The sequence below is a fragment of the Lathyrus oleraceus genome, chromosome 5 (genome assembly GCF_024323335.1).
Source record: "Lathyrus oleraceus cultivar Zhongwan6 chromosome 5, CAAS_Psat_ZW6_1.0, whole genome shotgun sequence".
Lineage (NCBI taxonomy): Eukaryota > Viridiplantae > Streptophyta > Magnoliopsida > Fabales > Fabaceae > Lathyrus > Lathyrus oleraceus.
In genome coordinates this window covers 626,124,312-626,268,490 of record NC_066583.1, presented here as the reverse complement: position 1 = coordinate 626,268,490, position 144,179 = coordinate 626,124,312, and the positions used below count along the sequence as shown (strand labels likewise).

The 144,179-nt window shown below is 36.8% G+C and overlaps 3 protein-coding genes and 1 non-coding gene across 4 annotated transcripts; all 4 read left to right on the top strand.

The window, feature by feature from the left end:
* Positions 1-60,737: 60,737 nt before the first annotated feature.
* Positions 60,738-85,026, top strand: LOC127087255 (beta-glucosidase 13). Its single transcript, XM_051028119.1, has 13 exons — positions 60,738-61,029; positions 61,160-61,229; positions 61,575-61,633; positions 65,295-65,370; positions 65,477-65,554; positions 65,661-65,748; positions 65,832-66,087; positions 66,305-66,420; positions 83,752-83,969; positions 84,060-84,091; positions 84,184-84,286; positions 84,470-84,578; positions 84,660-85,026. The coding sequence occupies exons 1-13, from the start codon at positions 60,871-60,873 to the stop codon at positions 84,829-84,831; spliced, it is 1,536 nt and encodes a 511-aa protein (XP_050884076.1). The 5' UTR covers positions 60,738-60,870; the 3' UTR covers positions 84,832-85,026.
* A 13,545-nt stretch (positions 85,027-98,571) lies between these two features.
* Positions 98,572-102,382, top strand: LOC127087256 (beta-glucosidase 13). The gene is made up of 12 exons (XM_051028120.1): positions 98,572-98,881; positions 98,998-99,067; positions 99,191-99,249; positions 100,058-100,133; positions 100,240-100,317; positions 100,424-100,511; positions 100,617-100,988; positions 101,075-101,292; positions 101,383-101,414; positions 101,508-101,610; positions 101,791-101,899; positions 101,998-102,382. The coding sequence occupies exons 1-12, from the start codon at positions 98,723-98,725 to the stop codon at positions 102,167-102,169; spliced, it is 1,536 nt and encodes a 511-aa protein (XP_050884077.1). The 5' UTR covers positions 98,572-98,722; the 3' UTR covers positions 102,170-102,382.
* Positions 102,383-112,231: 9,849 nt separating this feature from the next.
* On the top strand, positions 112,232-115,019 carry LOC127082527 (amino acid transporter AVT1A). The gene is made up of 8 exons (XM_051022768.1): positions 112,232-112,244; positions 112,437-112,547; positions 113,122-113,336; positions 113,764-113,787; positions 113,873-114,053; positions 114,229-114,448; positions 114,710-114,845; positions 114,948-115,019. Exons 1-8 carry the CDS (start codon positions 112,232-112,234, stop codon positions 115,017-115,019), a joined length of 972 nt encoding a protein of 323 aa, XP_050878725.1.
* Positions 115,020-125,621: 10,602 nt separating this feature from the next.
* On the top strand, positions 125,622-125,728 carry LOC127089546 (small nucleolar RNA R71). Its single transcript, XR_007791126.1, has one exon. It is a non-coding gene; the product is annotated as a small nucleolar RNA R71 (small nucleolar RNA).
* The last annotated feature ends 18,451 nt before the right edge of the window (positions 125,729-144,179 follow it).

Below are 144,179 nucleotides of genomic sequence, written 5' to 3'. Positions count from 1 at the left end.
CCCCATTTGACAAAATGTACCCCACTTCCCCAATGTGTATATAATGTTGTATTGTTTTATTTCTCTATTTGTTTTAGACACTAACCAAAGAGTAAAATCCACCATTTTTGAAAAAATACAAAAATATGACTCGATCCAACGTCGAGTATTTTCTCAATAAACAAATCAATTCATTTCGCCCTCCTACTCTATTCCTTTTCTTTCAAACTTTCATCAAATGCTTGATTCAACGTCAAGCCATTTTCTCTAATAAAAACTCAAAAAAATATTAATTCATAGTCAAGACTTTTTTCAATAAAGATGGAAGTGGAACGTGGTGTATACCACGCACTCCTGAGACTAGGATTCGAGATGTATATCTCGCCAATCCTAGCTCTCGCCATCATCCAATTTACCCACTTTGCTCTATCAAACACCCATTCAAATCTTTCTCAAACAATCATCAATACTTGATCTAGGTCAAGTCATTTTCACAGCAAAAACTCAAAATACCTAACTCTTATTTAATACTTTTTTTCAATAAAGGTGGAAATGGAACATGGTGTATACCATGCACTCCTGAGGTTAAGATTCGAGACGTATGCCTCGCCAATCTTAACTCTCGCCATCGCCTTAAATTGTCAATGCGGTTTCTCCAAACCCTTTCTCAATCAAATTCAAAACACTTAATTCTCTATTAAACACTTTTGCAAATAAAGATGGAAATGGAACATGGTGTATACCATGCACTCCTGAGGCTAGGATTCGAGATGTATATCTCGCCAATCCTGGTTCTCGCCATCACTCAAAGCACATCCAACCAATCAAACTTTTTTTTCTCGCCGCCGTGCGGCCAATCAAAAACCTTTTAAAATGAAGGATATCTTGTCTTAAGAGATACAAAACATTGTTTCAGCCACGATTGTTGAGTAGAGATAGATGACGCTTTTCCGAGTGTAGATTTGTAAATCCTAACACTTAAGTACATATTGCATGACAACTCTAGGGCAGAACTTCCCCATTTCTTTTAGACCTTCCGTGCGTCTCCGATCTTGTGGCATGTCAATCCGTCCTATTGCAAAGAGGTAACCGCCTAAGACTCGATTCAGCGAGCTGCGACACCTACTGCTAGGACGCGAATACATCGCCCACTCTCCTTTGACACAACTGGTATCTTCCTTTGTAAGTCCATGTTCAGATGGCAATCCCTATGTAGCCGAACTACGGCAACTCTGATTCTCATGTTCAGATGAGATACGTAGGCACAAGATGCGATGTCTTGCCGAGTTTGACTAACGACTAACAACTAATCCTTGTTTGCTTCCACCCTCGTTGTGATCCTTTCTCTCGCCCTCATTGCGATCGAGACTTTCCTTTTCCCTTGCCCTAGTTGCAGTCGAGACCCTTATTCCCGTAGTTAGCTGAACTACGTTTTGCTCTGATTCTCATTCCCGATGAGATACGTAGGCATAAGACGCGACGTCTTAGCGAGCACACTCCTCTTTAACCCATAGGTAGCCGAGCTACGAAGACTCTGATTCTCATATTCAGATGAGATACATATGCAATGGATGCGATATCTGTGCGAGTCATTTTCTTTGACCCTTTCTTTTAGTAAATAGTACATTAGATAAACACACACCCTTTAGACAAGAACAACAAGAGTGGATCCCGTAGAGTACTACGGATGCGTAGGGGTGCTAATACCTTCCCTTCGCATAATCGACTCCCGAACCCAAGATTTGGTTGCGAGACCTTGTCTTTTCCTTTCCTTTCTCCAGGTTTACTTCGAGCGTTTCCTTTCCCTCCTTTGGGATAAATAACGCACGGTGGCGACTCTTCTGTCATTTCTTTCTCGCCGGTTGTTTTTTCGCACCTCTGTATTTTTCAGGTTGCGACACTTGTCCTCTGATTTAAATTGTCAAAGAGAGTGTAACTTGTAAGGTATATTATATGCAACTGTCTCTCAACATCATCGAATGCAAATACTCTATCTCTAAGAGTCTCCGCTAGAGCTGGTACAAATTTGAGTTGCTAGAAGAAAACATGTTTTTGGATTTTGTTATGTCACCATAATAACATAGTGACATATAATGAAAGGAGGACTGCTAACTATCGGACGACACCGCTGACTATCATTAGCCGGACTCATATTTTGAGGATGGCTTGTGGCAGATCCACTCCTCTCATAATCGAAGTCGCTGACCCATCTTGTACGTACAAGCTTTTCCTGAGAATTTGCAGCAGAAATAGCAGTTCTAGAATTGTTACGAGCATGTCGAGGAACTGCTCATGGGATATCGTTACGGTATAACATAGGACCACTTGAGGTAAAAAGGGATCCATTCCTGTTGTTACGAAAAATAGGGAGTGGCGCTGCCATTGGACCTCTTCTTTTGATGTTGTAGCAATGAAAACAAGTGCAAGGAAGCAGATACGAAATAGGATCATGTGCATGCTCTACTTGGCTTGTTCGGAGATAAAATGTTGCAGAATCGGTGCCAGCTATAACGCTCGATTGCATACTGGTTTGGGGAATCTCATGGCATAACAAATGGTAAGCGTCTTAGTCCTTGCTCAAGCTTTTCATGGCATATTACAGAGTTGGTGAATTTGTGCAAGGTTTGGTGCATTTGACGTTGTGTAGAAGTTTTAAATCATGGCATATTCTATTGAGCTGCCATATGCATGATGGTTTGCTTCGTGGCGTGAGTCCCTAATGTATCAACGCGTGTTTCCAGTTCTGTTGCATTAGGCTAGCATTAGCCTGGACTCGGTTTGTTTCAATGGCTCGAAAAACTTATGGTTGGACCAAGTTTCAATGGCTTTGGTATGGCCTTGTACAAATGTTCAATGCATTGCTCATGAATGACATAGTTACCATGCGAATGATGTCTTATAGTCTTGTTTGAATTCATGATAGATTTACATCTTTGGTTGGTCCTTTGCAGATCACGCACACATGGAAAGAATTAGCATGAAGGCTCTCACTTGAAACTGTTGGAGAATTAACCTGTTACTTTTGAAACAAGGACTAATGACGACTGTGCGGCGGTGTTTGAATGGGTCTCATCTTTTTTTTGGTTATTCTTTTGTAAAATGATCAATAGTATTTGGAACTCTCTTGATGATATACTCTACCATAGACCTCACCGTGCAAGGTTTCTGACACCCTGAAACTCAACACCTTTTCATCTTCAACAGTCCACTGGTAATTTTTACATAGCTCATAGAAAGAAAATAATTTTCCCTTAGGAAATAATGGATAAATTGGCAGTTTGCGGCCAAATCCTAGCTATTCACTTTGCATATGCAATTTATAGTAGATGAAACTCCCGCCCTTAAAATACTCCTTGCTTCACAAACCACAGTATTTCCGTTCACAAACAGGCTGGCGAGAATGGTTGTGTTCCCAATAAAATTTGCCAAGAGCCATCCAAAATATCTTTCAATACTTGCAATTTTATCATTTTCAACTGCATATTCGACATGAACACCAAGAGATGGGCCACCTTCCATAGTAAGCACATATGATGCACCAGGTAGCAGGAAAATTACAAGTATGATAACTCCTGAGATGCATTGACAATTACAAAAGACTCACTTCCAGCTTTCCACTTTATCAAAGAATTGAAGGCGTCACTGAAGGAGAATGGCGATCCAAAACGCAGCGGAATTTAAAATTTCTCCTTTAATGATCCTTACGAATGGGCATGATCAGTGATAGAATCGTTACCTCTTGTGGCGATCACGCAGTTTCATTGGCATCATCGACATGCTTCTTATAAGCATCTCTTTCTGCCTTAGGTGCAGAACTAGGAGGTTCCTCTTCAGGAACAGGTTTCTCCAAGACATACAACTTTTTATCATGTTTGAGGACAATCCTCAAGTTTCGGTGCCAATCCAGCAAATTTGTCTCAAACAATTTTTCCTTGTCAAGGATTGATCGCAAGATGTTGTTAGAGGTGTTTGTTGTCATGGTAATCTACATAAGAATTAATGAAAATATAAGTATCAATAACATATTTAATTAGGTCTTTAATTAAATATGCTCCCACTATTTTACTCAAAACAAATGACCCTCACCATTTGATTCGGAAAATCCCGTTGGAAGATTTTCTAGTGGGTCGAGATCCATATTTCACTTTGTTTTAAGTCCGCGTAGGCGGATTACATAAAACTAGGTTATTTAGGTAGGAACTCCTTCCAATTGTATCTAATACAACTCTCGAATATTTTAGTTGGGTGAATAACTCCTTATTCCAATCCATCACATGGATCATTTCCAACTCTTGCTTCTAAACATATATAATCTTATTATAATTTGTTTAGTTAAGTTTGACCCATTGTTTTAACAATTGGATATTACAATTATCCCATCGCACCTTACTAATATAGAACGTGCACCTCGCGTAGGCGAAACCTACATTATCTGATACTAGTCTTGATGAGTGTTAAAACTTGGAAAGCATAAACTTAATATTTAATTTGAGGGAATTTGCAATTATTCTGATCTCACCGGGATATTTATCATATAAATCGTCTCTCACATGCATCAACATACATTCACATGCATCAACATACATACATAATGAAACAGTTATGGCCCCTAGTGCAATTGTTCTCCCAAGCCAATGAGAGAACCTAAGCTAACCTAATAACGATCTAAGCTTCTCCAAGCAAGATCTTCAAGGTTGTCCTCCTTTGATATTGACTTCTTCTCTTTCTTCATAACATTACATTACATAAAAGAAACTCGTTTTACATACGAGGGAGTGAGATGAGAAAAGAAGTTACATTGAGAGATTAAAAGAGAGGCACGACACGCAAGTCGTATTTTAAAACCCAAAATAAAATAAAGGAAAACTAAGGCCATAACCGATCACCACAAGACAATAATAATAAACACATTATTATCATTATTAATTTTAATTCTTTTAATTAATTAAAACCAAATTAAATTTCGACGACCGATCACACTACGCAGAGTTAGCCGGGGGTCCGCTGCCCGGTCAGCGGACGGTGGTTCCGCTGACCGTTCAGCGGACGGGGGTCAAGAGGGCAGCGCCCCTGCTCGAAAATTTTAATGAACAATTCATTTAAAATTGACGTCGTTTTTCGCATCAACACTTGATACTTTAAAGCACAACTCTTGTGCCGTCATTAACCCTAATTGCATAACTTTTTGACAACACAACCCTTGTGCCGTCATTAACCCTAATGCATAACTCTTTGACAACACAACCCTTGTGCCGTCATTAACCCTAATGCACCAATTTCAGACCGTCAAACACATCTCGATTGTTAATTCAGTATGATTGATCAACATGTCATTGCTTCACCATACTAATGTCGGATCAAGAAACAAACGACCGTTGATCGCTCAAAGGAAAACAACCATTAAGTGTTTGAATGAATGAAACAGAAACAGTAAATCATATATACTGTATTTTGCATCAGGATTACTTATATCATATATATAACTTGATCGATCTCGATTTAATTACTCGTTTATTCTTTGATTCATTCTATCTTTTAATTGTATCAATACAGAAAATACAGAAAATAAACAGCTATCAGATTCATGGTTTCGTAAGTGGCTCTGATACCACTGAAGGAGAATGGTGATCCAAAACGCAGCGAAATTTAAAATTTCTCCTTTAATGATCCTTACGAATGGGCATGATCAGTGATAGAATCGTTACCTCTTGTGGCGATCACGAACGTTGAACGATGACAACGCCTCTACTTAGTCCACACGAACGGATTCCTTCAATCTCAGTGCTAGCTGCTACGAATGAAGGCTTTGAGTGAGAGAGAGAGAGAGAGAAACGAAATTGCAAGTGTGACAATGCTTCTACACAAGGGTTCTATTTATAGAACCACTTGTGTGGGCTGCAAGCTAAAAAGCCCACTCAAGTGTATATGGCCCATATCTTATAATATGCCAAAATCACTTAAGCTCGTGGTACCTTACCATATTTCGTATTCTACTTAAGTACACCGTACCTTACGATGTTCTATAATTCACTTAAGGGCACCGTACATTACGGTATTCTTTAATTACTCTATCTCTCATCAATCCGTCCTTTGTGTGTGACCCTATAGGTTTTCGCGGCATTGGCAATTATATTAAATCACGTATTTAACATAATAAACAGTGAGCGGTATCTAGCAACACATCACTGCTACCTAAGACACGAAAATGTCATGTGATCTGACAAATCCTTCTGCGATAATAATTATGTGTATAATTACCCTTTTGCCCTTATGTCTATATTGAACACAAGGCATAGACCGTGTCATCCTTGTCCAGTTCAATATTGGGCCCATAGACATTTATCCTGTTACGCAGGATGGGCAAATTCCATCTAGGTCACTCATGTCCCTTAGCATGCTTCGTGGAGTACCCATCAACTGTCTTTATGGTCATCCAATTACGGACAACGTTTGATCAACAATAAGGCACTCGACTCTACACCTAGGGTCCATAGTGGTTTCAGGTCGAAGGGTGGTATACACCATTATCACCATGAGAATAACTTATGACACTTTGCATAACATTCTATATAGTATTCTCATAGCGGGTTAATCCAGTATACATATTCCTCTTAATATTCATACCTATGTTTAAGACTTGATAACTCTTTATCCATGATCCATGAGATGTGATCATCAGTCTCTAAACATAATAGTCTTCATGCTTTAATGTTATCCCACTTCACAATAAAGCTTGACTACGGATACTTTAAGAATAATGTCCTTATGTCTAATGTGATCTCATGATTAAGTCATACTTGATACATTAAACGAACTAGCTATTCTAGGGACTTTATTAAACAAACATAATAAAGAAAAAAAGCCTTTTATTATTAATAAATAATTCGATACAAGTATCAAAAGTATTGGCCTCTAGGGCTTACACCAACAGTCACATCTGTAGAAAAAAGCACCATTTGCTGTTTTCATTGTCACCGCAGCTTGAAGATGAGATCCAACAACAGTTTCTACAGGAAAATTGTGAAGCATAACCATAGAAGATGGATTGGATACTTCGACCAAAATCTCATCATAATTTAGTGAATCATATACAGATAGCACTTTAATCATTGCTTTTCCAAGCTTTTTTGCCTGGATAATATCGGAAGCTGAGACAAATACAATAGATATGTCTGAAGATGACCATTTGAAATCACTTGCTGCCTTTGCACAACCTCCTACAGCCTTTAACTCATCATCCTGATTGTAGCGGGGTATTCCTTACCTTTAGATTTATTGACTAAACCAAAAGTAAGCATACAATTCGAGTCGCCACCGCACTTCTATTTATCCAAAGGAAAGGTTAGAAAGCGAACAAAAACCAAATGAGAAGTTTTATCAAATCAAAAACTAATAAAAATGTCAGAGATCTGGGTAAGGGGGTTGGTTATGAGATGTGAAGGTTTTAAGCACCATAAACATCCGTAGTACTCTAAGGGAGCCCTTTTTGCAAGTGTGTATTGTAGGTTGGTATTTGTGAAAAGATTTGTGCAAACACGATTGGGGAGATGAGAGAAGAATATACATATTTACAATTTTGTTGTTTGAATGGATGAACCCATTGCCTACGTACCATCACAAAGGTAGGATCAAAACCTCGTAGTTCGGGGTAAAAATCTCAAAAGATTGGTGAATTGATTTGATCAAAAATCTTAAGGTCTTTTGTTATCAAAGGGAGAAAACTCAACCTAAACCAACAATCCACCATGTGAGGAGAGCTTCAACATACTAGTGAAGGATCCACCCTATAATAAGTATGGAAGACTTATAGTCCAATCACTAAGGATAAGGTGAGGTTTACATCAACCATTATGATAACTCAAACCTATGACTAATGTTTATGAAAAGTTTTAACAAAAGTGGTCATTGGAACCACAAAAATAACTTGAAGTGAGTTGTATTTACAAGTTAGAAGTATTTACAAGTTAGAAGTAGTTACAAAATGAGGTCAAAGTTGACTTAAGGTTCATTTACAATGAGTATTAATGAAAATAGTTTGAAAAATCAAAGGCATAAGGCCTAGGTTTCTAGTTTTAAAAATAATGGCTTGGGTTAGAGTGGAGAGAAGAAAAGAAGGGCTAGTCCTAAACATGCAAAGATAAGAGAAGAGATAAAACCCTTGGAGTCCCTTTTCTTGAGATCATAAAGATGATTCAAGATGCTCATTTCCTTTGGACTTAGCAATTAACTCAAGCAATCAAACAAATATTATATTCAAGCTCCTAGGATCTCCATTTGGCTTGTCTCTATTAACAAGGCTATTCATGACAATAGTCCTCCTTACTATCTCAAGTTTGGAATCCCTATCACACAAGAGCAAACATCAAAAAGTTCACAACACAATAAGAGAAATGGACAAAGAATGAGTTTAGATTAGGGGTCCTTTGAAGTCAACTTTGAGATTTAGCATTCTAAAGGCATAAGATCTAGTTGCTCTTCAACAAGTTTATCATTCTAAAGGCATGGGGCCTAGTTGCTCTTGAACTCCTTTAAGCATAGGTAAGGTCCTAATTCTAAGTCCTTTCTCCTTTTTTGCATTGGGTTCACACAAACAATCACAAAAACAAACACAAGACAACAATATATTTATATACAATAATGAGCTCAAATGAGCAAAAGGAAAATGACATAAACATAAAATATGAGCTCAAGTGAGCAAAGGGAAAAGGCAATATGAATTAATGAGCAAGAAAGTAAATTACATTAAAGTAAATTGCAAGAAATTAAATGCTTAAATTAAAGTTAGTAGTTAGTAGTTAATGTTAGTGTGTCATAAGACAATTTAGCGCTATGTTAAGTAATCGTAAGTGGACTAATGTAGTAGTCACACCTATCTGCGGCCGGTCAATAAAACTATAGGCAAATAAACACAAGTTTGAGATCATGACTAGTAAGCCAAGCTCCTACAACTTGCCATGCCAAAAGAAAAGAAGGAAGACCTTGTATGGATTTTAGGTTTTTTGCTTGACCAAGAAGCAACCTATCTTGGACACAAAGCAACTCACTTGATCTTTGATCATGTTGAGTTTGATTTGGATCAAAGAAGGTTAAGCCTCTCATATGTCAAGGCTAACCACAAATCATTAACTCATTGGCCCAAATAAAAAGAAGAAGAAGATGAAGATAAAATTAAATGGATAAAGAAGAATTCAAATGGAATAATCAAAACACAATGATCAAATGTGAATGGAATCATCATCAACCAATGTAAAACATAAGAGGAATGAAGGTTAGAAATCAACAAAGTCAGACATATTTTTTTGGTATTTTTTGAAATTAAAATAAAACATAAAATAAAATGAACAAAATATGGTCAAACCTCAAATTCAATTCAAATCAACTTCAAGAAGTCCAATTGAATCATCATAGGTCTAACATGGTCAAACAAGGTTTGACAAATTTTCTCAACATTTTGTGAAAATAGAAACTATTTTAAAATCAATTAAAAGTAATAAAATATAACACAAATGAATAAAAATCTCAAATAAATCTCAAATCAATTAAGAAATTGATGATAATACTTTTCATAGACTTATCATGATCCATATGTGTTAAGAAAATATTTTTGGAATTTTTGGATATCAAAAAGTATTTAAGATGAATTAAAAACTATTAAAAACAAAATAATTCACAAAAAATATTAAATGGAATCACAAAAATAATTAAAAATCAGATTATGAAACTAGATTTTTCAAGAAATTTTTTAGTATTGGTCTCATATTTTTGTGATTCCAAATAAAATAGTTATGAATTTTTGAAATAAAAAGGAATAAAAGAAAAATAAAACAGAAATTAGAAAATGCTAAAAAAACAGGAGCGCTGGATCCACTTCATTAATTGACGTGGCAACATCCAAGGGCTCAGAAACGCGTTTCCATGGTAGATATTAGTCAAGCGTGCAACATGATGGATTTAAATAAGTCAAATAAACCAAAGGCTAGGATTAGAACGTATGAGTGATATCCAAAGGCCTGGAGTCATCCACGTGGGGATGATGGTGGAAACCACCATCTTCTCCGGTGGACCAACTAACTCCGGCCACCATTTGCAGGTTTTTGAACCTCAACCAAAACACACGAGCCAGGTACCAAAATGAAGCTGGGGTGATGTACATCACCCCTGTAACCTTGGATTGTCCTCAAGATCTCTATCAAGTGAGAAATCTGAGCTTGAACATCCAGGTATGCAAACTGAAATGCTTCAAAACATAAAATCAAAACCACCACTGGCTTGCCTCTTGCTCGAGGACTTCAGAAAACCATTTGAACACAAGAAATTCACATTGTATGATGAGATATAGATCAAAACAGTTGGATCATATACCTTTGAAGAGCAACTTCGATCAGCACGATTCCTTCCAACTTTTGCTTCCAATTTGATCTTGAGATGTGATATGAATGCAAGGCTAAGGAATAAGTCTTGAAGATCAACTGATTTTGTTGAAATTCAAGCTTGAATTGAGAAAATAAAAATCAGAATTCCGTTGGTATGGTTGGGTTTTCACTTCTGCAGAGTTTCAGGTTGCCTTGAGGTTGAGATTTTAATGAGCATGGCATTGTATTTATAGCTAAGCTGCAAGCAAAGCAAGGTAGAACTCGTGTGCATGAAGCTTTGGGTCCTCCATGCATGGGCCTGTACAGGCGCATGTGAGGCCCAAAATTGATTGTAATCACAAGCTGAGATCATACCAAGTTGAAATTGACGTGCAATTTGAACTGCAATGGCTTGTGCATGAAGATTCAAAGTGAAATGCATAATTGGGCCTAAACTTTCACCTCTTCGAAAGTCACACATAGAAAATCCAAACATAGGCATGTGAGTAATGGTTAGAAAGGTCTTGACATAAGGAATAAAAGATATTTTGGGCAAAAATCCATTTGGAATTTGAAAATTTATGAAAACTTGCCTTGAAGTTTGAGGTACAAAACATGTATAACGAAAATTTGTAAAAAATGATCAACTTCAAGCCCTTATGTTTCAACGATATAAGCCTCAAATGGAAAAACCTCCAATATAAAAGTTGTATATATTTTCAAGATGATAAATTTAGACTTAAATTTTGCATTATTTGTATTTTTTATGAGAAAGTTATGGCACTTGAAGTTGGACTTTTTTTCAAATTCAATGGTTTTGGTCCAAAGTGACCTATAATGTTTTGTATTATCACATGTGTTTATTTTAGGATTATAAAATTTTGTCCAACATAAAATTTTAATTATACATCTTAATATTTCCAATTAAATTGGTCTCACCTCAAAATCATAAAAAATAAGGAATTTAGGTCCTTGGGAAGTTGACCCAAAATTAGGGTTTCAGTCAAAACGACCTATAATGTTTTGAAATGAATGATGACCTCCCAACTTTCAAATGAATTTTTGATGAACATGAAAGTTGTTCATATGGTTCTTAATAACATTTTTTCTCTTGGGGTCATCTTCATTTGACAAACATATCAAAGTTTAGGTCTCAGTGGATCTCAGATCAGTTAGATGACTTGATTGGTCAACTTCTCAAAGCCAAACTTCAAATCTTGATGAATGAATGATTGAGGATACTCACATAGGCTCATATATGCATAAAATAATGAAATAAATAACTTCCCTTGATTTAATTTAATCATAGGTTGAGGTTGCTTCATGAGCAAGGCACAGTTCACCAACTTCTCAAAGACCTTAAGGCTTTTGACCAATCAATTCACCAACTTCTTTTGAGATTTTTACCCCGAACTACGAGGTTTTGATCCTACTCTTTTTTAAGATGGTACGTAGGCAATGGGTTTATCCATTCAAACACAAAATTATAAATAACTTGTATATTCTTTTCTCATCTCCCCAATCATGTTTGCACAAATATTTTCACAAATACCAACCTACCTTACAACATTTGTAAAAAGGGCTCCCTTAGAGTACTAAGGATGTTTTGGGTGCTTAAAACCTTCCCATTGCATAACCAACCCCCTTACCCAGATCTCTGACATTTTTATTAGTTTTTGATTTGATAAAAATTATCGGTTTTTGTTCGCTTTCTAACCTTTCCTTTGGATAAATAGAAGTGCGGTGGCGACTCGAATTGTATGATTTACTTTTGGTTTAGTCAATAAATCTAAAGGTAATGAATACCCCGCTACAGAAAAGTGGCGACTCTGCTAGGGATATATTTGCCTAGTGGGTTTTGCCTACTTTTTACCTTTGTTGTATTGTATGTTTATATTATTTGTGACATATTTTTGTGCAAATTTGGGATGGCTGTATTGATTGTAATGTATGAATTACTTGATATATCAATTGCTTGTGTGCTTGGTGGTCTCTTGTGAGATGAGTTCTATACTTGAACTCGAGTGCACTTATGATAGGAGAGTGGCATAGTCTTGCTGACTTGTGTGGAGTTATTCCATGGCAAGTTGACTTGCAAGCCCATTCACTTGGTGGTGGTTATGTTGGGATCAATAATGTCACACGAGTAGACGTGGTTAGGCATTACTCTTTCCAATATATGCCTTAGAAGCCAAGGACCTTAGATTACCTAGCCCATCTCGGCCTATTTTAAGACGTAGTGCGAAGGTCGTTCAAGTGTAAGATTTGATAGGGTTGTTACACGATACCACACTCATAAGAGTCTCTCTTGAGAATATTTTCAGAATATGAGTAGTCGTTTATCCGATAATATCCGAAAGATGGGATGATGACTATGAAGTTTCCGGTATTCAGACCGAAGTGGCGTTCAGGCCAGTTTTCCGATGTCCAGATTGAAGAAGTTTCCGACGTTCAGGTCGATGCAACTTGTGGCGTTCAGGCCAGTTTTCCGATGTTCGGATCGAAGAAGTTTCTGACGTTCAGGTCGATGCAACTTGTGGCGTTCAGGCCAGTTTTCCGATGTTCGGATCGAAGAAGTTTCCGACGTTCAGGTCGATGCAACTTGTGGCGTTCAGGCCAGTTTTCCGACGTTCAGGTCGATGCAACTTGTGGCATTCAGGCCAATTTTCTGATGTTCAGATCGAAGAAGTTTCCGACGTTCAGGTCGACGCAACTTGTGGCATTCAGGCCAGCCCCTCGGTGTTCAGACCGATATTAATAATCTCATATCTCCCGATGTTCAGATCGAAGTCATTTCCAGTATTCAGACTGATGAGCGGCATTCAGGCCATGCTTATTTCTGTGTTACCATTTATTTTGGTATCCAGGTTAACATTCTTTTTCGGTATTCAGACTGACTCTCACCGTACCAGACGAATTCTTCTTTCAAGACCACCTCTTTGCCGATTTTGACAGGCATTGTTACTTCACTTCACTTCAGTGCAAATTTTAGGGCTTTTATTGTATTCAATCCCTTGATACCTCGAAAGCACGAAAGCCGCTGCTATCTTCTTTCCAGGTCTCCAGTTGATTGAATAGGGGCAGTTGTAATACCCCAAAATTTACCCTTCATTTTTTCTGGAAGCATACGCTTTACACCTCATGCATGCATTCATTTTTAGGTCATTTAGCATTTGCATTTCATCATGGCAATCGAAATATCTTTAAAAAAAACGAATAAATAAATAAATAAATAAATAAAAGAAAAAATCTTGGACTTGGACCTCTCTCATTTGAGCCCACAGGTCCACAAAAATCAGGTTATAAATTCAGAGTTTCATGAAACAAAAGAAAATTCTATTCATATTACCCTGTCTGGGAAAAAGATAGTGAGAGAAGAACTCTGGGAAAAAGATAGTGAGAGAAGAGCTAACAGAGTTCAAAGCAGCCTCCAAACCCTAAAGGGAACTCAACTGCACAGAATCACCTCTGTCTCACATAAACCCTAAAGATTGTTTTGTAAACCTCACGGGTGCAACTCAATTTCAATCAAGCTCTCCAATCAGGTTTGCCCTATATCCATCATCTTTATGCCTTTAATTTTAATGCTCTAAATGTATGAGGTATTAGGGGTGAATTTGATACCCTTTTGATGCATGTGTTTGACAAGAGGTTTAGGCCTCCTACCCTTGGTTGCTTTTTGTGAGCTTTTTGTGAATTTTAATGGCATGATTCATGTGGTTACATTTTGATTTGGGGACAACTCTTGGTTACCCTATTTTGTTTCTCTAACCTGTTTGTTGAGTTTTGTTTTGTGAGGGCTCATATGACTCTTGCAGAGATGGTTTTCCTGGTGTTCCACTTTATTTGTGGGATACCGCCTGGAGGTTTCATTCCGATTACCTGTACTGACTCACTTTCTTTGATGGTGTTAGCTTGGAAGGATCTCTGGGTTTCTTATCTCTCTAATTGTTGTTACTTCGGATTTTTATCCGCGTGGTATTTTTACATCTTTCCTGCATTTTACCGCTTTCCTAGCTGGAAGACCTCGATAGGAGGCAATTTACCACTTTTTGTCATGAGCTCACCCTGCCCCGGGTTAAGAGCTATGAGGTCTTATCCTCGTTACCCTTTTTCCATGAGCATCCCAAACCCTAACCCTTCATTGATTTTTATTCTCCTAAGAACACGTTAACTCCTTCTACTACAGGCGAGTAAGTCTCCAAAGGTCGAGCATCCGGTAGATTGCGTAGTAACGTCGTTCGTCCAAAACCCAATCCATAACCCCGTAGTTAGCCGAACTACGACTTGCTCTGATTCTCATTCCAGATGAGATACGTAGGCATAAGACGCGATGTCTTAGAGAGCACACATCCCCAAACCCATAGGTCAGCCGAGCTACGAAGACTCTGATTCTCATATTCAGATGAGATACGTATGCAGTGGATGCGACATCCGCGCGAGTCATTTTCATTTAACCCCCTTTTTTAGTAAACAGCACAAGATAAACTCACACCCTTTAGACAAGAACTACAAAAGTGGATCCCGTAGAGTACTACGGATGCGTAGGGGTGCTAATACCTTCCCTTCGCATAACCGACTCCCGAACCCAAGATTTGGTTGCGAGACCTTGTCTTTTCCTTTCCTCTTTTCAGGTTTACTTCGAGCGTTTCCTTTCCCTTCTTTGGGATAAATAACGCACAATGGCGACTCTTCTGTCATTTTCTTTCGCCGGTTGTTTTTTCGCACACTGTATTTTTCAGGTTGCGATAGGAACTTATCAAGGAATGATATGAAACTCTGTAGGGAACAACCACCAATCAGAAGTTCTAACAATCAAAAAAATCTTCCTCTATCTGCTGGAGAGACATCTCCGCCAGGGAGAGAGAACCAATTGCTCCGCTGGGGAAGGGCACAACATCTTCACCACCAGCTCAACTTAGAGGAAATTTTCCAATACGGAGGGGGAACAAATTACCAGGCTCTGATTAGGCAACTCCACTGGGGATAGACTGTAGGCGACCATACTGGGGGTAGTTTGCTGTGAACGACCCTGTTGGGGGTGAGCTGTAAGCCAACCTGCTAGGGATAACTACAAGTATCTCCGGAGGAAATGCGTTGGCTAAAGGGAATCAGTGACGAATCCTACGCCAACACGTGCCATGCTAGGGATGAAAAGGGGAACAAACCCTTAACCAATTGCTCTAAGCAACTACTGCTGAGGAGATATCTTTGTAGGAAACACATGCTTACTCCTACTGAGGACTTCTTTCTCATGCCGGGAACTTCCGCTCACTGGGGAAAGACAAACTTCCTCATGAATAGATAACATATCAACTTCTATCAATCTATAAGGGATTTTAGGTCAGTCCACACACGGGATGACAACCATATAATTGATAAAATACCAATGCTAGACTCAGACTCCCTGGGGGATTGAGGATGTTTGAGATAGAGGTTTTCACATTTTTAAAAAGATCAAGGCCAAAACTCCAGACTCTCTGGGGATTTGATGTTGTATCACCCTCCCTGTGCTCGCTGGGGAGACAACCTGAAAGATGATGAAGAGGATACAAACATGCCAGAATGTGGAAAAATGTCTTACCCTTTTGGAGATCGTACTATCCTTGGGAGAACACTGAAGACATTCCATTTATCCTTTCAGTCATTGTGAATGTTCACTTTGTTTAAAAACAGTTTATAAAAAATTTATTTGTTTAAAACAATGATATTTATCAATTAAAACATGCAAACATTTGTTAAGCAGAAACAAATAAGAGTGCAAAGAATTGGACAAAGTCTCAATTTTATTTGATAAAATGGTAGTCCGCAAATGGCGAGACTCCATGGATATTTACAATTTTGAAATTGGTGATATATATTGGAAAAAGGGCTACATTGAACATAATGACCATTTCTCCACTGTAAGACCCCAATTTTTGCCCTAAGATCCCTCATGGCCCATATCATATCATATCATGGCCTCAAGGATCATTGCATGCCCTAGCTTCCTTCCTAGTGGGTGGGTTGCCTTGTGAGTGTGGTTCTTGATCACCCAGCATGTCTTGCATTTGTATATCTTTGCTTTTCATATGATTACTAACCAAAAAGTACAAAAATATTGTCATCTAACCATGTTACTTGCAGCTGAAGCAATCATCAGCCAATTAGGTCAAAATCAGTCAAAGTCAGTCATTGTAGTGGATGGTGGCCATTCTTGCAGAATTTGGGCACCATGATCAATAATCAAGAGTTCATATGACTTGGGACATCATTTGGAATCAAGATCTCAAGGAATTAGGGTTTGGAATTCATCAGAAGGTGCTTCAGTCAGGCAAAACCCTAGAAAAGTCAAACTTGGTCAACTGTGGATTTAATCAGGGATTTGGGGATGGGATTTGGTCTGAGAGGTCTCATTCATGCCTATATAAGCCTCATATATCATGTCAAGCATCCACAATGAAGAAAATAAGTCAGACAAGAAATTTCCAGAAATAGAAAGTTGACCTGTAATTCAAATTTGCCAAAAATGGAAACTTCTTGATCTTAAACTTACATCATGATACAAGCTTCAAATGAATTTTTGCCCAACATGAAAGTTGAAGATCTTGTTCTCCCATTTCCAAAAAGTCCAAGAACACTCAATTCCCATGTATGGTTGGCAAGATATGATCAATTCATTTTCAAAAATTCTTGAACTTCAAAAGGCCATATCTCTCAAACCATTTGGCCAAATTTGGTGGGGTTTTTTTTCCTACAAGTCACATTTAATCCCCTCTTTCCAAAAATGTCATCCTCATGCACCAAAACATCACCATGCAAAATGGCCTTTTTGAACTTACCTTAATTAATTTCAAGTGAGTTGGAATTTTGACTTTTTCAAATAACCAATTTTACTCATTTTGGCCAATTGGAACTTGTTTGAAATGATTTTTGAAGCTTGCCCAAGGCCCAAACTCGGGCAGACCACACCCCCCATGTGCATATTGGTTCAAAATTAGCAATTGGCAAATTCACTTCATTTAAGATAAACATGATTAGCATTTGTTAAGCCAAGTTAAAACAGAAGTATTTAAACTTATTTTCTGTCATTTCAACCCTAGCGGCAGCCATCAAACACACAGAAAAACTCATTCTCTCAAAATCACCATTTCCTCATCTTTGATTTTTCTGCAAAAAACTCCAAAGAGCCCGAGGATTCCTTTGTTGCTTCATCACCTGGCCATCATTTAGAAGCAATTTGAAGTATCAAACACCAGCTGGAACAGCATTTCAAGTTCTGTTTCTCCATGAACCCAACAATGGTGATTTTCGATTTGGGCGTTTCCAAGAGTTGTTGAGCTACAAGCCATCCTCCACTCATCATTACCAACCATAATCTCCACCTGTTTGAGCTTGTATCATCAAAACAACAACTATTTCCTCCATTTCTTCCAAATCAAGTAAGGTTTCGACCACTTCTTTTCTCAAAATTTTGCTATGACATGTGTAGACTTTACCTTGCTGAGTGTTATGAACTTGGAATCGTGTTAATTGGTTGCTTGAGTTAGGAGAAATCTAGGTTTTAAGTTTGATTTTGAAATATGTTTATCTTCGATTCATGATGATTAGTGTGTTTTAAGGAAAATGATGCTTGGATTCTTAATGTATGTGGAGTGCTGATGAGAATGGTATGCTCGATTCATGTTTCTGGGCGATTTAATTTTTCATGATTTGAATGAACAAGATGATGAGCTACTGTAGAAAACCCTAGAATTTGCCCAGAAAAATCCATATGCATCGTGTTTCTGCGTTTGAACCTTTGGTATTGCATGAATGTTACTGTGCCATTGCACATGCTGAATCGTTGCTTGCCACGTCCCAGATCAATACTCACCGTTTCATTAAAAGATCCTCTGAATTACCAAATTGCCACCGTGCCATGTTTTATTTAATAAATCATATGTTAATTCTTTTCTTGTTTAATATTTATTTTACTTTGATACCTTATCTTACAAAATTCATAACATCATCATTTTAATTCCAAATTTCATGAAAATTTTTGCATCATGTCCTACTTGATCTCTATTGTTTTATCATGATTTTTGCTGATTTTTTGGATGGCTGGATTTTTAATGGCATTAGGGTTTTGCTCATGTATGCATATTTTGTACATCTTGCCAATTCAATTGTGAAATTGTGATGCATTGTCCATTTGATCTGAAATTTTTTGTGCTTAATCTACACTCATCCCTGGTGATTTTGATGTAGAGTTCTTGAATTTATCTTATCTGGTTGTTGACTTATGAATTTTTGAAGTAGGGTGTGACAATTTGTGTCACACCAATGATATGCAATTTCATGATTTTTGATGACATGCTTCCTGACCTCCAATTGATCTGATTTGTTGCATGAACCTTCCCTTGTATGTCTAGTTTATGTGTGAATTTTCTTGGAATTATTTGTGCTATTTTCCAATTGTTTGAGATTTTTCCCCCCTGTCTAGTCAAATGTTGACTTTGTGTGACACATCTTGCCATTCCATTTGTGAAATTCTCATACTTTATTGGATGATCATGAAATTTTACATGTGATTAGTAGACATCTTAAGCTTTGCCATGGTGTTGATCCCATTCATTTATCATTTGTTATCACTGACTTATGAATTTTTGAAAATGATGCATGTTTGGTTGACTTCTTTGAGCATGCTTGAAATTGCCTTGACTTTCTGATTTTAATTGACCATCTTCCCATGATCCAAATGAGCTGAAATTTTATATGCATGTCATTATGTGGATTGTGATTGGCCATGATTTATTTGGTAATTTTTTGAATTGATTATGTTTGGTTTTGAGCTAAGTCTTGCTGTTGACTTCTATGAGCTCTCATTTGCCATGCTTTGATTTCTTTTGCTTATGAAACGATGATGATGCATGATATGAACATGAAACCATTTGGGTTTGCTTCTTAAATGTTTGAACTTGATTTTGATTGACTTTCCTTTGCTGTTTTGACTTTCTCATTCATTTTTGACCCTAGGCTTGTCCTAGGGGTCTCCTGGCTTATGTTTGAGTTCATTGTTTCAGGTTGAGCAACAAATGCTTCAAAGAAACTTTTTGCAAGTTGATTAAACTTGATTGTTTACTATGAGCTAACCCCTTTGTTTTGTAGGTGGTTTGACTCATATGATTTGAGTCTTGTGCTTTGCACATTTGCCTGTCTGTTTTGATTGTTGGTTTCTACCTCCTTCTGATTTAAACTGTTGAATTGTGTACTGATTTGCTTGACTATTTCAGGTACCATTAGTTGCTTAAGTTCTTTGAACTTGCTTTGCTTTGCTATTTAGCAATTTGCTTTGAGGTATAATCCCTTTTCTTCATGTAGTCTGGAAGACCTGGCCTGTTATTTGGCCAGGCAACTGTCTGAAGTCCTCCTTAAGAGGCAATGCTTGTGTATGTTTATATTTGTCCCAAGCAGGAAAAGTCCTTTAAATAAGGCAATTGGTAGATCAAAGAGATAAGCAACCTATCTCCTACTATTCTGTGAGTCTTCTCCTTGCTCCCATTACATGGTTGTAGCATTGAGATCCAAACCCAAGATCAATCGAGTCTAATATGTGGAGAGAGTTCCTACTTTCTGAACTCCCACAACTTCTGATATTTAAATGCTCTCCCTGACCAGGGATAAGAGCAATGAGGCACACCCCTCATATCCTTTCATCTGCTTCACCTTAGCCCCTCAACGGCAAGGTTAAGAGCACCTTTTACCCTATTCCAGTTGGCTTCAATGCCTAACCCTCTTGTATGAGCCTCCTTGTTTGGTTATAGTGTGTGCTGTTTGACTTCATTGATTGCTTGCTTCATATACACATGTTTGCTTGTATGCTCTATGCATTTATCATCATTAATTGCTCATCAATGCATAATCATCTCATTTGTCTTTGTGACATCATATCATTGTTGATTTCCCCATTGAGAGCAATTGTAAGACCATTCCTTTGGCCATTGTTTCTATGATATGGAAGTGAGTTGTAAGACCATTTCATTGGCCACTCATCTTATCTTTGCTTGATGCATTTGTTTGTTGTGTGTGAAGATGCAACTGTAAGTCCCTGTAAGTTGGCATTTGCTTTCCTATGATCACATGTTGTTTTGTTTGTTGTATGTGAGGATACAATTGTAAGTCCGTGCAAGTTGGCATTTGTATTCCTAGGACCATACTGTGGAGGTTAGGGTAAGCCCAGACAGATTGGCATCTGACATCCATGTTTTGCTTCTCTTTGTTTATGTGAGGATGCAATTGTAAGTCCCTGTAAGTTGGCATTTGCTTTCCTATGATCATATGTTGGATATTGGTATAAGTCCAGACAGATTGGCATCCGGTATCCAAGTTTCATTTTGTTAGGAGATTAGTATAAGTCCATTGAGTGGCATCTGATATCCAGTTTTGTTTTAGGAGATTGGTGTAAATCCATCTATTGGTATCCGATATCCGCTTTTGTTTGTGAGATTGGAGTAAGACCATTGAGTGGCATCCAGTATCATTTGCTTGCTTATATTATTATTGCCCATTCCAAAGGACACACTTGAATCATCTTCTATATGATTTCAAGAAGTGAACCTTCTAAGAAGTTTTACAATCCATCTTCATCCATTCATCCTCATTATGTCCTAAACCTTTTCACACTTTGATTTCAAACTTGACATAGATATTGTGCAAACATCTTCATGTTTTCAAACCAAAAACCTGGACCCCAAGTCCTTGACTTTTTTCAAACTTCATTTCATAATACTTCTTTCAAATCAATCTTAATCATACTTTGACTCCATTTTCATAATCACAATCAATTAACTCCACCCATTCACTTGTTTTGGCTTTGTCCATTGTTAATCTTTTCATGCATTAGCCATAGGTTTCAATTATCATTGTGGTTGATGTAAACCTCACCTTATCATTAGTGAGTCGACAGTAAGACTTCCGTACTGAAAACAGGGTTAACCCCTCTAGTACGTCGAAGCTATCCTCGCATGGTGGATGTTGGTCTTGGTCGAGTTTTCTCCCATTGATAATGAATAGCCTCAGTGCTATTGTTTAAAATTGAATCCACCAACTTTTGGAAATCTTTTAGCCGAACTACGGCGTTTTGATCCTTACCTTTGATGGAAGGTACGTAGGCAGCGGGTTCATCCGTTCAAACCCAATAAAAGTTGTATATTCTTTTCTCATCATCCCAATCATGTTTGCACAATACTTATGTCATAACAAATAACAATTTTATACAACAAGTGTGAAAAGGGCTCCCTAGGAGTACCTAGGACGTAGTGGGTGCCTAACACCTTCCCATTGCGTAATTTACCCCTTACCCAGACTCTCTGATCTTTTTATTAGTTTTCTACGTGTAAAACTTCTTAGGCTTTTGTTCGCTTTTTAGCCAGTCCTTTGGATAAATAAAAGTGCGGTGGCGACTCGAAATTTCATTGTATACCTTGCTTATGATTTAACCAATAGATCATATAGCGACGAATACACCGCTACAGAAAAGTGGCGACTCTGCTGGGGAAACGTCGATCCCTGGTTGTATTGCCTACTTTTCACCCTTGTTGTGCTATATTGTTATCTGTTATATGACATATTTTTGTACAATTTGGGATCACTGTATTGATTGTAATGTGTGAATTGCTTGATATACAATTGCTGTTTGCTTTGGTGATCTGTGAGATGAGTTCTATACCCGAACTCGAGTGCACTCTAGGATAGGAGAATGGCATAGTCTTGTTGACTGGTGTGGAGTATTCCTTAGCCAGTTGACTTGCGAGCCCATTCACTTGGTGGAGGTCATGTTGAACTAATAATGTCACACAAGTTATTTGTGGTTAGGCATTATTCTTTCAATCATGTGCCGCAGAAGCCAAGGACCTTAGTTTACCAAACCCGTCTTGGCCTATTTTTTAGGACCGTAGTGCGGAGGTCGTTCAGATGTCAGTTCTGATACGATTGTTACGCGATACTACACTCATAAGAGTTTCTCTTGAGAATATTCTTGGAATACGAGTATTCGTTCCTCCGATAATATTCGAAAGATGGAACGATGATTATGGGAACCTCTGATAGAACATGTCTGGCAGGTTTAAACCCTAGTACACTCCCTTTGGGTGGTTCTTAACCGAGACTCCATGCTCGTGACTCTCAACAAACCCGTGATTCGCGGTTGAGTCGTTCAAACATTGTTAATATCAATGGAACCCGGATCAGGTGTAAAACCTAAAATCCACCAAAGCGGCTGGTTGATATTAAGGATGTTCGAGCCGGTTCATGTACCGATAATATCAATGGAACTTGGGTGTCGATAAGGTGAAAACCTAAATCCACCAAAATGGATGATTGATATTAGGGATACATAGAGCTTTCCCACGACCTTTGTTTGGTGTGCCTTGCTTGATCCTTGAGTGTGATTGTTGCATTCATGCATTCACGCATTCATCCGCATCCATATCATCAGAAAAAAGAAAATTTTCAAGGAACTCAAAGGAGTTTATTTGCAAAAATTTTCAAACATGGAAAAACCGGGAAAATTTTTTCACCTGATATATCTGACGAGATATTCTCATATATGATCAAAATGCTTAAATAGTTCAAAGTTTGCAAATAAAACCCTCGGGTTCCTTTGATATAAAAAACAAGCATATGCATAAACACTTCATGCATCATTTGCATAAGCAGGTGTTTTGTTCCGGTCTCCCGTCCTGTGGTCTGACCCTGCGATCTTCATTTATTTTGAAGACGCACTTTGCCGGTATTTTACCAGAGCCGATTCTGCCAGATTGATGGATCATCCTGAGCAAGAGAATTGTGAACTCAGAGAGATTTTGCCAGACTAAGTACTGTTGATGGATTTATTCCTGGTTAACCAATCCCGGGCTGACATTGGCTACTGTTCTGGGGCATGTAATGAGCAAGGTCTGTTCACAAGTGGAGGATTCATCCATGATGATCAACCTGAAGAAGAGGCCGCTACTATTCTTGAAGAGGACGCAGAAGACCTGAACAATTTCATCATTCCTGGTGGTGTCTACCACAATTGGGTCGCTGTAGATGTTCCTACGGTCATTCATAAGTCAACGTGATTTATTCACTTTGTTCAAAACCCTTCTCCCATGCCAAAAGGAGAAGTGATGACATTGTTGGCAAAGCATATATACAATGATGTTTTCATTCAATTAATGCATTGTTAAACATTTGTTTTCACTTTTTGCTTTTTGCATGAAATCAGTGATCACAAAAAACCCTGAAAAACAAGAAAACAATCTTTTCATCTGCATAAATGATTTGCTTGTTTAAGAATTCAAAAGCTTTTCATTATCCAGAATCATTATGCAGGGATTTCTAAACCCATTGAACATAATGATCCAACGCCATCTCCCAATCTTGAATTCCTTGTATTTGAAGCAGAGGAAGATGATGTTGAAGGGGATTCCTGACGAGGTTACCCGCCTTCTTGAGCACATAAAGAGCTCATTCAGCTGTATCATGAGAATCAGCAACAATCAAACTGGGGCATTGCATAATGCAATCAATCAAAAAAAAAAAAAAAAAAAAAAAAAAAAAGAAAAGGGTGAAAAAAGAAAGAAAAATCAAAAATCAGGAAAATTTTTTCAAAATTTTTCCAAAAAGAAAAAAAAAGAAAAAAAGTATACCCTCAAGTCCCTAGTTGACTGATGCTGAATGGATTCAGAGTCGTTATGACCAACTGAATTTGATCGAAGAGAAGCGATTAACTGCCATGTGTCATGGTCAGTTATATCAACAGAGAATGAAGAAATCATTCGATAAGAAGGTCAAGCCTCGTGTGTTCCGAGAAGGTGACCTCGTGCTCAAGAAAGTTTTGTCTTTCACGCCCGATTCCAGGGGCAAGTGGACTCCAAACTACGAGGGTCCATATGTTGTTAAGAGAGCCTTTTCAGGCGGTGCTTTGATGCTTACAACAATGGATGGGGAGGATTTCACTCGTCCTGTGAATTCAGATGCAGTCAAGAGATACTTTGCCTAGAAAAAAAAAGTATATGCAAATGAAAAAAACAGAATAGCTCGCTAAGTTGAAAACCCGAAAGGGCGGCTTAGGCAAAAATGAGCGTCTCGGTGGAGAACCCGCAAGGGTAATCCAGGCAAAAATTAGAGACTTGAAAAAAAGAGAATATTTGCATCCCGCTAGATTGAGTACCTCACCCTGGGGCAATCTAGGCAAAAATTAGGGATTTGGCAAGTAACTGCATCCTGACAAGACTTTCTGGTTTATCAGTCGTCATTTCGTCAGAAGATTCTTGATTCGTCGTCAACCGAAGCTTCGGATACATCGAGATTCAAATTGGTAGAGAAAGGATCATTATGTTCAATGTAGCCCTCTTCCAATATATATCACTGATTTCAAATTTGTACAGATCTGTGGAGTCTTGCCATTTGCAGGCTACCATTCCATCAAATAAATTTGAGCTTTTATCCAATTATTTGCACTCTTATTTGTTTCGATTCAACAAATGTTTTGCATGTTTTAAATTGATAAAATATCATTGTTTTAAACAAATCAAATTTTTCAAAATTTGCTGTTTTAAACAAAGTGAATAATCACAAGGTTGAAAGGATACTCAAGAATATCTCAGTGCTCTCCCAAGGGTGGCATGATTTCCAACAGGTAAGACATTTGTTCATACTCCTGGTTTGGCTGTATCTTCTTTCTTCAGACCTTTGTTGGGGTTGTTCCTCAAACAGAATTGTTGTTGGGGTTGTTCCCCAGTATAGTCGCAAGCAGAGTGTTGTTAAAGACTTCGTTTTCTCCAGCAGCAGTTTTCCTAGCATGGGTGTTTCCTTGTGAGTTTCGGCGGTTGATTGGTTTGTCATCTTGGTGCCCCGTCACTTTCTCCAGTGGGTTGACATTCCCAGACTTTATTTGTCTCCTCAGCACAGTCATGAGTAGAGCTGTTATTGATATCCTCATCGAAATCGTGAGCAGAGTTGTTGTCACTCTTCCCAGTGCAGTTGCCAGCGGAATTGTCTGTTTTCTCAGCACAATCGCTTTCTTTTTTAAAGACTCGGTAAGTCAGCGGTTTGATACCCAGTACTTTACCTTTTCCCCGGAGAAGTCGTCTGCGGAATTGTTGCTATCTCTCCATCAGAGTTTTTCTCTTCAGCAGAGCAGGATTTATTTTCCTACTCAGTGGATTGTTTGGGTTGACATCCCAGTATTGCATCCATCTTTTCCTCAGCGTAGTCTGCAGAATGTTTGTTGTGGCAGTTTTGCCAGTTGAATACTCCTTCAATCCCCAACATGGTCGGATGATGGCTCTAGCCTCCAGAGAACGGATTAATTTCCTGACTGTTTGTGATCCCCAGTAGAGTGGCTTGTATTGCAGAATCTACTTGTTGTGATCAGTTTGCTATGTGTATTCTCCCCAAGTAGAGTGGTTTGTTGCAGAATCCACTTGTTTTATCTGTCCTCCCTCAGTGGTTTGTTCCCCAAGAGAGTAGCCGACAGTTTTCCCCAGTAGAGTTGCTTATGCAGTTAGATTCTATTTGGATGATATCATTCTCCCTCAGTGGGTTGTTCCCCAGCGGAGTTATGTGGATTCGCTTCTACAGCAGTTCGTGCTTGTGCAATGCATTTTTTGTTTCTCAGTTAACACTGGGATCCCTTGCAAATATCTTGGGTTTTCTCTTGTTCCCCTACAGATTCGTCTTGGTGGCTGTTTTGCCCGTCGTGACTTTCTGTACCCTGATTGGGTTGTTTCCTGATATCTCTGACCCTCTGCTTCTTCAGCAGTACCCGCAGATCTTTGCTTTACAGCATGTAGATCTCCGCATATTGGCTCTCCAGCTGGTTTTCCCCTGGAAGTATAATACCGGGCGTTTGATTCCTGGACCTGTTTGTGTTAGAATTGTCTGTTTTGTCAGCATTCATCAAACATAAATCACGCATATTCATGCATATTCATAAACATTCAGATATTCATGTTGCATTTCTTGCCATGTATCCTTTGTTGGTTATTCCCTGCTTTCGGGTGACATAGATCTCTTTACAGATCTCCCCAAGCAGATGTCGGGTGTTTAAAATCTCTCCATATAGAGTCAGCCCCATAAGCAGAAAGTGTCTGTTGTCTTTCCTTCTGCAGTTCCCCACTGAGATATACCCTCGTGGATGACGGTTTCTTCCGTTTCCTCCCAACACATATATTGGGATGGATTTTCCTATTTGAGTTATATCCTCATTAGGACGTGTCTTGATTCAGTCTGTCTTTTCGGATTATTCCCGAATTGGCTTTTTGTCAAAAGTCTTGTGCTTCCCAGTGGGTTGTTCCCCAGCGGAATTTTCGGGCCTCTACCCTCATACCGGTAGTTATAAGTCCTATTTTTCCTGGCTTCTTGGCAGAATTTATGGTTATGCACCTTTTATTCTCCAGCCAGAGTTGTTGGTTTTCTACCTAACAGTCGGTATTTGTAAATCCTATTTTCCTGCTCTCCAGTAGTTTGTGGTTTATTATCAACCCTATTTTGGTTTCCCGCGCGGATTTGTGATTTGTTCTATCCCCACGCGGAGTTATTGGTCTTCTACCCCGTATTCGGTAGATGTAAACCCTAATTTTGTGGTTATCCTCCACCCTTTTGGCCCTCTGCCTACAAACCAGCAGTCGTAAGTCCTATCTTTGCGGTTTTTCTACCTACAAACCGGTAGTTGTAAACCCCGTTCTCTCCACTTGCAGAGTTAACTTTGTTGTTCATCCCAACCGATGACAATTTCTCTTGTGGTTATCTTCATCTAGTTTTTGATGTTGATTTTCCTTTGCTCGGATAAGTTGCTCAGATCAGCACTTATATCCCCAGCAAGTCTTTTGTGGATAATTGCCGTATGCTAGCAATTTTATCCCCAGCGGGTCCTTTCACCTTTTGTCAGTGATTGTGTTCCCTGGATCATTGGTTTTCACCAGTGAATCCTCAGCAGATCGCCTTTCATTTACCCTTTTGTCGGTAATGTCTGTTGCTCCTTTTGATTGGTCATCATTATATACCTATTCTGGTATCCCGATGCCTTTCTTTTCGGATTTTTATCCTATAAACAACCTACGACCCGGTTAAGGATAATCTTCCACGCGAGGTTATTATTCACGTTTTGACGGCTATGAATAATATGTCTCATGCGCTCTTTGGTCGGAATCCTTTGTTGATTTTCCCCAGCTGAGCAAGATTCGTATTCTTTGTAGAATCGAATGTCCATCCTATAAACAAGTCTGTTGTTCTAGCTTTCTTCAGGATGATGAGTGTCTTGGAACACAAACCAATTCACATTTTTGGATCTTATCCTACAAACAACCTACAACCCGGTTCAGGATAATCTTCCTTTAGTAAGATTCATATTCCTTGTGGAATTGAATATCCATCCTATAAACAAGTTTGCTTTCGCTTTCTTCAGGGTGATGAGTGTTTTGGAACACAAACCAATTCACGATTTCGGATCTTATCCTATAAACAACCTACAACCCGGTTCAGGATAATCTTCCATGTGAGTATTCTATCCACGTTCTGACGGTAATGGATATTATATCTCGTTCGCTCTTTGGGTTTGTGTCCCCAATTGAGTAAGATTCGTTTTCCCGTTGTGGATTCGAATGTCCATCCTATAAACAAGTCTGCTGTTCTAGCTCTCTTCAGGATGATGTGTGTTTTGGAAGTGAAATCCAATTCACGTTTCGGTAGATCACCTATTATATACCCAGTAACCGGTATCTCTGGTGTTTCTTACCATGCGAGTTTATTATCTACGTTCTGACGGTAATAGATAATATATCTCATGCGAGTATCTTATCCACGGTCTGCCGGTAATGGATATTATATCTCATGCGCTCTTTGGGTTTGTGTCCCCAGTTGAGTAAGATTCGTTTTCCCGTTGTGGATTCGAATGTCCATCCTATAAACAAGTCTGCTGTTCTAGCTTTCTTCAGGGTGATGAGTGTTTTGGAACACAAACCAATTCACGATTTCGGATCTTATTTTACAAACAACCTACAACCCGGTTCAGGATAATCTTCCTTTGTGAGTATTCTATCCACGTTCTGACGGTAATGGATATTATATCTCGTTCACTCTTGGGTCAATCTTTTGATTGTTTTCTCCGCAGAGTAAGATTCGTATTCCTTGCGGAATCGAATGTCCATCCTATAAACAAGTCTGCTGTTCTAGCTTTCTTCAGGGTGATGAGTGTCTTGGAACACAAACCAATTCACGATTTCGGATTTTATCCTATAAACAACCTACAACCCGGTTCAGGATAACTTTCCATGCGAGTACATTATCTATGTTTTGACGGCTATAGATAATATATCTCATGCACTCTTTTGTCGAACACTTTGTTTGTTTCCCCAACTGAGTAAGATTTGCATTCTTTACAGAATCAAATATCCATCCTATAAACAAGTTTGCTTTCGCTCTCTTCAGGATGATGAGTGTTTTGGAACACACACCAATTCACGTTTTTGGTCGGCCACCTGTTACATACCTACAACCCGGTCTTAGATATTCATTCTTCCTGAGTTTGTTACCCTTATACCGGTAACATCTCATTTGTTTGGTGCTTCCTCAGTGAAGTTTTCCTTTTGCTTCTCCCCCAGGAGTCAGCTTGTGTCTCTCCAATGGATTTATTTTCCTTTGGAATTTTCTTTTCCCCAGTGCGAGTCCTTCACTCCCCAGTGAGGTCTCCAGTTTGATTTCTGTTTCCCTAATCAGAGTCGTGTCTTGTTCACGCTGTGTCAGTTTTGTTTATCCCCAACTAGAGTCTTGTTAGAGTCTCTGTTCCTGGTGAGTGTATTACTCCGATGGATCGTCTTTTCTTCTGTGTGAACCATATTCCCCACAGAATTTGTGTCTTCTGCATGCATACATTTGCATCATGAGGTCTCTTAGGGACCAAAATTTGTCTCATTACTGTTATTTAAGCCCATTCTACCGCGTCGAGATGAAGATTTCTAAACTTCACTTCTCCGGCTAGAATGACCTTAAATAGGGGCATCTGTAAGACCCCAATTTTTGCCCTAAGATCCCTCATGGCCCATATCATATCATATCATGGCCTCAAGGATCATTGCATGCCCTAGCTTCCTTCCTAGTGGGTGGGTTGCCTTGTGAGTGTGGTTCTTGATCACCCAGCATGTCTTGCATTTGTATATCTTTGCTTTTCATATGATTACTAACCAAAAAGTACAAAAATATTGTCATCTAACCATGTTACTTGCAGCTGAAGCAATCATCAGCCAATTAGGTCAAAATCAGTCAAAGTCAGTCATTGCAGTGGATCGTGGCCATTCTTGCAGAATTTGGGCACCATGATCAATAATCAAGAGTTCATATGACTTGGGACATCATTTGGAATCAAGATCTCAAGGAATTAGGGTTTGGAATTCATCAGAAGGTGCTTCAGTCAGGCAAAACCCTAGAAAAGTCAAACTTGGTCAACTGTGGATTTAATCAGGGATTTGGGGATGGGATTTGGTCTGAGAGGTCTCATTCATGCCTATATAAGCCTCATATATCATGTCAAGCATCCACAATGAAGAAAATAAAGTCAGACAAGAAATTTCCAGAAATAGAAAGTTGACCTGTAATTCAAATTTGCCAAAAATGGAAACTTCTTGATCTTAAACTTACATCATGATACAAGCTTCAAATGAATTTTTGCCCAACATGAAAGTTGAAGATCTTGTTCTCCCATTTCCAAAAAGTCCAAGAACACTCAATTCCCATGTATGGTTGGCAAGATATGATCAATTCATTTTCAAAAATTCTTGAACTTCAAAATGCCATATCTCTCAAACCATTTGGCCAAATTTGGTGGGGTTTTTTTCCTACAAGTCACATTTAATCCCCTCTTTCCAAAAATGTCATCCTCATGCACCAAAACATCACCATGCAAAATGGCCTTTTTGAACTTACCTTAATTAATTTCAAGTGAGTTGGAATTTTGACTTTTTCAAATAACCAATTTTACTCATTTTGGCCAATTGGAACTTGTTTGAAATGATTTTTGAAGCTTGCCCAAGGCCCAAACTCGGGCAGACCACACCCCCCATGTGCATATTGGTTCAAAATTAGCAATTGGCAAATTCACTTCATTTAAGATAAACATGATTAGCATTTGTTAAGCCAAGTTAAAACAGAAGTATTTAAACTTATTTTCTGTCATTTCAACCCTAGCGGCAGCCATCAAACACACAGAAAAACTCATTCTCTCAAAATCACCATTTCCTCATCTTTGATTTTTCTGCAAAAAACTCCAAAGAGCCCGAGGATTCCTTTGTTGCTTCACCACCTGGCCATCATTTAGAAGCAATTTGAAGTATCAAACACCAGCTGGAACAACATTTCAAGTTCTGTTTCTCCATGAACCCAACAATGGTGATTTTCAATTTGGGCGTTTCCAAGAGTTGTTGAGCTACAAGCCATCCTCCACTCATCATTACCAACCATAATCTCCACCTGTTTGAGCTTGTATCATCAAAACAACAATTGTTTCCTCCATTTCTTCCAAATCAAGTAAGGTTTCGACCACTTCTTTTCTCAAAATTTTGCTATGCCATGTGTAGACTTTACCTTGCTGAGTGTTATGAACTTGGAATCGTGTTAATTGGTTGCTTGAGTTAGGAGAAATCTAGGTTTTAAGTTTGATTTTGAAATATGTTTATCTTCAATTCATGATGATTAGTGTGTTTTAAGGAAAATGATGCTTGGATTCTTAATGTATGTGGAGTGCTGATGAGAATGGTATGCTCGATTCATGTTTCTGGGCGATTTAATTTTTCATGATTTGAATGAACAAGATGATGAGCTACTGTAGAAAACCCTAGAATTTGCCCAGAAAAATCCATATGCATCGTGTTTCTGCGTTTGAACCTTTGGTATTGCATGAATGTTACTGTGCCATTGCACATGCTGAATCGTTGCTTGCCACGTCCCAGATCAATACTCACCGTTTCATTAAAAGATCCTCTGAATTACCAAATTGCCACCGTGCCATGTTTTATTTAATAAATCATATGTTAATTCTTTTCTTGTTTAATATTTATTTTACTTTGATACCTTATCTTACAAAATTCATAACATCATCATTTTAATTCCAAATTTCATGAAAATTTTTGCATCATGTCCTACTTGATCTCTATTGTTTTATCATGATTTTTGCTGATTTTTTGGATGGCTGGATTTTTAATGGCATTAGGGTTTTGCTCATGTATGCATATTTTGTACATCTTGCCAATTCAATTGTGAAATTGTGATGCATTGTCCATTTGATCTGAAATTTTTTGTGCTTAATCTACACTCATCCCTGGTGATTTTGATGTAGAGTTCTTGAATTTATCTTATCTGGTTGTTGACTTATGAATTTTTGAAGTAGGGTGTGACAATTTGTGTCACACCAATGATATGCAATTTCATGATTTTTGATGACATGCTTCCTGACCTCCAATTGATCTGATTTTTTGCATGAACCTCACCTTGTATGTCTAGTTTATGTGTGAATTTTCTTGGAATTATTTGTGCTATTTTCCAATTGTTTGAGATTTTTCCCCCCTGTCTAGTCAAATGTTGACTTTGTGTGACACATCTTGCCATTCCATTTGTGAAATTCTCATACTTTATTGGATGATCATGAAATTTTACATGTGATTAGTAGACATCTTAAGCTTTGACATGGTGTTGATCCCATTCATTTATCATTTGTTATCACTGACTTATGAATTTTTGAAAATGATGCATGTTTGGTTGACTTCTTTGAGCATGCTTGAAATTGCCTTGACTTTCTGATTTTAATTGACCATCTTCCCATGATCCAAATGAGCTGAAATTTTATATGCATGTCATTATGTGGATTGTGATTGACCATGATTTATTTGGTAATTTTTTGAATTGATTATGTTTGGTTTTGAGCTAAGTCTTGCTGTTGACTTCTATGAGCTCTCATTTGCCATGCTTTGATTTCTTTTGCTTATGAAACGATGATGATGCATGATATGAACATGAAACCATTTGGGTTTGCTTCTTAAATGTTTGAACTTGATTTTGATTGACTTTCCTTTGCTGTTTTGACTTTCTCATTCATTTTTGACCCTAGGCTTGTCCTAGGGGTCTCCTGGCTTATGTTTGAGTTCATTGTTTCAGGTTGAGCAACAAATGCTTCAAAGAAACTTTTTGCAAGTTGATTAAACTTGATTGTTTACTATGAGCTAACCCCTTTGTTTTGTAGGTGGTTTGACTCATATGATTTGAGTCTTGTGCTTTGCACATTTGCCTGTCTGTTTTGATTGTTGGTTTCTACCTCCTTCTGATTTAAACTGTTGAATTGTGTACTGATTTGCTTGACTATTTCAGGTACCATTAGTTGCTTAAGTTCTTTGAACTTGCTTTGCTTTGCTATTTAGCAATTTGCTTTGAGGTATAATCCCTTTTCTTCATGTAGTCTGGAAGACCTGGCCTGTTATTTGGCCAGGCAACTGTCTGAAGTCCTCCTTAAGAGGCAATGCTTGTGTATGTTTATATTTGTCCCAAGCAGGAAAAGTCCTTTAAATAAGGCAATTGGTAGATCAAAGAGATAAGCAACCTATCTCATACTATTCTGTGAGTCTTCTCCTTGCTCCCATTACATGGTTGTAGCATTGAGATCCAAACCCAAGATCAATCGAGTCTAATATGTGGAGAGAGTTCCTACTTTCTGAACTCCCACAACTTCTGATATTTAAATGCTCTCCCTGACCAGGGATAAGAGCAATGAGGCACACCCCTCATATCCTTTCATCTGCTTCACCTTAGCCCCTCAACGGCAAGGTTAAGAGCACCTTTTACCCTATTCCAGTTGGCTTCAATGCCTAACCCTCTTGTATGAGCCTCCTTGTTTGGTTATAGTGTGTGCTGTTTGACTTCATTGATTGCTTGCTTCATATACACATGTTTGCTTGTATGCTCTATGCATTTATCATCATTAATTGCTCATCAATGCATAATCATCTCATTTGTCTTTGTGACATCATATCATTGTTGATTTCCCCATTGAGAGCAATTGTAAGACCATTCCTTTGGCCATTGTTTCTATGATATGGAAGTGAGTTGTAAGACCATTTCATTGGCCACTCATCTTATCTTTGCTTGATGCATTTGTTTGTTGTGTGTGAGGATGCAACTGTAAGTCCCTGTAAGTTGGCATTTGCTTTCCTATGATCACATGTTGTTTTGTTTGTTGTATGTGAGGATACAATTGTAAGTCCGTGCAAGTTGGCATTTGTATTCCTAGGACCATACTGTGGAGGTTAGGGTAAGCCCAGACAGATTGGCATCTGACATCCATGTTTTGCTTCTCTTTGTTTATGTGAGGATGCAATTGTAAGTCCCTGTAAGTTGGCATTTGCTTTCCTATGATCATATGTTGGATATTGGTATAAGTCCAGACAGATTGGCATCCGGTATCCAAGTTTCATTTTGTTAGGAGATTAGTATAAGTCCATTGAGTGGCATCTGATATCCAGTTTTGTTTTAGGAGATTGGTGTAAATCCATCTATTGGTATCCGATATCCGCTTTTGTTTGTGAGATTGGAGTAAGACCATTGAGTGGCATCCAGTATCATTTGCTTGCTTATATTATTATTGCCCATTCCAAAGGACACACTTGAATCATCTTCTATATGATTTCAAGAAGTGAACCTTCTAAGAAGTTTTACAATCCATCTTCATCCATTCATCCTCATTATGTCCTAAACCTTTTCACACTTTGATTTCAAACTTGACATAGATATTGTGCAAACATCTTCATGTTTTCAAACCAAAAACCTGGACCCCAAGTCCTTGACTTTTTTCAAACTTCATTTCATAATACTTCTTTCAAATCAATCTTAATCATACTTTGACTCCATTTTCATAATCACAATCAATTAACTCCACCCATTCACTTGTTTTGGCTTTGTCCATTGTTAATCTTTTCATGCATTAGCCATAGGTTTCAATTATCATTGTGGTTGATGTAAACCTCACCTTATCTTTAGTGAGTCGACAGTAAGACTTCCGTACTGAAAACAGGGTTAACCCCTCTAGTACGTCGAAGCTATCCTCGCATGGTGGATGTTGGTCTTGGTCGAGTTTTCTCCCATTGATAATGAAGAGCCTCAGTGCTATTGTTTAAAATTGAATCCACCAACTTTTGGAAATCTTTTAGCCGAACTACGGCGTTTTGATCCTTACCTTTGATGGAAGGTACGTAGGCAGCGGGTTCATCCGTTCAAACCCAATAAAAGTTGTATATTCTTTTCTCATCATCCCAATCATGTTTGCACAATACTTATGTCATAACAAATAACAATTTTATACAACAAGTGTGAAAAGGGCTCCCTAGGAGTACCTAGGACGTAGTGGGTGCCTAACACCTTCCCATTGCGTAATTTACCCCTTACCCAGACTCTCTGATCTTTTTATTAGTTTTCTACGTGTAAAACTTCTTAGGCTTTTGTTCGCTTTTTAGCCAGTCCTTTGGATAAATAAAAGTGCGGTGGCGACTCGAAATTTCATTGTATACCTTGCTTATGATTTAACCAATAGATCATATAGCGACGAATACACCGCTACATCCACCAACTCTGAATCCAATGTATTTGAAGCTTTAGTTGACGATGACTGAGCGAGAATCTTTTGACATAAGACAACTTGTAGAACAAAGTCTTGTCAGGATGCAGTTACTTACCAAATCCCTATTTTTTTGCCTAGATTGCCCCAGGATGAGGTACTCAATCTAGCGGGATATATATTCATTTTTTTATGTCTCTAGCTTTTGCCTGGACTGCCCTTTCGGGTTTTCAATCCACCGAGACGCTCATTTTTGCCTAAGTCGCCCTTTCGGGTTTTCAACTTAGCAAGCTATTATGTTTTTATTTTAGGCGAAGTATTTCTTGACTGCATCTGAATTCACAGGACGAGTGAAATCCTCCCCATCCATAGTTGTAAGTATCAAAGCACCTCCTGAAAAGACTCTCTTAACAATATATGGACCTTCATAGTTTGGAGTCCACTTGCCCCTGGAATCGGGCGCGAAAGACAAAACATTCTTGAGCACGAGGTCACCTTCTCGGAACACACGAGGCTTGACCTTTTTATCAAAGGCTTTCTTCATCCTTTGCTGATATAATTGACCATGGCACATGGCAGTTAATCTCTTCTCTTCTATCAAATTCAACTGGTCATAACGACTCTGAACCCATTCAGCCTCAGTCAACTTGGCTTCCATCAAGACTCTCATTGATGGGATCTCAACCTCCACGGGGAGCACAACCTCCATGCCATATACAAGAGAGAAAGGGGTTGCCCCTGTTGAAGTGCAGACGGACGTACGATAGCCATGCAAAGCAAATGGCAGCATCTCATGCCAATCTTTGTACGTAACAACCATCTTCTGGATAATCTTCTTGATGTTCTTGTTAGCAGCTTCAACAACCCCATTCATGTTGGGTCTATAAGGAGAAGAATTATGATGCACAATCTTGAACTCACTACACAGCTCTTTCATCATCTTGTTGTTCAAGTTAGATCCATTATCAGTAATGATCTTGTCTGGCATACCATAACGACATATGAGTTGATTCTTGATAAACTTCACAACCACCTGCCTGGTCACATTTGCATATGATGCCGCTTCAACCCACTTGGTGAAGTAATCAATAACTACGAGAATAAAGCGGTGACCGTTTGACGCCTTTGGCTCTATCATGCCAATCATGTCAATTCCCCACATGGAGAAAGGCCATGGTGATGAAATAACATTCAGAAGTGTCGGGGGAATATGAATCTTATCCGTATAAATCTGACACTTGTGGCATTTCTTCACATATTTGCAGCAATCAAACTCCATTGTCAGCCAATAGTAGCTTGCTCTCAACATTTTCTTTGCCATGACATGTCCATTGGAATGAGTACCAAATGAACCCTCATGGACTTCAGTCATCAACAGGTCTGCTTCGTGTCTATCCACGCATCTGAGCAGAACCATGTCAAAATTCCTCTTATAAAGCACATCACCATTGAGGTAGAAACATCTTGATAATCTCCTCAAAGTCTTCTTATTCTTAACGAATGCCCCAGGCGGGTATATCTGACTTTGGAGAAAACACTTGATATCATAATACCATGGCTTATCATCTTTCACTTCTTCTACTGCAAATACATGAGCTGGTCTATCCAAGCGCATCACAATGATATTGGGGACTTCATTCCAATATTTCACCATAATCATTGAAGCAAGCGTAGCAAGAGCATCTGCCATCTAATTCTCATCTCGAGGAATATGATGGAAGTCAACCTCAGTAAAGAAAGTTGAAATCCTCCTCGCATAATCTCTATATGGGATGAGGCCAGGTTGATTCGTCTCCCATTCACCCTTAATCTGATTAACAACAAGGGCCGAATCACCATAAACATCAAGATGTTTGATCCTAAGATCAATACACTCCTCCAAACCCATAATACAGGCCTCATACTCTGCCATATTATTCGTGCATTTAAAAGTTAGCCTTGCTGTAAAAGGAAAATGTGTGCCCTGAGGAGTAATAATCACTGCCCCAATACCATTTCCATATTGATTAACAACACCATCGAACACCATGCCCCATCGGGAACCAGGCTCTGGTCCTTCATCGAGTGTAGGCTCATCTCAATCTTTCATCTTCAAATACAAAATCTCCTTATCTGGGAAGTCGTACTGAACAGACTGATAATCCTCAATTGGTTGATGTGCCAAGTGGTCAGCCAAGATACTACCTTTAATAGCTTTCTGAGCTCGATACTCAATATCATACTCAAACAAAAACATCTACCAATGGGAAATCCTCCAAGTTAAAGGAGGCTTCTCAAAGATATACTTGATTGGATCCATTTTGGATATCAACCAAGTTGTATGATTTAACATATACTGGCGCAAGCGCTTAGCATCCCAAGCCAAAGCACAACATGTATTCTCAAGCATTGAGTATCAAGACTCACAATCAGTGAACTTCTTACTCAAGTAGTATATTGCATATTCTTTCTTTCCTGATTCATCTTGCTGACCCAATACACAACCCATGGAGTCATCAAGCACAGTCAAGTACAAAATCAATGGTCTCCCTTCAACAGGCGGAGACAGAATCAGAGGCTCAGACAGATACTCTGTGATACTGCCAAAGGCCTTCTGGCAATCCTCGGTCCAATCATGACGTTGATCTTTCTGGAGGAACTTGAATATAGGCGCACATGTGGCAGTCATGTGGGATATAAATCTCGAAATGTAATTCAAACAACCAAGAAAACCCCGAACTTGCTTCTTAGTTTTGGGTGCAGGCATCTCTTGTATTGCTTTGACCTTGGTAGGATCAACTTCAATACCTTTTTCACTGACAATAAAGCCCAATAACTTGCCGGAACGGACTCCAAATATACACTTGTTCGGATTCAGGCGGAGTTTGTACTTCCTCAAATGCTAAAAAAGCTTCAACAAGTGTTCTACATGTTCAACTTCCGTTTTCGACCTCGTAATCATATCATCAACGTACACCTCAATCTCCTTGTGCATCATATCATGAAACAAGGTAGTCATAGCTCATTGATACGTGGCTCCGACGTTCTTCAAACCGAAGGGCATCACTCGATAACAGAATGTTCCCTAAGGTGTGATGAATGTTGTCTTCTCCATATCCTCGGGTGCCATTTTAATCTGCTTATAACCGGAAAATTCGTCCATAAATGAGAAGACATTAAATTTAGCTGTATTATCTACCAAGATATCAATATGTGGTAGTGGAAAATCATCTTTCGGACTAGCTTTATTCAAGTCTCGATAGTCCACACACATTCAGACTTTTCCATCTTTCTTAGGCACAAACACAATATTGGCCACCCATTGAGGATATGTAGAAGTCACCAGAAACCCCACATCAATTTGCTTCTGAACTTCTTTAATCTTCACCGCCATATTAGGATGAGTTCTTCTGAGCTTCTGCTTCACAGGCACACACTCAGGCTTCAAAGGCAAGAAATGTTGCACAATATCAGTATCTAGACCAGGCATGTCTTCATACGACTAGGAAAAGACGTCGACATATTCTCGTAGCAACTCAATCAACCCCTTCTTCACAGACTCCTCCAGGAGTGCCCCAATCTTTACTTGACGAATGCAGTCTTCAGACCCCAAGTTGACTGTTTCCAGATTCTCAAGATGTGGCTGAATGATCTTCTCCTCGTGCTCAAGCAGACGGGTAATCTCGTCAGGAATCTCTTCAACATCATCTTCTTCTGCCTCAAATACAGGGAACTCAAAGTTGGGAGATGGTGTTGGATCATTATGTTCAATGGGTTTGATTAACCTGCATAATGATTTTGAGTATAAAAGAGATTTCAGAATTCAAACAAGGCAAATCATTATGCAGATGAAAAGATTGATTTTATTCTCTTTTTTAGGGTTTTATGGTGATCACCAATTTCATGCAAAAAGCAAAAAGGAAAAATAATTTGGAAAAACAAACATTTAACATGTAATTTTTGAATGAATATCATTGTATTAATCAAATGTGCCAACAATGTCATCACTTCTCCCTTTGGCATGGGAGAAGGGTTTTTTAAACAAAATGAACATATTACGTGGACTTGTGGATAACTGTTGGAACATCAACAACAACCCAATTATTGCAGATTCCACCAGGTATGACGAAGTTGCCCAGATCTTCCTCTTCATCATATTCCACAATGGCTGCAGCCTCTTGGTCTTCGACAGTGTGGATAAAACCTCCACTCTGGAACAACCCACGCTCATTGGAAATGCTTGAAGAATACCCTATGCCAGCCCGGGATTTATTATCTTCCATCTTGATCATTTGCCCCAAACCAGTAGTTGCACCATGCTCAATGGCCAACTTAGCATCATTGTAGGAAGCAAATGAAGAAAGTCCTTTCCTTGAAGGCTCAACAATAGACAAGGCTTGAAACAGAGTCCCAACCTCATCCTCATCATCAATATAGGAAAAGGAAGATAAATGGCTTACCAAGAGAGCCTTCTCTCCCCCTATCACCACCAACTTCTTATTTTTAACAAACTTTAATTTCTGGTGTAGGGTGGATGTCACGGCGCCTGCCTCGTGAATCCATGGTCTGCCAAGCAAACAACTGTATGACAGGTGGATATCCATGACCTGGAAAGTGATCTGGAAATCACTAGGTCCAATCTTGATCGGGAGCTCTACTTCGCCGATCACAGTTTTCCTCGATCCATCAAAAGCTTTCACTACCACTCCACTCTGCCTCATGGAAGGCCCCTAGTAAGAAAGTTTGGCCAAAATGGATTTTGGCAAGACATTAAGCGATGATCTTGTGTCTACCAGTACATTAAACAAGGCATCATCCTTGCAATTCATGGAAATGTGTAGGGCCAAATTATGGTATTTTCCCTTTTCGGGAAGATCAGCATCACAGAAGCTCAAATTGTTACAAGCGGTTATGTTTGCAACAATGCTATCAAACTACTCAATAGTGACATCGTGGTCCACGTATGCCACGTACAACACCCTCTGCAAAGCTTTGCGGTGTGGCTCAGAATTCATCAACAAAGACAACACAAATATCTTTGATGGAGTTTGTAGCACCTGATCAACAACATTGTACTCGCTCCTCTTGATGAGCCTCAGCATCTCATCACAGTCCTCTTTCAAAATGCCATGTTGGCCAACTAGAACAAGAGTTTTCACGGATTTATCAACAACAGGGTCAACACCATTCACAACAAGTGCCGGATTCAAAGAAGGAGTCCCCACAGGACCGGCAGGATTAACAACAGCAGTTCTTCTCACGACATCTTCGTGGGGTTTCGGCGGCACCGAGAAAACACGACCACTACGGGTCACACCACTAATATCTGAGATACTCACAACAGAGGTGGAGGGCAACGACACCTCCTTTCCATCTTCTACCATAACTGCATTGTACCTGTAAGGCACAAATTTATCTGATGAATACGGGACAGGGCCCGCTGGCTTAATTACAAGAGTGGGAGAAACCTTCTTCTTGTTGCCATCATATTTGACGACAACAGGCTCTGGTATTCTGAACACAGGAGAAATTACATCAACTACGTCCTCATTGCGAATCTGAAGTATTTCGATCATTCCCTGATCCAGCATCTCTTGGATGTCCTTCCTGACTTGTCGGCATCCTCTTTCGTTGACATTGCACACCTGGAACCTGTCATAGTCATGCTCATAATGATTGTATCCATATAATAGCCTATGCATCTCGACCAAAGATTGCCTGATATCATTGACATACAGGACTTTATATTTTCCAGGACAACCCTGGACCATATTCACAACAACTTTCCCATGCTCGGGCAATGGGTTCTTCTTGACATTAGGACCTTTGTCCTCGAAAAACAAAATCCCACTTCTAACAAGGTCTTGCACCTTGGTCTTCAGGGGATAACAGTTCTCCACATCATGTCCGGGGGCACCGGAATGATATACATAGTGTAGCTCTGGCTTGTACCAGCATTGAGGGTTAGTCGGTACAACATATGGGTCACGTGGAGTAATTAATTTTCTGTCTATCAACGAAGGATAGAGCTCAGCATATGTCATTGGAATTGGATCAAAAGTGACCCTCTTCCTATCGTAGCTGGTGCTGGTGTTATTGTTGTTTCGAGGCTGGTAGGCCTGTTGTTGCGGACGATGCTATTGTTGATATTGTTGGTGTTGTTGTTGTTGTTGTTGATGTTGAGTTTCCCTGAAGGCAGGTGCTATATGATCCACCTGGTGTTGGCTGATGGCAGGGCGAACAATCTTCCTCTTCATAGAGGGTCTTCTTTTGGCATGGGAAGACACGACATGTGCCTCTCCCTCATTCTTCTTCGCAAATCTCCCATATCGCTTTGCTGAAGAGCCTTCATCCTTAGATCGACGTCCTTCACGGACTCCTTCCTCTAGCCTCATCCCCATATTCACCATTTCGGTGAAGTCCGAGGGAGCACTAGCAATCATCCTCTCGTAATAGAAAGAACTCAAAGTCTTTAAAAAGATCTTTGTCATTTCTTTCTCTTCAAGGGGTGGCACAATCTGAGCGGCCAACTCACGCCATCTCTGGGCGTACTCTTTGAAAGTCTCCTTCTCTTTCTGGGACATCGCCCTCGGCTGGTCCCTATCGGGAGCCATATCCACATTGTACTTATATTGCTTGACGAAAGCTTCGCCAAGATCGTTGAAGGAGCGGATGTTCGCACTATTCAGACCCATGTACCATCTAAGTGCAGCACCGGACAAGCTGTCCTAGAAGTAGTGTACAAGGAGTTGATCATTGTCTATCTGTGTTGACATCTTGCGAGCATACATCACAAGATGGATGAGAGGGCAAGTGTTTCCCTTGTATTTCTCAAAGTCAGGTACTTTGAACTTAACAGAGATCTTGACGTTGGGCACAAGGCACAACTCAGCAGCAGTCTTACCAAAGAGGTCTGTACCCCTCAGAGTCTTCAGTTCCTTACACAGCTCAAGGAATTGGTCGTTCATCGCGTCCATCTTCTCATAAACATTTGGGCCCTCAGATGGCTCAGAATGATAGATGGTGTCTTCTACTCTGGGTAAAGTGTGCACAATGGCAGGTGGCACAGCAAGGATCGGACTAGATGCCAGCAGAGAAGCGAAGGTTGGAGCAATACCTTCAGGTACAAAATTGGCGGGCATTCCCCAAGGGAACCCGGCTGGCATAGTTGGCGCAAAATGAGTTGTGGCGGCAGGCACAATTGAGGAAGCTACCTCAGAAATAACCGTCCTCGTGGGAGGAGTTGCAGGAGTTGGAGATGATTGGCTCTAGGCAGCCAGTACTGACTCCATCATGGCAGTCAGCCTAGCTACCTCCTCTTTCAGTTCCCGATTCTCTTGCTCTAGATGATCCATCAGCTTTGGAAGATTCGCTCTGGTGTTATACCGGTGCGTCAGCTTGTCTTCAAAATAAATGAAGAGCAAAGAGTTAGACCACTGATCAAGAAGCTCTGAACAAAACCTGCTTATGCATATGATGCATGCAATGTTTGTGCATATGATTTATTTTTAATCAGAGGAACTTTATAAAGATCTACTTGCAAATATTTGGAAATACTAATCTTTTAAGACATATATGGAATACTCATAGCAATAATATTTGGAATTTTTTTTTACAGCAAAGAAGAAATACAATTTTGGTAACCAAATAAAATACAAGAGAAAAGGAGAGTAAACATCCTATGGAGCCCTAGAAGCAATCGTCCAAAGCTCTCGAGACCGGAAGATAAGCTGCACGAAGCCTCTTCACCTCTCTCTCATAAGCTGCCTCCATATCAACCTTCTCCTTGGCAAGTCGATCATACTTCCTCTTCCAAAACCTGGACGACTGAGGAAGAAGAGAAGTAACCATATCATTAGGCTCATCAATAACCTGATGCTCTAGAAATTCTATCACAGCATCCTTATTTCTGAGTTGCTGAAGTAGTTCCTCTCGCTCACGAACCCAAGCACGCGAACGGTCTTCATCTCTCAACTCCTCTACTTCTTGGTTAGGGAGGGTTGAGTGCCCAACCATAACCATAGGGGTAGGTCTCGGATAATCATATGGCATGCAGTACTCAAGCGCTCTCTTCCTCACCCAAGCGGTGTAGGGTTCCAAAGCAATATAATTCTTCGGACCAAGCTCTTTCCTTCCCTTCCTATGAATCTTGCGCCAGGCGCAGACCATTCTGCCCTTCAAGTTCTGGGGATTTTTACCCTCTTGAAAGAATACACCTTCAAACAGAATGTTGTTAGGTTTATCCTTTAAGGGGAACCCAAGCTGATGGCGAGCCAAAACAGAGTTGTAGTTAATCCCACCACATGTACCAAGAAGAGGCACATTGGAGAATTCACTACAAGAACCGATAATCCGCACACCATCATATACACGGTTATACCAAGAGATATCATCATTAGTGAGAGACATAAGTCTCGTGGACCACCATAGACATCCCTTATTCTCCTTGAAGGCAAGCGTTTGAGGCAAGTGCGAAATAAACCACTTGTACAACAGAGGCAAGCAGCACATAATAGATCCACCACCCTTTGCATTCCTCATATGCAAAGAGAAATAAGTGTCACCCAACATAGTCGGAACGGGATTAAGAGTAGAGAAAATCCTAATAGCGTTCACATCCACAAAATTGTCGATGTTGGGAAATAACACTAGCCCATAGATGAGGAGTACAAATATGGCTTCAAAGGAGTCCTCACTCATGGCCTTCCCAAACAAAGTAGCTTGGGCAATAAGAAAATCAGATGGGAGACCTTGAATTCCACCTTTGGTAGTGATATGAGCAACAATATCAGATACATCTATGTGAAGCAGATCAACAATCTCTTGGGAAGAAGGAACTCTCTCCAAGCCACTAAACGACAACTGATCCAGAATAGGTATGCCCACAAGATAGGCATACTCCTCTAGTGTAGGCAACAGTTGGAAATCCGGAAAAATGAAGAAACGGTATAAAGGATCGTAGAACTGCACCAACACACTCATCAGACCTTCATCCATCTGAGTAGAAAGAATAGACAGAAGCTTCCCATGGCGAGCTTTGAACTCCAAAGGCTCCAATACATAAAAAATGTCAAACTCCTTAACTCTTTCAAGTTGGGTTGTCTGAAACCGTACTTCTTCGTATTCCTTCTTTGCTTATCCATGTCTGAAAATTTGCAAATAGACCTCTTAAGTTCCTTGAAATTTTCTTTGTTTTGATGATATGGATGCAAATGGATGCATGAATGCATGGATGCAACAATCACACTCAAGGATCAAGCAAGTCACACCACACAAAGGTCACGGGATGGATCAAGTCATCCTCAATATCAATCATCCATTTTGGTGGATTATGGTTTACACCTTATCAACACCTAAGTTCCATTGATATTGAGGATATACGAGAACAGATCAACCGCGAATCAAGGGTTTGTTGCAAGTCACGAGCATGGAGTCTCGGTTAAGAACCACCCAAAGGGAGTGTACTATGGTTAAACTTGACAATCATGTTCTAAAAGAGGTTCCCATAGTCATCATCTCATCTTTTGGATATTATCGGATAAAACGACTACTCGTATTCCAAAAATATTCTCAAAAGAGACTCTTATGAGTGTAGTATCGCGTAACAATCATATCAAATCTTACACTTGAACGACCTTCGCACTACGTCCTAAAATAGGCCAAGATGGGCTAGGTAATCTAAGGTCCTTGGCATCTAAGGTTTATATTGGAAAGAGTAATGCCTAACCACGACTACTCGTGTGACATTATTGATCCCAACAAGACCTCCACCAAGTGAATGGGCTTGCAAGTCAACTTGCTAAGGAATAACTCCACACAAGTCAACAAGACTATGCCATTCTCCTATCATAAGTGCACTCGAGTTCGGGTATAGAACTTATCTCACAAGAGACCACCAAGCACACAAGCAATTGATATATCAAGCAATTCATACATTACAATCAATACAGTCATCCCAAATTTGCACAAAAATATGTCACAAATAAATATAATCATACAATACAACAAGCAAAAAGTAGGCTAAACCCTGTTATGGCTGAAATGTTTATCCCCAGCAGAGTCGCCACTTTTCTGTAGCGGGGTATTCGTTACCTTTAGATTTATTGACTAAACCAAAAGTAAGCATACAATTCGATTCGCCACCGCACTTCTATTTATCCAAAGGAAAGGTTAGAAAGCAAACAAAAACCAAGTAAGAAGTTTTATATCAAATCAAAAACTAATAAAAATGTTAGAGATCTGGGTAAGGGGGTTTGGTTATGAGATGGGAAGGTTTTAAGCACCCAAAACATCCTTAGTACTCTAAGGGAGCCCTTTTTGCAAGTGTGTATTGTAGGTTGGTATTTGTGAAAAGATTTGTGCAAACACGATTGGGGAGATGAGAGAAGAATATACATATTTAGAATTTTGTTGTTTGAATGGATGAACCCATTGCCTACGTACCATCACAAAGGTAGGATCAAAACCTCGTAGTTCGGGGTAAAAATCTCAAAATATTGGTGAATTGATTTGATCAAAAGTCTTAAGGTCTTTTTTTATCAAAGGGAGAAAACTCAACCTAAATCAACAATCCACCATGTGAGGAGAGCTTCAACATACTAGTGAGGGATCCACCCTATAATAAGTATGCAAGACTTATAGTCCAATCACTAAGGATAAGGTGAGGTTTACATCAACCACTATGATAACTCAAACCTATGACTAATGTTTATGAAACGTTTTAACAAAAATGGTCATTGGAACCACAAAAACAACTTGAAGTGAGTTATATTTACAAGTTAGAAGTATTTACAAAATGAGGTCAAAGTTGACTTAAGGTTCATTTACAACGAGTATTAATGAAAATAGTTTGAAAAATCAAAGGCATAAGGCCTAGGTTTCTAGTTTTAAAAATAATGTCAAAGTTTGCACAAAATGAGTTTGGCTTGGGTTAGAGTGGAGAGAAGAATAGAAGGGCTAGTCCTAAACATGCAAAGATAAGAGAAGAGATAAAACCCTTGGAGTCCCTTTTCTTGAGATCATAAAGATGATCCAAGATGCTCATTTCCTTTGGACTTAGCAATTAACTCAAGCAATCAAACAAATATTATATTCAAGCTCCTAGGATCTCCATTTGGCTTGTCTCTCTTAACTTGGCTATTCATGACAATGGTCCTCCTTACTATCTCAAGTTTGGAATCCCTATCGCACAAGAGCAAACATCAAAAAGTTCACAACACAATAATAGAAATGGACAAAGAATGAGTTTAGACTAGGGGTCCTTTGAAGTCAACTTTGAGATTTAGCATTCTAAAGGCATGAGGCCTAGTTGCTCTTCAACAAGTTTAACATTCTAAAGGCATGAGGCCTAGTTGCTCTTGAACTCCTTTAAGCATAGGTAAGGTCCTAATTCTAAGTCCTTTCTCCTTTTTTGCATTAGGTTCACACAAACAATCACAAAAATAAACACAAGACAACAATATATTTATATACAATAATGAGCTCAAATGAGCAAAAGTAAAATGACATAAACATAAAATATGAGCTCAAGGGAGCAAAGGGAAAAGGCAATATGAATTAATGAGCAAGAAAGTAAATTGCATTAAAGTAAATTGCAAGAAATTAAATGCTTGAATTAAAGTTAGTAGTTAGTAGTTAATGTTAGTGTGTCATAAGACAATTTAACGCTATGTTAAGCAATCTTAAGTGGACTAATGTAGTAGTCACACCTATCTGAGGCCGGTCAATAAAACTATAGGAAAATAAACACAAGTTAGAGATCATGACTAGTAAGCCAAGCTCCTACAACTTGCCATGCCAAAAGAAAAGAAGGAAGACCTTGTATGGATTTTAGGTTTTTTGCTTGACCAAGAAGCAACCTATCTTGGACACAAAGCAACTCACTTGATCTTTGATCAAGTTGAGTTTGATTTGGATCAAAGAAGGTTAAGCCTCTCATATGTCAAGGCTAACCACAAATCATTAACTCATTGGCCCAAATAAAAAGAAGAAGAAGATGAAGATAAAAGGAAATGGATAAAGACGAATTCAAATGGAATAATCAAAACACAATGATCAAATGTGAATGGAATCATCATCAACCAATGTAAAACAGAAGAGGAATGAAGGTTAGAAATCAACAAAGTCAGACATATTTTTTTGGTATTTTTTGAAATTAAAATAAAACATAAAATAAAATGAACAAAATATGGGCAAACCTCAAATTCAATTCAAATCAACTTCAACAAGTCCAATTGAAACATCATAGGTCTAACATGGTCAAACAAGGTTTGACAAATTTTCTCAACATTTTTTGAAATCAGAAACTATTTTAAAATCAATTAAAAGTAATAAAATATAACACAAATGAATTAAAATCTCAAATAAATCTCAAATCAATTAAGAAATTGATGAGAAAATTTTTCATAGACATATCATGATCCATATGTGTTAAGAAAATATTTTTGGAATTTTTGGATATAAAAAAGTATTTAAAATGAATTAAAAACTATTAAAAACAAAATAATTCACAAAAAATATTAAATTGAATCACAAAAATGATTAAAAATCAGATTATGAAACTAGATTTTTCAAGAAAATTTTTAGTGTTGGTCTCATATTTTTGTGATTCCAAATAAAATAGTTATGAATTTTTGAAATAAAAAGGAATAAAAGAAAAATAAAACAGAAATTAGAAAATGCTAAAAAAACAGGAGCGCCGGATTCACTTCATTAATTGACGCGGCAACATCCAAGGACTCAGAAGCGCGTTTCCATGGTAGGCATTAGTCAAGCGCGCAACATGATGGATTTAAATAAGTCAAATAAACCAAAGGCTAGGATTAGAACGTATGAGTGAGATCCAAAGGCCTGGAGTTATCCACGTGGGGATGGTGGTGAAAACCACCATCTTCTCCGGTGGACCAACTAACTCCGGCTACCAGTTGCAGGTTTTTTAACCTCAACCAAAACACACGAGTCAGGTACCAAAATGAAGTTGGGGTGATGTACATCACCCCTGTAACCTTGGATTGCCCTCAAGATCTCTATCAAGTGAGAAATCTGAGCTTGAACATCCAGGTATGCAAACTGAAATGCTTCAAAACATAAAATCAAAACCACCACTGGCTTGCCTCTTGCTCGAGGACTTCAGAAAACCATTTAAACACAAGCAATTCACATTGTATGATGAGATATAGATCAAAACAGTTGGATCATATACCTTTGAAGAGCAGCTTTGATCAGCACGATTCCTTCCAACTTTTGCTACCAATTTTATCTTGAGATGTGATATGAATGCAAGGCTAAGGAATAAGTTTTGAAGATCAACTGATTTTGTTGAAATTCAAGCTTGAATTGAGAAAATAAAAATCATAATTCCTTTGGTATGGTTGGGTTTTCACTTCTGCAGAGTTTCAGGTTGCCTTGAGGTTGAGATTTGAATGAGCATGACATTGTATTTATAACTGAGCTGCAAGCAAAGCAAGGTAGAACTCGTGTGCATGAAGCTTTGGGTCCTCCATGCATGGGCCTGTACAGGCGCATGTGAGGCCCGAAATTGATTGTAATCACAAGCTGAGATCATACCAAGTTGAAATGAACGTGCAATTTGAACTGCAATGGCTTGTGCTTGAAGATTCAAAGTGAAATGCATAATTGGGCCTAAATGTTCACCTCTTCGAAAGTCACACATAGAAAATCCAAACATAGGCATGTGAGTAATGGTTAGAAAGGTCTTGACATAAGGAACAAAAGCTATGTTGGGAAAAAATCCATTTGGAATTTGGAAATGTGTGAAAACTGGCCTTGAAGTTTGAGGTACAAAACATGTATAAGGAAAATTTGTCAAAAATGATCAACTTTAAGCCCTTCTGTTTCAATGATACAATCCTCAAATGGAAAAACCTCTAACATAAAAGTTGTATATCTTCTCAAGATGATCAATTTATACTTAAATTTTTCATCATTTGGATTTTTTATGAGAAAGTTACGAGCACTTGAAGTTGGACTTTATTTCAAATTCAATGGTTTTGGTCCAAAGTGACCTATAATGTTTTGTATTATCACATGTGTTTATTTTAGGATTATGAAATTTTGTCCAACATAAAATTTGAATTAGAAATATTAAGCTTTCCAATTAAATTGGTCTCACCTCAAAATCATAAAAAATAAGGAAGTTAGGTCCTTGGGAAGTTGACCCAAAATTAGGGTTTCTGTCAAAATGACCTATAATGTTTTGAAATGAATGATGACCTTACAAGTTTCAAATGAATTTTTAATGAACATGAAAGTTGTTCATATGGTTCTTAAAAACATTTTTTCTCTTGGGGTCATCTTCATTTGACAAACATATCAAAAGTTAGAACTCAATGGATCTCAGATCAGTCAGATGACTTGATTGGTCAACTTCTCAAAGCCAAACTTCAAATCTTGATGAATGAATGATTGAGGATACTCACATAGGCTCATATATGCAAAAAATAATGAATGAAATAACTTCCCTTGATTGAATTTGATCATAGGTTGAGGTTGCTTCATGAGCAAGGCACAGTTGAAGCACAGTTGAATTAGGGTTTCCTTGGGAAACAATCCTCAAGCCCCTTTGGGTTATCTTGATCAAATTAAGATAGGGGGTCGGTTACTATTCCATTCAATATTGGTGATAGAAAATTTAAGAAGGCTCTGATTGACTTAGGAGCGAGTGTAAGCTTGATGCCACTGTCCATTTATAAGAAATTAGGCATCGGCTATGTTCAAGATACTCAAATGACACTTCAGTTAGCGGATCACTCTATGAGGAGACCCTATGGTATTGTGGAATATGTTCTTGTAAAAATTGGCAAGTTTGTCTTCCCAGTTGACTTCGTCATTCTGGAAATGCCGGAAGATGAAGAGATTCCTCTCACATTGGACAGACCTTTCGTGGAAACAGGACGGTGTATGATAGACATTGAGGAAGGAATTATGACCCTCAAGGTCTATGATGAAGAGTTAAAAATAGATGTGAGGAACACAATGCAATAGAAAGATGATATCGGCACAAACAACACTATAGAGATAATCGACCAAGTAATTGCTCAAGAAAATGAAAGGCATAGACCCCAGTCACCATTAAAACGGGTCTTAAGCTTATCCATTTTTGAAAGTGATGAAGATGAAGGAGAGTTTGAGGTGCTCGCTATGATGGAAAAACAACCTGAATGGATTAGATCTACACCACATCGGTGGGAAGATCTAAGACCACCACCATCAGATGTCACTGAAGAACAAAAAACAGGGGTGAATCTGAAGCAGTTACCAACAAATCTGAAGTATGTATTTCTAGACACTGAAAAAAATTGCCCAGCTATTATCAATGCTAGTCTACAGAGTGTCCAAGAAGCAGAACTCATGCAAGTCCTAAAAAAATACAAGGGTGCAATCAGATGGGAAATTATGGACTTGAAAGGTATAAGCCTGACCATTTGCATGCACAAGATCTTAATGGAAGATGATCACAAACCGGTAGTGCAACCACAACGAAGATTTAACCCAGCCATGAAAGAAGTGGTACGCAAAGAAGTTGTAAAACTCTTGGATGCGGGCCTAATCTACCCTATTTCCGATAGATCTTGGGTAAGTCCAGTCCACGTGGTACCAAAAAAAGGGGGCACGACGGTAATAAAAAATGAAAAGAATGAGTTGATTCCAACCCGAACTGTTACATGTTGGAGAGTGTGCATCGATTACAGAAGACTAAACGTGGCAACACGGAAGGATCACTTCCTGTTACCATTCATTGATCAAATGTTGGAAAGGTTAGCCGGACACGATTACTATTGTTTCCTAGATGGTTACTCGGGGTACAACCAGATTGCTGTTGCCCCTGAAGACCAAGAGAAGACTGCATTCACATGCCCCTATGGTATTTTTGCTTATAGAAGAATGCCATTTGGATTGTGCAACGCATCGACCACCTTTCAAAGGTGTATGACTTCAATCTTTGATGACATGCTCGAAAAGCATATGGAAGTGTTTATGGATGACTTTTCAGTATTCGGTTCTTCATTTGATAATTGTTTGACTAACTTGTCACTTGTGTTAGAAAGATGCCAGCAAACAAACTTGATCCTGAATTGGAAAAATGTCTCTTCATGGTACGGGAAGGAATAGACTTGGGACACAAGATCTCCAACAAATGTATCGAAGTGGACATAGCAAAAGTGGAGGTAATAGCAAATTTACCACCACCGGTAAATGAAAAAGGCATCCAAAGCTTCTTAGGACATGCGGGTTTCTACCGCAGGTTCATAAAAGATTTCTCCAAGATTGCCAAACCACTGACTAGTCTGTTGGTAAAAGATACCCCATTCTTATTTGACAAGGAGTGTAGGCAAGCCTTCGAGGCCTTGAAGAAGGAGCTGGTGTCAGCCCCCATAGTTATTTCCCCCAATTGGTCTCTTCCTTTTGAGATAATGTGTGATGCGAGTGATAACGCAGTGGGGGAAGTACTAGGGCAACGCAAGGAGAAGCTCTTGCATGTGATCTATTATGCAAGCCATGTATTGAACCCTGCTCAAATGAACTATGCAACCACAGAAAAAGAACTCTTTACGGTGGTATACGCATTTGACAAGTTCAGATCCTATCTGTTGGGATCAAAGGTAATTGTGTATACTGACCATGCTGCTTTAAAATATCTTTTTGCCAAACAGGAATCAAAGCCAAGGCTGCTGCGATGGATCCTACTACTACAAGAATTCGACCTGGAAATCAGAGACAAAAAGGGTAGTGAAAACACTGATGCTGATCACTTGTCTCGGATGACCCCGATTCAAGAAACAGAAGAAACGCACCCCATCAGAGATGAGTTCATAGACGAACGTATCCTAGTCGTTACGCATATCCCATGGTTCTCCGATTACGCGAACTTTGTGGTAGATGGACTAATACCTGATGACTTTGACTCTAACAGAAGAAAAAAGTTTTTGCATGATTGCAGGTTTTATGTGTGGGACGATCCATTCCTTTACAAAAAGGAATTAGATGGCCTGGTCAGGAGATGTGTTCCAGAGGAAGAGCAGAGGGACATCCTAAAAGCCTGTCATAACTCAGAATATGGAGGACATTTTAGCGGAGACAGAACCATAGCAAAAGTCCTCCAGTCGGGATTGTACCGGCCTACACTGTTCAAAGATGCACAAGTAGTGGTAAAAGAGTGCGACAGATATCAAAGAATAGGAAACATATCCAAAAGAAATCAGATGCCTCAGAATGCCATGTTAGAGGTCGAACTGTTCGATGCGTGGGGGATAGATTTTATGGGACCCTTCCCGCCATCCTTTGGAAAGCAATACATTCTGGTCGCGGTTGACTATGTGTCGAAATGGGTGGAAGTAGTTGCACTGCCCAAGAATGATGCAAAAGTGGTAATCAATTTCCTCAAGAATTATATCTTTGCATGATTTGGGGTACCAAGAGCACTGATTAGTGACGAAGGGACCCACTTCCTCAATAAGCTGATGGAGAACCTACTGCGGAAATACAATGTCAAGCATAGAATCTCCACACCATACCACCCCCAGACTAGTGGACAAGTTGAGGTATCAAATCGGCAGATCAAGCAAATCCTAGAAAAGACTGTCAGTGCCTTACAAAAAGATTGGTCAATCAAGCTCGATGACGTACTCTGGGCATACCGAACAACGTTCAAAACACCAATAGGTATGTCCCTGTATCAACTAGTCTATGGTAAAACTTGTCATCTACCACTCGAACTTGAGCATAAGGCGTTATGGGCTACCAAATTCCTCAATTACGACCTTTCCAAAGCGGGTAAATCTCGGATCCTCCAATTACAAGAGCTGGAAGAATTCAGAAATCGAGCATATGAGAATGCCAAGATATACAAAGAGCAAACCAAAACATGGTATGACAGGCGCATTCAGAAGAAAGAACTTCAGGAAGGACAACTGGTTTTATTATTTAACTCAAGGTTGAAGCTATTTCCAGGGAAACTAAGGTCACGATGGTCGGGACTCTTTGTGATAAAAACAGTATTTGCACATGGAGCAGTTGAACTAAGAAATCCCGTAAACGGAGACACGTTCAAGCTGAATGGGCAGAGAGTTAAACCGTACATACAAGACCAGGAGGGTGGTTCAATCTATAAAATTTGTCTCACCTAAGCAGACAGAGGACCGTCGAGCCATGCGACGTCAAACGAAGCGCTTCGTGGGAGGCAACCCACGCTTTTATAATCAGTTTTGTGTGTTTGTAGGTTTATACAGGAGCTCTACGAGGAGGGAACATCATGTCAACAAATGTCTAAGTCATGAAAAAGAACGATCAACATGGACAGAGGTACCAGCAGTTGATCCGGAGAGAAAACCTAAAAACGACCAAAAGAACAGCCTGACACGGCCACCCGTGTCAGGAAAGGGAAAAGCAGACAAAAAAGATGGAAAATAGTGACCTGCCACGGCCACCCGTGTCAGTTGACACGGGCCGTGTCAGGAACACTGAAAGTAATAGAAGTTTTTATTTATCAACAGTAGCCTGACACGGCCCGTGTCAGGAGCACTGAAGAGAATGTCCAAACCGTGTGAAAACCAGTATCCTGACACGGCCACCCGTGTTAGCTGACACGGCCGTGTCAGGCAGGAAAAAATTTTGAATTTTTTTTTGAAAATTTGAATTTTTCATGGGACCCACCCACTTAATCCACCATTAACCATAACTTTTCTCCATTAACCTTATCATTATCAGATTTTTCATTACCCACTCATTATTCTCTCTCATCACTCTTACTCTCTTTCTCTCAAAAACCTTCCAACCTCCATTAAAACTCAAAACCCCACTACCTAAAACCTTCCATAACCCCCATTCACACTCACCTATCGCCAAAACACCCTTTACTAATATTACTTCACCCGCCGTCGGTCCTAACCACGGTTTCGGAATTTCCTAACTCAAAAGTTCAAATAATTTCTATTTTTTGCAGGTCTAAAATGCCCCAGCGGAGAATTCTCACCGGAAAGCAACAACTCGCGGAAATGGCGAAGTCACGGAAGCACCCGAGTCAGAATCCAAATCCACACAACATCGTGTTTGACAATCCGGAACAAGAACGGAGATACCAAATTCACCGAAAGCGCAAACTCACGTTGACGAGGTACATGTGCGAGCAGACTCTGAACGCTCCGGGGCTCAAAATGGAGATATACTGAATGTTCCATGTTTTAGGAATGCTAGAGTTCATGAGTTTGGAAGTGCTGACATACGAGCGCATTACTCTCGAATTCCTCAGCACGTTGGAATTCTAGCTTGAAAAGCGGTGGATAGACACGACCAGGTATTATTTCGGCACTTTGCGTTTCTGGTTGTTTAATAATTATCATGAGTTGTATGTTGAGGAGTTAGCAGCAATACTCTGACTCCCTCTGAACGGACCAGGAGCGGTCCCAGACGGGTTTTCACCTAAGGATTTTTGGATTGCCATCATCGGGAGGACGGATTACTCCTCCAAATGTGCGAAAGCCTCGGGCATCCAGAATCCATATTTCAGGTATGCTCATAAGGGTTTAACCTTTGGAAGAGGCGATAGCACAGGGGTAGCTACTCAGAGAGAGCTATTCTTTATGTACTCGATGGCTCAAAACAAAGCCATCAATGTAGCTGCCTTTGCAGCAGACTATCTGGGAAGAGTCGGCCGAGCAAACTCCGGAGGCATATCCGTAGGGGGAATGATCACCCAAATCGCTGAGCATTTCGGGTATCAAGCTGTTTTACTCGAAGACACGCCAATTGCGGGTAACACCAAAATTGACATGTCTGCTCTAATTTCACAAGGTATGACTGTTGTTGCCCCTACTTACTATTTCGTACTTATCCATAAGAGGTTTATTATCGCTATGCCTGATCCGAATAGAGTTGTTATTACTGACTGTGCTAATTGGTTGTATGTGAGCGCTGACCCCTACGCGGATGAAGGCCACGAAATTGACAATTTTACTGCAGGTGAGCAATTTATGGATAACCAGGTAGAAGGAACGGAAGCATAAGAAGAAGATCCTCAAGCACCTCCTGAGCAGTTTGTACCATCACATCAGGAACCCACCCAACAGGAGGCGGGTTCAACATCCTGGTCCACTGACCAATGGAGTTGGGTACAAACTGAAATAGGTGACTTGAGGACGAAACAACAATGGCAAGGCATCGAGCAAGCTCATCAGTGGGCGATGTTGGATGAGATGAGCAACATGATGCGACACTTGATGTTGCATTTCCCGCAACCACCTCCTCAGTAGGGTACTGTGAGTGCCCTCCTTCGCTCTTGTTCACAAACATTGTGGACAATGTTGAGTTCAAGTGTGGGGGAGATTTTATGTCTTTTATTCTCAATATTTTGTTATTGTGTTATTTTACTTTTGTGCATTCTAGATTTGGTTTTTCTGTTTGAAGGTACATTCTGCGAGTGTGTCAAGTCTGTGTTGATAGGTTGGAAATAGTAATGATCACGATTGAGAGTGGATGAAAGGATCACGCCACTCACCATTGCTTGTTGTGAAGGATCTCCCCAGGAAGTCACTGCTGAAAGTAAGATCGGACGCAACGTATACAACTTAACCGACATGAGTATCCTGTACATTCCGAAGTAAGGAAGAAATCGTACCAAACTAATGAGTACTGTGGATCCTGTCAAAGCTGAACCAAATAGAGTGAGTCATAAAAATCCAAATATATTGATCATCATGAGCGACATTCAGGTTTATCTTTATCACTCTAAATTTGCGTAGACTCTTTGGGACTGTCACTGCATGATACACACACTGAGGCACGTTGTTTGAAATTAACCCCGAGCCTTTCTAGCCATCCCGAATAATTATATCCCTCGTTAACTCCATTTGAGCATGTATCCATTTGTTTGTTTAAACCCCATAAATGTACCCCTTGGCCAAAAACACTTCCTTACCCTGTTCAGAGTCATGATAATGCATTCAAACTGTGTTGAAAAGCTAAGTTTGGGGTAAAAAACCCAAAAGCTCCCAAAGCCCAAGAAAGTGCAAGAAAAAAAAAGAAAAAAAATTGATGAATCGAGAGAAAGAAAAAATAAAAAGAGAAAAAAGTTATAACTCGAAGATTCAAAAAGAAGCACGGAAAAGGGCATTCGGTGAAGAAAAATAAGAAAAGAAAATCGAGCAAATAAAAGAAACAAACACAGTATGTAACATCGACTCTGAACCAAAAGCCACTTGTTTTCTGTTTTTTTTAATCCATACCCTAACCCAAGCCAAGCTACAACCCGAAAGACCTCAAAAGTGTATGTGTTGTGTGTAGGTGATAGGAAAAGAGAGACTATTCAAACTGGTGAGTGATATTGCATACTCTGAATTATGAGTGAAAACAGTTTACCCCGAGAGAATTGGTGAGAATGTGATATAAGCTGACAGGTGAAACGGTGCTTTGAAGTGGAAGTGCGAAGAAAGACTTACAAAGAAAAGCAGGACTTGTGGAAGGAAAAGGGAAGACGTTAGCGAATGATCTCAGCAGTGGTGGAAAACATAAAGAATTCTGGGGAGTGACAATGTGTCTGAAACATTACTTGGGACAAGCAATGAGCTAAGTTTAGGGTTGTGATCAATCACCATTTGCATTGAGTTTTCATTACTGATCCGACACGAAATAAAGGCTTTTGACACACTATGCAAGCATTTATGATACGTTTCGAGTTAGTTTTACTTCTGTCATTTTATTTAAGAAATTTTAATCATTGTTATGTTTTACTTATATGTTAGTGATTTTATGCGTGAGATAGCTGTGTTTTTGTCCGACAGGTCCAGGTAGAAGAACTATGGAAATCAGAATGAGACAATGCGAGATTCCGGCAAGCAGAGGAGCAAAAAACCCCGGTACAGGAGGCCTGACACGGCCACCCGTGTCAGCTGACACGGGCCGTGTCAGGCAAGGGAGGACATGTTGAAGAAAACAATAGCCTGACACGACCACCCGTGTCAGCTGACACTGGCCGTGTCAGGCACCTCAAGCAACCGTGTCACCCCCTTCCAGGGGCGTGTCAGCTAGAACAGTAGGCTGACACGGCCTGTCAACTGAAACGGGCCCTGTCAGCCCAAGCCCAAAAATTCAGTTTTTCTCGGGCTTTTGTTCGTCGGGCTTTTTAGAGATATTTTTGGACCTGTCCAACTGCTGCTTGGAATTTTCACTATAAAAGAGGGTCTTCTGCCAAAGGAAAAATCATCTTGGAATACGCCAAAATATAGTATTGTGAAGTAATCAAGTATTACAGAGATCAAGGCATTCAGAGAGCTGAAGGTTTCCATGAGCGAGAGCCATTGAAGATCAAAGTCATCCAATTACTTGTAATGTGTCATTTTTATCTTGAATTTGTTTTAAACAATATGAGTAGATAAACCCCCCAATGCTAGGGGGTGTCCCTGATTTAGAATTGTAACGAATTTGAGTTTACATTTGCATTTATAATATTGTTTTTACGGTAACCTTTTGATGTGTTTATTGCTTTCTCTTTCGGGTCAATCGAGATTGATTTGTGGTTATCAATTAGGTTGGACCGTCATTGATAAGGTTTTCATAAGGTTACTCTACAGTAGATATCACCTAGGACTAGGGATACCTTGTATGAACCAGAGTATTCTTGATATTATACAGCTTAACTTCACCCTAATTGGCTATGGACATGGAAATTAGAGGAGATTGATTAAATGTTTTCTCACCAAGGACTTGGGAGAAAATACCCTTAAGAATTGGTAGTAATTGATATTTGTTGATGCAATAGTGACTCAGAGTTGTTACAGGGATAAATCATACACCTTCCCTGGCATTGTTCCTTTTTCTCTATAAACCCTTATTTTCATCTTTCTTTACCTTTACTTTTATCATTATATTTTTACACCTAAAAACCAAATTAATACTTTATGTTTAATTGAATGATAATTTAAACTCGATATTAACTTGCAGTCCTTGAGATCGACATTCGGGGAATTTCCCCATTATTACTATAAAAGGCAAAATAGTACACTTGTTATTTTCCCGATCACTCATGACGATTCTCGACAAGTTTGGTCTGTGGAATTCAAAGTCTGTTGTAACACCTACTAATCCTCAATTCAAGTTAAGTACTACTCAAAGTCCTAATACTGAATTCAGAAGAGTCTGTATGAATAACATTTCATATGCTAGTATAATAGGTTCTTTGATGTATGTTATGGTTTGTTTGTGGCCATACATAATGTACGAAATGAGCCTCGTAAGCAAGTATATGGTCGATCTTGGTAAGGAGCAATGACAAGCATTGAAGTGAATTCAGAGGTACATAAATGGATCTCTGAGTATAGTCCTGATTTATGGTGCAACACGTGTTGATAATAGCAAAGTCGGAATTGAAGGATTTGTAGATTCTGATTATGCAGATTGTATGGATTCCATAAAATCTATTTCTGGATATGTGTTTATTATGTTTGGCACAACAGTCAGTTGGAAAGCAACACTTCAGAAGGTTTTTTCCCTATCAACCATTGGAGGAAAGTATATTTTCCTCACCGAAGTTGTGAAAGAAAAATCATGGCTAGAAGGTTTTGCTAAGTAGATATTAACACCAAAACTAGTAGAATTGAGAGCTTCCCAATAAAGATAAATTCTAAGAAAACCTGACCCACCAAAGAAAAGAATGAGTTCCCTTTAGAACTACACCAAATGAAAAACATTACCCTTATGATTACCAACCGCCGGAGTAAAATTCTAATCACACAAAAGAATTACCTCAAAATGAGTAAATTAAAGAGACCGAGACTTCACAAAGTTTGACTTTCTAAATCACTATAAAATTATTGTTATTAAATAAGAATTTTTTAACCTTATTCATCTTAATTCCCCAACCAAATCTCTAATATCATGTAAGCGCCTCGATAGTCACTATAAGTATAAGTATTCGTTAAAGAAAAATCTTAAAATAATATATTTTTATAATAAAAATATGCATATAACTTTTTTCTTTTAAAATTATTAATCAATACACTTTTTGATTTCTTCTTCTATATTAGATTATTAGTATAACTATTTATAATGATTTTAAATAATAATAAAATATTATATTGAAAAAATGAAAACAAGAGTCATTTTAAAGTAAACTATTTTTAAAATTATAAGCAAATTATATATATATATATATATATATATATATATATATATATATATATATATATATATATATATATATATATATATATATATATATATATATATATATATATATATATATATATATATATTTTACCGCATTTCTAGAATCATATCTTGTTAAGTTATTCCCTTAATATTGATTCGTCAATTAAGCGTAAATTTTGACAAATTAATACTACGAATTATCTTATTATTGATTAAAACTAAAAACTTTAGAATTGTCAATTGTGTTGACTTTTTATATTTACACATCTTGTGTAAATTAATATTAAACAATATTGTTAATTATATTGACTTTTTATATTTTCGTATCTTGTGTAAGTTAAAATTAATTCAATGCACTCCTTGATTCTTTTTGATTAGCTATTTGAATAACTCTATTATTATATTATGTACTAATTAAAGTGTTTTGTGTATATACCGTTCAATAAATATAATTGATCTTTTACGTATTTTACTTTCGCTACGTAAATCGTTTTCAAACTCTAATAAGTTTTTCAAACTAAATTAATATTCAAATTGATCAAATTTTATTTGAGATGTCTATTCATCCCTTCTAGACCGTTGCATTTTTCGTATTCTCGCCCAAAATAGTTGTCTGAAGATCCGTCAATTAGACAATCTATGTTGGGTAAGGGATACAAATATTTGGGACATTCGACTTTAAGGTCAACGAAGTTGACGCACATGCGCAATTTGTTCAATAACTTCCTTACCAAGACTACGTTAGCCAGTCAAGATGAATATTTTACCTCAATTATAAAGCAGCATTTGTCAGCTTCTACACTTCTTCATCAATAGTTGCTCTCTTCTCCTTGCTTACCTTTTCATCCCTTTAAGATACTGATTTCCGAATGAGATGAATGGAGAGTCGATCACATACCATTCTTGTATTTATGTCTGACATATCTGAGAGTGCCCAAACGAACAAATCGATGTTCCTCCTAAACAGGGTGACCAACTCTTCCTATTCTTATTCATATAAAATATTATTATCATTTCCACGTCGCCTCTTATGTAATCCAAGATATACCAAAACATTTAATAATCAATACACTTTTTATTTTGTCTGTTCTTCTATAATAGTATATCTATTTCCAATTATTTAGAATAATCAAACTTCTTTTCTTTTTTTCTTTTGCACAGAACACTCATTGAAAAATAGGAGAATAAATGAATAAGAAACTATACTTTCATTTAAACTTAAAATGTAGTATCATTTCCACAAAGACTCCTTAAAAAATGAAATTATATATAAAAAAATCAATAAAGTCATAGAGGATACTCTTAAAGAACTTCCTTTTCTTTCTAAAACACTCATTGGAAAAGAGAAAGAAGTGATGAATAAGAAACCATGCTTTCATTTTAACTTAAAATGTCTCATTTCCAAAAAGAAAAAAAGACTCCTTAAAAAATGAAAATCCATATTAAAAATCAATAAAGTTATATAGGATACTCTTAAAATTACTAATATTCATAGTAACACGTGGGGTCGAAAACCACTGTAGTGGCCTGTTTTTTCAGTGCCTGTTTTCTCCTTGAGATGGGAAATAAATATTAAAAAATAAGAACAGAGCCAAAATTGAAAACGCATTATTGTCTTTTCTTCAAAATTTTGGTTCTATATTTGTCTGTTTCTTCATTAGCAATAATAGCAATAATGACAAAGCTAATCTCATCTGTAGCTTCTATATATATTTTTCTTTTCTCTTTCTTATCAAAAGAACCACATTTTCATATAAATCTTATGCATCAAGCATATAATAGTGAGTTAGTCTTTCTTCACATACTATGGCAATATTAAGAGCTTTTTTACTTCTTTCCTTCTTCAATCTCTTCACTATATTATCATCTTCAGAGTCCGTCTCACCAATCCTTGATGTTTCTTCACTCAATCGAACCAGTTTTCCAAAAGGCTTCATTTTTGGGACAGCTTCTTCATCATACCAGGTAAATGTTTTATCCTAGTTTTGTTGATAATTATTAGTTAAAAAAATTCATAAAAAAATATTTAAAAATTCATAAAGTTTATGTTAATGAACAATTTAGTTGAATCTATGGTATATATGTATATATGCAGTATGAAGGTGGTGCAAAAGAAGGTGGGAGAGGACCAAGTATATGGGACACCTTCACTCATAAATTTCCAGGTATTTTCAGATTCAAATTACATTTCACTATTTTTTTCTTTTTGGTGTTTGTTTATTTGTTTTGCATAATGATGGGTTATAATGAGTTTGTCTCTATCTGAGAGAGCATTTTTATTAGAAGATGCTGCAAAAAGTTGCCAATCAAGTTTTACTATATGGAATGAGAGGCTGAGTAATTATTATATACTATATAGATCTGAGAAGTAGATTATAATTATGTTTTGATCTTTTGTTTACTTTTTTTAGATATAAAATTACCATGCAAGTTTCTATTACCTTTTTATCTATTAATTTATTTTCTTTTTGGAATATAATAATTGAATATATCAAATGTGCAACATGCAGATAAGATACAAGATAAGAGCAACGGAGATCTCGCAGTTGACCAATATCACCACTATAAGGTATAGAGAGAGAGTATAATGCGGAAATATGCAATATTGTATTTAGTAAAAGAAATTAAATTATATATACTTCTCAGTTTTCCTATAATTTTAAAACTGTTTCAATAAATTATAATATAGTTATAAAGAAATAGTCTTGGAAGTTCTAAAATTAAACTATTTTTTATCATAGGTTTTCTCAATCTTAGACTCTTAATATAAAAATCACAAATTCAAAATATTTAAAAAGTTTTCTAATTTTTCATTTTTATAAATTCAAAAAGTGACGAATTCCAAAAATATAATTTTAAGAATCTCTACTATTTATTTCTCATTATATGAAAGAATATTTAAGAATTTCTACTATTTATTTCTCTTTATATGAAAGTATATTCGTAAATTCTAAAATTTTAGCATACTCAAAATATGACTTATAAGTGAAAGGATTATTGAACAAATTGAAAAAATTTATGCCTGTTTGGATTGTCGTTGTCACCCGACTTTTGACTCGTTGCCCTCGTCGGTTGACCAAACTCTATTATTGTTATTGGTCGGTCGGGCTTCACTATTGTCGTCGGCTAATCGACCTTTAATTCTCTAGATGGTCAGACTCTGGTTAGCAGTCACCTGATTACCACTCTTGCATTGATATATATCTCGGCTCCGCCGCTAGCTCTACTGCACCGCATTCCTTCTTCTCGCTGAAAAATTTGGTTGTAGTGAAATATATGTTCATGTTTATTCACCTTAACTTTAAACCAACAATGATGCCAATTTAACCACCAACTATAGTGTTGCACTCTTCGAAGTTTGAATCACTCTTCAACAAATTTGATAAGTCAAAGAAATACTTGAACCTTGATCTTTTGACGATGATTTGGTGAACATATATGCTAGATTTTGTTCTAGAGGAACCTTCCGAACCTTAATAATTTTGACTTTATGATGTTTCTTGTAAAATGTAAACAAATGTCAATGTGTTTTGTCCTTTCATGATAAACTTGATGATTGTCCAAATGAATGACAATTTTACAATACAAATTTATCTTCAACTACCTCATTATCTTTAGTCTCATTAATAGAAACTTCCATATCAAATCGAGTCTCTTTCACCATAATTTCTTATTCTTTAACCTCAAAATCGTTGCACTTCATCCTCATACTAGGCTCATCAAAAGAAAGATCCTTATTTATGATAATTTTGTATCATTTAGGATCTAATTTCCATAGTTTATAATTTTTCACCTCTTCAGAATAACCAATGAATACACACCACACATCCATAACATCAATGTTGTCTTGTTTGATATGAGCAAGCTCCAAAGATCCAATAATCTCCAAGTTTGAGTAGTTTATCGGTTTCCCACTCCAAACTTCTATAGGTGTCTTGAATTTTATTCATGTAGATGAAAATTTATTAATAAAGTAAATTGTTGTAGAAACAACTTCACTCCATAAACTCTTTGGGTGTGTTTGTTTCAAGGTTTTAAAAAATATTTCCGGGAATATTGTCATGGGAATGCAACATTCCCATGTTTGATTCAATTTTTTAAAAATTATTCCAAGGTATATTTTATTCCCAGGAACTTTATTTTCACATGATTTTTTTATTTTTATTCCAAGGTTTAAAGGGTGGGAATCCAACATTCCCATGAAAATAAAATTCAACTAACTACAACTTCCCACTACTACTCACATTTATTTATTTATTTTATTTTTTTATAATTTTTAAATTAAATAAATATTATAAACATTCCTAGGAAATTTAGTTTTTACCAAACACTTGGATAGGAATATTATTCCAAGTAATAATAATGATAGGAATAAGATTCCAAGGAATATTACTTCTAAATTTGAAACAAACACACCCTTTGGTTATCTAGTTCCCCGCAACATGCCCCTTATTATCTCTAAATTAGTTTTATTAATGAGTTTTGCTAAGTCATTTTATTGAGATGTGACAACAATTGTCTTATGCCTCATGATGCCTTGTTTCTTGCCATGTGTATTAATTTTTTTTGAAACAAACTCTAGACCATTATCAACTCTAAATATAGTAGGTTTAGTTTTTGATTGCTTTACTATAAGAATATCATTCATTAAACCTTTCAAAAATGACTTTTACTTTTTAAAATGTATACTCATATTCTTATAGAGAGATGTCATTAATAGAGAGGAAAAATAATCCACCCCATCAATTGTCATAGATATGAGTGGACATTCTTAAAAGGTATATTAGAATTTTGCACACCACTTCCAAACTTCACCTCGTGTTATTTTCCTTTCATGCAATTATCACAAAAGTTCTAATTTATTAGTTCTCATTCTTTGACAAATTTTGTTTAATAAGTTCAACTGAATCTCTCTTTCAGCGACATGCCCTAATCTCAAATACTACAAAAAAGGAGAATCATTCCAAATATATAACCCACACATTTTGAACCCTTTTTCCATTATCAATGCACTATATGAAACTTTCAACACACCACATTTAATTCTAATGTAATAGCCTAGATAATTAACATGTTTATAGACAAAAAAAATCATTAAGAACAAGGACATACCTCACATTTCATAGAAGGAACTCACGATCATCCAACATTTTCATTTTGATTGTACCAATATCACGAACTTTACAAAGCCTATTGTTTCAGGGTCAAACAACTTCACCTTCTTTCAGCATCAAAGTTTAAAAATATTATTTCTTTAGACACATATGATATGAGCAACTTGAATCCATAACCCAACTCTTCTCTATATTCAGAATCGTTACCACTTGTGTACCAACGCTTTCATAACCATCTTCGTGTGAGGCAACCACAATCTAAAGAGAACACCACTTACTCTATCTTTAAGGACAATCCTTCTTGAAGTGGTTGGTTTTGTGACAATTAGAAGATTTAAACTCTGACTTATCAAAAATCCTAGATTTAGACTTAGAATTTGACTTGGATATCTTCTTTGTCTGGTTTCCTCTAATAACATTACTTTCTCTTGAGACACTTAAGCCTTCACCACTATCATTAACCTTAAAATCTTTCAACTTTTATAAGGGAATCTTTGAAGTGCTCAACGGATCTAGATATTGAACTTAACAAGAACATAGCCTTGTCCTCATCATCAATTTTTACCTCAATATTTTTCAAATAATTAATGATCTTATTAAATTCTATCAACTTTTCCACAACACATTTATACCACACGGCAAGAATAAAGTTGTTGTGTTAAATAATACGTGAGACAATGACCTGATCATATATAATAATTCAATATTTACCCACATCTCATATGCAGTTTTTATCTCGCGACTTCCATTAATAATTTATCTCTGAGGCAAAAGATAATGGTACATTTGACTTTACCCACCATCTCAACCTTCTCAACGTTTGTTAGGTCTAGAGGCATCAATGTCTCTTCAATCAATGCTTCTATATACCTTTGTTAATTTAGTATTTCTTCGTCATTGTACTCGCCTGTAAACTTACCCTATTTCCCCCCGACAACGAGTGCTACTTGTTGTGAAAAATGAATAATGATTCAAAGTTCAAACGACTATGATATGCGGAGAAAACAACAATAACAACCAACCAAATAGTTTCATTGAAATAAAAATATCTTCCTTGTTTTTTTTTTCTTTTTGGCCTTTATTATTTAATTTGTTTTTTAAACTTAAATATTGCAGGAAGACATTAACATCATGAGGAATATGAATTTGGATGCTTACAGATTCTCAATCTCTTGGTCTAGAATTCTCCCAAGTTAGTAAAACATAAACCAATTAACTTCTTTTGCTAGTTAATTTAACTTAATTATGTTGATTTTTTCCATAATTTTTTTTCTTTCAATCTCAATAAATATCAATAGAAGGACATCTTAATGGAAGTATAAACCTGGAAGGAGTCAAATATTATAATAACCTCATCGACGAGCTATTGGCTAATGGTTAGTATATTTCCTTTGTTTACTTCAATTTTCAATACACTTCACATTTTAGCATTTCATACAACAACTTATGATAAACAAAATCAATGAAATGTCAATATTGTAGGTCTGCAACCATTTGTAACTCTATTTCATTGGGATCTTCCTCAAACTTTAGAGGACGAGTATGGTGGATTCTTAAGTCCTCTCATCGTGTAAGTTATTTTTTACATTATCGTTTATTAATCGATAAACAACAATACTACACATTCATATCATAATAATGACTAATTTTCAGAAAAGATTTCAAAGATTATGCAGAACTTTGTTTCAAAGAGTTTGGAGATAGGGTGAAACATTGGATTACTTTGAACGAGCCATACTCTTACAGCTTGGCCGGTTATGCATTTGGATTCTTTCCACCAAGTCGATGTTCAAAATGGTTGAATCCAAATTGCACCGGCGGTGATTCAGGGAAAGAGCCTTACTTGGTTTCACATTACCAACTTCTTGCACATGCCGCAGCTGTCGATGTGTATAAGAACAGTTATCAGGTTTGTCATAATTTTGTTGAGTATTGCTCGTAACTTTGAAATCATAGTTCATTCAAAACATAACTACACTTGCTCGAACGTGTAAACAAGTAGTTTGTGATTTGTGTGTCTATTTTTTCTTTTGTGAAAGCTTTAAAAGCATACTTCTAGATTGATGTGTGATTGTTAAAAAAAAGAATTTAGATGACTAATAACCAAAATAATGATCTATATGCAGGAATCTCAAAAAGGTGTGATAGGAATAACGTTGGTGTCTAATTGGTTCGTTCCATTTTCAGACAACAAACTTGATCAAAATGCTGCTAAACGAGCAGTTGACTTCATGATTGGGTGGTAAGTGCATATATTTGAATATTAATTAAAATCTGCCTAAAAATTTAGTTCTGATTAACTCTTAGTTGGTTATATTAGTTACCTTAAAAAGACTATGAATTTATTCTAGATTTATTAAACTGACTTAAACTTATTCTTATACCGACTTAAACTTATTCTTATAAAATTCACTGGTTATAAAGTCTACTCATATCTTATCTTTAATATACATAGGATTTAGTTTTACTAATACATTAACTCGTGTTTAGCATTATTGAATTTGGTACATTGATATAGGATTTAGTTTTACTAATACATTAACTCGTGTTTAGCATTATTGAATTTGGTACATTGATATAAACGGTGGATGACTCCAATCGGTAGACTTTAATACCACATTAGATTTTTAAATAACTTTAATTTGTTGGTGCACAAGATGAAGATGAAAGAAGAGAGAGAAGAGAGAGAATTGAAATAACAAACTTTCATTACTCTTCAAAAAAGGTTACAGTAAATGATTACGCACACTCCATTATTGACAGCTACACTTGTTATATACACAAACAATAATATCGTGTAGGCAAAAATGTTAATCTTCACTAGCTAGGTTAAGTTTAACAAAAACTAATATTATTACTGAATATGGATTACTTCTAACATCGTCCCTTAATTCGTATTCAGATAACCAAAAGTAACAACACCAATTCTATCCCTTAAGTGGAGAAATTGGTTAGTCTTCATCGCTTTCGTCAGAACACCTGCCAGCTACTTTTGGGTGCTACAATTCATAACTTCTAGCACTCCATTTTGAACTTGACTTCTCATAAAGTGATACTTAGTCTCAATATGTTTGCTTATCCCATGCAGTACTAGGTTCTTGGCAAGATTGATTGAAGATTTGTTATCAGTCATCAGCTTCAGAGGCTTGTTTACCTTGATCTTCTGATCTTACGGTAAATTCAGAAGCCAAACAGCTTGACATGCAACCACAACACCTACAATGCATCCAGCTTCACAGGTTGACAAAGCAACAACTGGTTGTTTCTTGGAACACCAAGAAATAAGACCTCCCAGATACTTAAACAAATAGTCAGAATCTTCTTCTGTCAACTCTGTTTCCACACCAATCATAGTCTAGTAACGCATCAGTTCTGAATTAGCCTTTTCACCAGAAGGAAACAAAACTTCATACTTCAGAATCCCCTTAATATAACTCAGAATCCTGACAGTAGCTTGGTAATGAGACCACTTTAGTTTACTCATGAACCTACTAATTATTCCAACTACGAAGGAAATATTAGGTATGGTATTACACAAATACCTCAGAGAGTCAACCAACTGCTTGAAAATTGTAGCATCATCACCCTCAACATCAGAATCAAATTTGTGATTTGTTTCTGAAGGTGTGACAACAACCTTACAATTCAGCAACTCAAATCTCATTAGAAGCTCAAGTTAATACTTTAGCTGATGCAAAATGATACCCTTCTCAGAGTACAAAATCTTCATCCCTAGAAAATATACCATATTTCCCATATCAGTCATCTCAAACTCATTCATCAACACCTTTTTGAACTTCATTATCTCATATGAACAACTTTCCGTCAACAATATGTTATCAACATAAAGACACACCAGAATCATATTGCCTTCAGAATCCTTGGAGCTTGAAATATGAATAAATTTTCAAATTCCAAGATCTAGGAGCTTGTTTCAGTCCATACAACGCTTTATGTAACCTGTACACCATCCCTTCCTGATTCTTTTTCATAAATCCAGAAGGTTGTGACACGTATACCTTTTCTTGCAATGAACTGTTCAGAAATGCATATTTCACATCTAAATGCATCAGAGGTCAGTTCATGTTAGCAACTATCACAATCACCAATTTGATTGTCTCATGTCCTGCTGCAGGAGAAAACACCTCAAAGTAGTCTAACCTAGGTTTCTGTAGAAAACCTCTTGCCACTATCCTTGCTTTATATTTTCCAAATGATCCATCTGGCTTCAGTTTCACATTGAAAACCCATCTGACGCTGATGGGTTTTTTGTCCTTTGGAAGCTTAGTCAACTCCCAAGTCTTGTTTATATCTATAGCCTCAAGTTATTTTTTCATGGACTTCAGCTACACTTTCATCTTAAGAGTTTCTTCAACACTAACTGGTTCAGAGTCTACTAACATGGCACACTAAGTGAATTCTCCCTCATAGTCTATTTTAGTATCTTGCAGCATGTCAAACTCTACAAATCTTCTTGGAATGTTTTTGATTCTTTGTGGCCTCTGAACTTGTTCAAAATCTTCTTCAGACGTTGGAACAGTATCAGATGCTACAATCCCAGAAGTACCACCATCAGAGGCATGACCACCTTTAGAGTCTAGAATATTTCCAGAGTCTAGATCTCCACCAGAGTCTAAATCACCATCAGAATCTGGATCAAAGTTAGACTCACCTTCAGAGTCACTATCAGACTCGGACTCATCTTCATAGGTTGAATCCCCTTCAGAAGCAGATTCTCCTTCAGAGTCGCCTTTTGATTATGACTCATCTTCAGAACTTAACTCACCAGAGTTGAATTGAGACTTGTTCCAATCCCACGCTTATGATTCTTTCATATTGACATCTCTATTGATTTCAACCTTGCTAGTGACAGGACAATATAGCTTATAATCACTTGTCCTGTGGTACCCTACAAGCAACATAACTTTGTTTTTGTCATCCAACTTCATTCTCTTAGCATCAGGAACATGCTTGTAACAAAAACAAACAAACACCTTTAAATGGCTCACACTTTTCTTATCTCTAGTCCAATTCTCCAAAGGAATAATTTTCTTTAGATTTTTGGTTGGACAGTTGTTGAGCACATATGTTACAGTGGCAACAACTTCTCACTACAAGGTGCGAGGGAACTTCTTCTCCTTCAGCATGCTCCTTGTCATATCAAGCAAAGCTCGGTTTCTTCTTTCAGTAAGACAGTTTTGTTGAGGGTTGTAAGAAGTAGTCACCTCATGATAAATTCCATTATCCTCACAGAACATTCTGAACTCTGTAGAGATATACTCATATCCACAATCAGTTCCGAGAACTTCCAGCTTCTGAGAAATCTGATTCTCATCTTTGATTCTGAGTTTCTTAAATTCAGCAAACACCTCGTGTTTGAACTTTATAAGGGATACCCATACCATCCTTGTGAACTCATCAATAAATAACACAAAGTATTTATTCCCTCCAAGTGAAGGTACTGGAAATGGTCAACACACATCAAAATTAACTACACCTAGATCATGCTTTTCTCTTTGAGGCATTTCAGATGCAAATGGAAGTCTTGGTTGCTTCCTTCTCATGCACACATTACATGAATTCTATGGCTTCTTAATTGCATGAGTTCAATGTATCAACTTCTTTGAATTGAGATCTCCTAAGCTTCTGAAGTTCAGATGACCAAATCTTTTATGCCACATCTCACTTTTCTTAACAATACGTGTTTCACTAAGGCATTCAGAGTCTGCAATTTTAACATTTACTTTGAATGTTCTATTCCTTCCTTGTTCTAACTTCATAATCAACTTCTGATTACAGTCATACACCTTCAAAAGATTGTCCTTCATGGTAACTGAAAATTCTTTCTTAATGAATTGACCTACACTCATTAGATTGCTTTTCATGTTAGGAACATACCACACATTATGAATCAATACAGTTTTACCATTATTCAGAACTACTCTGATATTTCTCATTCTTTCAGCATTCAGATACTTATCATCAGCACATATGATCTTGGTCATCTTACCAGAGTTAAACTCAACCAGCCATTTCTTACTTCCAATAAGGTGACTTGAATAACCAGTGTTCATGTACCACCAGTCTTCCAAAGACGTACTACCAGACTCAGAAGCCATCAATAGAACATGTTCATTATCAGAATCTCCCCTGGCTATGTTTGCTTCTTCTGACTTCCTTTCCTTATTTGACCAACAATCAGCAGCGAAGTGGCCAAACTTCTTACAACAGTAGCACTGAACCTTCCTCTTGTCATACTTCTCCTTCCCTTTCTGAGCACTCTTATGTCTTTCAGAAGTTGAGGTTTCTGACTTCTGAACACCTTCAGATTTTTTCTTGGCTTTTGACCAAGACTGCTTATGATATTTCTTACCATAAGTTGCTTTCAGAGCCTACTGCGCTACCTCTATTTTAAAGTTTCTCTCAGTCGGACGCAACTATTGTGCCTCTAGACTGCTTTTCAGCTCTTCAATTCTCATGGTGCTAAGATCCTTGGAAGGTTCAATAGCTATAACAATGTAACCAAACTGAAGAGTAAGAGATCTAAGTACCTTCTCAATAATCTTTTCTTCAGAGAGAGTTTTGAACAGGAAAATAGCAAGTGAACTATTTTGCCAATGTAGTATTAATAGGGAAGTTTCCCAAATATCGATCTCGAAGGTTGCACAGTAATATTAGTTTAAATTGTGATTCAATTAAACAAAAGCAGTAGTTTGAAGGTTTGGAATAAATCTGCACTATAATTGAATTAGACAGAATGCAAAATACAGCTTTTACACAAATGATAAAATTATGCCAAGGACGGTGTGTGATTATCTTCTTCAATGACCTTGAATGTCTATCTCCTCAACCAGTTCAAATATTCATTTACCAGATCTTAAAATTGTTTCCTCCTAAAACCTTAGAGGGAAACCTTTGGTCATTCATCCTAATCTCTGAGTCCTTAGGGAATTATGATGAAACCAAGCCTTTTAAAATAATAAGATATAACCAGTAACCATAGGGTATCCCTAGTCCTAGGTGATATCTACTACAATTTAATTGTGCAAAAACCTTAACAATTGCAATGTCGCAACTTGTTAACCATATAACAATCCTTATTTTTCTAATAACGAAAGTGTTAAAAACATTGCACAATTAAATTTAATAACAAACATAAAATTGAGGAAATTACGAATTCAGAGTCATTACACGATCAAATCAGGGACACCCCCTGACATTGGGGGGTTTAGTCGCTCATATTATTCAAAGAAAATACAACATTTAAATTAGACATTACAAGAATAGTGGGATTCCGTTGATCTTCAATTGCATTAGCTATTGAAGGACCTCCGTTCTCCAAAACTCTTGATCTTCCCAATCTCAATCGTACCAATTCTTCGTCGTGCAAAAAGTCTTGTTATCTGTCTCTAAAAGTAACCTAAATAGTCACTGATCATTAATTGATGTAGCAAATACCCAAAATGCCCTCCGGGATCAGCAATTCCAAAAATTCGGTAAAATTAGAAGATGAGGCGTCCAAGCTAACACTGACCGTGTCAGGCAACACAGTTGGCCATGTTGGCTTACTGCTGCTGATTTCCCAACACACCATGCCAGGATTGCTGACACGGGCCGTGTTAGCTGACACGGGTACCCGTGTCAGCCCACTGTTTTTCCTCTTTTCTCCTTCCCCTGACACGAGTCGTGTCAGGCAACACGGCTGGCCATTTCAGGGCCACTATAACTTCAAAACTTCTTCTCCGTGAGCCCGGAACGCCCGATTCCCTTGGCGAGTCTTTGGGCATACTTTCTTGCACTTGAAAACCAATAGAACTACCAAAAGAAAGCATAAAATGTAGTACATTGACGAAAACCAAAAATAATAACCAAACGAGAATGGAAATGCGGACATCTAATTTACTTGACAAAATAATACAAAAAGGTAAAACAAAGTGTTACTGACTTCGTGAATTGATGTCGAATGAGTGTTAGAAAACTAGTAGAATTGGTGACCGATCACAACCCCAAACTTATCTCATTGGTTGTCCTTAAGTGATGCTCGGGACAGTAGGACGGTCACACCCAAATTCTTCCAATTCACTTGCCGCAATACTTCCGTGATCTTTCGCGACTCCCTTTTCACTTTTCGTTCACTGTTTTACTCTTCCCCGACTTCCGACGTTCCGCCACACTTTCACATCGAAGCACCTCTTCACTTGTAGCTTTTCACACTCTCACCAAATTTCTCATGGTTAAAGTATGCAGAGTCAACTCATAAGTTTGAGTAACATATATCTTCATTTCAAATACACATCACACACTATTCGAGGGCTTTTAAGGTTATAATGGGGCTTAGGCATATGGTGGGGAAAACAAACAAAAAGGGGGAAACTAGTGGTTTAGGCTCAGAGTCCGTGTTGTCATCCTCGTCATTGTGTTCAATCGTTCAACTTAGAGATTTTTGGACACCGTTCTTGTTAGAATTCATTAGTTTTCTTTTTCTTTTTCTTCACGTGTTTCTTTAAGCAAGCTTTTTGCCAAACTAAATCTTCTCTAGATAAGTGCTTTATTCTTCTTCTCATTTTTTTCTTTCTCTTTTTCTTGAATTTTCATAACAATTTTTTCTTTTCATCTCATATGCACTTATCTAGTTCTTACCGGTGTCTCAACCCCAAACTTAGAATTTTCCACAGATCAACAATCAACAACACTTATCCGAGCAACGTAAGGGAGTGTTTGGGCTTACGGTTATTTACAACGGTTCATAACAAACAAAAGGGGAATATGGCTAGAATTGGGTAAACGAAAGATAATATTGAATGGTTGGCTGGAAAGGCTCAGGGTTAAAACAAAGAAGTGCCTCAGTGTGTATATGTGTGTCTTGAAATTCCAATATCTACTTATGCAAACTCAGAGTGACAGAGACATACCTGAAAAGCTCTCATGATGATAAGTGTTTGGATTTGTGTGATTCTCACCATGTTTAGTATATAGCCTACATGTTTCAAGATACCTCTTAGTGTAATGTAGCTTCGTCTTTGTTTCGGGTACAAAGTATTCTTGTGTCAGTCCAATGATAGAAAGTCGCGTCTGATTATTCACTTCGGCAATATCAACTTTTGGGGGTTTTAGGGAGAGCAAGTATGGGGTGTGTCTTTCATCCACTAGATACAAGCCTCATTATTCATCCGGCATGAATACCCTCGATCTGTAACACACAAAATACCATACACACTAATTAAACAGACAATAAACAATCAGAAAAATGACATAAAAATAATGTAGAAAGTAATAAAGTAATAAAAAAACCCACACTTTAACCAAACATTGACCGCAATGCTTAATCCACGATAGAGGGGGAACTCACAAAGCCTCACTATGGCAAAGGAAATTGCAACATTAACTGTTGCATCATCACATGCGTCTCATCCATTATTGTCCCTTGACGAGCTTGCTTTATTCCTTGGCGTGCCTGCTCCGCTTGGAGATCAACGACCTCAGTCTATATCTACGACCATTGGTCCGGTGTCATAGATGATGACCTGACACCTGTATATGCGGTGTTCTCCTATGGAGGTACAAACTGCTCTTGCTCCTACGCATCTTCCTCATGCTGGTCACCTGCAACAAAAGTGTTAGCATTGTGCTCATCCATATCATCGTGAACAACACTCTCATATAACCAATTAGCAGTGTCGGAAATGCTTATCCTCGCAGGGTCAGGAAGTGCCATGATAAACTGGCTAGAACTCATCAAAGCATAATAATATGAGATTTGAGAGTTCATAACTTGCTGACTAGAGCATTCATGTCCAACTTATTCTTACCTGACACTGGTATTTCATTTAGGGCAGTAGGGTCATATCCAAAATGGTGGACTATCTGTGTGATTATACCCCTAATGGAGATTCCACCCTAAGCAGCTCTGCCCACTCTACCGAGGTAGTTAGCTGCAAATGCTGAAACACTCATAGCAACCCTGTTTGCCATGGCAAACAGAAAGAACAACTCCCTCTAGGTACCCATACTGGTACTATCACCCCTACCAAAAAGTGTGAATGCTAGTACCTTCTGAGCATAGCGAAAACAACGGTTCTGAATTCCAGATGCTTTAGCACCCTTCACCAAATAATCGGTTCGACCCGTGATGGCTAACCAAAAAGTTTTAGCATCAAAGCTATCCGGAACAGCTCTGGGACCATACAGGGGTAATCGGAGGATATCACCTAGCTGCTCAACCGTCAACTCATGGTCAACGTTATATAACTTGAAATGCATAGTGCCACCATGGTACATCGTGGTACCTTTCCATCCCTTCTTCAGCTTAAACTCAATAGTACAAAAAAAATCCAAAGTTATGTGCTAAAACGTAGGCGCCTTACAGTCCACAAATTCTAGCATGCCTAGCACATGAAACATTTTATCCAATTCTTCAGACAGACCCAATTGAACTAGAGTGTCAGAGCATAAATACCTCGTTGGCGTGATCTTACGCTTGACGTGAGGCGAATAACGCCTCTCATGCTCCGGGTTGTCGAAGATGATGTCGTGAGAATTTGGATGGCAAATGGTCCTCTTCCAAGGCCTTGACGACCCAGCCTCTGTTTGCTTTCCCTTAGTAATTCGTCTAGGCGACATATCTTGTCCCTGCAAAAAAATTGAGCAAAAATAAAATATGGAATTAGGAGAAAAGATTATCGTGTACTTGTAGAGGACGGAAAATGGCGCAACTTTCGTGAAGTGAGTTGGTGATTTGGATGGTTTACGGTGGTAAAGGGATGAGCTTTGATGGTGGAGGCTATAGAGTAAAGTGAGAACTAAAGGAGGGAGAAGGAGGATTAAGTGAGAAAGAGAGAGAAAAGAGCAGAAAATCTGATTAATAGGATTGATGATGAGTTAATATGGTGGTTATTGGTGAAAACTCCTAGTGGGGGCCATACAAATGGAAGTGGAAAAGCCCAAAAATCTGACCCTGCGCTGTCTGACACGGGTCGTGTCCCGTGACACGGGCGGCCGTGTCAGGTTCTATTTTCCACCCTTTGCTATAGTAGGGCTGACACTGGGCATGTCAGCTGACACGGGCGGCCGTGTCAGCCTACTGGAAACTCCATTCATCCTTATGGCATGTCCTGACACGGGTGCCTGTGTCAGAACTCTATTTTTTTGCAAAAAAACTTTATTTTTCCACCTGTCTCTACTTGCTCTTCTAGCATATTGTATTCTCTTGGTTAAGTTCAAACCTCTCCTTCCGTCCTATGCGATTATTGCGCGGACCTACAAACAAAAAGAAACAAACCACACCAAAACAACTGAATTCGTTAGAATTAAACAGTGTGGGTTGCCTCCCACAAAGCGTCGCGTTTAACATCGCATGGCTCGACGGTCGTCCATCTTATCCTCTGAGACGAACATTGTCTATCAACCCACTCTCCTGCCCTTTGTAGTAAGGTTTCAATCTTTGTTCGTTCAGTTTAAATGTGCCCCTGTTACTTTGATTTTTAAGTTCTATTGCTCCATGGGGAAACACTCTGTGAACCAAAAACGGACCGGACCATCTGGATTTCAACTTTCCCAGAAAAAAATTTAACTTGGAATTAAGCAAGAGTATCAACTGCCCCTCCACAAACTCCTTTCTCAGGATCTTCCGATCATGCCATTTTTTTGTATGCTCCTTATATAGTTTAGCATTCTCATAATCTTGATTCCTAAATTCTTCTAGCTCATAGAGTTGAAGAATTCAGGATTCACCAGCTTTGGCAAGATCATAATTTAAGAATTTAGAAGCCCAAAACGCTTCGTGCTCCAACTCGAGTGACAAGTGACAAGCTTTACCATAAACTAACTGATAAGGGGACATACCTATAGACATTTTGAATGTCGTTCTGTACGCCCATAGTGCATCTTCCAGCTTCATTTCCCAGTTTTTTCGAGATGCCCATACAATCTTTTCCAAGATTGGTTTTATCTGTGTCTCAGACACTTCGACCTGGCCACTCGTTTGAGGGTGATATAGGGTGGCGATCTTGTGTTTAACATTATATTTCTTCAGCAGATTTTCCATCAGTTTGTTTAAGAAATGAGTACCTTCATCACTGATAAGTGCTCTCGGCACTCCAAATCTTGAGAAAATATTCTTCTTCAGAAAAGTCACTACAACTCTAAAATCATTAGTGGGCAATGCCACCACTTCCACCCACTTTGACACATAGTCCACTGCTACCAAGATGTAACTCTTTCCAAATGAGGGTGGAAATGGTCCCATGAAGTCTATTCCCCACACATCAAACAATTTGACTTCCAGCATGGCATTTTGCGGTATTTGTTTCCTCTTAGAAATATTGCTTGTTCTTTGACATTTGTCGCACTCTTTGACTATGTCTTGGGCATCTTTGAACAATGTGGGCCAGTATAGAGCCGACTGAAGGACTTTAGTTGTTGTTCTGTCACCACTAAAGTGTCCTTCATAATCTGAGTCATGACAAGCTCTAAGCACATCCCTTTGTTCTTCCTCCAGAATGCATCTTTTGACTAGCCCACATACTCCTCTCTTGTACAGGAATGGGTCATCCCATAAGTAGAACCTGCATTCATGTAAAAACTTTTTCTTCTTGTTAGAATCAAAATTATTATGGATTACACCACCTACTAGATAATTCGCGTAGTCTGCGAACCAAGGGATACCAATGACAACTAGGATGTGTTCATCAGCAAACTCATCCTTTATTGGTCTATTGTCTTCTGTTTCTTCAATCGGTGACATTTGAGACAAATGATTGGCAATGATGTTTTCACATCCCCTTTTGTCCCTAATCTCCACATCAAATTATTGGAGGAGCAAGATCCACCTCAGGATCCTCAGCTTATAATCCTGTTTAGCAAATAAATATTTTAAAGCAGCATGGTCAATATAAACAACAACTTTCGATCCTAACAGGTATTACCGGAATTTGTCAAATGCATAAACCACTGCTAGCAACTCCTTCTCAATAGTTTCATAATTCATTTGTGCAGGGTTCAGCACATGACTAGCATAGTAAATAACATGTAACAACTTCTCTCTCCCGTGTCCTAGAACTACCCCTACAGCAATATCACTAGCATCGCACATGATCTCAAATGGGAGAGACCAATCTGGGGCAATAACAATTGGTGTTGATACTAATTTGTTTTTCAATGTCTCAAAAGTTATGGCACATTCTTCATCGAACGCAAAAGCCTTATCCTTGACCAATAGAGTGGTCAGCGGTTTGGCTATTTTAGAGAAATCTCTTATGAACCTGCAGTAAAAACCCGCATGTCCTAAGAAACTCCTGATACCTTTTTCGTTAACCGGAGGCGGAAGTTTAGATATCACCTCCACTTTTGCTTGGTCGACTTCAATTCCCTTGTAGGAAATTTTGTGACCCAAGATTATTCCTTCTCGCACCATGAAATGGAATTTCTCCCAATTCATAATCAATTTTTTTTTTCTGGCACCTGTCTAAAACAAGAGAAAGGTTAGTTAAACAATTATCAAACGAAGATCCAAAGACCGAAAAGTCATCCATGAACACTTCCATATGCTTTTCAAGCATGTCAGCAAAGATGGAAGTCATGCAACGTTGGAATGTGGTTGGATCATTACACAACCCAAATGGTATTCTTCTGTATGCAAATACACCATAAGGGCATGTGAATGTTGTCTTCTCTTGATCTTTTAGGGCAACAACAATCTGATTATACCTGGAGTATCCATCCAGAAAACAATAGTTATCATGACCAGCTAGCCTTTCCAACATTTGATCAAGGAATGGCAACGACAAATGGTCTTTTCTGCTCGCGATGTTTAACCTCCGATAGTCAATACACACTCGCCAACCTGTAACTGTCCTTGTACGGATTAGCTCATTCTTCTCGTTTCTTATGACGGTGGTCCCTCCCTTTTTGGGGACCACATGTACCGGACTCACCCATGGGCTGTCAGATATAGGGTAGATAAGACTTGCGTCTAACAATTTCACCACTTCTTTCCGAACCACTTATTTCATTGTTGGGTAAAGTCTTCTTTGGGGCTGGACCACCGGTTTGTGATCGCCTTCTATGAGAATTTTATGCATGCACACTGTAGGGCTAATACCTTTCAAGTCCTCAATTGCCCATCCGATAACATTCTTGTATTTTTTAGGACTTGGATGAGTTTCTCTTCTTTGATACTCTTGAGGCTCGAATTTGTTATAGTCGGGCATTTAGCTTCAGAATCGAGGAAGACATATTTGAGATTCTCGGGAAGTTGTTTCAACTCCGTCCCCTTCTTGGACTCTTTATTCTCCTCACATGATTGAGGTAGTTGTAAATCTTCCCACCGGTGTGGTCGAGATCCCTTCTAGGGGGGTTGTGCGTTCATCATGGCCAGCACTTCTGATTCCCCGTTGTCCACTTCTTTATCACCGTTAAATATGGACAAACTTAACACTCTTTCCAATGGTAACTGCGGTGCATTCAAAGGACTATCATAAGTCATCACTTGATCTAGAACCTCTATTGTATGACTAGTGCCAATGTCATCTTTGTATTTCATGGTGTTTCGAACATCAACTTTTAATTCCTCATCATAAACTTTCGAAGTCATAGTACCTTCCTCTATGTTGATCAAGCATCTTCCAGTCTCTAAAAAAGGTCTCCCAAGAATGAGAGGGATCTTTTCATCCTCAGGAATTTCTAGAATCACGAAATCCACCAAGAATACAAACTTGTCAATTTTCATTAGAACATCTTCAACTATACCATAAGGTCTCTTAACAGGATGATCGGTGAATTGGAGTGTCATCCTGGTATCTTGCATAACCCATATACCCAGTTTCTTGTAAATGGTTAACGACATGAGACTCACACTGGCTCCTAGATCAATAAGAGATTTTTTGAATGACCTATCTCTGATGGTGCAAGGGATAGTGACAACTCCTCGATCTTTCTTCTTCGTTGGAATTTTCATACCCTGCAAAATAGCACTTGGTGTCAATGGTACACCTCTTAGAAATGATGTCCTTCATGAACTTGGAATACGTAGGCATTTGTTCAAGTGCTTCCAAAAGCGGAATGTTGATTTCTAGCTTCTTGAACAACTCTAGGAACTTCTCAAAGTTTTTCACATGTTGCCCCTTTTTCTTGTTTCTGGTGAGAAAGGGAAGCTTAATGATCGACTTTGGTTCAATGAATTTTTCTTTCACCACTTGTTTCGGTGCAACCAATTCTTTCCTCACGGCTTCATTTTCCTTGATCTCAAGATCTACTTCAAGCAATTGATCTTCATCTTCAATTGTCTCCTCAAGGACTTCATGAGATTTACCTCTTCTCGTTGTCACAACACTAACATTATTATGCTCTCTAGGATTTGTCACAGTTGCACTCGGTAGAGCACCTTGTGCTTGAGAACTCGAGGCTAATTGTTGTGCTATTTGACCCATCTGAACTTCAAGATTTTTTATGGATGCGGTAGTTTTTTTCTGATTGTTTCTGGTTTCTTCTTGGATTTGAACATTATGAGCTTTCATTCTTTCAATGGAAATCTCCCAACCAGCTTTCTTAGGGGCTTGTTGTTGTTGTTGTTGTTGATATTGAGTTTGATATTGACCTTGACCTTGTTGAGGAGCGTTCCCTTTCTGATCTTTCCATGAGAAAAATTGGGATGATTCTTTCAACCAGGATTGTATGTGTTGGAATAGGGATTATTTTGCTTCAAAAAATTTATTTCCTCAACTTGTTGAGGAGTTGCAAAATAATACACTGTTTGGTGCGGTCCATTACAAATCTCATAACAGACAAGAGGCAGGTTGGATTTGAGCTACCTGTTGGGTACCTATATTCATCGCTTTCAGCTTCTTTTCGACTTCGGCAGTGATAGTATCTTTTATACGGATTCTATTAGTCTCTAGCTTCAAATCGATAACTCCTTCCGGTTTACTTACACATCTATCATACAACTTTAAGTGCTCATTAGCCGCAATTGCTTCAATGATCTTTTTGATACCAGTGGTTGTTGAGAAGTTAGTTGAGCCATCAGCTGCGGTATCAATCAACTGTTTGGTCTTTATTTTGAGACCATTTACAAACATCTGCATCTGTTCTGTTGGATCCATATTATGAGTTGGGCAGGCTACCAGGACCCTTTTGAATCTCTTGTAGGCATATCCCAAAGATTCCCCATCTTTCTGCTTAAAAATTAGGATTTCATACCTTTTTCTCAGGAAAACCGACACTGGAAAATACTCATTCAGGAAAGCCTTTTCCATCTCTTCCCATGATGTAATGCTACCGGCTGGGAGAGAATAGAACCATTCTTCAGCTTCTTCCACTAAGGTGAACAGGAACATTCTTAAATTCTTAGCTTCCTCCGTGTGACCATCAATTTTGAGAGTGTTGCTCATGGTCAGAAACCTTTGCAAATGCTTGTTTGCATCTTCATTTACCTTTCAAGTGAAATGCTTTCTTTCAAGTTGATTAATAGTACTTGGATGTAGCTGGAAATTAGCCACATTCATCGGTTGGTTGACAATTGTTAATCTTCTGGTTGGTGCATTTGCGCCTCCGTAGTCACCCAACAATCTTTCTAGTGGCGGTGGGTTCTCCCCCATTATTTTGATCTCTCTCTCCAAACCTGAATCTGAACCTGAATGAATGGAAAGTTCTTCTTCTTCTGATTCCAGTCTTTCTAATCTAACTTGTCTGAGTCTTGAACGCAAAGTTCTTTCGATTTCTGCGTCAAAAGGAAAATCAGCTGAGGCCTTACCTCGCATACAAATATCATACACAAATTAGTTGACAATGATCGACATAAATAACTAAAAAAACAGAGAATAAATTTTAGTTGCAGAGCAACAAAATTTCAATTGAACTAAATTTAAACTTTATATTTGACAGTCCCCGGCAACGGTGTCAAAAACTTGATCGGGAAAATAGCAAGTGTACTATTTTGCCAATGTAGTAATAATAGGGATGTTTCCCAAATATCGATCTCGAGGAATACGCAGTAATATTAGTTTAGATTGTGATTCAATTAAATAAAAACAGTAGTTTGAAAGTTTAGAATAAATCCGCACTATAATTGAATTGGATAGAATGCAAAATACAACTTTTACACAAATGATAAAATTATTCCAAGGACGGTGTGTGATTATATCTTGCAATGACCTTGAATGTATATCTCCTCAACCAGTTCAAATATTCATTTACCAGATCTTAAAATTGTTTTCTCCTAAAATCTTAGAGGGAAACCTTTGGTCATTCATTATAATCTCTAAGTCCTTAGAGAATTATGATGAAACCATGATTTTTTAAATAACAAGATATAACCAGTAACCATAGGGTATCCCTGGTCCTAGGTGATATCTACTACAATTTAATAGTGCAAAAACCTTAACAATTGCAATCCCGCAACTTGTTAACCGTATAACAATCCTTATTTTTCTGATAACGAAATCGTTAAAAACATTGCACAATTAAATTGAATAACAAACATAAAATTGAGAGAATTATGAATTCAGAGTCATTACACGATCAAATCAGGGACACCCCCCTGGCATTGGGGGTTTAGCCGCTCATATTATTTAAAGAAAATACAACATTTAAATTAGACATTACAAGAATAATGGGATTCCATTGACCTTAAATTGCATTAGCTCTTGAAGGACCTTCGTTCTCCGAAACTTTTGATCTTCCCAATCTCAATCGTACCAAATCTTCGTCGTGCAAAAATTCTTGTTCTCTGTCTCCAAAAGTATCCTAATAAGTCATTGATCAATTAATTGATGTGGCAAATACCCAAAATGTCCTCCGGGATTAGCAATTCCAAAAATCTGGTAAAATTAGAAGATGGGGCGTCCAAGCCAACACTGACCGTGTCAGGCAACACGGCCGACCATGTTGGCTTACTGCTGCTGATTTCCCAACATGCCCATGCCAGGCTTGCTGACACGGGCACCCGTGTCAGCCCACTGTTTTTCCTCTTTTCATCCTCTTTTCTCCTTCCCCTGACACGGGTCGTGTCAGGCAACACAGGTGGCCGTGTCAGGGCCACTGTAACTTTAAAACTTCTTCTCTGTGAGCCCGGAACGCCCGATTCCCGTGGCGAGTCTTTGGGCATACTTGTTTGCACCTGAAAACCAACAGAACTACCAAAAGAAAGCATAAAATGTAGTACATTGACGAAAACCAAAAATAATAACCAAATGAGAATGGAAATGCGAACATCTAATTTACTTGACAAAATAATTCAAAAAGGTAAAACAAAGTGTTATCGACTTCGTAAATTAATGCCGAATGAGTGTCGGAAAACTAGTAGAATTTGTGACCGGTCAAGTTTCTCCATACGAATTCATCTCATTTGTGATTAGAACCACTCTAGAGATATAGTCAGATACTTTCTCATTGTTCTTCATGTTGAGATTCTCATACTTATTACATAGAGACTAAAGTTTCACCTGCTTCACTGATATAACTCAGTCGTAGCACCGTACCAGTGTGTCTCACGCAGCCTTCGCCGTCGTCAATCAACGATTTTGTCAAACACGTTTGCATCCACACACTGATGAATTGGAAAACAACACCTTCTGATCCTTCTTCCTCAGATCGTGTTGAGCATTCCTGTGCATCTGTTGCATTTGCTGAAAGTGCAACCAGAACGTAACTGTCAATGACGAGATCAGGAACATTTTGAGTGCCAAACAACACACACATTTGAATCATCCATTGATTCCAGCTCTTGACATCGAACATTGGAAGCTTAGTACTCAGATTACCGTTTTCGTTCATCTTCAACCGTGTGCAATTCACTCAGCTCTCATTAAACAGTAATGTTTCCCTATCCTGCAGAATCAAGAAACGTGATTCTGTTACGATTCTGATCAAAAATTCAACACGAATTCAAGAAACGAAACCAATCACATAACGTCTCATTGTTCACTCGTGTTTTCCTGTGGATCTGAACCGGAGCTCTAGATACCAATTGTTGGTGCACAAGATGAAGAAGATGGAGATGGAAGAAGAGAGAGAAGAGAGAGAATTGAAATAACAAACTTCCACTACTCTTCAAAACGGTTATAACAAATGTTTAAGCACACTCCAATATTGACAGCTACACTTGTTATATACACAAACAACAATGTCATATAGACAAAAATGCTAACCTACACTAAATAGATTAAACTTAACAAAAATTAATAATATTACTTAATATTGATTACTTCTAACATAAGTCATAATTACAAAATCGACATGTAAATAAAATGGTCTGTCTTATAAATTCTTGTATGACTTTATCCTCAAGATATGTAAAACTTGATTTTTCAAAGATGTGGTGAAAAAAAAATCAAAGAATTCAAACTATAAAATATATAGAGATGGGTAAATGTGCATTTTTTTTAATTTAAGGGGTTCCAACCATGTCAAATGGACAAGATCCATCACTATCTATAATATCTTCTTCATACTATAGATTTAAAAATCAATATTTATATCATTTAGTTATTTTTATTGTGAGAATTTACCATGCTTCTCAAAAATTCTAATTGTTCTTCATGATTTTTTTCTTCTTCTTTATTTGTAACAATGATTACAGGTTTATGGAACCGCTAACATCAGGAAAATATCCACAAAGCATGCGTTCTCTAGTTGGAAAAAGATTGCCAAAATTCTCTAAAGAGCAAGAAAAACTACTTAAAGGGTCATTTGATTTTCTTGGACTAAACTATTATACATCTAATTATGCTACTAATGCGCCTCAACTTAAAAATTATAAACCTAATTACAACACAGATTCTCATGCTAATCTTACAAGTAAGAATGTCTTTAATTATTGATCTCATTCAATTTTTTTATATATTTTGAATTTGATCATAAATTAAAATTTTGTTTTTATGATCGAAGCTGAGCGCAATGGAATTCCCATAGGTCCAAGGGTATGTATATGACCATACTTTTTTTAATGGAAAAATATTAGTATTGCTATAATTCACCTATGATTTAAGTGTATATATAATTATCTTTATAGGCAGCTTCAGATTGGCTATTTGTTTACCCTAAAGGAATTCAAGAATTGTTACTCTATGTCAAGAAAATGTACAACAATCCTTTGATTTACATTACTGAAAATGGTAAGTACATTTTACTTCATATTTATTATCCCTTAAATGTTATATATTATATAAAGTAAATGAGATTGAATATATAACAGTTTTTCTAAAATGTTGTTTTTAATTTGTGTATGATTTTAACTTTAACATTTTTATCTACCATATATACATGGTCATAACTTCTTAAGAAAACTTAATTTGTAGGTGTCGATGAGTTTAATGATCCAACACTGTCATTAGAGGAAGCCCTGATAGACACTTTTAGAATCGACTATTATTATCGTCATCTCTATTATATTAAATCTGCAATCAAGTAAGGAAATTATTTTTTATATAAATTTAATTTTAGTTTCTTTCTTATAGCTAACTTAATTTATATCTCTTTTACGGTTAGGAATGGCGTAAACATAAAAGGATATTTTGCATGGTCATTATTGGACAATTTTGAATGGTCATTGGGTTATACAGTACGCTTTGGAATCAATTTTGTGGATTACAAAAATGGTTTGAAAAGATATCAAAAGTTATCTGCAAAATGGTTTAAGAATTTTCTCAAAAGATATTAGATTTTCTATACATGATGTTTCTAATAATGAAACATATGAGCCCAGTTTAATTTTAAATAATATTGTGATTGTTCATTTTCAAAATGACAATTATAATGCTTGAGTTGTAACTTATTGTTAAGTGATGCTTGTTAGTAAGTTTACATTCCAATATTACAAATAATATAGTAAGATGAAAAGTTTTAATGCCTGACATCTACAAGGTTTTTTCAGTTTTTGATTAGATGGAAATATAGTTTTTGATTTTTCATAAGTATGAATTCTCAACACATCCAACCATCAACACCAAACCATTCTCAATTAAGACAATTTAGAGGTCATGACAATGAGTCTTTTCAAGGAAAACTTGGATACATGCTGGATTCTTGTTATTTTAAACATGGTTTTCCATAAGGCTTTAAATTTAAGGGCATAGTTTCCTTCTCACACAATATTGATTTGATGAAGATCTTAAACCTATTAATCACTAAGATGATAGCAAGCAATCAATGTAGAAATTTCACAAGATATGCACTAGAAGTTTATTGGCTTGCTAGGTAAGTTTGAAGTTGCATCCACTATGATCCACACATTATTCATGCATCCTCATCAAGTATTGGAGCTTCCTCTATTAAATTTTTTAAAATGATCCACTTTAATAAAACAATGGATTAATGGATTAATGATACTGTGGTACCCCAATTTTGGCTCAATCATTCATTCATCGTAGCATTTGTATTATAGTTCAATCAATCATTCGTTAGTTCAATAAAAGTTGACATTCAGTCAACTATCAATTCGTTTTAATTCAATCCCCGGTCATAAGCATAAATTTTTCAATATACAGACAGACGGTTTAACGGATTCTCAAATGTATGTAAAATTAACGGACGAAATTTTTTTAAATCGAACTTGCAGACGCCAGTTTTATTAATCTACGATTCACGTAGTTTAATCTAGAGTGTTCATTTTATTTTTTCGACTCCTTTGACAGTCACATTTCGATCGGCATAAGCCTTTTCAACCGTCATTTTTTACTTCAAAATTTGATTAAAATTTGTCTGTTTTCCATAAATATATTTCACGCTGATCATTTTGGTACATTCATTTTATTTTTTCGGATATTTTCACGTTCGAATTTTATTTATTTTGAATCCTTTTATTTTTATTTATTAGTCAAAATATTCATAGTAATTAATTAGAGCTATATTTTGGTTTTGATCCATTTTTTATTATTTAAAATAGTTTATTTTTATTTCTATTTAGTTTTTAAAACTCTTTTTTATTCTTAAAAAAACTTTGAAAGGGGGTAGTTTTTACTTCTTTTTTTTGAAAATTAAAAGAAAACCTGGCATATCCATATACTCCCTCCGTCTCATAAAAAGTGTCGCATTTGCATTTTTTCTTTATCTTAAAATAATTATCTTTTTACAATATTAATACAGCATTTATTATTATTTTTTCACTATCATACCTCTATTTATTAACTTTCACTTTATCCAACCACTCTTTTAACTAAAACTAATAGGGGTATTCTATTAAAAGGTATTAGTTTTATCCTCAAAATCAATACATCCAATCATTTTCTTAAGAACAGTGAATTGTTCAAATAGGACATTTTTTATGAGACGGAGGGGAGGAAGTATGATATTGCTGAAAGTTGAGAGAGGCGACCCTTTAGAAAATCTCAAGTGGCGCATTGCTATTGGTCCAATTTCCACTCCCTATTTTAAACGGTAAAAGGCAAGAAAAGAGAGAGAATGACCGATCCAAGAGGGACATGTGTCCCACATTATTCACGGTAATGAGTACGAACAATTCACTCACCTGCCTTTCCATTTTTCTTTGAAAAAACTAATGTATACCTCATATCTCTGCTATTTTACAACAAACCTCAAATCACATTTCTAGGATATTTAAATACAACTACCACTAATGACTTCTTCAAGTCTTCTACTAAGCCTAATACTAGTTATCTCTCTTCTCCATTTCACCTCAGCGTCAAGAAAACAAACTAAAAAAAAAACTATAAAACCATACCACTCTCAATCATATCTTCAAACTTTCTTACTACAAATATACAACACAAACCATAAAAGAGGGATCTTCCATGTAAACAATTATCATCTCTTTCATAACTCTCACAAAACCAACCTCCATCTAACATCTTTTGATATATCCTTTTCTTTCCATTTTCTAATAACCAATTCAAAATCCACTTCCACAATTTTGCAAGTTTTATTCTTAGAATTATCAACGGTGTTCCCGGTGAATCCTCCACTTGAGCTTGGTAAAGTTGTTATTTGTCTAGATAATTTACCAATATGAGTCTCCAAATTCTTGATTGATGCATCATGGTTTCTAACCAAGATTTTACTAGTTCCTATTTGCCTACTTTAAACCAATATGAGTGGCCTTAATTAAATTTTATAAAGTATCTTCCAACTGTGAAGGCTTCTTTTGGAAGTTGGAAACTTGTTGATTTTGTTAAATAGCTTGGTTACCACTTTGGTTTTGGTTGTTGCTCCAACGAAAATTCGGATGATCCTTTCATCCCGGATTGTACGTATTGGAATAGAGGTTGTTTTTCTAAAAATAAGTAAATTGGGCCTCTTCACTTACCCCTTCCAACGAACACCTTTTGTTTTCATGTCATCCTCCACAAAAGTCACACTTAAGTGCTTGTACCTGGCTCACGTTAGCTTTATTTAAGCAACCTTCAACTAGTTACTTATTTAACAATTCAATATGAGCTAATAATTCAGTATAAGGATCAACAGTTATCAAACCTTTGGGCGTGCCCCTAGTTTCGAGCTTAACCGACCTTTCACTTTTAGAACGGTACTCATTCATGCACATCTTTTCAATAAGGTCATTTACTTGTGGTTCAGTCATTTGTTTAATAGTGCCTCCAGCAGAAGCATCTAGCAACATACATGTTTAACTCTTGAGGCCTTTAATAAAATTTTGCATCTGCTCTATATTGTTCATATTGTGATTGGGGCATCTGCGTAGCATTAACTTGAATCTCTCCCAAGAGTCATATAGTGACTCAGTGTCTTGTTGCTCGAAATTGGCAATCTCAACTCTCCTCTCAGTAAACTGACTAGTGGTGAAAAACCTTTCCAAGAACTTATCCTCTATCTTATTTCATGTTCGAATGGTTCCATTTGGAAGGCATGGTAATGAATCTTTAGCCCTTTGAATGAGTGAGAAACCAAACAACTGTAACTTTACCTGGTCGACCGCACCATCAGGTTTGCACATCGAAGTGGTTTCGTATAAGCGTGCAAGATGAGCCCATGGATCTCTGATAGCGTTCTCTTCAAATGGATTATCTTTAAACCTGAAAGCACATAATCCTTAATATAAAAGTTAGTAGGGTCTGCCGGTACAAACCCTCTAGAAACCTGTCTTTCATCAGTTTGTTTACAATAGTTCCCCATAGTGAGGGATTGTGGTAATGTCATGTTATCCTCCTCTTTAGAATCCAAAGAAAGTATGGGTGGACCACCTTCAGTCAGACTCGCTTCTCTAGCTACTTTTCTTAGAGCACGTGCGATTCTTTCAATTTCCAAATTAAATGGTAGTAATGATGATCTTGAACTGCGCATATACAAACAAAAAATACCTCATTAGTACTATGATAAAAAAAAAAAAAATTAAAACAAAGAAAAATAAAATATGTTGCACAAAGCGTTTCCCTATTGCAATCAACAGTCCCCGTCAATAGCGTAAAAAACTTGATGACTTCTCGACAAGTGTATTGATAGTGTAGTAATAATAAAAAGATCGAACCCACAAGGATTATGTTCGAACAAGCCAATAATTGTGCAATGTAAAGGAAAAACAATAAATGGGGGGGGGGGGGGGGGGGGGGGGGGGGGGGGGGGGGGGGGGGGGGGGGGGAGGGGTCGGGTTTTTAGATGAAAAACAAATTACGAGTTTAAATAGAAGTAATAAAGACAGTTAGGTTGTGCATTAGAATCTCCTTATCCTCTCTTATTGATGTATGGTGCCTTATATGAATGGTCTTATCCTTATAATCTCACTGCGAATTAACAAAATCGTTATAGCCAATCCCCCACGAAATAACTCATTAACCACTAGTCGGAGATTTCAATCCCTAGTGCGCCAGCGTAAGCAGGGTTAGGCGATGTATAGAACGTTAATTCCTTATGCCACTACTCGAGGTCCCCTATCCCTATTCAACCAGCGTAAGTAGAACAATTACCCTAGGTCCAACACATTGGCTAAGAGTCAGTAATCCCTATGTGTCCAATATCAGATTAAGAGAGTATCTCAAATAAAAAGCATTAAGAATAAGCAAAAACTGAATTAAATTATAATTCAAAGGATTCATACAAAGTCAAACCAATCTATAATGCCAACAAGATTGAATAAGGTTCATCATCATACAACCTAACCTAGGGGAGCTTTAGTTACTCATAATGAAAATTACAATACCAATTAAATAAAGAAGAATATCATATGAATTTCCTTGAGGATTGGCCTCCAATGGCTTTCAATGCTCTCAAAATCACCCTTTGATGTTGTAAAATCATGCTTCTAGTGCAAGAATTTACAACTCTTGCCAAATTGATGAATATTCCCTTAAAAAGCACTCAGAACGCGTCAGAAAAATCCTAGAAAAACACTCATCACGCGCATTATATAAGTATTGTGCATGTGATGTAACCTTTTCATCTCTATCGTGCACGCGGTAGCGTGCATGATTATTCTAGTAGTTGCGTCTAAATTCACCCCTTTTTCAGCCGAATTTTCACTAAGTCTCATTCTTCCATACCTGGTTATTTTTTACTCATTCTTAGCCCTTTCTTCTTCATTTTGGTTCATCTTTCGCCTAATTATATGCAATGATGAACTGTCATCAATGATCTCCCAAACGAGTTTAATTTCACTAGGATTCCTTAGAAAGGTATCCCTAGCATTTGTATCCACAACAAGTCTTTTCGAAGTATTTGTCTAAGATAGATATCTCTTCACTAGGCTATCCTAGTTTAACGATCTTCCCAGTGAGTCTAACGAGCAAGAGTTCCCTAATAGAAAAGATTCACTGCATATTCTCAGTACATCTCCAGCAAGTCTCATGTGTGTTTATTCCCTAGAGAGTCTTTTGTATATCCCCAACAAGTTTGCTTCATCCAAGAGTAGCTGAATGCAATGTTTTTTGGCCAAGAGCAGTTGGATACATTATTTACATATATTTGTCTTCAGCCAATAGCAGTTGAATATGATCATTTCTTCCTCATGAGAGTTTATCTTCAACGAAGGGCGTTTGAATATGATGTTACTAATAATCTATCTCCACTAAGAAAGTGTTTGGATATGACTACACTCCCGGAAATCACATTTCGATATGGATTTATCCATCCCCTGCATAGTTGTATAACATGTTTGCATGTTTGTTGTGATCCATCATCAGCAAGAAGCAACCGAGCGCGATTTTTCAACATTAGAAATATCTCTTGTCAATCAAGAGCATTAAACAAGATTTTATAATCCCCAGAAAATTTTATTATCTATCAAGAGCAATGGAAAATGCATTGGTAATAAATTGTATTGAATGAAATATTAAATGGTTTTATTTTGAATTTGGAAAGCATAGGGATTTAAATGTAATGGATGTTGATGGAATTTGAAATTGTTATGGAAATGTTTAATAGACTTTGAATGCATTTGAATGGTAATTATGGAAATTATGGAATGCATTTGAATTGAATGGATATTATTATGAGTGTTAATAAATGCTTGATTTGGGAACTTAGATGTTTATCATGAATGGTTTTGAAATGAATTATTGGATTGTAACAAAATTTTAAATATGTTGAATGTTATGGAAAATATTTAGAAAATTGAATGTCTATTAACTAATCATGGAAAGTTATGAACGTATGGATTTTATGGAAAGACTTGAATGAAAAGATATGGTGTTTGGATGATATTGAATGGAACTCCTAATGAATGATTGAATGATGATTTGAACATGTTATGGAAATAAATCGAAAATTGACTAAATTTGGATGCATCAATTGGAAATTAATAGTTAAGACAATCAAAGGCATAATTAGAATAAAAAATGCAAATGATCATTATCATATGGGCCTATGGAGTAGGTGGTTGGCTTTGGTTAACTACTTGATCAAAAGTCAACAATTGACCAAAGTCAACTGTGAGGCAAGAGTTAGGGTTTTCACATATAATACAATCAAGGGCATGATCCACATGAAACGGGCATGAAGTTAAAGCTATAATGCATGAATCAATATAATTAATATCTGAATGAATTAGTCACCCTTGACCATCTGTACCACATGAATAAAATGGATCAAGACACACAGACCTATGCATTTGCAAATACCCAGAGACCTAAGCAATGTTTGAATCAGATGAAATATCGACCATGTAGGCATGTAGATGATGGATGATGCATGATATGATAGTCAACCATCTTTCCTCAGTGAATTAGGGTTTCTTATTAAGCACAGGTTGGTAAATCAAGCCATAAGGCACATTAAGATTACACCTTCCCTGATTAGGGTTTCAAATGCATAGATAAGTGTCATGATTATGACCTTCTTGAACCAAAGCCTAAAAGAGCATGTCATTGGGGTTTCCCATCACATGATGAGACAAACCCCAATACTCATGTAAACCCCTAGTTTTAATTAACCACATGTTTTGGATCCATGAGATTGTATTAACCTTAATGCATGATGCATATGAATACAGATGAATCTTAAGTCATGGGTCAGATGAAAAGTGAAAAGGGGAGGGAAAATTTTGGGGTACAACAATACCATCCCCCCATTATGGGTCATATATCCCCCTTCCCATGGAAGTGTAATAGCTTAGGTTTAATTTCCTTTAATGCTTTGCATGCATGCTAACTAAAAAATATAAAATCAAACAATAAAAAGACCTTTTTCAAAAGACAAAAAGCACATTTGATCCAACATCAAGTGTTTTCCAAATCAAACTCACTTCCAAAGCAACGTGAGTTCTTGATCCAATGTCAAGTATCTCTTCATCATTATTCATTCAATTACCCATTTCACTTCTCATTCTATTCTCCCATATCTCACTCCTGAACCCATCTCTTTCTCTATCTCCGTTCTTGACACACTTTTCATGATAAATTCCAAACACTTGATCCAACGTCAAGTGCCTTTTCAAAATCAATTTCTCAATAAACTGGAATGTAAAAGTGGAGTGTACGTACTTGTGCACAACACTTAAGTACTTGGGTTATCGGTCGTACCTAGCTTGTGGCTCGATTATTTGACTTCCTACCCAAAAGCACGTAACAATAAAACCAGTTCAAATCGGTGCATTGAGAAAGAAATAAAGTGGTTAGGATGTCGTTGTCCTCTCAACTCCAGAGTATTCTAATTGTTGGACGTACTTATCCAAGGGTTAGATACTTGTCTCCCTCTAAGTATCAATGATTAAACTCGCCAAACCATTTTGTAATCAAAAACTCTTTGGCTGAAAAAGAGGAGTTATGATGCAACTGTCCTCTCAATCCTAAGTATTTAGATTGTCGGTCGTACCTAGCTTGTTGTCTAATACTTGTCTCTGTAATAAAATCAACCACAACCAATCAAGTTGATTTTTCTGCCTTAGGGCATCTTTCAAAACCTCCTTTTTAGAAAGGGCATGTTACTTCCGTTCTACCGTGAACGAAGCTTAAGCCTCCCACGCACAAACATACAAGTAATTTTAACTGCTAGAATATGATCCAAACGTATCCATTCTACCGCAAACAAGCAAACACTTAAGCCTCCCGTGATGTGAGCATAAATGCAAAGTTAACCTCTAGAACATGAACTTTGACATTGTCCATTAAAAACAAACAACAAATACTCTATTTTATGATCGAAACTATGGAGCTATGACTTCCTTATTGCATGAATGAGGATACATAGGCACAACGGTTCGAAGCCTTGGCGAACGCATTAATTATTATTTTCTTTTTTCCTCACATTTATAATTATATTTTCTTTTCTCATCTCATTCAATCCCTTACCCGATAGCAAGTAACATTCAGATAACAACATCCATATGCATGATACAAGCATAGTGGTTCCCATTGAGTACAACAAATGTGAGGGGTGTTAATACCTTCCTCTTGCATAACTGACTTTTGAATCCGCTCTTGATTGCAAAAACCATTCTCTTGGGGTTTTATCGCTATTTTCCATTTCCTTTGGAATAAATAAAATCTGGCGGTGACTCTGTATTTTTTGTGACACGAAAGTGATTATCTCCAACCTTAGTAAGCTTTTAACCACCAATCAACTTGAGATTTTAATACCAGGTTGATCTGGAACCTATGAAAGCTTTTGAAGAGGCTGAGCCTTCGAACCAAAACGGAGACTTAATCACAAAATCCCCAAACCAAAGCTTTTAACGGGTTTAACTTTGAACCCAAATGAAAATACCTAAATGGAAAAATTATTCAATCAATGTAAAAATAAATAGTCCTTAGAGAATTTACAATTCTACCCTTCAAGAATTACGCAAATGCCTCACTCGCAAAAGTCTTTTCTCGAAAGCACTACGACTAATATTCTTAGTAAGAAAAAGTTAGAAAATATTTTTAGAGAGAGATTAAGGTGTGAGAAATGAAAGCTCGTGATTATGGATGTTGAAAAAGTGTGGGAAGTAAACTCTATTTATAGGCTAGAGATTGACACAAAAAACAAAACAAAAAATTATGGCCAAAATGAATGAGACAATCAATTGGCATCGTGCACCAAATGATTGATTGGCCCGAGATTAATCAATTAGCAAAGTTAAAAAGGAAATATATGTATATATAGTTGTTACCATTCATTAAGTGTCAATCGGTTGAGTATAAAGTGTCAATCAACTAGGGTGCATTTTCCACTATTTCAATCGAAAGGGTATAAGTTCCAATTGATTAGCCAGTATAAAACACTTCCATAACTGTTTTGACAACTCCAAATTCACCTGGCACAACTTCAAGGAATTCTTAGAAATATTTTCTTGAGAAATATTGGTTTAAAAGGTTTATATATGTGTGTGTGGTTAGTCGTATAAATTTACGAGAAAACCCTTAAATTTTTACGGTATTTATTCATTCTGACGTATTAGGAAGAGCTTTTACACACTTAAAGTCTTGTTAGATACTTCAATCTTGTAGAGACTTGCTTGAGCTTTATTTCGTGATGAGACTTGAGTTATATTCTACTTAGACGCCATCGTTAAATGATCAAACTTATCAATCCTATTTAATCTGCTTGTATCTTTATTTATTTTATACTTGACTTGACTTTAGGGTTTCATAATTCAAGATAGATATAATTGTCATCATCAAAAACATATTCATGATTTACATACTTTCATTGCTATGATATAAATAAGTTCAATATTATTTTCATTCATCTCATTTATATTATCTTAGTACTACGTCAACATTGTATTATGTGTAGGACCGTTTGGGATTATCCTACTAACCTTTTGTCCATAATTAACGTCGTTTGACCTACCGTTAATTTTTTTAAAAATGAGAAAAATTACAGTAAACTTAAATCACACGAGTTAATACATTAATTGACCAATATCTATCTATCAAGAATCAAAGTAATGCAACCCAAATAAATTTATGCAATTTTAATAATAACTCTTTTACATATCATTAATAAAAACTATATACAAGGTTAGTAAAAACTCCTGCATAATGATTATAAACACTATAAAAATAACTTTTTAAATGTACATTACTGAAAATAATGCTGCTACATTTTCTATCATGTGACCTGAAATTAAATTGACAAATAAGAAGCACTTATATTTTTACTTTTTTTTTTGCAAGGTCTTTCTTATGTAGGAAGTTTTAGTGTATTGTCATAGGGGTATAGATTGTCTTCACTGAGATTACTATTAGAGTGGGTTCTGTAAAAATCATCATCAGGGATGTTCATGGATCGTTAATTTCAATAACCAATCTATAATTATAAATAATTAATATGTTATAACCGGTTGTTAAACCAATTATCGTAATTGGATTTTATTTTGTAAAATGGTTATAAATCAGTTATTAATCGATTATATTCATAACCAATTTTATAATTAATTTTGATTTAAATTTTTTCTAAAATCATTTTTTTCAAGATATTTTTATTTAAAAAAACTATTTTTTTTTAATTTTAAGAAGAAATCTTTATTTTCAAAAATAAAAAAATCATATATTTTTATTTTCAGAAAAAAAATCTTTTTTTTCAAAATTTCTTTTTATTATTTTTTGAAAAAAATTTAATGTTTTTTTTCTATTGACTCAATTTTTTTCCTAAAAAATATTTTGTTTTTAAAAAATATATATTTTTCAGATGAAAAAAAGTTTTTTTTAATAAAAAATATAGATTAATTTGGTTTTTATTTTGGATATGGATTTGGTTAAAACCATATTAATAATATATCCAAAATACGGATTTGGTTAAAACAAATACTAATAACTAATTGGTTTTTAATAACCAGATTTGAATATGGATATGGATAATTTAAATAATCAGTAAATTTGAGCACCCCTACATTTAATCGTCTCTTAATTGAACTTTTTATATATGTTTTTCAAAAGTATGTGACTTTGCACTAGGGGTGATAATAGCCTACTAAGTAAAGGTGATGATCTTGTATAACATAAGTAGACTAGCAGGAGAATTCTTATTTATGATCAACACCACAAAAACCAACAAGGATTTAGGACGTGTGGCTTTGTCAAAAAAAATGATCAAACATTACAATCATATCCTCTTTGAGAAGTTGTCAAAAATTATCGAGGAAGGAAAAATTTAACCCATTTGGGCCCAAGTTTTTATTCCACTCTAATTGAGAGACAACCAAATATATTTCAAAAAGAAGGAAAGGATAAATGAATCTTAACAGGTTCTCACTAGGGACAATTCAAAAACTAACCAGGTATAAAGTGGACTTGTCAAATAAAGGTTATAAAAACTTATTGGTAAAAAAACCTAATGGCATCATCCTACACCTCATCCACCTTCTCCTCATCCACCTTCTCTATCAGAACTTTACCAACTTGTTAAGCTAATATGGAATTTCTTCTCATCCTCTTCTTCACACAGACTTGGAAATAACATGGGTTTGCGCCACCCTCTCTAAGCCATATATCCTTGGATCTGTTGGGGGAGTTTTTTTACTAGGGAGTATGAACATTATGGACACACACTTGAGGGGAAACATTGTGTACTCACACTTGGAAGAGAGTGTTGAGAATGTAGCAAGTATGAGTAGTGCGGGTAATAGTCTCACATTAGTTGGAAATATGGAGACTTAAACATTTATAAGTGAGAGAGTCCACTCACATATTACCTCAAGGTTTTGGGTGAATATATGGTGTGTCTCTCACAAAGATGTTGCTCTAGAAAAGAAGTCCTACAATGTTCATACTTTGTTAGGGAGTCCAGGAGAGTTAGGAGCATGAATGAGACTAATGCTTCGGGACCACAAGAGAGGGAGGCACCACAATTCAACCCAAAATCTTAAGGTTTTGGGTGAATATGCGGTGTGTCTCTCACAAAGGTGTTGCTTTAAAAAGAAGAAGTCTCACTATGTTCAATGCTCCCTAGTGAAAAACTCCCCCAACAAATGGTATCATGAGCCTTTGGTTCGAGAAAAGGACCAACTTACTTGTATCGAAAGTCAACAACACCACAAGGGTGGTGAGTAAGAAACATTTTATGCGGTACAATAGTTTGCGAAAGTAAGAAGAGCTTCCACTTGAGGGGGAGTATTATGGACTCACACTTAAGGGGGAGTGTTGAGAATGTAGCAAGTGTGAGTAGTGTGGATAATAGTCTCACATTGATTGGAAATATGGAGACTTGAGCATTTATAAGTGAGAGAATCCATTCACCTATCACCTTCAAATTTTGGGTGAATATGCGGCGTCTCTCTAACTTGTGTGTTGTTCTTGGCCCAATGTGGATTCTCCTCATAATGATCCAACAGTTTTTCAATAGGGAGCATTGAACATTGTGAGACTTCTTTTTTTTAGAGCAACACCTTTGTGAGAGACACACCATATATTCAATGCTCCATAGTAAAAAACTCCCCCAAAGGGATCTTTGGGAAAGTCATGAGTGCTTAGTATTAAGGAGAGCCCAAAGATCGTTTAGAAGCTTACTTCTAGAAACTATCTCAACTCTCGAGATAAGGGTTTCCTTAACTTTAAGATTAATCTTCCTAATATTCTCTTGAAGTAGGTCGATCCTACCATATTGGTACCCAAAAACATCTTTACCCCGACTCTTCAAATATCCCTTGAGAGTTTTCGGCTTCTTTAAGAACAAAGGTTTCCAACCCACAATAACATAGTTGACCCAACTATTCAACACCACATCGGAGAAAATATTATGGTTAAATCAATAATTCTTAAACCTAAAAGGCTTAGGGTCCCGTAGCTTATTAGAATACCAAATGACCAACAAACAATGATCTGAAACATCTCTCGACAACACCCACTAAGTAGTAGCTCTCCAAAGGTCCCAAAAACTACCATACACAAGGATCATATCCAAACAGATTCCAACCCTACCATTAGGTGGATACCAGGTAAACTGTCTTCCCAATGGATGAAGTTCGAAGAGGTCCATATGAGCAAACAATGACTTAAAAGCATTTTGTTAATCCAAATCAATCAGAGTCTGATTCCCTGAACCAACAAGACCATCTTCCACATAAAAGACAAAATCAAAATCCCCCAATTACCTCCACATCCCACCACCAAGATTACCTTTACATCTAACAAAATCATTTGACAGAACCCTCTTGTCAGAAAAAAAAACACTTGGAATAGATATTAACAACAAAACTAGTCAAATTGAGAACCTTCCAATAGAGACAGACTCCAAGAAAACCTAACCCACAAAAGAAAACAACGACGTCCCTTTAGAACTACACCAAATAGAAAACATCAGCCCTACTATTACCAAATGTTAGAGTAAAACTTCATCCCAAAAAGAATTATTACAAAGAAAGTGAACTAAAGAGGGAAAGACTTCATAAAATTTAGTTTTCTAAATAGCTATAAAATCATGGTTATTAAATAAGATAAATTCTTTAACCTTATTCCTCTTAATCCCCCTCTAAACCTCTAATATTAACTACTCTAAGTACTTAAGCCATCAATAATAAGAATTTATTGAAGAAAAATCTTAAAATAATTTAATTTTTATAATAAAAATATGCATATAATTTTTATTTTAAAATATTAATAGTCAATACCATTTTTGATTTTTTTTCTTCTACATAACTATTTACAATCATTTTAAATAATTTTAATTCTTTCTCGTTACAGAAAATTGAATTGAGGTCTTCTCTATCAAATTCAGTGTCAATTACCACTTGATCAACTAACGAATGTTGATAAAATAAAAGTGATCTTCATTTTAAAACAAACTATTTTTTTTTCTTTCTAAAAACACTAGTTGATAAAAGAGAAAGAATTAATGAATAAGAAACTATACTTTCATTTAAACTTAAAATGTATCATTTCCAAATTAATAAAAAAAAAAGACTCTTTGAAAAATTCAAGTATAGATAACAGAAAATCAATAAAGTTATATCGAAAACTACTGTAGTGGCCTGTTTTTTCTTTAAAATAAATAATAACAAAATAAGAGCCGAGTCAAAATTGAAAACGTATTATTTATTTTTTCTTTTAAATTTTGGTTATATATTCGTCTGTTTCTTCATTAGCAATAATAGCAATAATGACAAAGCTAATTGTATCTGTAACTTCTATATATATTTTTCTTTTCCCTTTCTTTTTATCACTATAAAAAGAACCACGTTTTCATATATGCATCAAGCATAATTGTGAATTTGTCTTTCTTCACATGCTATGGCAATATTAAGAGCTCTTTTACTTCTTTCTCTCTTCAATCTCTTCATTACATTATCATCTTCAGAGCCAGTCTCACCAATTCTTGATGTTTCTTCTCTCAATCGAACCAGTTTTCCTAAAGACTTCCTTTTTGGAACAGCTTCTTCATCATACCAGGTAAATATTTTATCGTAGTTTTGTCGATAATTAATTAATAAAAATGTTTTATCATTGATCTCTAGAAGATTCAAATATGAGATCTCTTTAGTTGAATCTATGGTATATATATGCAGTATGAAGGTGGTGCACAAGAAGGTGGGAGAGGACCAAGTATATGGGACACCTTCACTCATAAGTTTCCAGGTATTTTCAGATTCAAATTACATTTCACTATTTTTTTATTTTTGGTGTTTGTTTATTTATTCTTCTCATGTCACTTTTTATTACAAATATAATAATTGAATATAAGAAATGTGCTACATGCAGATAAGATACAAGATAAGAGCACCGGAGATATTGCACTTGACCAATATCACCACTATAAGGTAACATACTTTAATTTTCACTTACTTTTTTTCTCTCACATTTTATGGTCATAGTCAAACATACTCATAATTTCTTTCTTCTCAATGGAAAATTGGGTAATACTAATCATCAATCATTAAGAAAAAATGTACCATTATTTAGACTTTTCTTTAATCATCAATTAGTAAGAAAGAGAGTAAATTTATTATTGATTATAGAAAAAAAAATAGAATATAGCAATCTATCTTCAACTGAGTTAGAAGAAGCAAAAACCCAAATTACAAGATAAAAAATAGAAGAATTTTAGATAACTATTTTTTCTCTTCACACACTTGGAAAACATATTTTTTTTTAGACATTTGTTCCTTTCACTAGGTAACTTCATTGCCTTGATAAGGAGCCTATTTGGAGTTTTCCTAAATCATACATTACTATAACACCTATGTTACAATTGTAGTGAAAAACAGATAATAATTCAAAGTTCAAACATAAATAATAATGGAAATTAGCTAAATGACTTCACTAGAAAAAATATAATAGATGAAAACACATAAAAAAAATATTTATTTAGTTCAATCAAATAAATTTATGTTTGGGAGATAACAATTCTCTGATTTTATATATTTCAAAATTATTATAAAAAATTGTTGAATGAATTACAAGACAATAGTCTTTGAAATTCCCGATCTAAACCAGATTTATAAGAAAATATTACTATATACTTCATCGTCGAAAAATTGTCCATGACATTCATTTTTCTATTTCTTTTTCTCACTTGAGGTTTTATGTCTCCTGCAATTGATTGTTTTTTTCTTTTGAATATTGCAGGAAGATATTAGCATCATGAGGAATATGAATTTGGATGCTTACAGATTCTCAATCTCTTGGTCTAGAATTCTCCCAAGTTAGTTAAACATAAACCGATTAACTTCCTTTTTTATTTAACTTAACTTAATTATGTTGATTTTTTCCATTAATTTTTTCTTTCAATCTTAATAAAATATCAATAGAAGGACATCTTAATGGAGGTATAAACCAGGAAGGAGTCAAATATTACAATAATCTCATCGACGAACTATTGGCTAATGGTTAGTATATTTCCTTTGTTTACTTCAATTTTCGTTACACTTCACATTTTAGCATTTCATACAACAAATTATGATAAACAACAATAGTGGAATATCAATATTATAGGTCTACAACCATTTGTAACTCTATTTCATTGGGATCTTCCTCAAACTTTAGAGGACGAGTATGGTGGATTCTTAAGCCCTCTCATCGCGTAAGTTATGCAAAAAAAAAAACATGTTATTTTTTACATTATTGTGTATTAATCGATAAACAACAATACTACACATTCATATCATAATATATGACTAACTTGCAGAGAAGATTTTAAAGATTATGCAGAACTTTGTTTCAAAGAGTTTGGAGATAGGGTGAAACATTGGATTACATTGAACGAGCCATACACTTATAGTTTGTGTGGCTATACGTTTGGAGTCTTTGCACCTGGTCGATGTTCTAAATGGTTGAATCCAAATTGCACCGGCGGTGACTCAGGGAAAGAGCCTTACTTGGTTTCACATCACCAACTTCTTGCCCATGCAGCAGCTGTCGATGTGTATAAGAACAAGTTTCAGGAATCTCAAAAGGGTGTGATAGGAATAACGTTGGTGTCTAATTGGTTCATTCCATTTTCAGACAGAAAACTTGATCAAAATGCTGCTAAACGAGCACATGACTTCATGTTTGGCTGGTAAGTGCATATATTTGAAATGGAACCGCTAACATGCTTCTGAATAATTCTAATTGTTCTTCATGATATTTTCTTCTTCTTTACAGGTTTATGGAACCGCTAACATCAGGAAAATATCCACAAAACATGCGTTCTCTAGTTGGAAAAAGATTACCAAAATTCTCTAAAGAGCAAGCAAGACTACTTAAAGGGTCATTTGATTTTCTTGGACTAAACTATTATACATCTAATTATGCTACTGATGCGCATCAACTTAAAAATTCTAAACTTAATTACGACACAGATTCTCATGCTAATCTTACAAGTAAGAATGTCTTTAATTATTGATCTCACTCAATTTTTTTATATATTTTGAATTTGATCATAAATTAAAATTTTGTTTCTATGATCGAAGCTGAGCGCAATGGAATTCCCATAGGTCCAAGGGTATGTATATGACCATACTTTTTTCTAATGGAAAAATATTAGTATTGTTATAATTCACCTATGATTTAAGTGTATATATAATTATCTTTATAGGCAGCTTCGGATTGGCTATTTGTTTACCCTAAAGGAATTCAAGAACTGTTACTCTATGTCAAGAAAATATACAACAATCCTTTGATTTACATTACTGAAAATGGTAAATACATTTTACTTCATATTTATTATCCCTTAAATGTTATATATTATATAAAATAAATGAGATTGAATATATAACAGTTTTTCTAAAATGTTGTTTTTAATTTGTGTATGATTTTTATTTTAACATTTTTATCTACCATATATATGTGATCATAACTTAAGAAAATTTAATTTGTAGGCGTCGATGAATTTAATGATCCAACATTATCATTAGAGGAAGCTCTTATAGACACTTTTAGAATCGACTATTATTATCGTCATCTCTATTATATTCAATCTGCAATCAAGTAAGCAAATTATTTTATATATATATATATATATATATATATATTTGATTTTAGTTTCTTTCTTATAACTAATTTAATTTAATTTTTTTTACTATTAGGAATGGCGTAAACATAAAAGGATATTTTGCATGGTCATTGTTGGACAATTTTGAATGGTCATCAGGTTATACAGTACGATTTGGAATCAATTTCGTGGATTACAAAAATGGTCTGAAAAGATATCAAAAATTATCTGCAAAATGGTTTAAGAATTTTCTCAAAAGATATTAGATTTTCTATACATGATGTTTCTAATAATGAAACATATAAGCCCAGTTTAATTTTAAATAATATTGTGATTGTTCATTTTCAATATGACAATTATAACACTTGAGTTGTAACTTATTGTTAAGTGATGCTTGTTAGTAAGTTTACGGTGTAATATTACAATAATATAGTAAGATGTGTAATTTCACTTATGCAAATATATATGAAAAAAGTGTTTCAAAGTAAATAATTGAAGAGATCTTTTATATATGTGCATTAAACTTTTATATAACTATTGAAAGTATATTAATGTCTACTTATCAGTCAATTATTTGTCATATTACCATACAGAGCTAGGGAACTAATTTGTAACCAAATTATTGAAACAATTTATTGAAATCTAAATTGAATACGGAGTGTGATTAAATGTATTAATTAAGATGTGTTAGGGCGCAATCCATAGAGTTTTGATAATAATATTTAAACTCATATGCGGGCTCATGAAATGGTTCCCATAATTCAAATTTATTAAGCCACACAAAATGAAACGGACAATAGGAATAATTTTTACTAGAGACAAAATACAATCTGCAAAATTTTGTAAGATGATAGCAAGGCAATCAATGTAGAAATTTCATAAGATATGCACTAGACGTTTATTGGCTTGCTAGGTAAGTTTGAAGTTGCATCCACTATGATTCACACATTATTCATGCATCCTCATCAAGTATTGGATCTTCCTCTATTAACTTTTTAAAATGATCCACTTTAACAAAACAATGGATTATTGTTAATGAGATACTTCAATATTTCCTAAGTATTCATTTATCACAGCATTTACATCATAATTCATTTAGTCATTCATTAGTTCAATAAAAATCAATATTCAGTTAATTTTCAATTTGTTTTAAATTCAAAATTTGAGTTAATTGCATTTCATACATTTTCATTGTTTCATGCATTGTGTTAAGTCAATCAACGGTCATCAGCACTAATTTTTGAATATACAGACAAATCGATTGAACCGATTCTCAAATGTACATAAAATTAATGGGCGAAAAATTTCAAAATCGAGATTGTAGACGTAAGTTTTATTAATCTACGATCCGCATAGTTTAACCTGACGTGCTTGTTTTATTTTTTTCGACTCCTTTGACAGTCACATTTCGATCAGCTTAAGCATTTTCAACCGTCATTTTTTATTTTAAAATTTGATCAAAACCTATCTGTTTTTCAGAAGTATATTTCGCACTAATCATTTTAATGCATTCATTTTATTTTTTCGAACATTTTCGCGTCCGAATTTTATTCATTTTGAATCTTTTATTTTTTTCTTTATCAAAATATTCGTAATAATTAATTAAAAATTTCTACGTTTTCGTTTTGATCCATTCTTTATTATTTAAAATAGTTTATTTTCATTTCAATTTAATTTTTAAAACTCTTTTTTATTCTAAAAAAACTTTGAAAAGGGACAGTTTTTACTTTTTTGGAAAATGAAAAGAAAACCTAGCATATCTATATATGATATTGCTGAAAGTTGAGAGAGGCGAACCCTTTAGAAAATCTCAAGCGGCGCATTGTTATTTATCCAATTTTCACTCCCTATTATTTTACAACAAACCTGAAATCACATTTCTAGGATATTAAAATACTACTACCACTAATGAATTCTTAAGTCTTCTACTCCGCCTAATACTAGTTATCTTTCTTCTCCATTTCACCTCAGCATCAAGAAAACTAACTACAAAATACAACACTAAAATCATATTTGATCTCTCTAGTTCGGATATTTTAAACAATTGATTCTCTATTACAAAAACTATTTATCATTTTGATCCCTTTGAATTTTTGTGATTCCCCTCCACTTAGGTGGTAAAGATGATTAGGATAATTACTACTACTACAACCAAAGTCCAATATACATATTACATTTTAATTTGTGTCTATTAGCGTTATAAACATTCAAATTATTTTTAACCAAAATAATGTGAAACTATATTCTAACCAATTTGTGTTCATCTTGTTTTTCCAAGACTCTTGTTATTCCCTCACATTATTCTCCTTCTACTCCAACTTCCCTCGTTGTCTTCCTCACAGTATTCTCCTTCTTCTACAACTTCCCTCATACACCAACAGTGCATAACACAAGTATCAACTAGTTTTGGTATAAAGCTAGGCATAGGCGAGAGATCATAATTAAACAGATAAGGACGGGACAAAAATCTGAAATTATGTTTTGGTTTCCAATGTTGGCAATACTTTTAAAAAAAAAAATCCAAAATATATGCAGCACGACTAAAACATATCAATTATAGCGTCAACTCCATTGAGCAAGGCAGGAAAAAATGTAAAAAGAAAACTTTAGTACCTTTTACTTTGGTGCTAAGAGGAAGAAATCACTCATTACGAAGTCAATTTGATCATCCACCCTATAAATAGAAGCATTATGCATAGCATAATCAATCTTCAATGGATCAATATCTATTGCAATCACATTTATGCACCTGTAATATCAAATAATTGATTGCTATTAATAGAATTAAAAATCATTTTCAAATAACTTTGACAGAGGAAGACTCAAGTATTTGACCAATATAACAATATTATAGCTACATAATAGATTAGTCATCTTGATGACTACAACACCTATAATCACATCATTTATGCATAAACAATTATGATTGCTCACAAAATGGTGTCATATTTAATAAGGTAAAATATGAAGAGTGATGTTACAGCCATAACTATCCCTTGAGAATACAAAGGCACACAAATAGGCCGATATCATCATACTGAATCCAAAGTAACTTGAAACACAAGGAACACAAGGAGGTATTGTGTAAAAATGCGAGCATATCAACGAACCCAATAACATGTTAATCGGTTATCCCTTGCTATGCTATTGTGTTATTATTCAAGCTGATATAAGCATAGAATAATCTTAAACAACTAAGTGTTAATTTTTTTTGTTCTTCCTTGGACAATACAACTATCAAGTATTATCTAGTACAGTAACCAAAAACCACATGAATTTATCACCTATGGTGCATGAGGAAAGTTGTAAGAGAACATTGTGAGGGAGGAAATGAGGGAAGTTGGATAGAAGGAGAATACTGCGAGAGAGAAACAAGAATCTTGAAAAAACAAGGTGAATACAAATTGGTTAGAATATAATCTCTCATTATTTTGGTTAGAAATAATTTGAATGTTTATAAAGCTAATAAGCACAAGTCAAAATGTAATATAGTCCCAGATGTAATGATGAATGTATTTAAAGACATCATTTTATTGAAAAATACTTACAAGAGTTGATGACAAGCTCAAGGTTCTCAATTGAATCTCTCAATTTTCGAATGCCCTTCACCACAAACTACATTCTCTTATATAGAGAAGAAAACCAGTCGGACTTCAAATAAAATTTAGACTACCCTAAAACTATACAAACAAGTGGCCGACAAGACCTAATAATGAAATACATAATCAAAGATAATATGACCCACATGACCTTTAATGAATACAATACAACAAGGCAAAAAAAGTAACGTCATAGTATGGGCTGATAAAGGTCAACCTTATTGTCGCATCCTGCGAAAAATCAACCGGCGAGACTCAAACAAAAACACAACACAGAGCCGCCACTGCGCGTTATTTATCCCAAGATAGGGAAAGGAAACGCTCAGAGAAACCTAGAAAGAACATGGTCTCGCGACCAAAGAGACAGGGTAAGGGAGTCGGTTACGCAAGGGGAAGGTATTAGCACCCCTCACGTCCGTCGTACTCGACGGGATCCACGTTCTAAGAAGGAAAAGGTTGCTAAAACATCACACACACACACAAGGGAACGCAGGTGGGGTTAGGAGAAACGGGCTCGATAAGGTATCGCACCTTATGCCTACATATCTTGTCTGAAACAAGAATCAGAGCCACTGTAGTTCGGCTTACGCACGCCAAACAACACAAAACATACAAACAAGCAAGGGTGGCAAACATGGAGCCCGACAACCACTGGATGGAATTACGTCGGCATCCGAACCAAAACACAAAAACGGCAAACGTGGAGCCCGACAGCCAATTACTGGACTTACGTCGGCATCCGAGCCAAAACACAATCAGATAACAAGTGAACACACGCAAAAAGAAAAAGGTTGCCCGGAGTGGTCTCGCACGACCACCTGCCTACATACCTCGTCTGGAACGAGGATCAGGGCGATGTAGTTCCCCTGAAAGGGACTGAATTGCTAGCCAGAAACCAGGGAAAGACACACTACTAGGGAGCTGGACTCGAGCCTAGTGTTGTCATGCATCGTTTACCCTAAGTTCGGTTTTCTATCCTACTTGCATAAGCAAACTACTCCTATCCAGGAAAGAAGCAAGCACACAAGCATACAGAATAATTCAAGCATACATCCAATGAGAACAAGCATCTCAAACAGATATCCACATAACACGCACTATAACCAAACAAGTGGCTCACACAATAGGTTTGACTGCCTCAGCAAGTCGTCTGTACGGGCTGTGTTTGCTCTTAACCTTGCCATTACGAGGCTAAGGTGAAGCAGATGAAAGGATGAAGTGAGGATCAGACCTCACAGCTCTTATCCCTAACCAGGGAGAGCTTCTGACAAATGAGCATGGGTCCAGAATGAGGGAACCCTTCTATACTCAGAGACTCTGACACAATGTGCACTGCACGGATCTTGGGCTTGTAATCTCAATGCTACAACCATGTAATGGGAGCAAGGAGAAGACTCACAGAATAGTGGGGGTAGACTGCATACCCCTACCTTCCACCAATTGCCTTATTTAAAGGACTTTCACCTGCTTGGCACGAAAAATAAACAACCATAATCATTGCCTCTTAAGGAGGACTTCAGACATTTGCCCGGCCCGGTAACAGCCGGGTCTCCCAGACTACATGAAGTCAAGAGGACCTACCTCAAGCGGTTTACACAACCGAGCAGCGGCTACCAAGCAAGTTCTTAAAAGAACTAGAGCGACTAAAGGTACCTGTACAAAAGCTAACCAGTTAATAACTCAGACAACCAATCAGAAAACAACAAGTTAATCAGTCAAACTATGCAAGCCAAGGCACACAAAGGCAAGCTATGAGCTCAAGCCCAAGCTTCACAACCTACAAAACAATGTTATGTTAGTGTACAAACATCAAACAACATCATTTCAATCAACTTGGATCATTCTCCATGAGCCTTATGCTATTCATCCTGAAAAATCAAGCAAACATTAGCAACTAGACCACTAGGCCAAGCCTAGGGTCCAAAGGCAAGAAAAATTCCTAAACAGCAAGGTATCTCTAACCAAAGTCAAATTAATGCAAATAGAAAACCAACACAATTAGTCCCATGTCCATATCATTCATTATATTCATTTCATGACCAAAACATGTCAACTTATGTCAAATGGAGCACCAAACATGCAAACAGAACTATTGCATTCAAATCCATATCAAAACAAATCCAAAAAATCTCAAATAAATTACACCTAAACAGGGTCTATTCAAGGTATGGCACACCAAATTTCAGCTTAATTGGGCAAAGGAAACCATGTCAATGAAAATCAACAAAAACAGACACAATTACATGCTCCAAATCACAACATCAACACATGCTTCCACTTCAAAAATTCATAAGTCCATGAAAACAATAAAGAAATGACTGGGACCAAAACAGGGATGTCATACAATGTGTCTGTAACATTCCTACCAAATTTCATGATCATTCAATACCATATGAGCATTCCACATCAAATCTACCAACATGTATCACATGAACTTGCACAATCAACCACCAGAGATGAAAAATAGCAATCAAATTGAAAATGCCACATAAAATTCCACAAAAATTCACATAGCATCTTAACATGTTAATGAACATCCATGCAAAATTTCACATTAATCCAACAAGTATAGGTCACTCAAATAAATCCAGCAAGTTGGCATAATGAGGTGTGACACAAATTGTCACACCTAAGTTCCAAAATTCATATCTCAAAGGTCAGGTATCAAAAATTCATGAAATTTACATGTAAATAAGCATCAACCAGTCCACAATCATCACAAAAATTTTCAGACATTTATTTGTAAGCATGAGAATTTCACATTGGATTTGGCACAAGGTATCAAAATGTAGCACATGTGAAACAACCTAAGTCAAACATAATTTCTACCATGCACAACTTCAACCAATAGGTCAAAAAAATTCTACATTCAACAAGGAAGTCAACACAAAAATTCCTACATTTTTCTGATTTTTCTATGATTTTTTATGAATTTTCTAAAGTGTTTATAATTTTTAATGATTTTTATGAATTAATATTAATTAATTGAAATTGCAGTGGCAGACTTGTAATTATGTGAGGCGGGGGAGGGAAACACCATATTCAAAAATTCAAATGGAAAAACGGATCTAACACACCTATCATCATCACTTTCGCCCAGATTTTCCCAGCAACACCAAGAACTCGATGAACATCCAATTAACACCAAAATGAGCATGCGTATATCCATTAGACTCGTCTAAGAACAAGGAATCTAGATACGAACTTATTTTAACCTAACTGTTCCTCTATCTCCTAAATCGATCATGTTAGGGTTTGGTTACAAAACTTCAAATCGAGATTACATGAGCTACGATTCACCATTCGCAAAACTACCTATGTCACGATGATCTTCAATCAATAAACTACAAAACGCATACAGCAATTTGAAAAACCGTGACATTCGAAAAACTCGTGTACCTGGAATGGCAGTGTCGTATTGATGCTCTTTGCGTGCTTTTCTCCACAAACAGATGTAGAAGGATGATGAGGAAGGTGAGTGATGTGCTTGAACTCAATTGATGTTGCTCCTATTGCATGGAAACTCGTTTTGCCATTGATGAGTGCACTTTGGACAGCTGCGAATCAGTGCTTCTTTCCTTCCAAACTTCACAAACAGATGGAGAGGATGATGATACAAGATCAATGCAAGAAGAATTTCGAAGATTGAGCCAATATTGAAGAAGATTGATGGATTTGAAGGTTTTGTGTTCTTGAGCAATTTGAGAGAATGTGATGAGTTTTCAGATCTGGTTTTGGAAAGTGTGTATTCTGTTATGATTATCATGTGATTAGGAATATATATGTGTGCTTAAACCATGATTAACCATGCTAATTAACCAAATTGCATTTGTTAGTGAAAATGTTAATTTTCAAGTGAGGGCAAAAATGGAATTTCATAAGCCAGCTCATTGCCACCTCTTTGACAGCTCACACAACTTCCAAATGCCATGTGTGAGCTGTTGCCACTTGCCTCACTCTCATTGGATGTGTATTTTTGAAATTCACCATGTAATGCCACTTTGTCCAATTTTTGCACTTTCATTCTACAAGTCAAATTCCAAACCACAAGCCTTAGCCATGAAATGATGATTCCAACAGGTTTCAAATGCCATTTATGAGGTGTAGCAAAAATCCCCACTCAAAAATTCCAATTATTTCACAAGTTGGACAATTTTGCCCTTGGTCCATTTTAACTGTCCAGTTGAAATTTGACTTTTTGCACTGGCCACTTTTGAGAAAATCCAATTATGCACCATGAAAGTACATGTCAAATGGAGTTTGTGCATATAAAGAACTTGCAATTTGGACCAACCATGTGGAAATTATGGCCTCCTGATTATGGGTCATTTTTGAATTTCACTGAGCCCTAATTTTCCAACCATACATGGGATTTTCAAGTTCTTGGACTTTTTGGAAAGGTGAGAACAAGATCTACAACTTTCATGTTGAACACATTTTCATTTTAAGCTTCCTTGGACACGTGGCTTTGGGGTCAAAAACTTTCCATTTTTGGAAACTTCCATTACAAGTCACTTTCTATTTTTGGCAATTCTTGTCCTGACTTGATTTTCTTCATTCTTAAGCTTTGAGATGTCATGTAACACTTGTTTCAACATGAATGAAGTGCATCTAACTCATTTCCACCTCCAAATCCATCAGATCATGTACAGTTGACCACAGTTGACTTTTTCATCTGACAGATGAAATTGGCAATGCATTGATCCATCTGAACCCCAATCCTCTGATGAAATGGCTCAAGGGTGAAACCCTAGCCTCAATAAGCACAATATAATCACATTATGAACCCCATAACCCTCATAGACCCCATCTCCTGATCATGCCCTGATTGGCCCAACGCAACTGATTAGGGTTGACCAGTGGTCAAAACCCTAATCTCAAGGAATCTGCCTCCACACTTGATTCTTCTTCTGATGATGATGATGATGTATCATTGCAATCAAGATGAAGACCAATATCCATTGAGAACCATGAGATCCTAATTCACAGCCCAATCCTCAGATGGCCAATGATCAATCAATAAAACCCTAGGCTTACACTTTGACTTCCTCATCTTCTGAACAAGACTTGGGAGGATGGCTTGCACAATGTAACCACATGATATGCAATATGTAATGCCTAATGTCCTAAAATAATATGCAATATGATAATGCTAGTCCCAAGAGAAGAGGGCAAATTTTGAGGTGTTACAGCTGCCCCTATTCAATCCACTGTGAACCTGTCGATACGAATAGCCTCGGCTTTCGGATGATCAGGATGAAGAGTGATTGAATACCAAGAACAGACGAACAATTTGCACTCTGATCAGGACATAATTAACAGCGCCTGTCAGCATCGGCGAAGAAACAATCTCAAAAACGAAAAGACGTCAACCTGGATACCAAAATAAATGGTAACGCAGGGATAACTATGGCCTGAACACCACACATCCACTCGGGATCATTATTCTCCCTTTTCTATGCTTTTCTTGAACCCCGAAATTTTCTTCTTTTCTTTTTTCCATTTTCTTGAACCCCGAAATTTTCTCTGCTCTTTTTTCATTTTCTTGAACCCCGAAATTTTCTCTGCGCAAACGACCCTCGGATCTCTGCATTTGAACCCCATTCTCCTGTTTGCCAAAATAATGAACCCCAATCTCCAGTTTGAACCCCAGTCGCCTGACGATAACTCGCGATCGCCAATATGAACCCCGTTCTCCAGAAAATGCCGCAACATCTCCCTTTCTCCATTTGAACCCCATCTCCAGAAAATGCCTCAACATCTTCTTTTCTCCGTTTGAACCCCGGAACATGCCTCAGCATTTCTTTTCTCCATTTGAACCCCGAAAAATGCCTCAGAAAATAATCCTGAGGACCTCATCCCGGATATAATCTTCAACTCCATCTCCATTTGAACCCCAGAAAATACCTCAGTATCTCCTTTTCTCCATTTGAACCCCGGAATCGCGCTGATCGCGTAACGTCCTCTGGTTTTATTTCCATCTCCGTCCGACGGAAACATTTCCTCCAATATCGCACTACTGGGGAACACTGCTGATCTGACGTCATGATGCTAGACTCCTCAGAGTAACATCCTCACCACTTGGTGCACCAAAGCTTCAAGCGGTAACCACGGCTTGAATTGCGCTGAACGCCAAACATTTCCCATCTCGGCTTGACGGAAAACAATTACTCCAGTATCGCACTACTGGGGAATATCTTCGATTCAATCACGATGCTGAACTCCTCGGAGTAACACCTCTTTACCTTTGGGCAAAACCACTTCTCGAACAGTAACCACGGTTTGAGACTAGCTTATGCTTGCAATGATGAATGATCGATTTTTCTCTGCGTAATGCTCCATAATTATGGAAATGCTACGCGATTATTATTTTTCTATGCAATATGCCATGCTATTTTTTCATGATGAATGCATAAAAAAGAAATATCCCCCTCAAGGGACTCCTTTGGGGAATACGAGACACTCTGCTGAGGAACTCGCCATTACTCCAACTCCACCCTGCTGGGGAATCACTGCTGCTGGGAAAAGGCAACCCTTGCTGGGGAAGAACCTTCTTTGCACCCAATCCACTCGAGAAACCGCTGGGGATAATTACCACCAACGCTCTGCGGGGATACAACAGTCTTGACTTGCTAGGGATATCAATCCTGACTCCGCTGGAGAAGTCCACAGACCTTGTATCTGCTGGGGAGCTAGTCCTATGACTCTGCTTGGGGACTTAGCTGGGACATGAGAAAAGTAAGTACAGAACACCCGTCGACTCATCGAACCATGGTATCCACCTCCAATACTCGCATCGGCTTTCCACTTTTGAGAATTCCCAGACTCGTCTGGACCTTTTCTGCTCCATCATCTTGTATTCCAAGTCGCTCCGTGCTCGACAGAAACGTACTCCTGGGATTTATACAGAAATTTCAATTTTCCGACTTTGAAGAAGGCTTTCCTAGACAATCGACATGGTGGGAAAAAGCTTCAATTCAAATGCACGTTCCTGAAGAATTGTCTCCTGGCTATGGATGTAGCTTCACTCAGACTATATTTAATGGTATCTTACTTCATTTCATTTTAGTAATTCAACTATGTAGCACCGACACCACTGAAAAAAAGCGTCAGTGCCAATTTGACACCTGACCGACACTCGTGATTATGTTTAATGCATTCATTTTTTCAAATTATTATTAGTGTTGCGTGTCACACACATGGATTAATGTTTGGGAGTCCATGCTTCATAGTCGACCGCGTTTGCTATTGTGATGTTGTTGCAGAGACCTCTAAAAACTTTATATCACGGCTGCAATAGCAGCTTCTAACTGCTGTTTTGATTTTGAAATATGGTTTCAATATTATGTACTTGTGCTGAATTACCGTTAAATCTAAAATACAGTCGCAGCTATGCCGCAAATCTTGATATTTCAAAAAATGCAAGAAAATGCGGCTGATGTGGCCGAAATTGTAATTGTGACGTTGTTGCGAAGACATGTAAAGTTTTTATATTGTGGTTGTAATTGCTGTAGCTAAGGACAAAAAAAATGTAGTTTGTTATTTGGCATATAAATTACTATAAAGCGTGCTCCTTTATGTAAGGGATCATTTTATGAGGTAATGTTGTACTTGGCTAGGGATTAATGTGATGGCTGGAGTTGGGCTTCTATCTACACCTGATACTGTGAAACAAGCTGGGTGGGCCAGTATGTTGGTGATGGTTATTTTCGCAGTTGTGTGCTGTTATACAGCAGAACTAATGAGACATTGCTTTCAAAGCAGAGAAGGCATCCTTAGCTACCCAGATATAGGAGAAGCTGCATTTGGAAAATATGGCCGAGTTGTTATATCAGTAAGAATGTTTCTGCTTTTTGATTAATTTTTGGAGAGAACTTGCTTGTTTTTTTGCATAATCTTTCTTAGTATGAAATTCCTTAAAGTCTTTTTTCAAACCCTTGTCTTTTTTAAGGGTATAACTGCTGATTAAATCCCTTTTAAGAGTAAAATTATGTTCTTCTTTCTGTTATGTTCTTGCTCACAAACAATTGTTATGTTCTTCCTACATATGGTTCAGTCCTATTATATTTTTCTTCTCTGTTTAAGTATTTTTTTCCAGCTTTCGTCTGTTTCTTTGGCCCCATGATATGATATTTCTCTATTTTATTTATTTCAACGAGTGCTAAAGAATGGTGACATAATATGTATTTTCTACTGCATAGCATGATGGTTTAAACAATGTGTATACTGACATTTTATTTTCAATTTTTATCTTGTTGCAGATTGTTTTGTACACCGAATTATATGTAAGTGCTGCAGTGCATCCATTTCCTTTTGCCTTTATTACTCTGCACAATCTATATAACACATATCAATCATTTATGAATGCAGTCATATTGTGTGGAATATATCATCATGGAAGGCGATAACCTTACTGGTCTTTTTCCTGGAACGTCCTTGCATTGGGGAGGTTTGGATTTGGATGGCAAGCACTTATTTGCAATTTTGACTGCACTTATTATTCTCCCTACTGTTTGGTTGAAGGATCTTCGTATAATCTCCTATCTCTCAGGTTAATACTTTTGACGATCCGAAAATATAAAGTTGTGGAGACAATACTGATATAATATAAAGTATATGTAGGAGCAGCTAGTTTGTATCTCCCAATGTCTATTGAAAATATCCATCCTTATTTTAAACCTCTTTCTTGCAAGCATTTACTGAGATAACTTGTGATGGTTCTGCAGCTGGAGGGGTTATTGGTTCAATGTTGATCGCTATTTGTGTTGTTCTTGTTGGGACAAGAAATGATGTTGGATTCCATCAGACTGCTCCATTCGTAAAGTGGAGTGGCATTCCATTTGCTTTTGGTATCTATGGGTTTTGCTTTGCAGGACATTCAGTTTTTCCCAATATATATCAGTCTATGGCTAACAAAAGAGAATTTACAAAGGCAATGATCATATGGTATGCTATGCTACGTAACTTTCTTTGTCAGTGGCAACCAAGGTTATTATTATTTTTTATTTAAAAAAGGTCCGCGTTAAGGCATCGAGTTTTTTGGTGTCTCTGTGACTACTATTGAGACCTCATTAGCAGCATTTGACCATGACTCTGCAATATCAAAGAGCCTGATGTGGCCGCTACTGAGACTGCAATTTAAAATCTTGATAGCAACACATGTTTTTTAAGTGTTTTCATTTACCTCTACATTTTATTCTTGTACAGTTTTGTTTTGCCCATGTTTTTATATGGAGGTGTTGGACTGGCGGGATATCGCATGTTTGGTGAAAAGACATTGTCTCAGATAACATTGAATCTACCACCAAATTCACTTGCTTCCAAAGTCGCTTTGTGGACTATAGTAAGAAATTTTGGGGCCGCTCTGCATTATTTTTGTATATTTTTTTTCTTTCTTTCAAGGTACATTTTTATTGTTTCTAATTTTGTTTGTTTTCTCTTTCAGGCAATTATTCCGCTAACTAAATATCCTTTTTCCCACCATGTCGATTGTCTACCACATTTTTTATTATATTAGTGATGACACTTGATAAAACTTAGGATTTATAATCCATATTTTTTTTTTCATATGTAGTGTCCTCAACAACGTAATCAAATAGATTGCGGGTATTTCATGTTGAGGTTTATGCGAGATACTCTTGCTTTGGGCCGATTAAAGATTCCCACCGATGTATGTATTTCTAACTTATGAGTTATTTTTATATTTACACATATCTCATATAATTAAATAGTTGGAATTAATTCAAAATATGTTATATTATTATGTAGTACTTTGATGAATTCAAGTGTGCATTTTATACAAAGGATCAAGTGGACGAAATCAAAGAGGAGTGGTGTCAATTCATGATAAAGCTCAATGTTTGTTCATAAATTTGTGTAATTAATGTGTACATTTGTAGTATATGTTATGACTTGTAAATGTGTACATAAATTTGTATATATTTTGATACATTTAAGGCAAAATTGGTTTGAATTGGTATATATATATATATATTTGTTAGCCAAAAATTGGTAGAAAAAAGGCCAAAATGGCATATATAAAATGTGATAATTGTCTGTCAAAATCTGGTTGAAAACAGGTAGAAATTCTGGTTTATAAACCTGGAAAAAATATGGTTTAAAACAAAAGCTTCAAAAAAAATTTCGTATACCTTAGACAGCGCTTTTGTAAAAAGCGCTGTCTAAGGGGGGGATTAGAAAGCGCTTTAGGCAAAAGCGCTGTCTAAGGGGGGGCTTAGACAGCGCTTTTTGAAAAGCGCTGTCTAAGGTATACCTAAAAAAATTAAAATAGGAGGGTCTTAGAAAGCGCTTTTGGCCAAAGCGCTGTCTAAGGGGGTGGGGCTTAGACAGCGCTGTCTAAGGTATACCTAAAAAATTTAAAATAAGAGGGTCTTATAAAGCGCTTTTGGCCAAAGCGCTGTCTAAGGGGGGGGGGGGCTTAGACAGCGCTTTTAAGATTTAAAAAAGCGCTGTCTAAACCTTTAGCAGCGGAGGTTTAGACAGCGCTTTAAAGCGCTGTCTAAGGCTAAAAAAAGCGTTGTCTAAGGTCTTGTTTGTTGTAGTGAAGTAATAATCAAATTCAAACCCTAGTCATGCTCCTAAGGCTAATGAACTTCAATCAAGTATAAATGAAATAGAATAATGGGAAAATGGTATCAAACCAAGCAAGTCATAAGTATATGGCATATTAAACTTCACATACAAGTCAATTCAAGCATCATAAATGAATCACATAAGTTATGCTTCAAGATAGGCCAAAAGATAGGCAATCAATCACATAAGTTCAAAGAAGCTTAAGCAACAAGTAATCGAACAATGAAGGTACACACATGACATAAAAGGGTGTTGTGACTTGTATAATAAGTTAACTCAAGACGAGGTTCAAGAGTAATAAGGTAAGTCACCCAAAACTTCACACACACATCAAAGCTAAATAACTTGATAAACAAGTAAAAATATCAACCTAGAAAAGGAATCCTTTACCCAATAAAAGCAAATGACCAATGCAAAATGAAGTTGAGACATTAAGAATGAAAGGAGAACAACATCAAATCATACAAAAATGGATCCTAAGCTCTTAAGAGCTTCACCATCTACTAAACTCAAAACTAGGTCAAGAAAAGAATAATGTAGCTCCTAATGTGTCATCATGATGAATGGCAATGGAATACCATTCAAATAATCATAAGAGCAAGGTATAAGGATACCAAGACCAAGGAAATAAGAAGTGTAGACAAGGGGAAACAAATCCAATTGGACTCACAACACTCAAATTGGAATGCACAAGACACAATCTAAATTATGATCTCAAAAGCAAGCAAATAGAATTTAAGACAATCAATCAAAGGAACATCAATTGGAAATACTTAAAAGGGGTCACATGGATGAAATTAAGACCTCTAAATGATGATGATGAAGTCAAGATAGAATGAGAAAGAGATCCTACATGGTTGCACAAGTGCATTCTAAAATAATTAACTAGATGCAAAGTATATCATAAAAGAACAAGTTTGCTTGGATAATTCAAGAAAAATGGTTAAAATAATAGAGAATTTATGAAAAATTATGCATAGAAAGATGTAACCATAAACTTAAAATGTCTTAAAGATATCTTCAAAATTATGTGTACAAGTGTTCAAACAAAACTATCATTCAAGCAATGCATCAATGGTTGATCAAACCAAACCAACTTCAAAATAAGGCTAAAAAATAATCTAAAATTAATAATCTTTATGTCAAATGAAAGCCCAAATGGCCTATGCTCATGTATCTAAAAGTTTACAAAATATTGAGCCATAATTCAAATGGGAAATTAATAAATAAAACTCTAATAAATAAACTAGCTTAATTTAAACATATATATTTGAAAAAAAAAACAGAATAAATATCAAAATAAATCAAAATTTAAAATAAAAAATATGAAAAATTATAATATTTCAAATGTCACTCATAAATTAATTCAGAATTTTTAGAGTGGGGGAAGTATTTTAAATAAAATTAAATGAAACGAAAATGAAATAATAAGATAAAAATGGCAAGGGATGTATGAGTAAAAGAATGAAATGAACTAGGTTTAGTTAAAATAAACGCATGGGCCCAAAGCAGGGGGTGGTAGGAGAAAAAATGTCAGGCCCATGATCCAATCTTCTTAAAATCTGATAAAAAAGCGTGGCATCAAAATAAAATGAAAAAGGGGGAAATAATCATGTGAACATGACCTCAACCGGTCATGTTTCACTTAAGTCACTAATGGACAAAAAAGAAACCTAACCAATCATGGTCTGCCAGCACTTCGTCCCCAACCTCTGGCCATGCAAACATAAACCCTAATCACGATTCAAATAGGCATCCTTCCACCTCAAATAACTCCTCCCACAGTGCATAAAAATGAATGGAATAAAAAACAAACATGTAGATCTCGTGGAGTACTACAATAATATCCCAAACAAGACTTAAAAACATGGATGGATCGGGGAGAAATGTGGTGTGAAAGTTGAGGAAAACACATTATTTCAAAAAATTTAGCAAACTCAAACATCATATATTCAAGTAATCATATGAAGATAACATGTTGGGCCAACTTCAAACATCATTCTTAAACAGTTCATGGCATGTGCATCTTAAAAATGGAGGAGGTGCAATGAGAGGATGACTTACCTAGTGGAGAAGATCCACTACTTCTTGAGCTTGAAGGAGCTTCAGAAACAAAGCAAATGGAGTTTGGTATTCTTCTGGAAACCGAAATGATGCTGAGTGAGTAGTGAAGATGAACTCAGTAATGGAAAAATGAAATCCTCAAGTTCAGTGATGCAGCTCTCGAGTTCTCTTTCCTCAATGATGTATTTTTCACAATTAGGTTAAAGTTAGCTTAAATACCATGCTTATGATGAGGTGTCATGCCTTTCTTTGGGACAAAACCGTTGGAGGGCAAGTTGGTCAGATTATGTAAAAATGAAGTTTGGCATGCAAGGTTGCGCTTTGATTGTATGGAATGTGTATGTTGTGTCGTTTTTGGAAGCATGATATGGAATGAGAGGGCTCAGGATTGTGACTCAGTGGAGAGAGAAAAAGACAATCACAAACATTTCCCAATTTGGCCAAGTTTGGATATGATATGCAATCACACAAATCATGTTTTGTTGGTCTATTCAAAGCAAAGGGAATATGCGTTGGTCGTGTGGAACAAAACTTGCTGCAAGGGAATGCAGCATCATGCACAATTTCAACCAAAAAGTGTGGTAATGGAGATTGAAACATGGTGTCTTTGAACCAAAATAACTCCATGGCCTCTTGGCCAAATGGAGTGAGATAGGACACTTTGGAAAGAGGGGAAAGAGGGGATCATATTTGATGTTGGAGGACAATTGAAACAAAACCTAGAGATCCTTCAAAAGTAGGCACGAATATGATTGCTTATGACTGCATGCCAAAGTGTCACATAAAGGGTCATTCTGAGGACCTAACTTGCCATGTCCATAACTTTCTCCTCAAGCTACAAAATAGAAACATGTTTGAAGCAAAAGTGGAGAGGAGATAATGCCCTACAACTTTCATGTTGAAGTCGAATCCAAATGAAACCTGTAACCTTGTGAAAATTGGACATGAAGTAGGTTATTAGGAATGACCAAATACTTAGAAATATTTCACTAAGTATAAAGGCCAATCAACCAATCCAAGGTCATGACTTGTGAGAGTGATATCTTGAGTTGTGACTATCCAAATGACATGCTCTTGGAATCAATGGAAAGGGGAGACTCAATACTATAACTTTCATGTTGGAAACAATTTGAGACGGAGCCCCTAAGGTCCTTAAAAACTTCCATGAACATGCTTGGTAATCCTGACTTTGGACACTTAGAATTTTTTTTAAGTGTTGGGACAATTGAGTGAATTTGAAATACCTTACTTTACTTTCAATTATCACAACTAGAGCTATGATGATCCAAATGCCTCAATATTGGTACCTCCTTAAATCTTGGAGAAATGAGAACAAAATTCATGTTAAGGTCAATTTATTTTGGAGTCTTGATCATAGAGAACAAAGGCCATGAAAGTAGTTGCTCATTAACACTAAACTTGCTAAAAATAACTAGTTTCTAAAACCCTAATTTCCAATTTAAGCAACTTTCCATAATTCTTGATTTTTGATGAATCTCTTGAATTTTCTTGGTCAAATTTCAACCATATACCATATTTGACTTGAGGAACACAATATTGACCCAAGGAATCACAAGTCGACTTTTTACCTGCTCAGTTGACTTTTCCCTAATTGAATGAAACCATTAATCATTTAAGAAATTGAACCTCTTATAAATGGAATTGATGGTCAGTCTTCTAGACATAGACACTTAGGGACACATAGAATACCATGGAATCAAGTCTTGCTCAAACTATAAAAAATAAACTGATTTTATCATAAACCCTAATTTCAGTCCAAAAGGATAAGATAGGAGTGCACATCTTCAAAACCTTGATTCCTCTAGGGAAAGTGGAGAAAATTTTGAACAAATATGTATTGTATAATGATGTTATAAATATGATCAAAAATTGATCCATGAGTATGCCACATACTGATATAATCAACACTTCTAGCTCAGGGATCAAGAGATAGGAGAGTGTGATCCATTTCCATTTTTTTGCAATTCTCATTCAACTGATGAAGTAATGGACCATTTGAGATGCCATGGGTCATAAGAAAACTCTTGTAGCTTGAATGATCATGAAGTTCAGGATAGCTCAACCTCCTTTTCATTGATTCCCAAAACTAAAGAAACCAATGATATGCATGAATGTATATGATGATAAAACATAAGCCAATAAGGTAAAAAAGGAATAGGGTGAATTTTGGGGTACAACAGCTGCCCCTATTCAATTTTCTTGCACTCGAGAGGTTGAAAAAGTGGTAGCTTCCAACCGTTCAAGATGGAGAGGATTGAATACCAAAAAAACCCAAAAGTTTGCACTCTGGAGAAGAGGCAAAGAGGTCAGTATGCAAGTTTTGAAGTTTATGGTGTAAGTGAGCAAAAATGTTCAACCACAAAGACTGTCAATCTAATCGGGCACGTTCGTGAATAAAAGATGTTGCGCCAGGAAAGAACTGGATCACCAACAAAGGTACCAGGATAAAATTGGATTTGAAAAGATTACCAAGATAGAACTGGATTTGAAAAGATTACCATGATAGAACTGGATTTAACAATCACAAAGACTACCAAGCTAAACTGGTATGTCTATGAACAAAAGATGTTGCGCTAGGAAGGAACTGGATCACCAACAAAAGTACCAGGATAGAACTGGATTTGAAAAGATTACCAGGATATAACTGGATTTGAAAAGATTACCAGGATAGAACTGGATTTAACGATCACAAAGACTACCAAGATAAACGGGTACGTCTATGAACATAAGATGTTGTGCCAGGAAATAACTGGATCATCAACAAAGATTACCAGGATAGAACTGGATTTGAAAAGATTACTAGGATAGAACTGGATTTGAAAATATTACCAGGATAGAACTGGATTTAACAATCACAAAGACTACCAAGCTAAACGGGTACGTCTATGAATAGAAGATGTTGCACCAGGAAAGAACTGGATTAGCAACTAAGATTACCAGGATATAATTGGATTTGAAAAGATTACCAGGATAGAACTGGATTTAAAAAGATTACTAGGATAGAACTGGATTTGAAAAGATTACCAGGATAGAACTGGATTTAACGATCACAAAGACTACCAAGCTAAACGGATACGTCTATGAACAGAAGATGTTGCGCCGGGAAAGAACTGGATCACCAACAAAGATTACCAGGATAAAACTGGATTTGAAAAGATTACCAGGATAGAACTGGATTTTGGTCGGTAGAGTCAAATGAATCTTGTAAGGATAAAAAGAGACTGAGATATACCAAGGAACTGATAACTTCGTCGGGGATGCAAGGAAAACATCATTGGCTTATGTTATGATGCATGTTTGAATCTTTTTATGGCGTAATGCTCCGTGTAAAATGGGAATGCTACACAATTTTATGGATGTGGAAAAATGATGCATGATTTTGTATGAGAATAGATAAAACCACAAAAAGTCTACTGAAGACAGATCTTTGAAATATATGGAACTCTGCGGGGAGGAGATATGCAAAAATAAATTGCAAAATCAATGGGCCCTTGCTGGGAATGAGATGAACTTTGCACAGGAAAGAAATATCCCTTCTGTTGGAGACATGAGAAGTCTTGATCCATAGGTCTCAACAATGCAACCCTAGTGGGGAAATGAGGAGACATTGCTTTAGGGAATATACAATCTTCAATAAGCACATATGATGGGGGAAACAGGGCAAACATAAGAGTCATCATTGCTGATTCTTGCTTTCGTGTTGGTGTGTCATATGCCTGCAAGTGAACATCCCTTATGCAATACAAATCACAGCCAAAATGTCTCAGGTGTTGCATGACTACTTTGTCTACCAACCTGACCACGCATAAAATCACAAGCATATTCAAATGTCTTTTTATCATATTATAGAAGGCTCGAAATTTTCAAATGCAATGATTATCAAATATTAGGATGTTTTTTGCAAACAAAAATAGATAAAAGAAAAATAAAGAACACAACCTTGAATAAAAAGAAACTTTTATTGATTGAGAATTCACCTGTAAATACGCCTTTAACATTTGGAGGCAATTCCTAGGAAGAGGTAATTGCAAAAAACTAAAACTAAAGAATATTACAAGAATGGCAATGTGAAAAACGGATTCCCATCAGATTCAGATTCTGCTATAATTCTTTATGACCTTAACGCTCTCATCCCTTTACTTTCTGAAGAAAATGATTTGAACTGATTCCTTCCCTTCAGGGTTTCAACCGTAGTAGTATGATGAAATCAACTGATCCACTACCAGATGTAGTCGTTCGCTTTAAATCTCTAACTTTTTCCTGGATCGCCTTTTCAGGTTTTCAATCCACCGGGATACCCTTTTTTGTCTAAGCCGCCCTTTCGGGTTTTCAACTTAGCGGGTGTACTCAATATTTTTTTTATTTTTATCCCTAATTTTTTCCCGAACCTTCTTATTCATTTTTTTTTCGGTTCACCAAGATGCCCATTTTTTGCCTAAGTCGTCGACTTAGCGGGTCCTTTTTATGCGATGTATTTTTTGACTACGTCTACATTCATAGGGAGTGGGAAGTCCTCGCCATCCATAGTGGTGAGCATCATGGCTACTCCAGAGAAAAATTTCCTTATCATGTATGGCCCTTCATAATTCGGAGTCCACTTTCCCATGGGATCAGATTGAGGAAGAGTAATTCTTTTCAGGACAAGGTCACCAGCTTGGTAACTCTGAGTACGGACCTTTCGATCGAACACCTTCTTCATCTGCTTTTGATATAGCTGCACATGGCAGATAGCAGCCACTCTTTTCTCTTCAATAAAATTCAACTGGTCAAATCTATTTTGCGCCCACTCGGCCTCGTCGAGTTTCACATCTGTCATCAATCTTAAGGAAGGGAATTCAACTTCGACAGGCAAAACTACCTCCATGCCATAGACCAATGAAAACGGAGTTTCCCCAATTGAGGTACGTACCGAAGTTCGGTAACCGTGCAGAGTGAAGGGCAACATCTCATGCCAGTCTTTGTAGGTCACTACCATCTTTTGTACTATCTTCTTTATGTTCTTATTAGCTGCCTCTACTGCCCCATTCATCTTTGGGCGGTAAGGAGAGGAATTGTGATGTTGAATCTTGAAACTCTTGTACAACTCTATCATCATCTTGTTGTTGAGATTGAACCCATCGTCTGTTATGATCTTCTCAGGAATCCCATAACGGCAAATGATATTGTGCTTGATAAAGTGAGCAATCACTTGCTTAGTCACATTGGCGTAGGATGCATCTTCCACCCATTTGGTGGAGTAATCAATAACTACCAGGATGAAGTGATGTCCATTTGAAGCGGTAGGATTAATATGTCTGATCATATCAATACCCCACATTGCAAAGGGCCATGGAGAAGTCAGAACACTCAAAGGTACGGGAGGAACATGCACTTTATCAGTATAGATTTGGCATTTATGACATGACCTGGCGTGAAGGTGGCAGTCAGTCTCCATAGTCATCCAATAATATCCTGCTCTTAGAATCCTTTTCGCCATGGCATGACCACTGGAATATGTTCCAAACGAACCCTCATGAATCTCTTCAATAATTATGTCTGCTTCGTGTCTATCCACGCATCTGAGCAGGAAAGAATCATGATTCCTCTTATACAACACGTCACCACTTAAGAAAAACCGAGCAGACAGTTTCCTTAATGTTTTCTTGTCAGTGATAGTCGTATCCTCCGGGTATTCTTGTTTCTCTAGGTATCTCTTGATATCATAAAACCAGGGTTTACCATCCTGAACTTTGTCATTATTATAACAAAAAGTTGTCTCATCCAACCTCATAATGCTGATGGAGGGGGCTTCATTTGCCCATTTGACTTTGAACATAGATGCTATCGGTATAATCAAAACAGATTATGGCGGTGAATGGAATATGAAAACCTATAGGGGAAGTAATGACAGCTCCTACACCGTTTCCTAAAGCATTTAAAGCACCATCGAACACAAGCGTCCATTGCGATCTTGGTTCGAGGCCTTCATCTGGGTATGGTCGGTTATAATATTCGTTGAGAAACAACACGTCTTCATTGGGAAACTCGAACTTCATCGGCTGGTAATCTTCCACAGGATGATGAGCTAGGTAGTCAGCAATTATACTACTGTTAATGGCCTTCTGAGTCGTATATTGGATGTCATATTCTATTAAAATCATTTGCCAACGGGAAACCCTCCCTGTGAGAGTCGGCTTATCAAAAATATATTTGATTGGGTCCATCTTCGAAATCAAAAGAGTTGTGTGGGTCAACATGTACTGTCTTAGCCGGCGAGCAGCCCACGCTAGAGCACAACAAGTTTTCTCAAGTAGTGAATATTTGATTTCGCAGTTGGTAAACTTTTTGCTCAGGTAGTATATTGCGTGCTCTTTTCGTCCAGACTCGTCATGTTGGCCTAATACACACCCCATCGACTCGTCGAGGACAATGAGATACATGATCAAAGGTCTACCCTCTATTGGAGGCATAAGAACTGGAGGTTCTTGCAAGTACTCTTTTATCTTTTTGAATGCCCTTTGACAATTATCGTTCCATACTACTGCCTGATCCTTTCTCAACAATTTGAACATTGGTTCACATGTAGCTTTTAGGTTGGAGATAAACCTAGCAATGTAGTGGTTCATCTAGTTCTGTTCCATTTCGAAGTGTGATAGCATTAGCATGACCTTTTGGGTTTTGTTGTGGTTGACCAGGAAATGCTCCAGTTGGGGCTGCTATTGTGACTTGTTGTTGGGCTACTTGGGAGATTTGGGTTTCTAACATTTTGTTATGGGTAGCCATAGCATCAAACTTATTTGACAATTATTTCATCAGTTCACTCGTATGAGCATTTTGATTTGCAAATTCTTTGTTTTGTTGAGCTTGGACATTCATAAGTTTTTCCATCATGATCTCCAGATTTGACTTTCTAGGTGCTTATGGAGCAACTGGGGCTCCTTTCGGATGGTCAGGTGGAATAAGAGGTGTTGGGTTTGGTGGAAACAAAGCATTGTTTCTTTTATAGGAAAAGTTCGGATGGTTTCTCCAGCCAAGATTGTAAGTGTTTGAATATGGGTTTCCTTGAGCATAGTTTATTTGGTTGGTGGGAACACCAACCAATAATTGACAATCAACATTAGTGTGCCCAGGGGTTCCACATAATTCACAGTTTGGTGTTATAGCGGCTACCGTAGCTGCTGGTGTTATGGCCAAGCGTTCAATCTTTTGAGTAAGCACATCCACTTTAGCATTGGCGCGGTCTATGCCATTAACTTCATAAATTTCGCCTTTCAGAGTTGGTTTTTCTATAGCAGCATGTTCACCTTCCCATTGGAAATTATTTTGAGCCATGTTCTCTATGAGTTCATAAGCTTCGTCATATGGTTTGTCCATTAGAGCACCGCCAGCGACAGCGCTTAAATTCATCTTAGTGTTATACAACATACCATTATAGAAAGTATGGATAATCAGTCATTCTTCAAGTCCATGATATGGACAAAGTCGCATCATGTCCTTGTATCTTTCCCAGGCGTCAAAAAGAGATTCATTGCCTTTTTGCTTAAATCCGTTGATTTGAGCTCTTAGCATAGCTGTTTTGCTTGGTGGAAAATATCGGGCTAAGAAGACTTTCTTCAACTCGTCCCATGTGGTTACTGAGTTTGAAGATAGAGACTGGAACCAAGCTCTAGCTCTATCTCTTAAGGAAAAAGGGAAAATATGTAGTCTAATCGCTTCTTGACTAACACCATTTGCTTTCATTGTGTCTATGTACTGCACAAACACTGATAAATGTAAGTGAGGATCGTCTGTAGGACTACCTGAAAATTGGTTTTGTTGAACAGCTGATAATAGCGAAGGTTTCAACTCAAAATCGTTTCGATTGATGGCAGGGGCAGCAATGTTGTTATGTGGTTCTGTTTGCGATGGAACAACATAATACTTCAACGAACGGTTTTGTGGTCTTTCAGCCATATTTTGTTCTGGTTCTGAAATTGGGATAATAGGGTCTGGAAGATCGTATTTAATACGAAATTTGTTGATTTGGCGTCTTAAATTAATATAACGCTCGATATCCTCAATTGTTTGCTCTAACTCGTTACTCTGAGAGCGAGTGTCTGGCATACAATCGACAAAGCAAACGAAAATTTATTGCCTTAGTTTATACTACGCAACAAAGGAATCACAATATTGAATAAATTAGTCCGCATCAACGGCGCCAAAAACTTGATCACTGACTGACGTTTGTGTCGGATGATGACTGCAAGTGCACAGTTTATCGTGTAGTTTTAAAAGATTATCGAACCCACAGAGACTAATAGTCAAACTATTGTCATCTATTGTTGCAGTGCAAAGCTAAGGCCAAAGGTTATAAGGTTATGAACGGGAATAAAAATACTAATTTCTAACGGTTTAAAAGTTATGATAAAAATGAGTCTGAAATATGGATTTCGTGTTCCTAAGGGCTTATGTAGAATTCGGGCACTAAATACGATTCTATTGCGTTATGTAGACAATATTGACTTAAAGGTCCCGTCTCACACTCTCGCGCTATCGACAAAGACCACACCTCCTAACCACAAGATTTTCCTTTCACTCTCCCGTTCTAATTAGAAAGCGTATTTTGAAAGTAAATGAGATCCTAAACGATGCCTAAAGCGCTCTCGCTGTTTTTAGGATCGATGCCTAGTTTCGACTATCTGGTTCCTTCCTCACACTCCCGCGCTACCGGATTGAACCTTAATTTGTTCCACACTCTCGTGCCAAAACAATAAAACATACATTTGAAAACTAAATTCAGAACATAATTAAATCATATATTCGTGACTATTATTTCTACCGAGTCCCGTCGGTAACGACGGTCCTCATATGTCGGACTCAGAATAATTTAGCAAGGTATAGTATTAATTAAAAGCAACATGATTAAAGTATTTATAACTGAGAATAGCATGGCATGCAAGTGATAAAGGGCAGTAAAACATACAAATATTAAAAGCGGTCAAAAACCTGAAATTGCGTAAAATAAAACTTGAATTAATTTGAACTTGAAAATAACGGCAAGCTTCTTCTTGATCCAAAGTACAAACGGTACGGAAATTAAAAGGTGTGACAATCCCTCGATGTGTGTTATTGCCACTTTACAGGTAATTTTCTACCTAAAACTAAGAATGAATTTTGACAGAGCTTTCGTGCGAATTCAAATGGATCGATAACACTCCAAAAATGGCCCTATATATATAGTTCATAGGCTTGGTAACTGTCTTGAACGTGCAGACCTAGTGGAGGGAGTGGCGGTTGAGAAAACTTTCCAAAACTGCCTCACTAGCGCAATTCTGTTTCTGAATGAAAATGGTGAACGCCATTAGGGCAATGGCGAACGCCATTAGGGCAATGGCGAACGCCATTGCCTTGCTCATTAAATGACGTGGCAGGCAGTGGAGATGGCGAACTCCATCTAGCAGGTGGTGAACGCCATTTGCTTAGAATGGCCAAAACTAAGTCTTTTGCTCCACTTTAGCTTATTTTTCGCTTCTTTTCCGCGAGGCTTCCTAATCTCCAATGAAATCGGCTAACAACTGTAAAACAAATAAAACAGAAGTAAAAGGCGATAAAATACATAAAAACAAAGACGGATAACATGTGAAATAAGCCTAAACACACGATACAATTTCTCGTTATCAGCTCACGTGTGTGTGTGTGTGTGTTCTTGCGCATATGTGTGTGTGTGTGTGTGTGTGTGTGTGTGTGTGTGTGTGTGTGTGTTCGTACGTGTGTGTTTGTGTGTGTGAGTGTGTATGGGTGTGCACGTGTTGTGTGTATTTGTGTGTGTGTGTGTGTGTGTGTGAGAGAGAGAGAGAGAGTAAATTAAACTCAATTTGCATTTAATTTCACCTTAAAAAAGATTTAAATTGAGCTTTTTTTTTATACTTTGGGATAAGAAAAATGCATTTTTTGTTTATATTTTGGGACGGATGGAGTATTTAACTACATCTCAATAGACTTTAACACAAGATAATAAAAAAAATTAAATACAAACTTAAAATGCATTTGATTAGTCTATTTTGTAACGAATATATATTGTATAGTATATAGTTTTGGACTCCATCTTTATTTAGAAATTAAGTTATGTGAGTCTACTTCAACATGTATATTTTCAACAACAACAACACACACCTTGATTGAAACTTATACATCAGCTTTCATTATTTACACATAGAGTCTTAGTTCAAAAGAACTATCCTCTTACTCCATAAAGAGTATAGTCACTTATAACTACATCACTTTAAGAATTTTCATATTTTCTTTACAAACAATCATAGATCAAAATCTATCATACTCCATCCAAAGAAAGGTATATTTCAATTGAAACTAAATCACTCCAAAAATTTCAACATGTCAAAATTCAGACTAAAAAATTATGGTATAACTTCCAAATTGACAGAAAACACACATTGCATAAATATCTATGTTTTAATCCCTAATAATAGTTCATCCTTTTCCATGAAAACGAAAAATTCATTAAGACACACTTCTAAATTTTTAGAAAATACATCTCCTAAAACAAGGGAGACATTTATAGCATTTAACTCATAATAATTTTTATTCTCAGTCATGACACTTATTATTAACATGCCTAAGCTATTCGCATTTCCAACATCTCACATCCGCTTCATTATTTTTCTTCACGTAAGATTTTCCTCTACCTATAAATACTGAATTTAATGAAGTATACCCCCCTCAATCTTCTTTTTAAAATAACTAGATTCTTCAAAATTCAAGGTTCCATTCGCATAATTAAAACATGTTTAATATGCTCATAGATAGATGCAAGATAACATATCAGCTCAAAGCTTTGTCATCATCACCATTTATGACATTGAGATGATCATATATTTTCGTATTTTCATCCATATGCAAGTTATGAAATTGTTCATTCAACAACAACAAATTGTACATGAATAAAACCACACATATAAAATTAAATATATGATTATATCATGGCATATCAGTATATCATGACATATCAGTATTTTAAAATTAAATATATGATTTTGCAGGATACACATATATATGATTGTTTATTTATACTATCGATGCATTTTTTTTTTCCTCAAAAACTAATTAGTTGGAGCAACTACGTACCAGTGACATAGATAATCATGTGGTTTTATGAAATTATATAAATTGGTGGGATTTCAGGCAAATTTGAAGGGTCAAATAGAATAAAATGAAGGGGAAAAAAAGAGTAAAGATGAAAGTTAAGTGAATGAAGATGCAAGAAGAGAAAATGAGGAATCAAATAAAAGAAAGCAGAAAACAAAGAAACATCACAAACAATATGTCTTGTTGTGTGGTCAACCAATTGGTTAACCTAACCAAAACATGGCATTGTGATGAGAACAAAAACAATATTTGGTAGTTAGCAAAACACTTAAACCTTTTCCAACCACTGCATGCGTTTTATATAGTCAAAACCAAACAACAAATATTATTGTCTCTAAAGCATATCTAAACTACCTACTATGAATTATTTCCTCCGTTTTATAATAAATATTACTTTTAATCATTTAAATGATTATTGAATAAAACTGAAAACAGGATTTATTTTTAAACAATTTATTTCTCTAAAGTGACATTGGGAGTATAAAATGGATGGAGTATTGGTCTATTTTTCTTGAAGTGAGGCATCTATGTCAACAACACTGATATAAGCAAGAAAAGACACTTTTTGCATGTGGTGGTTTGACAAACCTAACCTAACTACCCTTACTAGCTGGGTTTTGGGATCTGAAATTTTATTAAAAATTTATTGTCCTACGAGGAATTCCATTTTCAATACTCCAAGAAAAATATTACTTCTCCAAGTTCAAAAATACTCAACCCTATAGGAACTAGGGACTTGTAATTATTTTAAAATATGCTACAAAAACCTTTTCGGCCTAAAAAATCTAAAATCTTGCACGGCTCGATAATTATTACTTTTACTTTTGTAAATGGATTATAATGACCTTAGCCATCCTAGTTCTAATTTATGTTTTATCATGTTTCCTACAAGTATCTATATAATGGGTTGTAATTATTTTTTACAACAAATTGCTTGTTGTTTTATTTTGAATGATAAATTCAATCTTTTGAAAAATAATGTGCATAGTTATAGGAGTTTTGAATTTTTTTAAAGATCTATGAGTCTTTTTAAAAAAATATGTCATATATAAATGATATAAAAATATATTAATTGTCAGAATATAGTTTTTTATATTTGAACACTTTATTTTGAAGGTTGTATAATTCCATCGTCTATACTTCTCTTTTTCACAAGTGCTCAGTCAACTTTAAACATGCATGTTTTCTTCTTATCCATCAATATATCGGAATATTTGTTAGCTTAAGTGTCTATTTTCTCTCTTTTCAGTCCCTTAAAACCTATAATTTAAAAAAACTTAAAAAATTATACTCTCATATATATAATTAAATCTAACATGATAAATTTTTGTGTACGTTGTTATAAAATATTTGCGCACATATTAGTATTAAATCGCCTACACTTTTTTTTATAAGAAAAAGAGATGAATTAAAAAGTACAAGGAGTGCTCAACCCACGTTACAAAGGAAAAAGGAAGAAGAAAATCAAGTAAGGCATAAAGCTGCCCTAAATAAATAGCCGGAGAGACACACCAAATCTGACCACAACAAGTTTTTACCCGGGTTGTAAACCGCGAGAAATTATCCCCAAGACACAAGTTTGATCATACCCAAATCGTCAAACTTGTGTTGGATCATCACGAAGAGCATCCACATTAGGTCAAGAGCAACACTCAAGTGATAGAGACACCACATATTCCCCTGAAGCCTTAAAGTGATAGATGTTTGAGTTCCTTCCCACTTATAAAGTGTTCAACCTCCACTTTTCTAAGTATTATGGGACTTTCAACTCACGCTTGTACACAACAATCTCCCCCTCAAGTGTGAGTCTATCTACTATACTCATTACAAGAAATTTCTCTCCAACCATGTGATATAGTGACGTGAAAATCATGTGGCAAAAAAAAAGAAGTTGTGACGTGATAATCACGTCGCTACATGCTTTTATTATTACAAAATTGAGAGTCAGACTTGCACATGGGAAAGACTGGAAAAAAAATTTAAAAAAATTGTGACATGATAATCACGTCGCAACTTTAAAAGTAAAAAAATAAAATAAAAAGGTCAGGCGTGCACAGGTTGGAAGACGGGGGAAAATTTGAAATTTTCTAAATTTAAGTTGTGACGTGAAAATCACATCGCAGCGTAAATTCAAAAATAAAAATAAAAACGTTTAGGAGGAAAAATTGTGAAGTGAAAATCACGTGGCAAAGTTGTGAAGAAAATTCGAGAAAGAAGTTGAATCTGGATTGCGTGAGAGAGAGAGAGAATTTGGAAATATATAGAGCAATCAACGACGTGATTTTCACTTCACAACTTTGTCACGTAATTTTTACTTCACAGCTTTGTCACGTGATTTTCACTTCACAACTTTGCCACGTGAAATAAAAAAGTCAGGCGTACACAAGTTGACAAATGGGGGGAAATTTGAATTTTTTTAAATTTTAGTTGTGACGTGAAAATTACTTTGCAACATTAAATTTTTCCACGTGATTTTTACTTCACAACTTTGTCATGTGAAATAAAAAAGGCAGACGTGCACAGGTTGGCAGATGGGAGAAATTTGAAAATTTGAAAATTTTAGTTGTGACGTGAAATTCACTTTGCAACGTTAAATTCAAAAATAAAAATAAAAACGTTTAGGAGGGAAAGTTGTGAAGTGAAAATAACGTGGAAAAGTTGTGAAATAAAAATCACGTGGTTGATTGCTCTATATATTTTCAGATTTCTCTATGCTTAGATTCAACTTCTTTCTCAAATTTTCACTTTCAATTTTTCCTCCAACGCCATTTTTCCTCTTTCAGCCTCTTCAAGATTCAAGCATCAAGCTTCAAGATTCAAGCTTTTTTCTTATCTTCATTGAGGTATTTAAGCAAAAAAAAGAAAATCAGATTTAAATATATATATTGGGTTGTTGGTTATTGTTATTGTAGGATAATTTTTTTAAAAACATAATTTTATTAAAATAAATATATAGTTAATCCAAAAATAATTTATTAATATATTTAAACAGATATTTTTTTTAAAACAGAATATTATTTTTTATAATATATTATTCTGTTTATATATTTTTTAAAAATAAAATATTATTTTTAACAATATACTATTAAAATATATTATTTTTCATAATATATTATTTTGTAATATATTTAAACAAAATATTATTTTTTAAACATAATGGTGTGAAGTGATTTTTTTAAACATAACAATTTTAGTATATATTAAAACGTAAAACAATAACTATAGTTTGTTTATTTTTGAAAAAAATATTCATTTTGTGACGTGATTTTCACTTCACAACTTTGCCACGTGAAAATCACGTCGCATCTCACTGTAACTTTTTCTGCCTTCATTGCTACTATTGAATTATAGCAGATAAGGTAGAAAAATATGTGTAGAATATTGTGTTATAAATATCATGTGGCAAACTGTTGTGACGTGATTTTCACGTGCCAAAGTTGCGACGTGATTTTCATGACGCAACAGAGTTGCCACACGTGCTCCTGCCGCATGAAAGTTCACGTCGCTAAAAACTTATTGTGAAGTGATTTTTCACGTTATGACGTGAATATCACGTGGTTATATACAGTTTTTTTGTAGTGGCTCCTCTTCAAGCGGAAGCTCTTTCATCCATATACACTTGTACTACTGTTGCAGACACTATAACGGAACACGCCGCCTGACCACCTTCAGTCCCTTAAGTGAACCATCGGCTCCGATACCATTGTTGGATCATCATGAAGAGCATCCACATTGGGTCAAGAGCAACACCCAAGTGAGAGAGACATCACATATTCACCTAAAACCTGTAAATGAGTCCTCTCTCTTATAAATCCAATATTCTATCCATTCATAGGCAATGTAGGACTTTAACCACTCATACTTGAACCCAACATTCTCCCCCATAAGTGTAAGTCTCCCACATTCTATAACAGGATCCAACACCGGATCCAACTTCCGTTCCCACATAAATTCGAACCATCATTAGTTGGAATATTTACCCCATCTCCAAGTTGTTGATCATCAACATAATCAAATGGCTCACCATTGTGATCATCACCACCAATAGCATCCAGATTATGACTAGGTAACCGAAATGGATCAACATTAGACAAACTAATATCTTTCTTGAGTGTATCCTTCTTTACCTTATCAATGTCTTCAATAGTTTCGTCAAAAACCATATTGTGACTTCGAATAAGCTTCTTCCCTACAAGATCATATAACCTGTAATCAAACTCATCTTTTCCATAGCCGATGAAGATACATTGTTTTGATTTTGGATCCAACTTGGATCTTTCATCCTTTAGAATATGCATAAAATCCTTACAACCAAATACTCTCAAATGATCATACTTGACATTCTTTCCAAACCAAATTTTGTCTAGAACTTCACTGTTCAAAGCAACAGTAGAAGTGAGATTAAGAACATGCACTGTCGTGTAAAGTGTCTCGCCCCAATAATGATTAGGCAACTTAACTTCAGAGAACATACACCTTACTCTCTCAATTAGTGTTTGATTCATCCTCTTTGCTAAACCATTAAATTAAGGAGTTTTAGGAGGGGTCTTTTCATGTGCAATACTGTGTTGCTTGTAATAGGAATCAAATGGTCTATAATACTCTCTGCCATTGTCTGAACGAATACATTCTAGCTTCTAGCATGTTTTTCTCTCAAGCAAAGCATGAAATTCTTTGAACTTTCCATTTTGAATATTTGCAACACTCTTTCGATATAATATTCTTGTGACATCTAAAGTTTCTACTCTTTTCTGTCACACATGATTCTAATGCCAAGAATCTGTTTAACCGCTCCCATGTATTTCATGGAAAATGACTCCCCCAATTTCTTATTTAATCTGTTAATGTTAGAAATACTTTTCCCTACAATAAGAATATCATTGACATATAACAACATGATAATTATGTCATCGTTAGAAAATTTTCTAACAAAGACGCAATGATCTAAACTAGTCTTCTGGTATCCTTGATCACATATAACATACTCAAACTTCTTGTACCACTGCCTTGGAGCTTGCTTCAACCCATATAAACTATTTATCAATGTACACACATGATCTTATTTACCTTTAACTTGAAAACCACTGGGTTGTTTCATGTAGATCTCTTCCTCCAAATCACCATGAAGGAAAGTCGTTTTCACATCCATTTGCTCAACCTCTAAATCAAGAGTAGCAATCAAACTCAACATGGTTCTAATTGATGACATCTTTACAACAGGTGAGAAAATATCATTAAAATCAACACCCTTTATTTGACAAAAACCTTTCACTACTAATCTAGCTTTATATCTAGGAGATTTAAAGTTGCTCTCAAGTTTAACTCTATAAATCCATCTATTTTTCAAATCCCTTTTGCCTTTAGGCATCTTAACTAAATCATAAGTGTTATTATCATGCAATAATTTCATCTCATCATGCATTGCATCCATCCACTTTTGACTTTCATCATTTTCCATGGTCTCTTGAAAACAGTCGGGTTCACCCTCATCAATCAATGTCACATACTCATCAGAATTATACCTTGTAGAAGGTTGTCTTTTCCTATTAGACCTCCTAAGTTGAACTTGAGATGATTCCAGAGCTTCACCAATATTCTCATCTCGTGATATATCGCTTTCCCCTTCATTAGACACAAAATCTGGCTTTGCGGAACTAAAAACCAGTAAATGTAATTTCTTCACAAATAGTGAGTATTTCATCTTGTCGTTCCATAAATGGTAATTAGAACCATTCAACAATACCATCTTCATCTTTATATTTGAATTCATCATTCAAACAAGTAAAATAGCCCTTAATCAGGAGCTCCGATGCCACTATTGGGGAGTCCGGGAGAGTTAGAAGCACCAATGAGACTAATGCCCCAGGACTACAATAAAGGGAAATGCCACATCTTAACCCAAAACCTTAAGGTGTTAGGTAAATGGATCCTCTCTCTTATAAATCCAACATTCCACCCATTCATAGGCAATGCAGGACTTTAACCAATCACGCTTATACCCAACAAATTGTTCAATAACCCTCATTTTAAAAGAAATAATGTTTCTACACGACCAAATTGTCAAACATATGGCTAATCCGAAAATCCAATTCGTACCCAATTTGAATCTACACTTGGTAGAAATCTCCAAAGCTTACAAATGTTGGCGAAAAAGGCATATCGACTTGAAGCCAATCGCAAGTGTTTTGCTACCAACACGTCGAACTCGAACACTCACCAAAAAGGTGTTCAACATCCTCATCTTCCCCAAAATACAACGGGCACACCAAATTATGATGACCGACCAAGACTCCTCGTCTCGCCAAATTTAATCTAGTTGGAAGACGATTCAACAAGAACCTCCAACCAAAAATAAGAACTTTACTATGAGCTTTTGTCTTCCACAACCTATTTAGAGCAATTGAAACAACCTCATCCAAGACAACAATATGATTGCTACACTCCGAGAGCCTCTCATAGCTAGCTTTGATAGAAAAACAAGTCGAATTTCACCACCACACATAATGGTCGGGCTGCCAACGATCGGGTTGCATCGGCTGCAAAATCAGCTGCAGTTCGACCAATATAGCAGCAATCGACTGAGACAGATTGTTGTCATAAAATGACATTTGGAAGCTTCTCCCTTCGTCTGTCCAAAAAAATAGTGTTCGAAAGATTTCTGCTGTCCGCCACTATATGCTGAAATATCGGTTCAAACAACCTGCATAACAGAACCGATCCCAACCATCTATCTTGCCAAACATTGATGAAATCGCCTTTTCCAAGCTTGCATGAAATAGGAGAAGTAACCAATTTACTTGATTAGCCTCTAACGCCGTTTCCACCAAACAAATGTCTTTCCACCATAAGGAAACTTTATTTCCCGACAAAGGAAAATAATCATTAAGCGTCATCCTTTTGATATCGTCGTACCTGCAAGAAAGAAAGTTAGTCCAAATAGAATTTTCCTTGTTCAAGATTCTCCGAATTTTTTTTTAAAATATCCAGAATTTTTAAAAAAATTTCAAAAATATCCATTTTTTCCAAAAAATTACCCAAATGGGCAATTTTTGCCCTAGTTCCCTACATGGGTGCCACCCTAGTTGGCGCCTACCCTTAAAGGGTAGAGCAAGTCGCCACTAGGAGTGGCGCCTACCCTTAAATTTTTTTTTTTTTTTTTTTAAATATGTTTTTTTTTTTTTTTTTAATTTTTTTTTAATTTATGAATTTATATTTTTTCTAAATTATATTAATTTATATTAACACATATATATAAATAAAATTATTTACAAGATATATATATATATATATATATATATATATATATATATATATATATATATATATATATATATATATATATATATATATATATAATTTATTTATATATATACTAATTTAATTTATAAGTAATTATTATTATTTAAATTTTTTTGGAAGAATTAGGGTTAATCATGTTAAGGTTAATTTATCAATTATAATTAGGGTTTATTGATCGGTTATAATTAGAGTTTGGTAGTTATGACCTAATTGAAACCCTAATTCCCTATAAGATTAAGTAATCAAGTGCGACACTAATTAGGGTTAAGTAGACTGGTGTACAACCCAGATCTTTTCCTATAAATAAAGTGTTATTTCCTTGCATTTTCTTCACCACTATTTCCTATCACCTTCTCTATCAAGTTGAGTTCATGGCATCCCCAAGACCGTCGTCATGGCAGCGAACATCATCAAGGCGCCCGGATCCTGAACCAGTAATCTTAAAAAGGGATGGGCATGTTATTTTCTCGCCTTTGAAACCTCCAATGGAGATGAAATTTTGGAACATCCGTTCGTTGGACCAACTAAAAAGGTCCTTGATGTCTTGGTTAGAGGGAGATTACCAACCTGGTGAAGTCATCAGAAGGATTCAGAGGCTTAGAACAAGGTTCTCATTTGAAACTGGAGAAACGATACGTTGGTGGGTTGAAGTTGAAAGCGACATTGATTGCATCCAAATGATGCATGGATCAGACGACATAGTGTTAACTGTTGTAATTTCTTAGATTTTAATGGTTGTTTGTCATGTTGTTGTTGTATTTGTTATTGTTCTAGTACTTGTTCTTGTTTTAGTACTTGTTTTTGTTCCAGTATTTGTTTTTGTTTTAGTAATTGGTGTTGTAATGTTAGATGTTTGTGTTTGTTGTTCAAGTGTCATCTTCTATTTGGAATAAAAAGTAAACTTTAATTTAAAATGATTTTGGTACACAGATTTATGAAAGTGAAAACTAAGTTGTGGAACTAGATCCACGATATGGACATTTGTTCTTATTATGCCCTAGTTGTCTACATATGCTACACTTCCTCTGCATTTTCTCTGCGACGTCCATTTCAGTTCTAATGCGCCTGCTATTTGGGCGACCACTTTTATTCCGCCGCATCGATTCGTTGTGCCAAACAATTTCCCCGTCATACTCTGGCCAATACGCCTCCAATGCTACCACCGGAAAGGGATTGTCGTATACATTGAGCAATGTTGCAACTTTGTAGATTGGAGACACTAGCGATAATGCATCGAAGTGGCTGTGTGAACACGCTGCAATGACATGGGAACAAGGCATACGATAGGCCTGAAATTGACCACAGTCGCACCAACGGTCTGGTATTAGGACCCTATACTCTTGTCTGGGCAGCCCTTGGTTGTGGTCAATTGTTTCCTTGACACTAAAAGTGTGGCCATGGCGGTCGAATTCCGTAACCCGATGGCTGCTGGCTTTGGCAGATTCCTGCCTCATAAACTTCATGCAGGCATCACTATATACTTGACTCGTCTGCAACACTTCATTCCAGCGCCTGCCTCTTGTTACGAACAACGTTGCCATCCGAAAATAGGTCGCACTCACCAATGCGGTTACCGGGAGGTTACGTATGCCCTTAAACACGCCGTTCATTGATTCCACAAGATTTGTTGTCATGTGGCCCCACCTCACCCCATCGTCGTATGATCTAGTCCACTTCGCTCTATCAATATTATCGATCCACCTCCCTGCATCAGAATTTGCCAACACTATTTCCCGGCGGTAGTATTGGAATCCAGGTTGGTTTAATGCATACCCCGCGTTTATCAAATGTTGCTTCAAGAAGTTATCCTTGAACTCCCGCATAAAATTTTGAGCAATATGCCTGATGCAGTAAACATGGGTAGACGGGGGGTCATGCCAACCATTTGCTGGATTATTGTATGCACTGTCTATTGAAGCGTGCCTGTCAGAAATCACACAGATGCCAGCTTGTGGAGTCACGTGCGTTCGGAGATTCTTAAGGAAGAAACTCCAAGCAGCAGCCGTTTCTCCTTCTACCAATGCAAAGGCTATTGGGAAAATATTAGAATTGCCATCTTGTGCGACCGCCATCAGTAACGATCCTTTGTATTTCCCATACAGCCAAGTTCCATCGACTTGAACAAGTGGATTGCAGAATGTGAACCCGATGATGCAGGGACGGAATGCCCAGAAAAGTCTATGGAAAATTCCATTACCTTCTAGACGAGTTCCGTCAGGGGATTGTGCAGGCAAGGTCTCCATTATAGTAATCGTCCCAGGTGAATACAATCGTAGTGCAGCCAGGTAGCGTGGTAGTTGTTTGTATGATTCCTCCCAGTTACCGTACACCAGTTCAATTGCCTTGGTTTTCGCTAACCAAGCCTTTCTGTATGACGGTGTATATTTGAAAACAGCCACACAATGGGAGATAATTGTTTTGACCTTCAGTGACGGGTCAGCCTCAACTAGAGGTAATATGGAATGGCAGATCATATCATGGCTAAGTTTGCGATGATCCTGTGCCATGTTGGTGTTGACGCAAATGTGAGCTTGAGATATGGACCCTATCACCCACGCATTATGCTTCTTCTTGTACGATGCCATCAACCTATATCCACACTCCGGATTTTTGCATACAATAACGTATCTTTCCGGATTTGATTTGATAACATCGTAGTCAACACAATTTTTCAAGTGCCAGTTCTTTATTGCTAACAGACACTCTTCCTTGGTCCGAAATTGGTCACCCTTCTTTAAGTCCTCATCAGACCTCATATATGGGTTGTAGAACATATCTGATGAGGGCTCATCCTCGCCCAAGTTAAGTGTTGTGAAGTGCGCAGGAGGTGAGTAGCGTTGCACTATAGGTATTTGAGCTTGGTCTTCGTCTTCAGAATGACGGTTCACCAAGTCATCAACCACGTCTTCAGCATCATCAACCACATCGTCTTCAACGTGGTGCTCAACATCTTATTCGTCATCAATCACAGGATCAATAACCTGTGATTGAATATTCTGAGTTGGTTGAGGTTGTTCCAACACAATGTACAACACTATGTATTCGTAACCAGAGTACTCATGGTTACGAAGCATGTATTGTGTCTCCATGTCATTTTGAATCAATGACTTATAAAACTTGACAGAGTTGTTTTCTGAAAAAAAAGGTTGTTGATAAAAAATTTGGGACACGGGTTGTCTTAGTTTGGACTCAATCTTCCTCTTCAGGTAAGAGAAGTCAGCTCCTCTATTTAGACAAAAACGAGTGCATTCGGTGTTTCTAAATAGGAAGCCAGACATATCACATTCATAAGTCTCACCATTGACGTGAGCTTTGATTTTGTATTGTGATGAAGATGCCATGTTTTGTGAAGACATTGTGAAGGTTTTGTGAAGGTTTTGTGAAGGTTTTGTAAAGATATTGTCAAGGTTTTGTGAAGATTGCTGTGAAGATATTGTGAATACCTTTGCGAAAATGTGTGTGAATATTTATACTGCAAGAATCTTACTGCCTATCCATCAAGTCTTCACCATCAAGTCTCAGAGATTCCCATGCATGCCTGTTCCCCATCAAGTCTTCACCACCAAGTCTGGCAGATTCCCACGCATGCCTTACACGTGTCACACCCTTGAATGCAACACTCCCACCTAGTCTGTACTAATGCATGCCAACCTATCCACCTAGCCTGAACTTAGTCTCAGAGATTCCCATGCATGCCTGTTCCCCATCAAGTCTTCACCACCAAGTCTGGCAGATTCCCACGCATGCCTTACACGTGTCACACCCTTGAATGCAACACTCCCACCTAGTCTGTACTAATGCATGCCAACCTATCCACCTAGCCTGAACTTAGTCTCAGAGATTCCCATGCATGTCTGTTCCCCATCAAGTCTTCACCACCAAGTCTGGCAGATTCCCACGCATGCCTTACACGTGTCACACCCTTGAATGCAACACTCCCACCTAGTTTGTACTAATGCATGCCAACCTATCCACCTAGCCTGCACCTATTCTGCAAGATTCCCACGCATGCCTCACACTTGTCACATTTTTGCATCATCAGATTCCACCAAGTCTTCCCCAAGACAAGACAACTCCCACCTAGTCTGCACCAATGCATGCCAACACTACCACCTAGTCTGCACCTATTCTGCAAGATTCCCACGCATGCCTCACACTTGTCACATTTTTGCATCATCAGATTCCACCAAGTCTTCCCCAAGACAAGACAACTCCCACCTAGTCTGCACCAATGCATGCCAACACTACCACCTAGTCTGCACCTATTCTGCAAGATTCCCACGCATGCCTTACACTTGTCACATTTTTACATCATCAGATTCCACCAATGCATGCCAACACTACCACGCATGCCTTACACTTGTCACATTTTTGCATATTCAGTCTACTTGAAAACGAGTATAAATAGAGGGTCATTCTTGCAAGTTTTCATCAACCACTAACACTTTTATTCAAAGAACTCCGGCGAAACTTCTCATCCACCAAGCTTCTTCCTGCATTGCAGTCATGTCTCTTCTTACCATGGGCCAAGAACACAGAGGCACTAGGGCAAACATTGCCTCATTCGTAAGTTTTTCTTGAACAGTGCCTCTTTCGTATGTTTGTAATTAGTTTTTTAAAAGTCCAATATAATGATTGTTTATATTGTTTGTTTTTAAAGGATCCCAAGAAATTTCGTCAACGTTCACACCCAATGCCTTATCCAGACCCATGGTGCGTACCTTACATAGAGCGTGCGGGTTTCGGTCATGTTATGCATGTCGTAAATGCCACAATTGATGCCAAATTCATTTTGGCTCTGTGTGAACGTTGGAGACCTGAGACACACACTTTTCACCTACCAACTGGTGAATGTACCGTCACATTAGAGGACGTGTACATGCTTTTAGGTCTTAGAATAGATGGTAAGCCTGTGACCGGAAATGTTCAACAGCCTAACCAAATATGTGTTCAAATGTTGGGGGTAGATCTGGTCGAGGGTGAGGGGTCTGCCAAAGCAAGGGGTCAGGGTATTAAATTATCTAGCCTACAATTGTACCACGACTCCATAACTTTGACTGAGGAATCCTCCGAACAAGAAAAAGTCATAAAAACCCGGGTTTACATTATGCTATTGTTTGGGAACTTGCTATTTCCCGAAGGGACGGGAAATAGCATAAACTTTATGTACTTGAGTTTGCTCGGGGACATTGATAGAATAAGCACATATAGTTGGGGTTCTGCAGTATTAGCATTCCTATATAGCTCTTTGTGTAAAAATGCACAAAATGAGCACTGTACATTTTCTGGATGTGCTTTTTTGCTCCAAACATGGGGGTGGTGGAGATTGCCGAGGCTAGCCCCAGAAAATCCTAATGACTACACCTTCCCCTACGCAACTAGGTAAATTTATGATCTTATTTCATTTTGTATATTTATTCTATAAATATTTGTAACTAATATTATTTATCTTTTTTTGTTTAGGTTCATTACAACCGGACTGGATTACAGTCTTACACCCAAAAATAAAATTATATTTTATCGTCAACTCTTGGATCGGCTCCGAGCACAAGATGTATTACCACTAAATCACTCAGATTCTAACTGATTTATTAATATCATGCATTCTCGATAAATAACATATTTACTTTTTTCTTTGCAGTTTATTTGGAGGCCATATTTGGGATTGGAACATCAACCCAACCCCGAAGATGCAGCTGTTTGGACAGCAAAAACGGCCATAATGCGGTTCACCACTGTGGAGATGCACCAAAGTGACCGTGTCAAGCTTCAATTCGGAATGCATCAAGAAATCCCAGGCCCCCCAATGTCTATGGAACCTTGGCATCTAAAAAAAGTCAGCCACCAGTGGTATGCCCAAAATTGGAAGGAATTTGCTAAGGAGTTTCGTAAAATGTGGAAAGACCGTGCCCACTATGTTCTACAATTTCCGGTGGCGCCCAACGAAATGAAGCCGACAAGGGAATATGTGGATTGGTATAGAGCAAATACCAATCCAGAAATGATTGTGTCTGACCCGTTCTATTTGGATGATCCCCGGATGCAACAGCCATATTTCCAACAACAACAACCACCACAGTATTCCCAACAACAACAACCACCACCTTATTACCAACAACAACAACCACAACCATTTTACCAACAACAACCACCACAACCATTTTACCAACAACAACCACCACCACCTTATTACCAACAACAACCACCACCACCATATTACCAACAACAACCACCACAACACATGTCCACCCCCCAACCAAATCAACAATACATTCCACAAACTCAATCCCAATACCATGAAGACTACCAACAACAAACTCAACATTCCCACCACCATCAACAGTCCCAACACCTACCACAATATCAATCCCCCCACTTCCACCAATCCCAACACTTCCATCACGACAATTTCCCGAGCTCTTCCAGTCCTCCACCTAGCCCCGACACGGGTATACAAGAGGACTACCAACAGGACTACTACACACCACAACAAACATTGCACTTTGGTCAACCCGATTCAACCCTAAACTACCAAAGACCACAATTCGAGGGCGCACCCAGCAGTAGTCAGTTTGTACCACCGAGACAAAGCTTCGAGGGCGCAGAGGGGACCCGTCTTTCCTACAGCACTGAAGGGACTTCGACCCAACCACAACGGCAAGCGGCAAGGGGGCGCGTTAGGGCAAGGGGTGGTAATAGGGAAGCACCACCACCACGTGAACCGTCTAGACGAGTAACTAGACCTCCCCCGTGCGGATCGTACCAGGGACCGCATCATATGTGATAAATCCCAAATATGTAATTTTTTTTAATCATATCTTTGTAATATTTGTCTTGTCTATTACTTAAATAAAAATATTTTCTGTTTATTATCTTTATATCTTTATCTTTATCTTTAAAGATATTGTCTATCATATCTTTATATATCTATCTATCTATCTATATATATATATATATATATATATATATATATATATATATATATATATATATATATATATTAATTTACATGTGTATAAATATTTATTTACACGTATATAAATTAATTTTTTTTCCAAAAAATTATAAATAATATTAATTACTTCTAAATTAAATTAATATATATACATTAATATATATATATATATATCTTGTAATAATTTTATTTATATATAAGTGTTAATATAAATTAATATAATTTATAAAAAAAATATATTTATCAAATATCTAATATTTTAAAAAAAAAATTAAAAAAAAATTAATAAAACATGTTAAAAAAAAAAAAAAATGGGAATGGGTGTAGGCGCCACTCCTAGTGGCGACTTGCCCTACCCATTAAGGGTGGGCGCCAACTAGGGTGGCGCCTATGTGTTAATTAGGGCAAATTTTGCCCATTTGTGTAATATTTTTGAAAAAATGGTTAATTTTGAAATTTTTTTAAAAATTCTGGATATTTTAAAAAAAAATTCAGATTCTCCACTTCCACTTACTCAAAAGAGCAAGGTTGAACTTTCCACAATGCTTAATACCTAGCCTCCGTCTTCTTTAGACAAACAAATAGAATCTCAACCAATCCAATTAATTTTCTTCTCCTCCACTT

What these genes read in the sequence shown, in the direction of transcription:
- LOC127087255 (XM_051028119.1), top strand. Translation starts at nt 60,871, where the DNA reads ATGGCAATATTAAGAGCTTTTTTACTTCTTTCCTTCTTCAATCTCTTC. An exon ending in CAGCTTCTTCATCATACCAG is followed by an intron (nt 61,030 to 61,159) that starts GTAAATGTTTTA and finishes GTATATATGCAG; the next exon opens with TATGAAGGTGGTGCAAAAGA. An exon ending in GTTGACTTCATGATTGGGTG is followed by an intron (nt 66,421 to 83,751) that starts GTAAGTGCATAT and finishes CAATGATTACAG; the next exon opens with GTTTATGGAACCGCTAACAT.
- LOC127087256 (XM_051028120.1), top strand. Translation starts at nt 98,723, where the DNA reads ATGGCAATATTAAGAGCTCTTTTACTTCTTTCTCTCTTCAATCTCTTC. An exon ending in CTTCACTCATAAGTTTCCAG is followed by an intron (nt 99,068 to 99,190) that starts GTATTTTCAGAT and finishes TGCTACATGCAG; the next exon opens with ATAAGATACAAGATAAGAGC. An exon ending in TTGGTCTAGAATTCTCCCAA is followed by an intron (nt 100,134 to 100,239) that starts GTTAGTTAAACA and finishes AAATATCAATAG; the next exon opens with AAGGACATCTTAATGGAGGT.
- LOC127082527 (XM_051022768.1), top strand. An exon ending in ATGGCCGAGTTGTTATATCA is followed by an intron (nt 113,337 to 113,763) that starts GTAAGAATGTTT and finishes ATCTTGTTGCAG; the next exon opens with ATTGTTTTGTACACCGAATT. An exon ending in AAGTCGCTTTGTGGACTATA is followed by an intron (nt 114,846 to 114,947) that starts GTAAGAAATTTT and finishes TTTCTCTTTCAG; the next exon opens with GCAATTATTCCGCTAACTAA.